The sequence below is a fragment of the Eleutherodactylus coqui genome, chromosome 7, assembly GCF_035609145.1.
Source record: "Eleutherodactylus coqui strain aEleCoq1 chromosome 7, aEleCoq1.hap1, whole genome shotgun sequence".
Taxonomy (NCBI): Eukaryota; Metazoa; Chordata; class Amphibia; order Anura; family Eleutherodactylidae; genus Eleutherodactylus; species Eleutherodactylus coqui.
The window spans coordinates 133,622,869-133,767,047 of NC_089843.1; the positions used below are offsets into that span (position 1 = coordinate 133,622,869).

The window sequence follows — 144,179 nt, forward strand, 5'->3', positions numbered from 1 at the left end:
AGCATAGTGGAGGCCAAGTCACTTAGGAAAGGTACATTGTGTAAGAAGTAACCAGCAGAGAAAGTAGAGAGACTGATAGAGAGACTGCTACTGGCCATCAAGCCAGATCCTGACTCAGATGTTTCCATACTTTATAGTCAACCTTGTTCTGAGGATCTCACATCCCACACTGCGGCGCCGGGTCCATCACTGTATTTGTATCGCAAAATCATCAGTAAAGATATAGTCTTGCATCCCTTGCCTTGGGGATATTGTTTCGGTACTCCTGTACCCTCTTACTCCACTAACATAAACAGTGCCCACATAGTGCCCCAAAATAACTGTGCCAAAGCAGATAGTGCCCCCAAATTAAGAGTCCCATGTGGTCCCCAAAGTGTTCCCAAAGGTAATAGTGACCCTTAGCGAAGTGCCTAAGGCCCCATCTGCATTGGAGGAACCTCCGGCGTAGATCAGCACAAAATCATGGACAAAACAGTGCAGCATGATCTGCTGCTTCATCCGGGACAATGCTCATCGGAATAGTAGAAGCCGCACCGCCCGCATTCTGGTCAGTGGGGACCGCTTCTCGATCTTCAGGGGATTCCGTGATTCTGATATTTTTGTTGTTTGGCTCTGAGGATGGAGCCAAACTAAGGAAACAGACCGGAACTGCAGGCACAGATGAAAAAAACAGTAGGGGCTCATCCACACGGCGTAATTTGGGTATTTTTGGGGTATTCAGATTAGTGATTTTTTAATGAGCCGACAGGTCGCGTGAAAAAAATTGCAGCATATCCAATTTTAGTCCCTTATAACGGACTGAAATCAACCAGCAAAGTCCGCGGGATTGCGCAAAAATGCAATAAGTCACTGTGTTCTTACTCATGTGGCCAGGGGGACTGTGGGAAAAAATGCTGACATGCATTGGGCCTTCTTGCATTTTTTTTGTTTTTGTGCAAGTGAAAAATGCATTATGGGACAAGCGTGTAATATAACGCTTATGCACCAAGCACCAAAGATGCACTACATACGCACATACAGACGCAGTGCAAACAGTGCGAATTGCAGAAATTGTACACGCCCGCGTATGTGAGCCCTCATCTAACCCCGTTCCCATGTCGCATACATCGGCGCAGGCTATAGGTCCCGTAGTTCTGCTGTAGTTTTCACCTGCGCCCTAAAGGACATACAAGAGATATTGGTGAAGGTGGCCTTACTGGTCCCTGCTGTAGAGGCTAAAACTGCCTGCCTGCAGCCACCACTAGGGGGAGCTCAGTGCATTGGAATGTATATAGTTATTATTGAACGCAAAGCTGGAATATCTCTATGCAGTGAGCGCCCTCTAGTGGTGGCTGCGGGTAAGTGCTGTGGCTGTACCTCGGGTTTCAGAGGTAAGTAGCCGGGCCCTCTCTCCAGGGGCCCCACAGTAGTGAGAGGGCCTCTGTGGGAGCTGCAGTGCCGGCCATCTATGCTGTGGCTAGCACGGCTCGTCCAGTCAGCAGACAGCCGCCTCCTCCTCCCATCCCCCGCCCAGACACCGAGGAGGAGGAGGGGGAGGATTATTGCAGGATCTCCGGCTGATGAGAGAAGAGCCCGGCTTCCACCTGTCACTCCATCATCCCCGCCGGCCGCAGTGAGTAGACCCGGGAGCCCGCACGTCCGGCCGGCACCGCTCCACATACAGACGGGCTGTAGGGGTGACCCTCCATTGTGTGCAGGCCTAGTAGTACATCACCTCTGTGGGGGCAGCATGCTCATCCCCATACCGACCGACCTCCGACAGGATAATGGCGGCATAGTGCCCGTTGTGGTACCCGGACGGGGCAAGATATGTAATATATCAGCACATACCTGCATGTAACATATAACCACATATCTGCAGTGCCAGGATAGGCCATGTAAAATATGAGCAGGTGTCTTCAGTATCAGGACAGGGCATGTTATATATGAACAGGTATCTTCAGTACCAGGACTGGCCATGTAACATATGACCACATATCTGCAGTACCAGGACAGGCCATGCAATATATGAGCAGGTGTCTTCAGTACCAGGACGGGGCATGTTATATATGAGCAAGTATCTGCAGTACCAGGACAGGCCATGTAATATATGAGCAGGTGTCTTCAGTACCAGGACAGGGCATGTTATATATGAGCAGGTGTCTTCAGTACCAGGACGGGGCATGTTATATATGAGCAAGTATCTGCAGTACCAGGACAGGCCATGTAATATATGAGCAGGTGTCTTCAGTACCAGGACAGGGCATGTTATATATGAGCAGGTGTCTTCAGTACCAGGACGGGGCATGTTATATATGAGCAAGTATCTGCAGTACCAGGACAGGCCATGTAATATATGAGCAGGTGTCTTCAGTACCAGGACAGGGCATGTTATATATGAGCAGGTATCTTCAGTACCAGGACTGGCCATGTAACATATAACCACGTATCTGCAGTACCAGGATAGGCCATGTAATATGTGAGCAGGTGTCTTCAGTACCAGGACGGGGCATGTTATATATGAGCAGGTATCTTCAGTACCAGGACTGGCCATGTAACATATAACCACGTATCTGCAGTAACAAGATAGGCCATGTAATATGTGAGCAGGTATCTTTAGTACCAGGACTGGGCATGTGATATATGAACAGATATCTGCAGTACCATGACATCGAATGTGATATATTAGCACATGTATGCATTACCATCATGAGGCATGTGATGTATGAGCAAGTGTCTTCAGTACCAGGATTTGGCAATTAATATATGAGCAGATATTTGCAGTTTCAGGACAGGACATGAAATGTATGACCAAGTATCTGCTTTACCAGGACTGAGCATGTAATATATAAGCAGGTATCTGCCATGCCAGGATGGGGCATGTGATAGATATATGAGCACACATTTGCAGTATTAGAACAGATCAAATATGAACAGGTATCGACAGTACCAGGACTGGGCATATAATATATGAGCAGGTATCTTCAGTTCCAGGACTAGGCATTTAATATATGAACAGGTATCTTCACTACCAGGACTGGGCATTTAATATATGAACAGGTATTTTCTCTACCAAGACTGGGCATTTAATATATGAGCACATATCTTCAGTACCAGGACTGGGCATTTAATATCTGAACATATATCTGCAGTACCAGCACAGGCCATGTAATATATGAGCCGGTATCTTCAGTACCAGGATGGGGTCATGTAATATATGACCAAGTACTTGCAGTACCAGGATGGGGCATGTAATATATGAGCACATATTTGCAGTACTGGGACTGGGCATGTAATATATGAGCAGGTGTCTTCAGTACCTGGAGGAAGCATGTAACATATGACCACATATCTTTAGTACCATGACAGGCCATGTAATATATGAGCAGGTGTCTTCAGTACTAGGACGGGCCATGTAATATATGAGTAGGTATCTTCAGTACCAGGACTGGCCATGTACCATATGACCACATATCTGCAGTACCAGGACAGGCCATGAAATATATAAGCAGGCATCTTCAGTACCAGGACGGGCCATGTAATATATAGGCAGGTATCTTCAGTACCAGGACTGGGCATTTAATATCTGACCATATATCTGCAGTACCAGCACAGGCCATGTAATATATGAGCCGGTGTCTTCAGTACCAGGATGGGGTTATGTAATATATGACCAAGTACTTGCAGTACCAGGACTGGCCATGTAACGTATGACCACATATCTACAGTACTAGGACTGGGCATGTAATATATGAGTAGGTGTCTTCAGTACCAGGACGGGCCATGTAATATATGAGTAGGTATCTTCAGTAGCAGGACTAGGCATTTAATATATGAGCACGTATCTTCAGTACCAGGACTGGGCATGTAATATATAAGCAAGCATCTTCAGTACCAGGACGGGCCATGTAATATATAAGCAGGCATCTTCAGTACCAGGACAGGCTATGTAATATATAGGCAGGTATCTTCAATACCAGGACGGGCCATGTAATATATGAGCACATATCTTCAGTAACAGGACTGGGCATGTAATATATAAGCAGTGTAATGGTTCTCAGTAAGAGAAACCAAGTAATCTTGTAGATATGATACCTTTTAATGGCTAACAAAAATACATGATGTTACAGCAAGCTTTCGGGTTCTTATTATCAACCCTTCATCAGGCTGAAATGTATTTTTTAGCCTGATGAAGGGTCGATAATAAAGCTCGCTATAACATCATGTATTTTTGTTAGCCATTAAAAGGTATCATATCTACAAGATTACTTGGTTTCTGAGGACAGTCACACTTTACTGGCTAACCCAGTATCAAACGCTTTCTTTTCATACATCTAAGCAGGCCTCTTCAGTACCAGATGGCGCAGAGTGTTAAGGCAGCAGTATGCAGTCCTAAGCTCTCGCTCACTGAAGCTTGCGAGTTCAATCCCCGCATGGTTCAGGTGGCCGGCTCAAGGTTGACTCAGCCTTCCATCCTTCTGAGGTCGCTGGGTGGGTAAAAGATGATTGGGGAAGGCAATGGCAAACAAGTTTGCCAAGAAGATGTCATGACTCGGTGCTTGGAGCAGGGGACTTTACCTGTATCTGCAGTAATATATACGCAGATCTCTGTAGTGCCAGATCATATATGTGCAGTATTAGTACCAGGACTGGGTATGTAATATATTGGCAGTACCAGGACAGGACATGTAATGTATGAGCAGATACCTGCAGTACCAGGATGGGGCGTGTAATATGTAAGAGCACATAATACACTCTTCATCAAGAAAAATCATGCACCTAGAAGTTGTCATTGTGCTGCCAAACCTGGCAGTTACCGATATGTCAATGATTAGGGCTCTCTGACACAAGTGGTTTTTTGGCGGCGCACTGAATGCATATCTCCTGCGTGGGAGCAGCTAGCAGTACGCCATGCATTGCGTACTTGTTGCATGCCAACTATCCTCATACACTATCTGGTCGTGTATGGATGTACAATACGTGCCACGATAGCGCATGCTGGGATCTCTTGTGTGCTGTGCGAGATACACAAGTGAAAGTAATGTTAAGATCGGTACCATAAATTACACGTGCAACAAGTGTGAGTAATATGTGGGAAAATACGCTCGTGTGAGTGAGCTCTTGGGTCACACAGGGCGGATTTGCCGCGGTTTTGCCGCAGCAGATCCGCCCGCGGCAAAACCGCCCGCGGCCGCTAAGCCCGGGATTAGCCAGCCATGTGGACGAGGTTTCTCAGAAATCTCGTCCACACGGGACGGCTAATCCGCTGCGGTAAATCCGGTTGAAACCGCGGCGGCCGCAGCCGCGGTTTCAAAAGAAGCAGCATGCTCATTCTTTTTTTCATTCCGCTGCGGCCGCGCTCTCCTCTATGGGAGCGCCGGCCGCAACGGAAGAGCAAGCGGCCGGACCGTTTCAAAGTCGCCGCGGCTTAAACCGCGGCGGCTCTGCCGGCGGCGATCTCGCGGTTTTTGCTGCGGCCAAACCGCGAGATTTCCGACGGCAATCCGCCCCGTGTGACCCTAGGCTTAGAGTTGTGGTGATTAGATGAACGGTCTTGCCAGCTCGGGCCCTAAAAGTGGTTCCCCCCTTGGCCTATAAGAGGCTCTCGGAGGCTCCTTGTGTGTAGTGACCTCTTCTGCTTGTGTGGAGCTTGTTGACCACTAGACGCCTCTACAATGCAGAGAAGAGATTTCACCCGGTTAATAGAGTTTGAGACGCCATCGTTACACCCCTGTATCTGTCGGAAGTATTTTCAGGTGCTTGGCTGAAGGACATTTGGTCTCACGGCACCCATTATCTGTTCTGCCTTTGACCCCCTCCCCCATCGTCGCCTCCATTTGCAGCAGTGGCTCGAAGAACGAAACTGGACGCTACGGAGTGGAATCAGGTTGTCTTCACTGACAAATCCATGTTTAGTTTGGGCACTGGTGACGGTCGTGTTCATGTCTGGAGACCTAGGGGTGAGCGCCTGAATGCTGCCTTTGCTGTGTAGCGGCACACTGCCCCCTGCTGGTGTGATGGTCTGGCGGGCCATCACACACAACAGTCGGTTCCCCCTAGTAGTGGTACGAGGGACAATAGCAGCTCAGTGCTATGTTCAGGACATCCTGCAGCCACATGTGTTCCTCTCATGGCGGCTTCCAAGTGGCATCTACCTGCAGGATAATGCTCAGCCGCACACCGCAAGGGGGACACAAGAGTGTCTCCACAACATTGTCACAGTTCTGTGGCTGCCTGGTCAGCAGATGTATCACCAATAGAACATGTAAGGGACCATTTGGGACGCCAACGTCAACAACCTACAAGTTTGCATGATCCAGAGGCTCAGTTACAGCAAATGTGAACTGATATCTGCAGGATACCATACAGAACCTGTATGCCTCCGTGCCCGCCCGTATCACATCTTGTATCCAAGCTAGAGGCAGTACAACAGGGTATTGGAGCCTCCATGCCCACCCATATCACATCTTGTATCAAAACTAGAGGCAGTACAACTGGGTGCTACAGCCTCCATGCCCGTCCGTATCACATCTTACATCCAAGCTAGAGGCGGTACAACAGGGTACTAGAGCCTCCATGCCCGCCCGTAATACATCTTGTATCCAAGCTAGAGGTGGTACAACCGGGTACTAGAGCCTCCATGCCCGCCCGTATCACATCTTGCATACATGTGATATATGACCGAAATCTACAGCAGTGTACAGTCGCACTCACACTATGGCAGATATCATTGTTGTGTATTATTTCATGCAGTGTAATAAGCAGCCACCCTGGAAGTCCTCTGTCAGTTATCATCTATGATATATATAGTATATAAATACTTCTTTGAGATGACCACCCAAATAGCACTGAAAAGTGTCTTCTAGGGGGTGGTGGTCTTAGAGAAGATGGTTGCTATGCACAAAACTATGTGGTTAGGCTGAAAATATGTCACAGGAAATATGGGCTGGATGGAGGGTGGTCTTCTCATGGAGGTGGTCTTTTGGAGGTTTCACTGTTGTCAGATGCATTCATTCTGGGGTGGATTTACATGGGCGATGCGAGTTGTGCCCGAGATTCTCATGTGCATCTGGCATGGCACAGTATATGGACGCTCTATCCGTGCGCTGTCCGATGTGCTGGACGCTGCATATTACATTCCCTATGTAATAAGAGGACCTGCAGTGATTTCTCAGACACGGACCATCTGTCCAAGTGAAGAACTGCTTGTGTATATTAACCCCTTCAGATGAATAAGTTCTGTTTTCCATCCATATCGCAATCAGATGGAATTCACGCGGGAATATCGCCTGTGGAAATACACCCTTAGCTTCATGGACATCGCAAGATTTATGAAACTATCTAAAAAAAACCCTGTTTTTCTTGCCCATAGCAGCCAATCACAGCGCAGCTTTCATTTTGTGTGCTGTAATTGGTTCCTTTGGGCAACAAAGGTGTTTTTTCTTTTAGACACTTTAATAAATCCTATTATCTGTTGGATCATTACAGCGACCCTCTGAGTTCAGCACAAAACTCCGTCCTGGGACCGGAGGGTAGAAGGGTTACAATACCTGTAGATGATCTCTTCAGTGCTCTCCGCATTCCGCTGGTTGCAGGTGACATTTTTATGGGCCAAGGTGACCGCTGCCATTTCTTAACTAGACTGTGCCCTTCTCTGTGATTGGCCGGCACTGATCATGTGACCTGCGCTGGCCAATCACAGAGGAGGTATAGTGCATGGGTAGCTCTAACACTACCAATGCTCCATGTGTAACTAGTTAGGTGGTAACTGCTGCCTTAAAACACCACCCCGAACCCGTGGAATGTAAAAACTGCTGAGATCATCAACAGGTAATATGTTCCCCCACCCTCCGGTCCCTAAATCGGAGGATCCCTTTAACATTATTATTAGGGCTATATTGCCATTATAGCCTATGGGGTCCGTTTGGTGCTGTTTGGTTTTATCCAGAGACTGGGATTCCCCTTTTCGGCTGCGGGGATTCCATTTTTGTGCTCCCAGAACGGAGCAGGAAAGTAGAACCCAAGCAAAGGCATGAAACCAACTTGTACAAAAAGTGAAACTTGATGTGACTGTGTCACCAGGTCGCACCCACGTTGCAATTAACTTTAACTTCAGTCAAGAAAACCGTGTATGAGAGTTGTAATCCCACTCATTGTTATGGGGGCATAGAATGAGAATGAGCAAATAAGAGTCAATGCTCATGATCATACCTGCCCACTAGAGGGGGCTAGAGAAGATGGCGTTTGGGCATATTCTTTGTGCATGGAGGTATTTCATCATCTTAGGCTTTGCTCACACTTTATTAGGTTTCTGTAGCTCTTTGACAGCCACAATAATATAAGAAGCTGCAACATTGTATCCAGTGAAGAAAAACAGAGCCATGACCAATCCGTTATAAGTCAGTAGCGTCATAATAGCCTGTAATAGCCGTTGGAGTCATGACACCATTATTTTATAGCCATTCTTTATGTATAGCATCAATAGGTTTGAATATTATTAGCATCTATATGCTGAGATAGAATTACCCCCACCTCACATTACAATATCAACCAGTGTTCTTGGCTGCTCAAATCCCCACGGTGGGATACGGCTGCTGGGCAACGTCAGGTGAATACCCAAGTGAAAACCCCGCAGGGTTCTGAATTTAACGTGTCTTTAGTTACGAATAGTCAGCTATGATATGTGGAAACCAAATTGAATTGTACATACTGTATTGTTTGCAGTACTTACAGATTATACTAGTAATTACTAGGAAATTATAGTACCAGTGTTTCTGGTGGCGCAATGTGCCTACTTATATAATATAGGGATTGGTGTTGTAAGCACACGACTGCTGTTTTAGGACCTGTGATGATGTTACCGTCATTGTGCCTCTATGGTGTTTGATACACACACAGCTCTGCTACATGCACGTCACACATACACGCACAGCTCTGCTACATGCACGTCACACACACACCCACAGCTCTGCTACATGCATGTCACACACAGCTGTGCTACATGCACATCACACACAGCTCTACTATATGCATGTCACACACAGCTCTGCTGCATACATTCTTCATCCCATACAACAGGGATCACAACTAGGACACAAAGTCCTGCACACACTGATCACCCCCTCGTCATGTGACCTCGGACTCCTCCCACACAGGTGACTGATCACATGACAGTGATATCATCACAGGTCCTGTAAGCACACGGCTGCTGTTCAACTTTGCAGGTTTTTAATAAAGTGAAGGACCTGTGATGACGTCACCATCATGTGATCAGGGGTGGAGCTCAGAGCCCAGGCGACTGATCATATGATGGTGACATTTTAGGCTTAAGAAAGACCATGAATGGTTAAAACGTTTCCTGTTCTTTTTAAACATGAAAGAATAAAGTCTTTTTGCTTTTAAATCCACCAATACATGCTGCCACTCTTCTTATATGATATCTGAAGGGATCCAAAGGCTCCAGTTCCCTGTAGTGGCTCTGCATCTGCTCTACTTCTCCCTTGTGGGATTATATGCTGGGAGTGCTGTTGGACTCTATACATTCAAGCTGATCACATGATGGTGACATCATCACAGGTCATGTAAGCAACATAGCTATTGTTTCAAATGGTTGGTCTCATGTAACCAGCATTGAATGACCCATTGTCCCATAGCATACTGTGGAGCAATAGACATGCAACACAGGCCTCCAGGTTCCCCCCACACGTCTACCTAGGAGGTCTGCCTGGACTGAAGACTATTGCACAGAGGTTCTTTATGAGTTTTCATAACTTTTAAGCTCTTTCAATAACAGACATTTCCATAAGATTCCTCCAAGGCTCTTTTATCGCTTTCTGGTAAAATATATAATAATTCTCCATTCTAACTTCGATATTAGTGTATCTTGATGCCACTGGAAGCTAGGGGTTTGACAGGAGGAACACCCCTGGCACACCCCAGCTCCCGATTGGCTCAAGAACCAAAGGTCCTGGAAGGAGTTAGTAGCCGGGAACTCCAGTAATAGCATGGGTGAGTCGAGGAGATGGGACCTGGGGACGTCTGTGACAGCGCTCCAGGCTGCTGTGGCCGCGGGGGGAGCCTAGTGTGCCGGACTTCAGCGGGCAGCAGGAGGAGTGGGTGCCGGGGATGTCAGTGACAGCGCTCCCGCCTACTTTGACTGCAGGGGGAGCCGAAGAGGGAGGCTACTGCGGCGGAGTTCACCGGCGAAAATACACTGACACTGCTCCCACCTGCTTCTGCAGCAGGGGGAGCAGAAGTGGGAGGAAACAGCGGCGTGCACCACGAGTGGGACCCAGGGATAACAGCAGCGACGGACACCACTCCCGGCTGTTTTGCCCTGCAGCAACAGCAGTAGCGGAAGACTGGCGATGCAGGGTGAGCCGGAGCAGGGGAGAGCAGCAGGGAAAGAACAACTCTCACTGCGCTTTCTTCTTCGGCTGCAGGGGGAGCGGCAGTGGGAGCACAGTTTAGCGGGGGACAGGGCTAAGCGGTGAGGCATGGGGAAAACAGCGTTTGCCAATTTGTGGCAGGGATAGAGGGTTAGGGTGAGGGGTAAGTGTCAGCCTTATGTTTTACAAGTAAGCGTAACTGTTACACTTTCCCCTCACCCTAACCCTCCATCCCTGTCAGAAATCATGCACGCTACTCGGGAAGGAGCGCAGCTGAAGGCAGCATCAGCTTAGTGAGCTGCCAGGACCTGCAGCCCATCGATCTCTGCAGCCCCATCAGGTACAGGGGGCGTCACCCCCCTGTCAATCTTGACTCCACCAGTTCTTCCTGGTGGCGTCAAGATACACTAATACCTCCATACACTAACTTGTCCATTTAAAGTATCCTATCCTTAAGAACCCATCGAAACCCATTGATTGTCATTGCATAGGGCTTCGAATTTGGATCATGAGATGAAAACTAGTGATGTTAATCTCTCTACTAAGGACATTTTAATTAGCATGAAATACCTTTCTTGTCTAGTTACACCTCTGGGTAGGGGTCAGTTAGATTGCATCAGTTCACATATGATTGATGAACAGATCGGGTGTCATTGCTCATCATGACCCCACACTAAGAAGAGATTTCAGGGCCTGGAAGAGATAGACAGTACAAGGTGTTCACTATAATTGAAAGGTCCCAGCATGTAGGAATAATATGTAGTAGTAAAACCAAAACCCTACTAAAAAAATAGGAGGATGAGTCCAGGCCAATGTTGGCACCTTGGGGATGATGGGCACAGAGGTGGTCATGTTGGGATCCATCGGAGAGGGAAAAAAGGACACTGCAGTTAATATGCATTGGTTCTATTTGCAACACTTCTTCATAGAACATCTATATCTGGTCATTCCCATGGAGAATCCACAGTAGTTCCAAGCAGAAGGGATCAGAACGCACAAAAACTAATATCTGCACGACTATGTATTAACAGGCAATAAAACATCTAGCGCACCAAAGTGGACAGTCACTCAATGCTGGGTATGACATTTCCCTATATGTAGCCCGATGGATGGTAGACATGAAGGATGATGTATACAAGTAATGCTTCTAACACCCTCAGACATACAATATGTACTTATTATCTTCTTTTCTAGTGTAATTATGGTAGAAAAGCCGGAGGATGTATGTTACTGGTGACTCTCCTTTCTTATTAACCATGGTGTACTCTTGGGAGTGCTGTGCGATACCTAGAGAGATGGATGATTTGTGATCAACAGCAATTAGTTAAGCATAAAGTAGAGATGATGATGGCTCTCATACTGCGCATTAATTATAGCAACAGTAATAAGCAGAAGCGCACAGAATACTACACTATAACGTCCACCGGGATTACATCTCTGATCTCTTCTCTGATTTTGAGGTCATGTTTCGTAAAGCTTTAGCTTATATGGAATATGTACGTTTCTTCTTAGAAACCTCAAACAACTTTAAGTTAACTTTACACAGGGAGATTGTTGGCTGAAATATTTCTGAAATAAAAACAAATTTTGGCAATTAGTCGTCCCGTGTACAAGAAGCCGCCAACAGGGCACTGAATGACAAATTGCTCATTTATTGGAGTTGCTTGGTTTTTAGTTCACCAAGTGATTTTCGGGCCATGCAAATGGAGGTGAGCGGTTGGAAGAGACCTCTGGCCCACCTCCATTCACAGAACAACTATCGCTACTGTGTAAAAGCCCAGGAGCGATAGTCTCTGGGGCGGCTGTCAGGCGTTAATGCGCCCGCCATTTATCCCGTGTAGAGGGACCTATAGTGGCCAGAATTCCCTCATGGTAACTACAGAGGTGTCTACAGCTTGGTATTACCTGAAAGGGGTTGTCCTCTTTAAAACACAGGAATTTTTGTTGCCATAAAATCCTTTTTCTTGGATGTTCATTGGGGGACACAGCGAAGATTTTGGCTATAGCTCCTGTGACTAGGAGGCGGACGCTAAGCAAAGGAAGAGCTGACTTCTCCTACCAGCTATGCCCCTCATGTAGCCACTCAGCAAGCAGGAGGAGAGGGAAAGTATACACACTAACTGAATATATAACTTGAAAACTACTTACAAGTGAAGGGGGAAGCTCAGAACAGAGAAACAGCTGATTCCCACGAACAATGGGTGGGTGCTGTGTCCCCCAATGAACATCTAAGAAAAGGATTTCACTGTGAGTAACAAAAAAATCCTGTTTTCTTGGCTGTGTCATTGGGGGACACAATGAAGACCTTGGGATGTCCAAAAGCAGTCCCTAGGGGTGGGGCAAAAGTACCTCCGTTGTGATCAGGGTACTGCCGTCTGCAGAATCCTGCAACCAAGAGCTGCATCAAAGGATATATACACTCTGTAAAGCTATAAAGTGAAGACCAGGTCACAGCCTTGTAGACCTGGAAAGGCAGAAGCATTATAGGACACCGACAGGAGGCACCCACCGCGCATGAGGAGTAAGCCGTCAGTAAAATAGGCAGGTTCCTGCCTTTGGCATGGTAGGCCTCTGTAATCGGCTACCTGATCCATTGCATGATGGTGGATTTGGAGGTGGCCAGACCTCGATGAGGTCCGTCTGGAATGAGAAACAGAGAATCCATATGTTGGAATGATTCTGTACATGCAAGATAGATCCGTCATCAAGGGAGCATTGAAAAAGGATTGATACCCTTTTAATGAGCTGAGACTTATCCATGGCTGATTGAAGGAAGGAAAGGATTCTGGGAACAGAAAAATGCATGGGTTGCAGATGCTGCTGCTCATACAACTGTAGAAGGACTTCCACACCCAATGGTAGATGCGTTAGGAAGGTTTCCTGGCCCTGAGCATAGTCCAGACAATGGGGTCCATGAACTGCTGTGCTTTCAAGACTGCAGATTCAACAGCCGCGCCGTCGAACATAGTGTATGCAAATGCTCATGAAAAGTGGCAGGGGCCAGGGTGTATCGACCAGTAGGGACATGAGATTGGCGTACCAAGGACGACATGGACTGTCTGGTGCTATGAGAATTGTAGGCATACCCCCCATCTTGGCTTTCTTGGGGAGCAGTGGGATCAAAGGCATTGATGGAAAGGCATACAGGAATAAGAACTGGTTCCATGTGATCACTAGGGTGTCCACCACCAATGCTTGAGGATCGTCAGGCTACCTAGGATCTCCCTGCAGCCTCAGAGGCTGACATCTATGATCACTTTCCAGCAGAGGGGGAGGAAGGACCTTCCCTTGAGAAAGGTTGGGTGACATCAGTGACTGTTTGCAATGGGAGGGGCGGAGGCGGAGCTAAGCTCCGCCCCCATCTCAACCCTCTCATTGCAAACAGTGGAGAGGGGGCGGGAGCTCAGCACACTAGCTCCTGCCCTGTCCCGCCTCCTCCCCATGCAGAGAGGGGCAGCGTATATCGGCCGGGCATGAAAACCCGGCCGACATACGTCCATGTGAATGAGCCCGAAGAGCCATAACATTTTTATTTTTCTGGCAGCAGAGCTCTGTGAGGTCTTGTTTTTTGCAGGACGAGTTGTAGTTTTTATTGGTACCAATTTGAGGTACATGTGAATTTTGGATTGCTTTTTATTGTACTTTTTGGAAGGCAAACAAAAGAAAAATTACAATTCTGGCGTTACTTTTTTGAACTATTTTTACGATGTTCACCATGTGAGAAAAACACGTATCAAAATATTTTCACGGTCTGTGTCGTAACATGCAGTAATGCCTATTATGTGTTGCTTTTTAAACTTTTTTGGTATTTTATCCATTTAAACAGGGTTTTTTTGTGTGGAAAAATGCATATTTTTTTAAGCTGGAAATTAAACTTTATTGGATATTTTTACACTATCTTTTAGTCCCTGAAGGGCACTTAGAGATATAATGGTTTGATCACTAGAACAGTACACTGCATTACTTAGATAGTGCTTTCTACTGAGCCTATGACAGCAGCATATTAGTCAACGCAGGAGGTGGAGCCTAGTAGGCTGCGTTACATAACAAACATGGAAGCCTTTGTCATGGGAAACCATTGGTATTTTACGATTGCTTTTCGGGGTGCTGATGGGTGACAGAAGGAGCCCCCTTCCCCTGTCATCTGCTTACATGCTGTAGTTACTATTGATTGTAGCATGTAAGGGTTTAAACTGCCAGGATCTGAAGTTTCGATGCTACTCACTGTTAGAGCAGGAGCCTGGCTGTCAGTAGTCAGCCAAGCCACCACCTCACAAAGACATATGTGCAGGTTTAAAGCCCATTAGTGAGGTCAGTAAAAAGACTTAGCACAGTCTCTTAACGGGTAAAGGGCAAAAACTGGGAAGCTTTCAAGTCTTACAAGTGACGGAGTATCCATTTACAGTACAACTATGTGTAATAATCCCCTAGAGTAACCTGCACACAAAATGTGATATTTCACTTTAGCAATGTTCCAGATTATTCCCAGGCCATGGAAATCATCCACCCCATTCTAAACTAATGTGGATGGAAGCACCTAACTCCTACGTGTCCCAGAATGTATATGTATAAGTCCACAGGGTTAATATGGTCTAGGTTCGATAGCTGAGCCTGCCCCATACATGGCCGGCTTCTCCGATTCTATAAGTGCCATAGACATGCTTTTCGTGTCACTTTAAAACCAAGAACCCAGGCTCTAAAATGATACCGTAGAGCATGTGAGTAAGGGCTCTTTCCCACGAGTGTATATCGGTCAGCGTTTATAAACTACCATCTGGGACGTAGAAGAGCGTGAACGGGCGCACAAATCTACCGTTTGTGCACCCATTCACACGGCATGTGCCCCAGCGCATATACGCCAAGATCACAATGCCATCACCCCTCCCTCTCCATCGCAGGCTCACCTCTGCTCTCCTTCCCGCTTGTTCTTTGCAATGGGAGGGGGCTGGGCGGGAGCGGAGCTAAGTGCAGCCCTGTCCCGCCTCCTCCCATTGCTGGCTGAGGGGAGGGGGCAGAATCTAGCCCCGCCCCCACCCTCCCCCTCTCCTTGCAAAGAACGAGCGGGGAGGAGAGCAGAGGTGAGCCTGCACAGTGGGAGGACAGCAGATGGAGGGAGTTTACCAGCCACGCTGCTAAACTCCCTCCCACCTGCGGCCGCTGCTATGGACTCCCGTAGGAGCAGCCAATGTATTCCGGCCCAAAAGATAGTTCCAGGACTATCTTTTGTGTCCGACATAAAAACGCCCGGCGCTATGTTGGCCGGCTGGGTGCTTTTTTTTTACGTCTCAGGTATACGGCCATGTGATCTGATGCATTGGAATCCAATGCATCAGATCACAGCGTATATCGGCGGGCCGTTAAAATGAACGGCTGATATACGCTCGTGGGAATAAAGCCAAACACTGATAGAACAGGAAAAAAAACATTTGCATTGGAACAAGCTCAGTTTGTCCAAAACTGTAATGTCCTTTACCTGCAGAACCAGCTCCCTTCCAGGTAAACTGTAGGAGAGGTTAAATTGCTAGGCTGGAGCCCCCCCTCTTCTGACTGCACCCGGGGCACATGCCTCGCCTGCCCTCCCTAGCTATGCCCCTGACATGTTAATTTCTATGCTATTTGCTCCCCATGATCCCTGTTCTGCTTCTCCCCTGAGCTGGGTAATTGGCAACTCAATGGGACAGTGCACTTGTAGACGTACATCCACGTCTGTCACTTACTGAATTCTATCTGTCTTGCAGTAAGTCATTCCATTCCTACCTTCTCCTCTTTGGTGCTCTGTTTGGCACTTTTAGTTATGCTAGTTTAACTAAATAAACTAGCAGAGTGTTAAGGCAGCAAAAAAGCAGTCCTAACCTCTGGCTCATGACCTGAAGGTTGCGGGTTCAATCTCCACTTGGTTCAGGTAGCCGCTCAAGGTTGACTCAGCCTTCCATCCTTCCGAGGTTAGTAAAATCAGTACCCAGCTTGGTGGGGGGTAATAAATAAATTACCTGAAAGCGCTGCGGAAAAAGTTGGCGCTATACAAATAACAAGATTTATTTATTTTTATCGTGGAAGCTGCTGGAATCTGGCTATTTTATAATTAGAAATAGTTTTATAATTCTATTTACATTATATCGTTTGCTGCAGTGACTCCATAATTAAAACCTATGACACTTGTAAATGTTGTGTATGCTTGTCTAGCATCGTCCTGTGTATGGAGGCAGTATACAGCGCTCCTTACACCCGTAGGACACTGCCTGCTGTCCTAGTCCTGCCTATGGCATCATCACAGAAAAACAAGCTTGTTCATGTGGCTTTGGAAATAACCTCTGGCCATCTCAATTCTGTATTCATGTTTGGTGCTTCCAGAGCCTTACAATGCAGCCACATTGGAGATGGATCTTTATGGTCATGTTGCTTCTTGGCTTGGCAACAGCTGAAGTCAATGATGATGAGGAAGGTGAGGAAGATGTTACAGACACCACAGGAGCCGATACCGAAGAGCAGAACAGTTACTTACATGTAGGTCCTGCATATTATATATGTCATCTGTACAATCTAATGCATTGTATTCAGTGGATGCCATGTTTTTATCATGTTAAAAAATTTGAGAAAGACTTCAAATGTATTTCCACCTACAGGCCTTATTCACACAAGCGTATATCAGCTGCCGTCTTCACCAATATACGCTACCATCTGATGCATTGGATTCCAATGCATCAGATCACACAGGCGTATTCCCGCAGCGTAAAAGTGCCTGGACGGCGCTTTTACATCAGATAGGAGAGATAGTCCTGGAAGTATCTTCCTGGCCGGACTACGACTGCTGCCATAGACTCCTATGGGAGCCTATGACAGCGGCCGGAGAAGGGAGGTGGGAGGGAGTTTAGCAGTGTGACTGCTGAACTGCCTCCCCCTTCTCTTGCCCTCTCCGCCCCTTGCCACTGTTTGCAATGGGAGGCGGCGGGACGGGGCACAGCTAAGCTCCGCCCTCTCCCATTACTGGCTTCGGACAAGGGGCAGGGAGGGGCTGGAGGTTGCTTTACCTCCGTCCCACCCACTACCATTGCAAACAGCCGGAGGGGAGGAGAGAGGCGGTGAGCCAGCGAGGGGACAGGAAGGGAGAGACATCTTTGCTGTCTACCCCCACCCCACGGCATATATGCCGAGCCCGTGCACCACATGGTAGCGTATATCAGCTGATATACGCTTGTGTGAATAAGCCCTCAGTGTGACCCATTATCTGTATAATTCCATTGGAAAACAAACTGAAATAGTTTAGGGTGGAAAACTAAAAAAAAAAACTAAAATAATGTGGTTGCATAAATAAACATACCCTAAGGGTGGTTTCATAGGGGCGAAAATATCGCGCAATTTTCTCCTGATGTGATAGTCAGTAAAAAAGCAGATTAGGAAACCAATGATTTTCAACGGTTTCCTTCCCGCCTGCGATGTTTTCACGATGTGATGTTGAGAGAACAAAAAATCGCGGCATGCGCTATGTTTCTGTGATTTTTTTTTTTAATCTCCATGGAGACTTCTTTTTATTGCATCGCAACGCAACCAACGTGTATTGCAATGCGATATTTAACATTAAAACGTCCTATTGACTTTTGCGATAAAAAAAATAGTGTGATTTTATCCCGGCAGCGGGGCGATATTATTCTCCCAAAAAATTATCATTGATGCTCAAAAATCGCTGGAACAAAGACACGATTTTGCCATGAATTTCCCACAGCAAAATCACAATCGCCCATGTGAAACTAGCCTAAAACTAATACTTTTGCTGATGTACCCTTTGACTTTATGACAACATTCAGTCTTTCTGGGTAGGCACATCTTGACTTGGCAATCTTTGCCTACGCTTCCTTGAAGAAATGCCCTAAATTTGTCAGATTGTGAGGTCATCTCATGTGTAGCGCCCTCTTTAGGTCAACTAACACATCTTAAATGGGATTCAGATCTCGGCTCTGGCTGGGCCATTGCAAAACTTTGATCTTCTGGCGGAGCCATTCTTTTGTTGATTTGGAGGTCTGCTTTGGGTCCTCGTCACGCTGAAAGGTGAAATTCCTGATCATCTTCAGCTTTGTAGCAGAGACCTGAATGTGTTATGCCAAATTGGACTGATATTTGGAACTGTCCATAATTCCCTCCACCTTGACTAAAGCCCCAGTACCAGCTACAGAACAGCACCAAAGCACAATGCTGCCACCACCATCTTCACTGAGGGTATGGTGGTCTTTTGGTGATGTGCAGTATTGGCTTTGCACCAAACATAACTTTTGGAATTATAACTAAAATGTTTAGGCATCAGACCTTAACACGTTCTCCCTCATATTCTTAGCCAACGTGATGTAGGTTTTGGCAAAACACAGCCGAGCTTGAATGTTTTTTTTTGTTAGAAAATGCTTCCATCTTGCCACCCTACCCCACAGCCCAGAGATATGAGGAATACGGGAGATGGTTGTCACATGCACTACACAACCAGTACTGGCAAGAAACTCCTGAAGCTCCTTTAATGTTGCTGTTGGCCTCTTGGCAGCCTCCCGGACCAATTTTCTTCTATTTTTTTCATTACTTTTTGAAGAATATCCAGTTTTTGATAATGTCGCTTTAATGTCAAATTTAATCCACTTCTTGATGACCGTCTTTACTGTGTTCTATGGTATGTGTAATGCCTTGGAAATGTTTTGGTTCCCTTTTCCTGACTGATACCTTTCTACATTCAGATCCCTTTGATGTGCTGTAAGCTCTTTATAGACCTACTAAGAAAATGTCAGGAAAATCCTCCTAGAAGAGCCGAACTTTATATGGGGTAAATCAGAATCCCTGTAAGTAATGGCAGCGGAGTGCTGACTACTAGTCAACAGGAGTTTAAATGTGATTGGCTAATTCTGAACACAACCCCATCCCTGAATATTTCAGTTTGTTTTTCAATGGAATTGTACAGATAACGGGTCACATGGAAGGTCTGAAATATTTCATCTTTGCCGGATTTTTTAACATGACTAAAACATGTCATTTTGACAGGGGCGTGGAGAGATGTTGGGAGCATGTTGGGTGGTATGACCCCTGAAGGCGTCGTACGATCACTTTGGCACCTTTCTTGCCCTACGTGCTGCCTGTTTCTCTCCATATGTATGGCTGAAATCTCATCCATCCGGCCATCCATCAGTAGAGTATGTTGCTTTTCTACTGGTTATTGCTGTCTGTTGGTTGAAGAATCGAACATTAAAAATATTCGACAGTAATTCATTTTACTGATTGAAATTATGTAGAAAAAATTAAATACTTTGTATTTGTACTAATTTCTATTACTATTATTTTTTCCTTCTACTAGGTTATGTATCAGACGCCTGTCCCTAGTGGCGAAGTGTTCTTCGCTGAGACATTTGATGATGGACTTTTGGATAGGTATGTTATTTACAGTAGTAGGGCTCCTATACTGTACTTTTAATTATACGTCATATAGGCGAGACCTCTATTGTGGTGAGGATTAAACATTAGTGGCTCAATAGGTAGCAACACGTGGCCATGTTTTCAGCACATACTGTATATGTAGAGTCTTCATTTTTATTCACGTTTCTTCTAGGTATACTGGTTTCTTCACAGGCCTAAAAACTTAGTGGGGGATTTGTATTTTGGGTATGTTCACATGTTGCGGAAATGGTAGTGAAGTGTTTTGATGGTATAGTGGAGTAGGTCACCACGTCTTTCTCCACCCCCCCCACCCAAGTTTTACGTGGCTTGGGACTGGCATGTAGCTGTGTTACAAACGCTGTGTTTTTGGATAACACAACTATGCGGCTAACAGATTTAGAGCCTGATATCCTGGAGGATGAATCTAATTGGGGACTGAATCACCCACCAAATTGGAAAGCCCCTGAGCTGCTCAAGCCCCTGCCAGTCCAGACGCTAACAGCACTCTGTTGCAAGATTTGGAAAACCAGATCCTGGCCAAAAGATTCGTCCATGTTCAAAAAAGGCGACCAAGAGAATGCTCAAACTACCGCACAATAGCCCTAATATCACATGGAAGTAAAATCTTACAGAAGAGTATACAAAAACGCATGATGGCGGAATAGGAGCCCCCTGATGCACAAGTCAGTTTTTGCAAATGAAGAGGAACAAAAGACCAAAGTGCAAATCTCCGTTGAATCATGGAAAAAGCCTGGGAATACCAGAAGGAGGTGTACATATGATTTATTGATTATGCCTTTGATTGCATTGAACATGACAAACTGTGGCCATGTCTAAGACAAGTAGGAGCACAGGGACATCTGGGGCAACTCATATAGTTGTTATATGTGAAGCAAGAGGTTACATTCAGGATCTCCAATGGTAACGTGGAATGGTTCAAGTTGGGAAAGGCATACAGGAAGGCTGCATCTTATCCCCTGCATTGTGGGACCGCTCTGTTCTTCATACCCAGCCTGTCATCAGGGAGCGGGGTGCAGCTGAAACAATAGTATCAGCTGTATCCCGCTGTGAATCCCTGATAAGGCTCATCGTCGTCTTTCAGTATGAGCGATGAGTGACGGCTTAACGAAAAACTGCACGATGGGCGCACATTTACACACAACGATTATCGTTCAAAAGATGGCTTTTGAGCAAATTTTGAGCGATAATCGTTGTGTCTAAATGGGCCTTAACGGTGGACTCAAGATTAGTGGAAGAAACATCAACAGTCTAAGAAAAGCAGATGATACAACCTTGCTGGCAGAAAAGTAAGAAGGAAGTGAAAAAGTCAACCTATACTTGAATATCAAGAAAACTAAGATACAGACGCTAATGGTACGGGTAAAATCAAAAACAAAAATGAAGAAATCGAAGCAGTTCAAGATTTCATCTTTCTCGGATTGAAAATTAACCACAATGGAGAATCAGGACCCAGTTCGCAACATAATGTTAAGTATGGATAAGATCTGGAAAAGCAAAGACATAAATGATGTAACGAAATGCTGGATAGTCAATGCAATTAATTTCTCAAACACAACTTATAGCTGCAAAAGAAATGGACTGGAGGAAGATTGATGCCTTCGAACTGTCGTGCTGGAGGAAACTCCTATGAATTCCCTGGACTGCTAAGATCACATATAAAACAGTCCTAGACGCATCAAACCAAAGTTTACATTGGAGAGCAAAATTACAAAACGGAGACTCCCATACTTTGGTCACATGATGCGATTTAATTCATTAGAAACATTGCTAATGCTTGGAGTGGTCAGCAGCAAGAGAAGACCTGGCCACCAAAAAATGTGCTGGCGTGATACTAGCAAAGCCAACACCAACATGCAAATTACCAAAATGTAAGAAGCCATACAAAGCAGAACTGCATGGAGAGGGATGGTCTATAAAGTGTCCAAGAGACGGCCCAGACTAAACGGATAAAGATTGAACTCAAAATACACATCATTGATAAAAAATATACTCTGTGTGAAGGCACTCTAAGCCTGGGTTCACACAGGGCGGATTTGCTGCAGTTCTGCTGCGGTTTGCCGTTGCACATCCGCACTGCAGCAAAACCGCTGCGTTTGCAGTACAATGCAGTGCAAATGTGTTTGGTAGAGATGAGCAAGTATACTCGCTAAGGCAATACTTGCTCGAGTAATGTGCCTTAGCCGAGTATCTCCCCGCTCGTCCCTAAAGATTCGGGGGCCGGCAGGGGGCAGGGAGCGGCGGGGGAGAGCGGGAAGGAACGGAGGGGAGATCTCTCTCTCCCTCTCTCCCCCCTGCTCCCCGCCACCACTCACCTGTCACCTGTCACCGGCGCCGGCCCCTGAATCTTTATGGACGAGCGGGGAGATACTCGGCTAAGGCACATTACTTGAGCGAGTATTGCCTTAGCAAGTATACTCGCTCATCTCTAGTGTTTGGGCAAAAAGCTGTTCTCACAGGACAGATTTTTTCAGCACTTCCGCAGTGCGTAAATGCAGCTGTGGTGCAGTTTTTCAAGACGCAGCATGTCAATTCTTTTGACTTTTCCGCAGCGCTTTTTTGTGCATACACCTCTATGGATACAGCAAAATCCGCTGCAAAAGTAAAAAAGCGCTGCGGAAAAAAACGCTTGCGGATTTTCCACGTGGAAAATATGCAAGAAAATACGCAAGACAAAAATAACCTTTAAGCGGTTTTGACGCAGAAGCAGTTCTTTTGCAGCAAAACCGCAACGTAAAAAACGCAACAAATCGGCCCTGTGTGAACCCAGCCTAAGGGACGTAACTGTAAGGAGTGGCAGACGGTCCAATCACATCCAGACCCAAGAGCTGGAGGGAGCCCAAAAGGTTCCTCTACCCTATATGAGGAGGGTACTATAAATGATCTGTAGTAGTTGGGGGCCTTGTAGCAGAGGGGCCCAGGAGCCTCAAATAACACCTATTGGTATTGTATAGTGTGCAAAGATGAGCAATAGCTGATTCTGAAGTAATATGAACTTTCATGTAACTACTGTAAACCGCATTTGTTTAACGTACAGCAAGCATTTCACTAGAAGGTGGGGCATGGATGTAGATGCATTTGTGGTACATGAAAATGTTAACTCTATATAGTATAGTGCATTTAAGACATTAGAATTATAAGGCTCCATACTATACCTTCGTGTATCGGGCACAAGGAGTTTTTTTTCTCTTTTTTTTTTCTTGCCCCCCCAAACGCCCCCCCCCCCCCACGTTCTATTCATCTACAGTGGCTCCCACTACATATGAAGCCTGACACTAGTCTACTAGCGAGTGGGCAATCTCCACCCCTTCCCTCAATGTCAGTGGCTAATGTCATGTATAATTTAGATGAGGCAATGAAGACCACTCTTGACAGTGGTCTACTGGTCTACTAGATCAGTCGACTAGTATATGGCTCCGTAAAAATGGGAATCATTGTGGCCGACTGGAGGGGATAGTCTAGAAAAAAATAAAAGTTATTAAGGAGCGATGAAGCCAGCAGGCACCCACTTGTAGGTATGTAGCTCGTCCTGCTTGTCAGAAGACTGGTCTGCTTTAAGGTTTACACCTTGTGGATACAAAGGGTATCTAAGAGTTGAAGGCAAAGTAAGAGTCATTTTAAGCCCTCATCCTCTCTATTTAGACGTTGACCAGCCTTGGGTGGTCTCGCCAGGTTTCTCATTGGCCTTTCGAATACCCCTTGCCTTTTTAAAAATTTTCAAACAGGATAAGCAGTAAACTAGTAGTAAATATTAGAAAACTATTTACAATAATGCATTTATTTGATCTCTTCGTAATTCCAGGTGGATCCTCTCTAAAACCATGAAAGAAGATGCTGACGAAGACATCGCTAAATATGATGGTAAGAAATGTGCTGGTGGGGTTCTCCCTGTACTCAAAATCTGCTGCTGAGAGCAAGCGGGTTCTGGAGAATTATGGGATGCATGTATTATTTTGCATTTAACCCCTTAAGGACGTGGCCCTTTTTTTTGCCATTTTCTTTTTTCCTCCCCCCTTAAAAAAAAATCGTAACTCTTTTACCTATCCATGAACATAGATGTCTCAGGGCTTGTTTTTTGCAGGATGAGTTGTATTTTTCAATGGTACTTTTTAATATACCATATAATGTACTGAAAAACTTTTACAAAATTCTAAGTGGAGTAAAGTGAAAAAAAAACAAAACTAAATTCCGCCATCTTTCAGTGCGTCTTGTTTCCACGGCGCACAAACTGCAACACAAACGACATGATAACTTTATTCTATGGGTTGGTACAATTACTACGATACCAAACTTGTTTATATATATATTGTTGTTGTTTTTTTTTTGCTGTTCTGCTTTTATTTTTTTTCGAAGATATTTATTTTTTTTTAATTATTCTCTGCGCGCAATAACTTTTTTATTTTTCTGTCAATAGATAGTTGTGCGGGGGCCCATTTTTTTTAATACATACGACTTTTTGATTGCTTTTGATTGCATTTTTTCGTGGAGGTTAAATAATGCATTACTTTGATAGATCAGACTTTTATAGACACGGCGATACCAAATATGTATTTTTGTTTTTTTATTTTGATTGTTTTATTATAAATATGGCAAAACGTTTTTTTTTTACTTTTACTATTTATTTATTTTTAATAATTAGAAACACTTTATTCATCTTATTTTTCCTTTTTTTTTTAGTTCCCAGAGAAGACAACTGTTTGCGATGCTTTGATCGCTCCTGCAGTATGATGTAATGCCATAGCATTGCATCATCCTGCGATCGGGCAGGCATTCTATCAAGCCACCCCACAGGCATGGCTTGATAGGCAGTTTGGCAAGAAGGCCCCCAACTGTCATGACACCCACATGGCTCCCTGTGATCTCATTGCTGGGGGCTGTGCGGGACCCTGGAACATTAGCCTGGGGGATTGGAATGCTGCTGTCAGAATTGACAGCAGCATTTAAAGAGTTAAGCCGCGTGGCTCATTGGAGCTGTTATCAGAGCTGTTGACACTTGGTGTCAGCAGCCACATTGTATGGAGGGAGATCGCCACGCAATCTCTCTCCATACATACCTCGACACTGTACCACCTGTATGTCGTTTAGCGTTAATGGGATCTTACATGAAATCTGTCACATTTATGTGTTTCCACATTAAAAAAGCAGCAAATCTGTATTATAGTAACATTCTGATAAGTTGCCACCTTAGATGTACATTTTGAAGCATCCAATATTGTATGTATGTATTTATAAGTACATTCAGGGATCTCATCAGGCCTGCGAAACACGGATTCAACAAGTTTATTCTCTTGCCTTCTGATGAATACATGCAGGCACTATTGCCACTGACAATGCACATTTGTACCATTGTTTTTTTGATTGCAGCCCTAGAAGATTATTTTTATTTCTATTAAAGTTCCATTATTCCAGCTCACTGTACAAAAACTGGAGTTAAATACGCTACATATACTGTATAATACCAGGAACAATAGACGTATACTAAATGCTTAACAAAGTGACAGAGAGGCAGAGAGGACCCTGCCTGTGATGGTTCACAGTCTACAAGGAAAGGGGGAAGGAGTTGAAGGCAAAAGCTACTTGCGTTGTTGTGGCAGCGGGGTTATTCTAGCTTGTAGGTCTTTTGAAGAGGTTTGTTTTCAGGTTCTTTCTTCTGAAGCTTTCCAAGGTGATAGAGAATCTGAAGTGTTGGGGTAGCTAGTTCCAGAATATAGGTGAGGCATGAGAGAAGGCTTGGAGATGATTATGTGAGAGCAGATTGTGGGACATAAGAGGAGCAAGTCTTGGGAGAACCGTAGATTACATGTGAGGAGATATCAAGAGATTAGGTCAGAGATGTATGGAGCGGACTGGTTGACCGCTTTCTATGTCATTGATAATATCTTGAACTGGATTCTCTGGATAATGGGAAGTAAATGAAGGGATAAGCAGAGGGAAGAGGCTTGGGACTAATGGTGGGATAGGTAGATTAGCCAGGCAGGGGAATTGAATTGAGGATGGATTGGAGGGGTACAAGAGTGCTGGATGGGATACTGCAGAGAAAGGCATTGCAGTAGTCTAGCTAGGAGATGATGAGGACATGCAGTAACATTTTTGTTGACTCCCTGTTGAGGATGGATTGTGTGCAAGGGATATTTTGGAGGCGGAAAGAAGTGGGGAAGGCTTGTATGTGTAGTTGGAAGGAGAGGTCGAAGTCAAATGGTGCACAGAAACAATGGACTTGTAGGACTGGGGAAAGTATGGAGCCGCTGATTGTGATAAGTCTAGTGGGATTGTTGATTGAAAGGGCGGGGAAGAAGAGAGATGATGAGTTCAGTCTTTTCCATGTTGAGTTTTAGAATAGGGTCAATAGGCACTCTGGGATTCTGCATAATGGAGCTGTAACATCTGAGCCAAAGAGGTAGATTTGAGTGTCATCAGTATAAAGGTGAAGTGATATTGAAAGTCATGTGATTCTGTGAGCTGCCCTAAGTTGTGGATGGAGAAGAGTACAGACCTAAGACATAGCTTTGGGGGACACCAGCGGAGAGAGGGTGAGGCAAGGATGTGGTATGTGAGCGGGAGAAGCTAAATGTTCGGTCAGTAAAGAATGAGAAGGTCCAGAAGAGAGCCAAGTTTGTCAAGCCATGAGTGGAGATAGTTTGTAACAGGATGGAGTGATTGACTGTGTTGGAGGCAGAGGACAGAAGTAGGAGGAGGAGCGTGGAGTAATGTTTTAAGACTTTTGCGTTTAGCAGAAAGTTACCAACTTTGGTTAAGGCTGTTACAGTGGAGTGGTGGGGTCAAAAGTCAGATTGCAGGTGGTTAAATAGCAAGTTGGATGAGTGGTGGGATGACCGGTCAAGGTAGATTTGCTACTCCAAATTGTAGCAGTGAGATGGTGGACAGAGAGGAAGGATCGAGGGATGGCTTATTGAGGATGAGTGTGATGGAAGAACTCTATGTTTAAAATATGAAGGGTAGATGCCAGTAGTCAACGAGAGGCTGTAAAGGTGGGTTAGGGCCAGGATGAGCATGTGCTAAGGTTGGGGATGAGGTGAGGTTGGATTGGGTCATGTGCACAGGTGGTGAGGTGTGATTTGGTGAGTAGGTAGAGTGGAGAGCTTGTCTGGTAATGGTGCAGAAGTGGGTGAAGGGAGCTTAAAATTACCATTTATGTCATGTCCAAATAGAAGTCATGTACTGTGCATATGGCTACATTAAATAACAGCTCTAGCATCAGAGCTTATGGATGGATTACAAGGTCATGGGTTAATAAATAAAACATCCAGAGTCAACTACACTATATTATGTTCCTTTATATATACTCTATGCTTATATTGTAGGACAATGGAAGGTAGAAGAACTGAAGGAAAACAAGTTATCAGGAGACTTGGGACTTGTCCTGAAGTCCACAGCAAGGCACCATGCCATATCAGCAGAGCTACAGAAGCCTTTTGTTTTTGATAGTAAACCTCTAATTGTACAGTAAGTGTTTCATTTCAGCATCCTATAGATAGAAATAAGCTGCGTGAATAATTATAACTTGCAATTGCAATATAACTATATCCTACATTAACGATGTCCTTGCAATTGTAATAATGCAGGCTGAGATGAGGAAGGAGATGGCGTCACTGTTGACATGTAGCTTTTTTCATCACTCTGCATTCAGCACCGTTTTATCCAGTTTCTAAAGCTATTATGGAACCACAACACCCAGCATGCTTTGGATCTATACATGGAGAGCCACAAGTTGGCGACCACTGATGTACAGCAGAACATTAAAGTAATTCCACAGGATTACAAAAACCTTTCCCCAAAATACTGCTAAGCCTGTCCATAGGTTATGCGTAGTGTTGCCACTCAGCCACATTCACTTCAATAGAGCCAAGCCAGAATACCAGATACAACCCAGGGGGCTATTTTTAAAAGATATCAGCCACAAATGTTTATCCCTAGACAACCTTTTAAACCCGATGTAAGTGTAGTGTGCTTAGGTAGAGAAATGAGCTCTTCTGCTTAAATCTTCACCCAAGCTTTGTCTGTGAGCATATATGAAAACTCTTACTTACGGGAAATGATCATGGGACCATTTCTCAAAAATAATTAAATAGATAACAAACGAGCTAATAGTCACCTCTCCTGACTCCCCACTTGTATTTAACCTCCTGTCAAAAATTTTAATTCAAGAGACACATTCAGATATGACGTAGTTGATCCACATTACATTTAGAAAAATGTCTTCCAGATAAATGACCAAAAACAAATAAAAGGTAGACTTTTAACACTTTAAAACCAGTTGTTAAAGGGGACCTACCAGCATTAGAGATGAGCGAGTATACTGGCTAAGGTACATTACTCGAGTGAGTAGTGCCTTAGCCGAGTATCTCCCCGCTTGACTCTAAAGATTCGGGGGCGGGCGGGGAGAGGTGGGGGAGAGTGGGGAGGAACGGAGGGGAGATCTCTCTCTCCTTCTCTCCCCCCCGCTCCCCGCCGCAACTCACCTGTCACCCGCGCCGGCCCCTGAATCTTTAGAGACGAGCCGGGAGATACTCGGCTAAGGCACTACTCGCTCGAGTAATGTACCTTAGCGAGTATACTCGCTCATCTCTAATCAGCATGTTTGTTTTGCCCTACTGCTGCTGATTGACAGATTTTTTCTTATCACAGTACATAGGGAGAAAGCTGTTAATCAGCAGCAGGGAAAAGCCTGCAGTTCATTAATATGCCAGACTTCAGGTATGGAGTGTTGGCATCATGCTGCAACTGATAAACTTCAAGTTTCATACAACATATTCCCACACCTGAAGGCACAACTTTTACCCATCTCATTCTGTATTATCCATGGTATCACAAGGGATGAACAGCTGGCAGTCATGTGATGGGTCCATTGCTTTATCACATTACTTTTTTCCTGCTTTTCATCTACATATTGTTTTATATTTTCATTCAGGTACGAGGTGAATTTTCAGGATGGCATCGATTGTGGGGGCGCATATATCAAGCTTCTATCTCACTCGAGTGACCTGAATCTGGTGTGTGAGTTGGATTGTACTTGTTAAACTAATTTTTATCACATATTTTAATTCAGAAATGTGTATCGGATTTTCTAGCAGTTCAAGTGCACATTTTCCAGGGCTATTTGATTGATAATTGTTGAATTACGCTTCTGCTTAGAATCTTGTTAAGGGTTCTTTCCCACGAGCGTATATTGGCCGCCGTTCTCACAGCCGGCGGATATACGCTACATTGGGAGAGCTAAAACTGGTGAACGGGTGCACAAATCAAGCGTTTGTGCGCCCATTCAGGAGGCCGAGACTACTATGCCGTCACCCCTTTTTGCTCACTCCCCATCAGAGGCTCACCTCTCTTCTCCTCCCCATTCAATCTTTGCAATGAGAGGGGGCAGGACGGGGGCAGAGCTAAGCGCCATCCTATCTCACCTCCTCCCATTGATGGCTATGGACAAGGGGCAGGGAGAGGGCTGGAGCTTAGTCCCTTGTCCACAGCCAGCAATGGGAGAAGGCGGGACGGGACGGTGCTTAGCTTCGACCCCAGTCCCACCCTCTCCCATTGCAGAGAGCCAGCGGGGAGGAGTGGACAGGTGAGCCTGTATGGGGGGAGGAGAGCAGAGGAAGGGAGCTTAGCAGCCACGCTGCTAAACTCCCTCCAACCTGCGGCAGCTGCCATGCGCTCCCATAGGAGCCCATGCAGCCGCCGCCGTATTCCGGCCCAAAAGATAGTTTCAGGACTATCTTTTGGGCCCTACGTAAAAACGCCTGGCGCTATATTGGCTGGCCGGGCGCTTTTACATCTCAGGAATACGGCCATGTGATCTGATGCATTGGAATCCAATGCATGAGATCACAGTATATATTGGCTGACCGTGAAAACGGCCGGCTGATATACGCTCGTGGGAAAGAAGCCTATGAGTGGGAAAAGTCTTGATTGGGATTGTAAGGACTAGAACAGGGTCCCCTGTAAGCATGTCCTCCTGAAATATCAAGAATCACCGGTAAATATTAGTCCCCGAAATATCATTATCAACTAGCAAATTATAATCAGTCTTTTGTTATACCTGGTCCTAGAGAATCTATGTGCCAACTAGAGTTGCCATTCCTCCAGTAAATGACCAACCCAGATGGTACTTATGTCCTGAGACAGGTATTTATTTTTTTAACAGTAATAATAATTGCTGGTAAAAAATAATTAGGATGCGGTGGGGCAGGGGCTGAATGGCTTCATCCCATTGCGAACTTGCTGGATATCGCATCCACTCGTCCAGCGGAACTGCAAAGAGTTAACAAGCAGAGATTTGTCACTCGCACAATCACAAGGTCCGGACCCTGTATGAAGAAGGTATCCTGACTTAACGTGCAGGAGATGAGGGAGGGGTCAGACGGTCCTTTGCATAGAGCCTCTAGCATCCGCACCTTGTCATTGTTTGAGTGACAGATTTGCTGCTTGTTATCGCTTTGCTGCCCAGCCAGAGGGATGTTAGCATTAGTAAGCAGCCAGGGCGACACGGTGAGTGTTACTACTAAATAGAGCCATAGAGGGGGAAATAGGTCCACAGAGGGGTAACTTTTACTAAATAAGGCACTATTACATTTTTTTTTCAGGGCAGGGATAATGACACAATTTTGAGATTTTTTTATAAGGTCCCATTACTGCTATGTATGACCCGACTATAGTAGGCCATAACCATGTCCCACCCATGTATTTTTATGAAGGCGTCAATGGCTAGTGCTGCAGTAGGGGGGGGGGGGGGGGGTATCTGTTGCTTACTGTGCCATCGCTAGCAGGTGGCACAATACCGGAGGCAATGATAATGTACCCACCATTACTCACAGTTTTCCTACAGTTCTGAATATCAAATCTACCTAGTTATGCATTGATACGGGCGCCGGTATATAACTGCATAACTAGGCTATTTGCCATTCTGTGGTCTGGCAAGGTCCCCTGAGAGAGCTCCAATACTGGCTACCTTATTACCCAGAAGTGGGTGTTTATGGGATTAACAGGAAATTGCCGTACAGTAACAATGTCTGATAATTGACTTGGTGTTTCGCAGGAGGAGTTCCATGACAGAACTGCCTACACAATTATGTTTGGTCCAGACAAGTGTGGAGAAGATTATAAACTGCATTTTATCTTCAGACATAAAAACCCTATCATTGGAGATTATGATGAAAAACATGCAAAACGGCCTGAAGTTGACCTGAAAAAGTTCTTTACTGACAAGAAGACACATCTTTACACCTTAAGTATGTTACTGCCATATTGCAATCCTGCTGATAAATAACAGAACAACTGAGGCTAATGCAAAGAAATGTGTCTTTAGATAAGAGTAAGACATTTGTACATTGGTGAGGGTATCTCCTTATCAGTACGTGGCATGGTTTTATTGCCGCTGTTCCTCATTGGCGGTTTCCCTCACCTCTCCTTCTTGTCAGTCCCTGATTTTCGCATCCTTAGATTTCTCTGTGCTGTAGACGCTGCTCCGTTCTCCTGCAGGCACATGCTCGGCCCATCATGCTCAGCTTTCTTGTCCCCAGCCAATACTGATTGTTCCCACTATATTGCCGGTACCATTCCCCAATGACATGTGCCTGAGCAATAGGTTCCATTAGGTTCTGTAAAAGTGCTATTGATTCCTGGTTTTGATTCAGCCAGCTTTCCCTGCTTCTCCCATCCTGACCTCAGCTTCTTCCTTGACTATGATTTGCCTGATTGTCGCCTGCCCTGACTGAAGCCTCTCTCTCCTTTGTGCATGAACTCCGCCTGTAAAATATTCACTGTCTCTGCCTGTCCCTCCCGCATTGTACAGTTGTGGCCAAAAGTTTTGAGACTGAGACAAATTTTGGCTTTCACAAAGTTTGCTGCTTCAGTGTTTTTAGAAGCTTTAGTCAGATGTTTCTATGGTTACTGAAGTACAATTATAAGCAGTTCATAAGTTTTTAAACTTTTATTGACAGTAATTCATCCAGATGTCTCAAACAGTCTGAAGGGGGGACTTCATCAGAGAAAATTATTTACCCCAGTCCTCTGCAGTCCAAGAATTCATTCGCTTCTCATTCGTTGTTCATTCTATGCAGGCATAAAAATAATCGTTCGCACGACATTGGGTTTAAACAGCGATCGTTTAGTCATTCACATTCACAGCTACAGTGAACGTGAATGACTAAATGAGTGAGGAAACGATACGGAAAGGATTTATTTGCCTGTATAAACTACGAACGAGCCACTTAGGCTCCCTCCATATAAAAGGAGCGGCTCTGGAAAGTTTTGGGTCCATTACCAGGAGACTCCCCAGAACCTCCAATTAAGAACCTGTGGTCAGTCCTCAGAAATCGGGTGAACAAACAAAATAGCTAATAAGTCATAAAGTCCTGGCACCTAATAATTAAAGTGCCAAGACTACAATTTTTGGCTTCTCTTTATTTTCGGTCCCAAGTAAAATAAATACTGCACAAACTTGGTCCTAATATAGAAGTTTAAAATTCCTTCTTTTTTGTCTTTCTCACCAAGGGGTTTTCTGATTTGAGCACCATCAGGGATAGTAATTGTGTAAGATATCCAAGTGCTAATATCAGAACACCCCCATCACAATTATTATTGGTGTCTTGTCTTTTTTTTTTTTTTTGAATCACTGTTTGTCTGTCTTGTTTGTCCAAAGGCCCGAATGTTTTTAGTTTAGTATATTATTAATAAAATTGTTTTTAGGGACTCTCTGTGAATAGGGCTTAATCAATGAGTTCCCTCTGCCTCAGTGAATTTGTGTTTTCAGTAACCATAGAAACAGCTGAATAAATGATACGAAAACACTAAAGTAGCAAACTTTGTGAAAACCAAAATTTGCGTCAGTCTCAAAACGTTTACCAAGACTGTATTACAGAGCCCTTGACCTATCTGTGTCAACTGCCACTGCAACAAAATTACTTTTGGGGGTAACAACCTTGAGGCTCCTTCAGCTAATTCCAGGTCCCTTAAAAATGGGGTTAAAGAGTGGAAACCAGGGGATCCAAATCAGTCAGCGGGTCTACACCTGCTGCGTGACACATGCAATGGAACATGCCATGATTCAGAGGCATGTAAAAGCACAGCGAAACCTCATGCATCTCTATGGCTGACCTATTACAGTTACGTACAACTTTGCGCTGTAACGAGACCCGCAAGATGTGTGCTAACTGTATTATTTCATCTAAAGGGCACCTCCCTTTTCATGATACTTGGATATCTCATGGTGATATGTCAGAAGTTCTGATTGGTAGGGATCCGGATGCTCAGATCCCCACTAGTTGCTTAGCGCTATGCCCCTTAGACTGTCATTGGCTTTCCGTAGCTCTCTTCGGATAGCTGGTGGTGCATGGAACCTAGAAAGCATGAGAGGAGAACCAAGCAATGTTTACAACCAAACTGAGGCAGCGCTCAGCTGAGCACTTCTGCCCCTTCATTTCAGAAATCAGTGGGGGTCTCAGCACCAAGACCCCACTGATCAAAACTTCTGACAGATCACTAAGACACATCAAAGGTTTCATGAAACAACAGGTACACTTTAAACAAATTAGCTGCCCGGCTTCCTAAAACAAGGACCCTGCTTCGTTCCAGATAGGATTCTCAGCACAATTCACAATTAATATGTAGTGATTAATAGATGTCATTGCTTCTTGACGTTTGCACCTAACCCTGCAAAACCACAGACTTTTTTTTTGTTTACTGCTTTTTTTTTGTCCTCACTTTCCAAGAGTCATATTTTTTATTTATTTTTTTTATTTTTCATTGACACAACTGTATGAGGGCTTTTATGTGGGGCGAGTTGTATTTTTAATGGTGAAAAGATGGTGACTGAGTCTCTTTAATAGGCATTCATGCATGAAAACCCCGGGAGCCTTCACTAGGCCCTGGTCTGCCATGCTAATCCATCGGCACCCTGTGTTCACTTTGTGGGGGGGCTGGCAGATTGGCCCCCACCCGGCCACTTTGATTCTCAGTCAGCTTTGATTGCAGCATCTAAATAATTAACCTCTGTAATTGGGACTAATACTGATATTAGCAGTTGTCATAAATAGAGATGATCGAACATGTTCGGCCCCGCCCCTTTTCGCCCGAACACCGAACTTTGCGAGTACTTCCGTGTTCGGGCGAAAAATGTTCGGCGGTCGCCGTGGCAGCGCGGGGGGGTGCGGCGGGGAGTGGGGGGGAGAGGGAGAGAGAGAGGGCTCCCCCCTGTTCCCCGCTGCTGCCGCCCGCGCTGCCACGGCGTCCCCCGCCCCCCCGGCGGCCCCCCGAACATTTACGCCCGAACACTGAAGTGTTCGGGAAAGCCGGTGTCCGGGTGCGTAAGTGTCCGTAACGGACACGTTCGATCATCTCTAGTCATAAACCAATATGTCAGCTCTCAAGCCTGCTGCATGCACTCTTCATGACCAAGTGACGTTCATTTACAAGGTGTGGTTGGGAAGTGATTAAAGGGACCTTTCATTTTTGTAGGAGACAAAGTGGAGACGGGTGCTCTTTAAAGTTAGGAGCCAGTGTAACTAATATTGTTTATTACAGAATGTCGTTATTTGCAATTATTGGAACTTTATTCAGCTCCTTAGAAGCAGGAGAAAGGCCAGTAATAACCGCTTAGAGCTACTTACAACCTGCAATCGTTGCTGCTGCCCTGCAGAATACATGCAGCCTGCTGTCAGCCGGTGGCGGTTGTGACGATGCAAGTTTCTTATCGGAATGACTCTCGCTTTATTAAAGATCAGTTTCAATAATAACATTATAAAAGGGAATCCCTGATAATACAATTCCCCTTTTTATAAAGCTCTAATGTATATGCAGTCCAATTCTAGTGAAAGGGAGATATTCAACTACAGACAAAGTCAGAAGGGGAAGGGTCACTGTGCTTGGAGGAGGACCGCAACCTTTTCATTCTAGTGATTAGTGAGGTTCACAAGCATGGACTGTCTACTACTGGCAATGCTTTATAACTGATTCATGTTTAATAACGGCCGAGGATGAAACATCTGATGTTTATCAATTCTTGCTCCCTACCAGTTCTAAAGCCGCAAAACACATATGAAATGCTGATCGATCAAATAGTTGTCGGCCAAGGAAGTCTTCTGGAGGATGTCATACCGCCTCTGAACCCACCGAAAGAAATAGATGATCCAAAGGAAAAGAAACCTAAAGAATGGGATGAACGGCCTAAAATTCCTGATCCTCATGCTGTCGAACCAGAAGAATGGTAAGAAAAGTCTTACTTTGTAGCGAGCAGATGTAGCTCTGTACTTTTTGAATACTGAGGGCTCTGTCACACCGTGTATTATGTGCGCGTAATACGCAGTAACAAACTTTACATTACTTTTAATGGTGCCTTTCACACACAGCGTGTGACATGCATGTACAAAAAGAATGCAACATGTACGATCTTGGCACATATTACGCCCGCATACACACCAGGATAATGTATGGGGATTGTCGGGACGTAGCAAGTATGCAATGCATTGTGCACTGCCGCATGGTTCCCACGCGGGAGAAAAATGCTTGTATGAAAGAGTCCTAAGAGTGAACAATAATGAAGAAACAAGTAATTATTTTCTCATAATTAACCTCTTAACGCTACAGGATGTATAGTTACGTCTTGCAGCTTCGGAGTATGTATATGAAGGCGGATCGCAGGTCCATCCCGCTCCATACAATGCAGGTGCTGGCTGTTTCTTACAGCCGTCATCCACCCACAACACGTGCCGATAAGCTACGCCATTCATCGGAGCTGTTAACCCTTTAAATGCTGACTGCGGCATTTAAATAAGATCGCGGGTTGCCATGTGGTTCTGAAAGACCCCAGGGCAGCCATTGCAGAATGCCTATCAAGCCATGCCTGTGGCGTGACTTGATAGAATGCCTGTTAAATCATGATATGATGTAATACTATGGCAGGACTGATCAAAGCAGCAAACGTTCTTGTCCCTTCTGGGGGCTAAAAAAAAGTAAAAATAAGTTTAAAAATGTTTTACTAATTACTAAAGAAAAAAAGGTAATACAAGTTTTAAAAAAAAAAACTTTTGCCATATTTAAATCTAAATAATTAAACAAAAATACATATTTGGTATCGCTGCGTCCGTCAAAGTCCGATCTATCAAAGTAATGCAATTTTTAACCTACACGGTGAACATCGTCAGAAAAAAAAAAGAGCACCAGAATTGCGCTTTTTTGGTCCACCAGTCTCCAAGAAAAAATGCAATAAAGAAACCAATAAAAAATTTGTATGTATTCAAAAATGGTACGAATAGAAACTACAAGACGTTGAGCGAAAAATGAGCCTGCACACAACTATGTCGACGGAAAAATAAAAACATTATGGTTCTCAGAAGATGGCGGCAGAAAATAATTTAAAAAAATGAAATATCCTTGAAAAAAAGTCAAGGTAGTACTGCAAAAAAAAAAAACTATATAAGTTTGGTATCCTAGTAATTGTACTGACCCGTAAAATAAAGTTCTCATGTCATTTTTGTGGCAGTGTGTGCGCTGTAGAAACAAGACACACCGAAAGATGGCGGAATTTGGGTTTTTTCCATGTCCCTCCACTTTGAATTTTTTAAAAGTTTTTCAGTATGTTATATGGTAAAATAAATAGTATAATTGAAAAATGCAACTCGTCCTGCAAAACAAAAGCCCTCATACAGCGACGTCAATGTATAAATAAAAGAGTTAATATTTTTTAAAAGGGGGAGAGGAAAAACGAATAATGGAAAAAAGAGCAGGGGTTTTGTCATTAAAAAAAATCTATACTTACCTATTTCTTCCCCGTTAGTCTCCTTACCATCTTCTCCTGGCTGATCTTCTCCAGTGCCTCAGGGCCACCTCCTGCACACCGACCGGCTTGTTATAAAGGCTGCATTCCTCGCATTCCTTCTGGCCGGGTCAGTGAAGGTCACGTCTCTGTGCTGTAGCGTTCACTGCCTAGGAAGGAATGCTGATCTATTGCCGAGACAGCGTGCATGAGCAGCCTCTGAAGTAGATCGGCACTCCCCCTGCTGGACTGTGAACTGTGACGGAACATACATTGGCTGGCAGGAAGAAGACTGCTCGCAATATAGTAACCTCACAGGAAGGAGAGAAATCAGCCAGCTGGAGGTGAGGTGACCTCCACGGACTGCAGGAGCCAGGAGAAGATCTGGTATGACCAGTTCTAGATGACTTTGCTTTTGCATGAAAAGCTGGACTGTCATCTTACATTTAGAATATAATTACAGCTGTGATACAGATGTGTCCTCCCTCAACTTGGCCTTAACGCTACATATCCTGAGATGTTTGGTGCAAGATGAAGACATATACAGTACACCTGAAGGATGCCCCCGGCTGGTGTCATCTGTCACTCATAGGCTCCCATATTAGAAAACATACATTTAATGTATAGGTTTTATTACTAGATGCTGCAAGAATGACTCGTTTTTGTGTCATAAGGAATTAGAGTCCTTAACAAAATTCAAGACAACGTAAGGGTGGACATATCAGTATATCTGAGGATGGTTTCACAGCTCTGTTCGGGAAGTAGGAAAGGGGAATCCCCGCGGCTGAGCGACTCGGTCTCTGGACGAAACCAAACTGCGCGGGACGGACACCATTGACTACAATGGGGTCCCCCTGCTTTCCGTCCAGCTGCCTGGCTGCATCCATCTGATATTTTCAGCTAGATCTGTGATGGGTCCTCCGGCCGCAGGTTCTGACGTGGATGTGAACCCCCTGAGACCGTCTTCAGAGCCTCCTGTAATCATGCAGTGGATAGCCTCTGATATTGGTTTTAGTGAAATGTCATTTGCAGATTTGCTAATTTCTAGCGAGGGGCTATTAATGCATTTAGTCTGATAAATAGTCATTCCATATTGCAGGACTGTAGAAAGCCAAGACCCGATTAGTAAGTGCACGTAAGATATGGCTGCCGCAATCTAAGGCTTCAAAGTAATTGTTATTGATGGGTTTTGGGGACTTCTCCGTCTCATTGGCTCTTATAGTTGAACGTTTCGTTATTTTCTCATTATCCCTCTGTCGAGGGACTACATGCCCACTTCTACCTTTGGTGGCCATATTGTCTATCCTAAATGTGCTTGACTGAAGTTTAATATTATTTGTACCCCGTAGGGATGAAGGAGGGCCTGAGAAAATAGAGGATGTGAATGCTGTGAAGCCAGAAGGCTGGCTGGATGATGAGCCTCATCTGGTATCGGATCCAGAGGCGCAGAAACCAAGTGACTGGTAAGATGCAGGTTTTACTTGCATTGGTGTTTGCTTGTGTTTTTATTCTGGCAATGGGGCATTTTTTTCAGTGGATAGGCGAAAACCTACATATCGGTGGGGGTCCGACCTATGGGACCCTCATTGATCCGGAGAATAGGGGTCTCCTTTTGCGCCACTTCTGACCGATCCTTTGCTCATCTCCGACCTAAGTGACATCACTCTGAATTTAGCGCTGACCACATGTTCACTGCCGCACCATTCATTTCAATTAGCTGATGAAAATAACCAAACGTAGCGCTTGGCTATTTCCGTTAGCCTTATTGAAATGAATGGAGCTGCACTGGGCATGTGTGGCCAGCGCTCCATTCACTCCAGTTGGTGCTGTGATGCAGCAGTGATTGGAAATGGGGCAGACAGGACCCCCCGCTCTTGGAATCTGGGAGATCCCAGCAGTCAGACCCCCACCGATCTATCAGTTTGCACCCATCCAGTTGAAAACAAAGCCCTTTAAATTTGGGTAATTTCTAGATATGTAAATGCCCTTTGTTGAAACCCTATTGATGTATCATGGGGAGGTTTAAAGCTCATGTCCATATTTGAGACGTCTAGTTGCGGTTTCTTGTCTTGTCACATCTACGCTTGGGCTACATGGTGACTTTAGATGTCGCATGGCCAAAGATTATACTATAGCTCTGCTACATTGCATCCTAATGTAAATGAATGTAATCACATTGTGACTTGCAAGCTGCTATGACAATTGCAAGAACCCATTAGGTTTACATTTCTTGCAATTGTTAATTCATGGCAACTTACAAGTCGTAACGTGACTGCATTGATTTACATTAGGTTGCAGGGCCATGGTGCAGTCTTTGGACGTGTGTTGCACCCAAAGTCACTGTGTAGTCCTAGCCTAAAACAGTCTGTCCTCCGTCATTAAGTTGAATGCTGTTTATGACCATCACTCAAGGTTGAATGTGGCTCACTAGGTACAAAAGGTTCGGGAACCTCTACTGTAGGAGATGCAGAGATGGCAGTAACACTCTGGCCCAAAGGTCCCAAACATCAATATTACAAATGATTAGGTGGTGGCCCTGTTACAGATTTTGCTTTGGAAGCCATGCACTTCAAAATATATCTCTAGTTCTAAAGGAAGAACAATTCAGACATTACAAGGGTTATTGGATGTGTGTTAAAAGTAGTTGGTTGTTTCTTCAAAATGGACACTCACAAAGTGGTCTATCCTTAAAACCTTCATAAGTGTCAAGACTGGACTATAGAGTTTGATGTAAAATGTCACTTTGGGACACAACTGAGTTGGGGATGATTATATTTTTGGTTATTATATAAGATACTAGTAATAGAAATAATATTACCAGTGCTTCTGGTGGCGCCACACAGCTGTGCTACATGCACGTCACATACACAGCATAGCACTGGAGATGAAGGTCCTGTGATGACGTCACCGTCATGCTACACCCCTGATCACATGACAGTGACACTCATCCCGAGTGAATGACTTAGATACTTTGCCCCTGATCACATGATGGTGACGTCATCAAAGGTCCTACATCCTTGTTCAAATCATGGGACTACAAACCCCTTGCGGCCTCAGATACTATGTAATACTAACGAACACCTAGCCGGACAGCAGCCGTGTGCGTACAGGACCTGTGATGATGTCACCGTCATTTGATCAGGGGCGGAGCATGTAACTCCCTCACTGGGAATGAAGAACCTTTGATGATGTCATCGACGTGATCAGGGGCAGAGCATGTAAGTCACTCACAAACCCAGTCACGCACAGATGGACAGGTCGTCGTTATTAGTTTGATTTGGTAACTTTATTCTATGTCAACAACAGTGGGACAAACACAAGGAAGTACTATAGAAGAGAGGAAGAGGTGCAATGTACCCACTATCGCGAACTCTTGTAATGGATCATCGAGGGCAGTTGTATGGAGAAGAAAGAATCCATAATTTTTTAACTTACTAGCGAACAATACATCATATACATTGTGGTGGGATGTCATGAGAGGAAAGGGGTTGAGGGGGTTGGAGGAGGGAAGAGAGTTGGTTAAATTGTTAAAAAATGTAAAACTTTAATAAAGAGCATTGAATAATAATAAAAAAGACAGGCCTATAGGGAAGGCAGAAGGGGCAACTTCCTATGGGCCTCCACCACTTCGTGATCTCCACCATTTAGTCCCCCAGCCACTATTCAGATAGTTAGAGTTGATTTAAGGATTATAACTTCAGTCAGCTGGAATGAAGTGTACCGATTAGATAAGTTTTTAAAAAAAGTTTAGTAATTTTGTAAATACATTGTTTTGCTATTACCTACTGCTCCCGAGATACAGCCTGTATAGTCCAGAGCTGTAATCATAGTTCTGCTGATTGTCATTGGAAGCGGGTAACAAACGTATCACCAGACACATCCTTAACAGCTTAGCTGGGCTCCTATAATGCAGGGGGTACTTAGTTTTATCAGATTATGCTTATAGATTTTGGCACCGAGAACTGCAGAATTATGAATGTAGCTCCGGATGCACTAGTACAAATATGATTTGTATGGTAATACAATATTATGGGCCTATTTGCTGTTGGTAGGAATGATGACATGGATGATGAATGGGAAGCTCCTCTGATTTCCAACCCGAAGTGTCAGACTGCACCCGGATGTGGAGAGTGGAAACCTCCGCTTATAGACAATCCTAATTACAAAGGACCGTGGAAGCCTCCTATGATTGAGAACCCTAATTACCAGGTGATTATTCTATACAGTCACCACTGTTCTACACCACATGTTGTACTTTATAACAGATCTGAACTTATTCACTTTCCTACAGGGAATTTGGAAACCCCGTAAAATCCCCAACCCACATTATTTCGAGGACCTTAATCCGTTTAGAATGACGCCGTTCAGTGCCATTGGTCTGGAGCTTTGGTCCATGACCTCCGATATCTATTTTGACAACTTTATCATCTGCACAGAGAAGGAAGTGGCTGACCGCTGGGCTTCCGATAGCTGGGGACTGAAGAAGCTGGTGGCCAGTGCCAATGAGGTTGGCTATTGCACTAATTAATCTTTAGTAAGACATCATAAACAGGGTGCGTTTATTTATCCTGTACAGACTGTGATCAGTTCTTCATACAGAGAAGGAGCGGTGCAGTATACATGGTTATATAGGGTGAAGAAGAGCCTTCTGCACAAATCAGGGCATAGAAAGGCGAAATAAAAACTTCTAGAATGCTAACATATCGCACACAAACTAATAAACTATACGGAGACATGAAAATGTACTGATGATGGGACTGATTCTCTCCACTCTGGGACTAAAATGCATGGATGGTCATGAGTAAGACTTACTCCTGATGCTAACCTATAGGCGAAGTTCTAATAAGCTAATGGCATGTACCCATATTCTGGCTTCCTATACAACCTTTGCAACATTGCATCAGGGAAGACCAGTAATTAGGAACAATTGTGATGTATCTGTGTGCATGTACTACTACGGTATATATCCATTACGACTTGTACCCCGGGGTAGGACAAGCACTCTTGCTGCCCAGGGCAGTGTTTCATAATGTGCCCTTCGTCTTCACTCCTTGCAGTTTAGTGTGACAGCTGTTAAATGGGCAATTATTAATAGAGATGAGCGAGCATACTCACTAAGGACAATTACTCGATCGAGCATTGCCCTTAGCGAGTACCTGCCCGCTCTGAAGAAAAGGTTTGGCTGCCGGCGGGTGAGAGCAGGGGGGAATGGAGGGGAGATCTCCCTCTCCCTCTCTCCCCTCCGCTTCCTGCTGCTCACTCCCGCAACTCACCGCTCACCCGCGCCGGCACCGGAATCTTTTCTTCCGAGCGGGCAGATACTCGCTAAGGACAATGCTCGATCGAGTAATTGTCCTTAGCGAGTATGCTCGCTCATCTCTAATTATTACTCAAAATGCTTCTCCAAAACTCTAAACGCGAAGTATTTAAATGTAACGATAAGTGAACGAGCCGACGATGATTACTGTGCCCTCAGAAACTGATCGAGAAGCGAACAATTCTCGTTCGTTGTTTGGTCGCGTTTAGACCGAACGATTATCTTCATTTTCATTTGTGCGCCATCTAAAAGCACCTTAACTGCTACATAATTGTAACAGTAGTGTGCTAAAGGGAAGTGCTTACACTGTAGCACAATGAAATCAAGGCGTTTTTATTTTTAACCCTTTGCAATCCAGTGTCTGACGTCTAAAGACATTCTGGTTGAAGGCTGTACAGCTTCGATGTCGGAAGACGTCCGGCAGGGTATTCTTACTTTATATTACTGGCTGCTCTGTTGTCGGGGCGTCTCTCCAGCATGTCCCATACCGCAGTACTGGCCCTAGCCAGCAGATGGTGCTATTATATAATGGCAGAAAGAGAAAACCCCCTAGGAAACCCTGAATCCGAAATTGGAAAAGTGCAAAGTGTTAATCTGTAAATTGCGCCCCTCCTCTCACTAGTGCTCTCGGTGGCCGCTTACTCCTCGTCCCTGCCTTATATATTTTTTATATTGCATACTGTCCCTACACTGACATATGTATCAGTGATGTTTGTACTGCCAGTATTTTGTGTGCCGGTGTGTAGTTGTGTGTTCCACCCTTGTGGAGTTCCGAATTGATTGTAACTCCCTGAAGCCAATGTTAAATGCCCTTTTTGTATTTTTGCTATATTTCCTGACAACTTTTAAGACCAAAGAAGTCAAAAGTACCATTTTGTGCGGGTAATAAAATGATTACAGTGATGTCTTCGTATACTGTATATCAGTTAGTTATTATTTTTCCTCTTTATAATTACTCCTTTTTTAGAATGGTGACCTGATTAGTGAAAAGTATTTGACATATTGAACTTTACCCAAATACTGATGCATGTTGGCATGCACAGTCATGGAGCAGCGCCTGAGAAGCTCCGGGCTGGATCCAGCTTCAGTGGTTTGATCAGGTGTAATAGGTTCAGGCCAGGTCAGCTGTTTTGACGGATTGCAACTGCTGGAAGATGCTTCTTCTATAACCTTTCTTTCAGCCAGGCATGATTAATCAACTCTTGAAAGCTGCCGAAGAGCGGCCATGGCTCTGGGGACTATACATCCTGACAGCGGCGCTCCCTGTGGGCCTTCTGGTCCTGTTCTGCTGGCCCCGAAAGGTGAGGACAATTAGCTGCTCTTGTTCCTACCCATTTGATATACTGATTTCCTCATTACTAAATCTTATTTCATTGATACGTTTCCTACGATATGTGATAGGAAGAGCCTTGTTGTACGGGGATAATACTGTTAACAACAAGGGGCTAAAAGTCCTAGAAATAAACCCATTTTATGTACTTTCTTTCAGAAAATTGAAGAAGTAGAGGATGCGGACTTCTCAATGAGCGATTTTCTACAGCCTGATGAAACCGATTTAGCGCACCAGAAAGAAGTGAAGAAGGGGGATTTAGAAGGCGCTGAGGATCACAAGGAGGCAGAGCTAGACGGAGGTGAACATTGTCTTCCCCAGGTCTATGCAGTGCTATTGAAACATGACAGACCCCGTTATAAGTCAGTGTGGTTTGTGACAGATCCCATACCGTGCCGTGGTATACTTGTAAAACGCTGCTAAACTCCCTCCCACCTGCGGCCGCTGTCATTGGCTCCCATAGGAGCCCATGCAGCGGCTGACGTACTCCGGCCCAAAAGATAGTTCCAGGACTATCTTTTGGACCCGACGTAAAAACGCCCGGTGCTATAGTGGCCAGCCGGGCGCTTTTACGTCTCAGGAATACGGCCATGTGATCTGATGCATTGGAAACCAATGCATCAGATTACAGAGTTTATCAGCTGGACGTGAAAACGGCAGGCCGATATACACTTGTGGGAAAGAAGCCTTAGGGAGAACATGTAGAAGGTGAGTGAGGAAACTTATAAGGCCATTCATGCTCCTTGGGGTAATATTTTAAACCACACACCTTATCCGCTAACTCACTGTTCCTTGTTGTCTAAAACGCATAATAAATCTGTTGCAAGGCATTTACATGAAATGAGGCCAGTTTCACATGAGCGCTAATCTTGCACAAGTTTTGTGCGTTGTGAGACTCACAATACTCTGTGCGAATTTGATCTCCATTCTTTTGAATGGAGCCATACACATGAGCGATGTTTTCCCTCGCAGTGATGCTGCCAGGGAAAAAAAATTGCTGCATATCGTATTTTTTGTGCTCCTTGGAAAGCATTGCCTGTTAATTTTAATGGGACCTTAAATACATTGAATTGCCCTCGCCTGCCGTCCAATGTGCATGTGAGTGCCATCTGAGTTTTTCCATTGAAATCAATAGAAACCACTTCCAATCTTCTATCTTGAATGAAAGTCACGCGAGAGAACCGAAATTTTACAGAAGCGATGAGAGGTGGTTTTGCCTAAAACTCGTCTCGCATCCGCAGGTAAAACGCACATTGACGAGCGTGATATCGTGCCCGCCCGTGTGCAGTTAGCCTGAGCCAGAATTCTGAAGCATTTTGCTTAATAAATCTACCCCTATGTGTGCAAGTGCAGCACTTGTGTGAATAGACCAGAGATCTTTTGAGTTGTGGGACCTTTGGAAGAATGGGGCATAGTTACTTAGGCTGCATCCGCACGGGCTACAAAACATGGCTCATGTGAAAGAACCCATTGGAAACCATGGGCTTCACATTGTAGTGATGATTTTGTAGCCCGTGCGGATGCTGGCTCCCACTAATGTTATGCCAGTCTAAGTAAACTATGAGCCGACGTGAATGAGACAAATGTATTAAGAGGCACAAACCTCTTAATACATTTATGATGTCTGGCTACATTTCCATGTGCCAAACCGAACCCTTTGCCAACTCTGTGCTGGCATAAGTTTCTACTATAGCGTATGCCAATTTATAGCATACTTTACTGCATGCCTACATGTACATGGGCAAGTGCGATATCGATCTCAAAAACTCAGACCAAATATCACACTCCTAAGGGTGCCCACCCACTAGCGTTTTTTTACTGCGAAATTCGCAGCGTTTTTTTTTTTCTGCAGGGGTCTTTGGGCTATGGGACATGCAAAGCTAAAATCGCGATATCGCGGTAAATCGCGATTTTGCGCGATCGCGATTTTTACATTACAAGTCCCATAGGCCCCCTGCAGAAAAAAAAAACTGCGAATTTCGCAGTGAAAAAAAACGCCAGTGGGTGGGCGCCCTAAACCCGGGATTTTCACTGAGCACGACATGATTTGTGAGAAGGTCGCATTGCGTCGTGTTACATGTGATTTTTTCACACTTGTGAACATGCATGTTGTTTCAAAGAACAATATTTTAAATCACAGCGCACACGGATACGACTCACATGTACATGTGGCTGTGATACGAATGTAAACTCACCCCTAGGAAATAATGGCGGAGTTTTCTGCAAAATGACTGATATAGAAAAGTCGCAGCTTGTTCTCTTTATCACAACATGGTCGTGAGAGAAATATTGCACGTGTAGATATATCCATTTAAAATAATGGCTTCCATTGTAATGCGAGTGTTAGGTCTCGCAGCGCACAGACTTGGACGGGAAAATTGGCCGTGCAAATAGGGCCTAAATGCTACACTGTGTGGTCATGTTCCTCAAAGCTAGGACTGCCTCTTTTTTTTTTTTGAAAAAGGGGCAAGGCTCAGCGTGTGTGCCAAAATTACAACTTTTATGAAAACTGATATACCAACCATCCTAGATCTATCCCGATGTGTCTTAGGTAGAGATGAGCGAGCGTACTCGGATAAGCACTACTCGCTCGAGTAATGTGCTTTATCCGAGTATTGCTGTACTCGGGGCTAAAGATTCGGGTGCCGGCACGGAGCGGGGAGCTGCAGGGGAGAGCGGGGAGGAACGGAGGTAAGATCTTTCTCTCCTTCTCTCCCGCCCGCTCTCCCCTGCTCCCCGCTGCGACTCACCTGTCAGCCGCAGCGGCACCCGAATCTTTAGCCCCGAGCACAGCGATACTCGGATAAAGCCAATTACTCGAGCGAGTACCGCTTATCCGAGTACGCTCACTCATCTCTAGTCTTAGGTTTAGTTCTCATTACTTAGGTTTACATAGCGCCAGATCCCATTTAGTAATAGAACTGCGAGATGAGCCCGTGTGTCTTTTTTGATATCAGTCTATATATCAAAACACTGATCACATGCGCGATCTGTCTCCAAGGCTGTCATTGGTCATAATAACCACACAGCAGGAGGACAGCGGGGTCTGAGCAGTTACCGAGCAGATGACTGCAGTCACGCCTCAGTCTGCTGGGGAGTTTCATCATCCAATTTTTTGCGAATATGTCGAACGGCAGGTCTAAGAGTTCAAACTGGGACTAAAACCTTTGGAACCTCCTGATTTACCAATGTGGCAAATTTGGTGCAGATTCAGGTCCAGGCATTTGGCCGTGCATAAAGAACAGCCATAAAATGAATTTCTGTTCAGTAGTAAGTATTCCATGTCTTGTGAGCCCTGTATAGTGATGTGATCCAGATAATATGCAGCTACGCATCCCTACACGCAGTACGTGCCAAACAAAGTGATTAGTTCTGGAGTGAAGAATGGCGCTGCAAAACTGTTTTTGTCAATAATCCTATCTGTCTAATGCAAAATCATTGCTGGACGCTCGGTCCACGCCTTATGCTCTTGTACTTGGGGCATAAATAGCTGCTAGTCTACCAATTTTCAACTGGCAATGATCACCTTCGGCAGGGTTGCCAACCATCCAGAAATTTGTAGACAGTCCATTAACCCTTTCCAATACACTGTCTGACGTCTGAAGACATTCTGATTGAAGGCTGTACAGCTCTGATATCGGAGGCCTCTCCGGCATGTCACATACTGCAGTACTGGCTCTAGCCAGCAGATGGCACCATTGTAAAATGGCAGAAAGAGAAAGCGCCCTAGGAAACCCTGAATCCAAAATTGGATTGCAAAGGGTTAAAATAGGTGACTTTTTCCACTGTCCGTATAAAGAAAAACATTTGCTGTGTGATTTTTTTTTTTATGTAAAAGGGTTTTCCCACCACCTAAAATTGCTTCACATTCATTCTGTCTTTCCTGGTTGCTGCTGACCTGGACATGTGACCGCTGCAGCCAATCACTGCATCTAGAAGGGCACTACTATGGCCAATGATTGGCTGCATGATCATTAAACAGTTTAGGGTAAATGCTGACAATGTTTTCTTATTAGTGTCTTAAGCTGTGGACATATATCACTTTATGGTTTTCCATTGAGCCCTTAACCAAAAATCAAGAACAAAACTTCTTTTTTTAAATGTTGTCCAGAAAAAAATGAAGAAATCTGGTCGGCAATCCTGCTTTTGGGACAGGAGAGAAATTCAGCTCTATATATAGGGAATACAAAACAGAACTGGCCAATCCTGACTCTAGTGCAGACACCAGGCAGGCAGCAGGGTTACTGCCAGACTTATCCTTTTTTTCTTTCCACTGCATCCTATTTAAGTTTTTTTTCTTTGCAACTCTAGATTTCTGCCGGAGAGTTGTGTTGGGGTCAAACCACACATGATCTGATGAAAGGGTTAATCTAACTTGAGGACTGTTCCTCTGTAGCTCTATTGCCATTTGTTGGCAATTTTTACAGTCATTTACTATATATATATATATATAATTTTACACCAAGTTACTCTAATATTCTTGTCCATGATCACATCTGCCTTCTGATAAAGCTGTTTAACAAAGCAAATCACTGATCACGATGTACAGGACTGTGCAAAAAATACCGCAAAGTAAGAATACTTTCAAAAATAGAAATGTAAATACCATATATACTTGAGTATAAGCCTAGTTTTTCAGCACATTTTTTATGCTGAAAAAGCCCCCCTCGGCTTATACTCGAGTGAGGTAAAAAAAAAACAACAAAAACCCCCCCGCAATACTCACCTTCCCGCCGGCATCTGTGTCCCCGGCGCGATGGTCTCCACGGCGGTGTGGCAAGCTGCTTCAGACTTCTCCCCACTGTCATCTCTCTGCTTGGCTTTCAATTTCTCCGCCGTCAGCACTGTGTAAGTAAGCGCTGTGATTGGATAAAGCACCAGCCAATCACAGCCAGCGCTTAATCATTCACAGCCATTCAGTGGATGACATTACTGAATGGCTGTGATTGGCTGGCGCTCGATCCAATTACAGCGCTTACTTACACAGCGCTGACAGCGGGGGAATTCAAAGCTGAGCAGGGAGATGACAGCAGGAAGAACTCTCAAACAGCTTGCTGCACCACCGGGGAGACCATCACGTTGGGGACACAGATGCAGGCTGGGAGGTGAGTATTGCATTTTTTTCTTTACCCAGTATATAGTCGAGTATAGCTAGGTTTATGCTCGAGTTTTACTAGTTTTTTGTGGTAAAACTTATTGACTCGGCTTATACTCGGGTCGGCTGATACTCGAGTATATACGGTAATTTATTTTATCTTGCAAAATAAACGAACAACAGAGAAATCTAAATAATCAGTATTCGGTGTGACCTCCAATCCCCTTTTACCTTCAAAACAGCACCAATTCTTCTAGGAACACTTGCACACAGTTTTTGAAGGCACGGAGGTTGTTCCAAACATCTTGGAGAACTAAGCACAGATCTTCTGTGGATGTCGGCTTACTCTTCATGCAATCCCACACAGACTGGATGATGATGTTAGATCAGGACTCTGTGTGGCCGTATCATCACTTCCAGGACTGCTTTACACTGCAGATAGTTGTTACTGACATTGGCTGGATGTTTGGGGATGTCGTCATAGAGCCAATCGGATGTCTTATATTTTTGAAAAAAATTCTCACCTTGCAGCTTATTTTCCCTCACCTGCCCTAAAGCTTTTGTACAGTACTGTATTTACTGTATTTTATGACTAAAATGTATTTTGTGTATATAGACGATGTGGATGAAGACACAGAAAATGAGGAGGAAAATGAGGATGAAGATGAGGAATTCAGTCAAGAAGATGAAGATACTGGAGCCACAGCTAATCAGTCTTCAGATGATGAGGTAAATGGAGCCTGCCACCACACATTTAGTCCAGAGTTTGGGGACAAGAAATGCGGCTAATTTTATTGGGACGTCTGATTATAAATATTGTTGATGATTGTCAGTTTAAGGTGTAACTGCACGTATTACACATTTGCGAAATGTCTCAGCAGCAGGACCCCCACTGATCAAAACTTTTGACAACTGCAGAAACGAGGGCACTGCAGCTTTCACGTGAGCTATATACCCCTCTGACTGTCTTCGCTGCCTGTCTCCCCCTCAGCAGCTGAAGACAGACAGACACATAGAGGTCTACAGAAGACGCCTATGGACCTCTGTCTGTCCATTTTCAGTTGCCGAGAGGAGCCGGTAAGCAACCAAGACAGCCAAAGGGGCATGGCCCTCGCATGAGCGCTGCGGTTCCCTCATTTCAGATACAGCCCCCCCCCCCCCCATTTGCTCTGTAAGAGCCCCACAAAATACTCCACAGACTATTGATCTATGGCTTCCATCTCCCAATAGACATTTTTTCTTTGCCTTACATATGGTAAAGGGAATCTGGCAGTAACTTCATGCCACCCAAACGACTGGCAACATGAAATAGAACAGGCTATTTCTGTATATTGCAGTTCGTTACTGTTATGGGGTTGGAGCCTATTGGGGGAAACATTCACTGGTTCAAACCCCCTTTAAAGATGGAGTAGATGTAGAGAAAGTAAGATGTCACAAATGACAATACAGTAAACAAGTTATTGTAGATCTAAACTCGTATGACCGATATTATAGAGTTAATTAGCCATGAATGCAATCCTTATTAAAGGAACATCCTAGGCGATATTGAATTGTTGAGTTATGCATAGCATAGAACACAGGGGGGCGCTGCATAACAAAGTGGTTATTCTCCAGGAATGTTATCTGGCATTTTCTTTTCTAACTACTTAACCTTCTTAAAGTCCGCTTCCAGCGCTCATGTAAACTTTGCAGTGGCGCTTACATCCATATGTGCCCTCTCCTGGCCTGTACAAGACACCCACACTGTGCGCAGGGAGGCCGACAATCAAATGCTTTTCAACTGTGACTATGCTAAACTTGAGCAAGCATTGACACAACTTTCCCCAACAGATGAAAGAAGCGGACGAAGGTGCAGAATGTGGCGATAAGTTAAAGAAATCCCTCCGTAAAAGACGAGTACGGAAAGATTAACAAGATGTTTATTAGGACTGTTCTAGAGTCGGCTTGGATGACTTGGTGGCAGACAAGACACACTGACATGGAACCATATCATACCTCTTAGTCCAAGACTTTGTGAAACCTGAACATTTCTCATCCATGTTCTTTTGTCAGAGATTTTACCTTTTGGGGCAGATTTGCATTGTTAGACTTGATTTCAATTCCCTGTAGAAATGATGGCTAATTGTTTCACTCCAAATCAGTTATATACATTGGCCAAGAGGGGGCACCAGGATTCCGTCTCGAGCTTATGAATCTCTCTGCGCTATTCCATACCCTTCCCATTCTATACCACCCCATTAGATCTGCGGCACAGGTAATGCTTAGCACTGAAGGCGTCTGATATAAGAGCTTGTCAGGTGCTGCTAACATGGCCACAACACCAAGGGCGGGTGAAACGGTCCTATTCACACCAGATCGCAGATTTAATGAAGAGGTCATTCCACTGATCAGCGCTCCGGGAAACATTTCTCAGGATGTTAAAGAAGTTGTTATTTGGTGTGGGTGACAACCGGCCTATAAAGCACAGTTGGATCTTTTATGAACTAATGCATATATATTTTTGGGGCCAACCTCAGTACTGTTTCTACTCTCTAAGCAAAGTGTATGGGGGTACAAGGAGTTTACCCCCCCCCCCCCCCCCTTCCTGTGAACTAGCTAAATTATTAACTCCGTATGCTTGCAATTAATAACAGGCCTGTCCTAGCTGTCAATCTGTACTGTGTTCTATTCTCAGAGTTGTCTGACATGTCGATGCTAATGATACTGTAATGTAAATCTGAACATGTACATTTACCCCAAAACTTTTATAGTTGAAGAATTGTCAATTTATTAAAATAACGAGCTGTACTTTCTTATTTCAAATGAATAAGAGCATTGGTTCGGTGTGTTCTGGTTTCATCAGCTCCAGACAAGTAAGTGCACAAAGGAAAACAAGCGATAAGCTGGAGCAAATAAATGTAACCCTCTCTAGCAATCACTAATTCTTCCTCATTGAGGGATTGTTACACTGCAATACATACTAGTGGCGATCCCATCAGTCAGGGTGCGGACAGACGAGCGTAGGCGTATTTACGTTCGCACGAGCGCAACGTATAATCGCCTGAGCGATCGTTTTTCACCGATCACAACCAGAGCTAGAAAGCGTATTTTCGTTTGTTCCTACTTTGCAAACGGTCTTTTCGGCGATCGAATATGCGTTGGCGCGTATTTCGGTCGCATATGTTCCGTTTTTTTTCGAATTGCCGTTTTTACGCGCCGTAAAATCGCCCATGTGAACGAATACATTCGAAACCATTGCCTCAGATGGTCACGTATATACGTTTGGTCGCAAAAACGCGCCGTTTATGCGCTCGTCTGCCCGCACCCACAGTATAAGGAACTAATACTGCAACTTTTAGACAGGGAATTGTTGCCTAGTTCACAGCGGTCTTAGGGCGCTCGGGGTTCCGCTTTCCTGCTCCATTCAGGGAGCCCCATGGTAGAAAGGCTGTGGCTGTAGGGAGAACGCAATAGCACCGGACAGACTCCATTGACTATAATGTTGTCCCGCCCGCTTTCTGCTCGGCTTTCGCACGGAAGAAAAAGAGCTGCATGCAATGCTTTTTCTTCCTGTAGTTTAAGCTGGATCTCTGACGGAATCTCCGGCCTTAGCACAACTTTTTTTGTTGCACACATATCGGTGTATTGCACTGTACTCATTCTGCCCGCAGGGCATGTTCACTTGTACACGGCCAACAAATGCACCAATTGAAATGGCTAATTAGTTCCAGATATGTTTTTTTCCTGCGCAATTACAGTGTTTATAAGGGAGATGGAATAATATCTCCACAGCGCCACCTATTGGAAGGCAGCATTCCTTCAAGCCAAAGTTAGACTCTTTATACAAGCCTTGTAACAATGACTGGGAATTAATATTTCACACATCTTGTGTGTTGACTGCGCATTTTTGCACTCTACATTGATGACTTCTATGGGCACCTTTGGTGTGCAGAAAGATAGAACATGCTGTTTTTTTGTTTTTTTTGGCATGGCCCAAAAATGTGCACGGAAAATACACACATGTGAACAAACCTATGGAAATCAATGGGTTCTATTCACTGCTTTTTGCATGCATAAATACACACACAAGTATGTCTGTGTGAAGCCGCCCCAAGGATGGATTGCACCAACCATGCGGTTGATCCAGGTTAAGTTAAACTGCGATCAGCTGTTCAAGTCTGTTTTGCAACACTTTTTCCCTAAACTAAGTTCACTTGATCTGCAATCACACAGATTGGGAAGTGTAGTCAGGTGATCTTAGCAGAATCCAGAGACTGTAAAAACATGGCCACTGCCAGTACCAAACATGGGTGTAATTTCAACACTCAGCAAAAGCCTAATCTGCCATCTTGGTAAACACCCAGCTCCTAAACTAAAGGTTGGTTTACACGGGCCGATGATCGCTCAAAGATCGCTCAAAACGACAGTTTGAGTGACAGCTTTGAGCGATCATTTTGCATAAACTATTAAGTTGCTACTCAGCTACTTAAATACCAATAAGGTGTGCAAATGAAGCCTTCCCTGAATGCAGTTAATAGCCGCAGGGCTATTATCTGTGCTCAGATCCTTTGTTTTCCACGGGGAAAACAATGCTATCAGCACTCCCCGTGGAGAACTTCTGATAAAAGTGAAGGATGATTTTTAGGTTAGACTGAATTTAACGATCAGCTAACAGTGCCCAAAAAGCGGACGATGGGCGCACATTAACACGCAACAATTATCGCTAAAACCATCGCCGATTACATCGGCTGGTGTAAATGGGCCTTAAGTTGCATTAGTTTGATACATAAAAATTGGATCAAATTAATCCTAGATTTATACCCAAATCACGGGCTGAACAGTATTGGTGCAAGGTTTTTTTAAAAATGATCTTCAGACCCATTTAGACAGCTATATTCGCTCAAAAGTCATCTTTTGAGCGATATTGTTGTGTCTAAACGCGCGGCCATTGTGCACTATTCATTCATCTGTGATTTCTAGCATGTTAATAGCATTCTTTCAGCTGGTATCCTGCTGGGGACTTCTCAGCGGGATACCATCTGAAAGCTTTGAGAACAAAGCAGCTGTCAGTGCTCCTGCTGTTTCACAGAACTATCAGCTCAGTGGGACACTGCTGATAACTGTGAGAACAAAGTAGCTGTTTGCATATACAAAACAGCTGCTTTGTTTTGAGTTATCAGCAGTATCTGATACTGCTCTGCCTGCATTTAACTATAAGTAGCGAATTAGCTACTTAAGAGTTATGCAAAGATAATCGCTTTAAATTGTCACTCAGACTGCCGTTTGAGCAATTTTTGAGGGATCAACTTTCAGTGTAAATGCACCTTTAGATCATCTCTTGATGATCTTGGATCAAAACTTCAGTACAACGGCCCCTAAATGTGTCAGACTGATCCCAGGCAACAACAACGTGATCTCAGCCTGCACACACAAATACTGCAGTTGAAAGGGGATTTTCCACTAAACACATTTTCACTTATCCACGGGATAGGTGATAAGTGTCTGATCGCTGGGGGTCTGCCAGCCATTGCAAGCATGGCACTTCCCTGTGTGAATTGCGCGGTCGTGTGCATGCATGACAACTGTAGCATTCAGTTCTATGAAGACAGTCAAGCACAGAGCTGTGCCATCAGTCAGTCCTTTAGAAGTTAATGAAGGGGGAGTCAGGGGCGCTCGTTCTCATCGGGGTTCCAGCAAACAGACAGTTATTGCCCAGCCAGAGCATAGGCAATAAATATTTTTAGTAGGAAATCCTTTTCACACATGAATAGTGGCATGGCTGCTCAGGCGATGAGCTCGCTATGGGTACCTTCATACTCCAATATTCTGCTGTGGATTTTCCTTGGATTTCCCCCTATGCATTGTAAAGGGTGAGAGTCACAGCTTACATGGACATGCTGCAGATTTAAAACCCGCACCGTATGTCACTTTCTGCAGCACACGGATGAGATTTGTTAAGATCTCATCCTGGCATTTACACAACAGGTATGGCATGCTGTGGATCCAAAAACTCATGTCTAAAGCCTATGGTGGATATTTTACGCTTCAGTTGATGGGGTTTGTTACAGCCCCATTCACTAATTTTGAACTCTACAATAAGCGATATGTGAACATAGCTTATGGGTGAATTCAAGGCAATAGATTGGATGCAGAAACTTCTGCAACTGAAAGTTAGCTCCAGGGGCGTAACTATAGAGGATGCAGGGGATGTGGTTGCAACCGGGCCCAGGAGCCTTAGGGGGCCCATAAGTCCTTTCCTCCCCATATAGTACTATGAATAAAGCATTATAGTGGGGGGCCCTGTTACAGGTTTGCATTTGGGCCCAGGAGCTTCTAGTTACACCTCTGGTTAGCTCCATATATTATATCCGTGCTCGGATGATTTTAGGGTTAAGTATAAGAATGGCTACAAGCCCCATGCATGCGAATATGACAGATTTATTGCAAAAATGTATTACTGTGTGTGAATTTCCCCTAAAGGTATATTCCCATGTAGTATCTCCACATAGAAAATCCACAGTACAAGCCATAATTCATGCAGAATTGACATCCGCTCCAGAAAGGAATTGAGGTAAAGTACAAATCCCAGCATGCATCCCTACAACTCTCTCCATAGTCACAAGACACCTCACCCCCCCCCGCGCCTCTTCGATCGCAGTTGTTCATCCAAAGTATAAAACTAGATTCTGCTAATGCTGTCTGTAAATAAAGTCACCCACAAAACTTCGATCAATACGCAGTTTTAGACAGGGGGCCTATTTAATAATACAGTCTAAGGGCTTATTTACACGAGCGTATATCGGCTGGCATTTTCATGGCCGGCCCATATACGCTCCTATCTAAGCAGTCCCCCCCTCCCGGCTCTCTGCTTCTCTCCTCCCCTCCGAGCGGTTTGCAATGGGAGTGGGCGGGATGGAGGTGGAGCTAAGCTCCAGCCCCCTGTCCATAGCCAGCAATGGGAGTGGGTGGGATGGGGGTGGAGCTAAGCTCACACCCCCTGTCCATAGCAAGCAATGGGAGTGAGCGGGATATGGATGAAAGCAGGAAAGATCTCCGTATAAACATTTACTTCTTGGAAGGTGAAGCTATGAACAAGATTGGCTTCTCAGTCCATTGCCGAATGGGATGATGGGAATAAAAAGAAACATTAAAAATAAAATGGCATAAAAAACAAGTACTTTATTTCAGAAACCATTTTCTTCCAGAATAAATTAGAATAACTAAGGCTGTAAACTTAAGATTCCCAAATGACAGTGTTAAATCTCACCGAGACACATTACAGATACTACGCTCTATGTGGACACAATTAGCTGTGATTGGCACTGCAGCCCTGGTGATCGAGGGGGCATTCACATGTTTCTAGAGTCAGGTACATGCACTGCAATCCATTACATGGGAAACGCCAGAACGGATCTGGCAAACATACAAATACCTGCTTTAATGGGTGTTCCCTTAGCCCACGCTCCTAGACATGAGTTCTACAACACCAAACTTGTTACCTAGTAAACATTTACAGAGCGGACAAACCCAAAATAAAATAAAAAAAACAAAAAACACATCTTTTAATAAATAAGGGGTGCTGAGCAGATCTCGGGGAGAATACTGTTCTGACCTTACAAGGCATTATTCACATATGACACAATGAGATGGACAGCTACCAAGTAGCAATAGGCTTAAATATGCTGTGAGACAGTAAGAGGCTCCACTATAAGGCTGGGTTCACATGGGGCGGAATGTCTGCAGCAGAACAGCACGGAAATTCCGCAAGATTTCCGCAGCTGAAGTCCCGAGACATTTGGCGCAGGTTTTGAAAGCGGCTCCCCGTAGAGAGAAGAGAGCCCGCAGCGAAACGGTATTACAACTGACATGCCGCGACTTTGAATTCTGCGCGGCAACGTAGTTTCAGCGTGGCTTGGCTGCAGCAGACTGTCCGCAGCGTGTGGATGAGATTTTTGTAAATGTCGTCCTCTTTGCTGCTTAGTCTGAGGTTTAAGATTGCAGGCGGAATTTCCATACAGAAAGCTCACATGGAAATTCCGCGCAATTCCACCCAGTGTGAACCCAGTCTAAATGATCTGTAGAGCTGTTGCCGAGCATGAAGCCATCCGCCAGCTTATGCCCTCTACCAACAACAGGATCGCCAACACCAAATGAGTGCAGCCCTCACAATTCTGATTAGGGTGGTTATAAAGAAAAAGCATTGAGGGGAATAATCCAAATTACCTCTTGCCTTCACCAAAGTAACAGTACTTTCCTGCATGTGGAGACCCCACTCCATAGAGGGAGCTCAGGGAGAGCCCTTTATAACACCACAATGACATAGGGAGCAAAAGAAGAAGAAACACCTAAAACATGCTGCAAAAGCAACATAAAACTAGGTAAGGTGTATATATTATAGTTTGCTGCATGTCATACAAGGCAAGGGGTATGAACATCCAGCTATCACTATGTCATCTACTATAGTATATACTGGTTATACAATCTGCATCCCTTAAAGGGACAGCTGCATCCAAACTGGGACCCTCAATCAGCAGGTGAGGAAACCACTTGAAAGTGATGTTAATGCAAATCCGTGCTGGGTTCTCCCAAAGGGGTTGCTGTGGCTAATGGGGGCTTCTCCATTATCTCCCCATTCACTAGAAGGGCAAAAGGAAAACATGAAGGCCAAGAGGACAACTTAATATGTATTTTGTAAGCACTGACCAATGCTTACGGCAGTCTCCAGGATATCAGGTAATACAGGAGATCATGCAAAGTACAGTATAGCCCTACTCCGCTAGAGATGATGCAGGTGCTATACATACAGGGGCTTTAAAATGCTTCATTGCATTAAAAACATACCACAGCATTGGTATACCATTTCCTGCGATATATATACTTAGGGTAATTACTATTTTAGAGCAAGGGATAGTAGTTCTCCTGCGTGTGCTATCATCATTTACATGGTAATGTTAATACAGAATGACCGTCGTCGTGTTATCCGTGCCGTGTGTACAGAAGGGTTACAACTAGCTGAGTGACGGCACATTTTGTGCCAAATGGACCCACATTCACTATTCAGGTACAAACAAAACCAGTGAAGACCAGGAGAACACGGCCGCCTGCTGTTACTTCCTCTTGCTCTTGGTGTCTGTGGTCTGGAACACACTGGAGGCGGACATGAGGTTCTCGATGTACTGGCCAAGAACTTGGTTTTCTGACTTGAGCTTCAGGTTTTCCTCTTTTACAGCATCAACCCGAGCGGAGAGATCTGTTCAGAAAGAGAATATTGGGATCATGAAATAATGCCGTCTGTCCCCATTATACAATACCAGAGCGTCTACTGACAGTACTTCAGACCTAAGCTATAATAAGTGTTCCTGAAGACAATTCAACAAATGCACAAAATAAGATGTATGGTGTCTCTTTGGTGAAAAGTAGTCCATGCATAAAAGTTACACCCGCTTAATAATCCTGTCACCAGGTTCATGCTGTCTGAACCGCAGGTAGCATGACCACATGACCGCTGCGCACATGGCCCCGTGCATGCTTTATTCTGCAATGCTATGGGGTTTCGGAATAGCCACACTTTGAAGTTTGACTCTGAGTCACGGAGGTGGGCCGCATCGACAGCATGCAGAGTGACAGCTCTATCCCCCTCGTGTATAGAGAGAGCTGCCCGTCTACATTCTGTGGGCAGGGAGAGGCCGTTGCGGGCCGCCTCAGTGACTCAGAGTCAAACTTCAAAGTGTGGCTATTCTGAAACACCATAGCATTGTAAAATAAGACATACATGGGGCACTGTGCATACCGGGCCCGTGGTCATGCTACCGGTGGTTCAGACAGAATGAACCTGGAGACAGAATCCCTTTAAGGGAAATCTGTCACCTCCAAAACCTACCTAGAGAAATCCGTGAAAAGCTTACAAAGTGGCAGTTCTGAATCTGTAATTTTTATATCTTTCTCCTTACTTGCATTTCCCTGTTCTAAGTCAGTTCATGCGCTGTGTGTTAACGCACCCAGTACTCCTAGGCTCATGCAATTTAACTAAGAAGCAGCCATCAGCATGTGGTACACTGAAAGTGGGCAGAATGATAAAAATTGCAGATTTGGAATCGGCCTCTTTAACAGACTACAGTAATTGGAGTGCAATTCCCTCATCTAATACAACTAGGTACAACTTTTATGCTGATTATTTTCAGTAAGTTCCTAAATTGCTCCCTCTAGTGGTGGCTGCAAGCAGCTAATCTGTCACCAGGTCAGACAACTGAAGTCAGCGGTGCGCTGTGATTGGTCTACGATGGCCGATATATTGACTGACTGCAGGATGTAAACAGACACAGCAGCAAGAAGGGGAGATGCGGCGCTGGAGGTCCGGGATGGTTAAGAGCATCTACTAAGTGCTTTATAGGAAACATTTGGCCTTGTGTAACGGACCTCCATTTAGCCACGTAAGTCAGGGGGCAGCCTCCACATTCAGACAGAGAAGAACGAGAGATGTGGCCACAGGTTTGGGGCTCTCTCTGCTCAAGCCCATGGGAGTTGGAATGAGCTTGTGCCTGTTCTACTAGTAGGTGTGGTTATGCCATAAAGTTGGCAATTCTCATTCAAAAGTGGTCTCTCCTAGTGACATAACCTTTGTGTGAAAAACAGGGATTTGGAGGTTTGAACCCCATACAGATGTCATGTGTTGATGGTATCTGCGCAGAAACCTGTACACAAATTGTGCTCCCCGACCGCGCTAAATCTGCATGTGGATCCATGGCAAAAACTGCGGTCACTTCAAACATGAACCTACCTATAAACAGCCTAGAAGGGGCACCTTTGGTTTGGAACGACAACTCATGGAAAAAAAGTTGCCAACAATGTACATTAGAGTTGTAACCGGGATGGAGGCGCTGAATGTGGATGACATGAAACAACTGACAACTACCTGACAACACAATACTATGAAAACAGAATTAGGGCCAAGTCCCATCTGTGCCGGAGGTCCCATGCGGAGGATCTGGTGCAGCGGAAATCCCAGACAAAATAGAACAGCATTCTGCATGACTTTGTCTGGTGAAATGGCGTCTGCAATGCCAAGAGCCAGAGAGACCCCATTATAGTCAATGTGGTCCATTTAGGCCGGCATGATCCAGCGGCTCCAGGATAATCACAAAAGCAAGAGACTGACAGATAAGAAATCATTAATGGGTGGTCTTATATTCTAGACACACAGGCTACATACACGTATACGAAGTAATGATGTAAAAGAGCCCAGAGTTGTGGAGTCAGAACATTTATATGGAATTCCAGCATAAAAATACAAATATTAAATATCCAAATATTAACATATAATACAGGGTGGTTCAACGGAATGGAGACACCTGAATAAATAGAAAATGAAGATTGGGAACGCCATCCTGAATGTGGCATGTTGCTAAGGAAAAGGGGGCAAATCTGAGAAGAGCGGTGTCCAACATGGTGGCCACTTTGAAAACCGCCATCTGGGAACCAAGTTGTTATTTTCAAATGGAAGGGATGTATGTGACATGAAGTATAATAATAATCTTTATTTATATAGCACCAACATATTCCGCAGCGCTTATCCGGAGTATCTGATGAACTCCCCATGGCGTTTTAATGACAAAGCAGCCTCACATCACTTCGGGGATATAGGGATCGGGCGAGACTGAGGATCGCGGAGTTTCTCCCATTGTTTTCAATAGGAGACCTCACACCACATCGTGCGCACCTAGCACGCAGTGCAATGCTGCTGCTACTGGCCCCGTTGAAAAAAATGGGTACTGCGATGCGAGAGCACACAGAAAGATAGAACATGCTGCGATGTCTTTCCCACATCGTGGTGCCATGCAGGAAAACATCGCTCATGTGTATGACCCCTTAGAAGAACGGGGTTCAGATTTGTGCGTCCGCAATGCACAAATCTGGCAGGATTTTCTCACCCGTGTGAAGTTGCTTCTTTGTTACAGATATAGCTGCGAGATTAAAACACTCGTGCCGAGGACAGATTGTGCGGATATCCAGGGAGCGCACTACCCGAGTCACTGCAGCAGATTTCAACAGTCAGCACTCTAACAGACCACCCATCCGCCATGGCACAGTTGGCAAACTGCTTGCTAAATTTTACCTAACAGGCCTTGTTTTGGACCGGTCAAAAAATGGACACAACAAAACTGCCACAGGCGAAGCAACAAGAATGGCCGCCCCGGCGTCCTTCTGCAGGAGCCCATATTGTAACATCTGGGGTCTGTCAATGGAGGGGGGGCGAGTCGAACCACCGTCAGTCGGACACTGGCTGCACACAGATGGCACCCATACAAGATGCGGATGCTGTATCATCTCAATGTCACAACAAAAGCAAGAGGACCCACATTTCACAGACTGTACTGTTCATCGATGAATGGGGAGGTGAACAAACAAAACCCATCGCGACTGGCCCGAGACAAACCCGCAGTGACAGATCCCTCAGAGATGGGTGGTGCACAGAAAGTCATGGTGTGGGGTACGAAGATAGTGGGCCTATTCTTCATCAACGGTAACCTTACTGCTAACAAGTATCTACAATTGTTATGTGACAAGATGTTCCTTTGACTGTGCAATAAGATGGCAGGGTCCCGGGGTCCTTGCAGCAGGATGGTGCCCCCCAATCAGAGGTTTTGGATTAGCAGTTTCTGGAGGAGAAGTGGATTGGGTGTCGTGGCCCGATGCAGTGGCCTCACCAGATCTCACCCCCTTGGACTTCTACCTGTGGGGTGATGCCAAGTCCAGGGTTAAGCAGTGAAAACCCAGAGTGTGGCGCACATGTACCGGCAGATGCTGGACGTCCGTGCCAGCATTTCTGCTGAGGATTTGCTCTCATGAATGGGAGAAGAGGATCACCTTGACTGGACACAAAGAGTTGCACATAGAGCATATTCTGTAGTGGATCGTCATGGTGTTCCACGTCATGGGAAAATTTGCGTATAACGTTGGCAGGAATAAAGTCACATGACATTTAAGCACAGATTTGGATTCCTCGATCGCGGACACACGTCACATGCACCCGCTCCCTCTTGAAAATATCAACTTTGTTCCAAGATGGTGGCTTTCAAAACGGCCACCGTGTTGGACACTGCTCCTAAAATATGTCCCCTTCCCCCTAACAACATGCCACAAGCAAGATGGTGCTCCCAACCACCGCTTGCCATTATTCAGGTGTCTCCAATACCTTTGGACCACCCTATAATAAGACTCATGTTACTAGTTTACTAGAGCACATTTGTTGTTACACATGAGCCATTTATGGAGGAGTCTGAGCTGGAGTCCGGCTTACTGACCCCTTAACCCTGAAAGTGCCATGAAAATACAACATTTTACCTTCTAACGTATGCTGAAGCTCCAAAACCTGGTTAATAAGCCGTGTCTTTTCTTCCAGTTCTACCTGATTTTCAATGTCAAGAGCTAAAGAAAAAAAGGCAACAGCTTTCATTAGTATTAAGTCATTCTCCGGCACACAGGTGATTTACGGCTTTCCATCCTACATAACTGGTGATTGTTGTTGGACATATTACCAATGTTATAGAAAGCGGGAGAACTGCAAGTCAACGGGCGAGTATCTGCATTAGAAATAAATGCCATCAACAGTTTCTATAAATGAGCGATCTGCGCTGTGACCGCTCCACGCCAACGCCGTCATGTGTCCTGCACCCTCACGCTCCTCTTCAGCATAGTGTGTAATACATCACACACACTATGGGAAAGAAAAACCATTTAAGCAATACATTTTTCTCTAGTGTCCCTCTAATGGACAAAAGGGAGGAAAATTGCATTATTTTTGATCCATGTCTGCAAAAAATAAGCCCAGAGACAGCGACGTTGATTGATAAAAGTTATGTTTTTTTTTAAAGTAGGGACTTAAAAACGAAAATGAAAAAAAAAAAAAGGGAGGGGGGTGTGTGTGTCCTTAAGGTCTCATGTCCACGGGGAAAATCAGGCCCGCTACGGATTCTCCATGGAGAATCCGTAGCTGGTCCCTCCTGCCCCGCAAACATGAGGGCTGAAAATGACAATTACTCACCTCTCCGCACGCTCCAGATCTTCCCTTCTTCGCAGCTTGATCTTCTCTCCGTTGCGGATCTTTCTTCGGCCCGGCGGATGTGTCCCCGGCACGCCGGCTGCGTGCATGCGCTGGGCACATCCGCCCGGCCAAAGAAAGAACATCCGGCCGCGAAGAAGGAATATCAGGCCGCGAAGGAAGGAAAATCTGCATCGCCCGGAGCAGGTGAGTGTAATTCAGGCGCGGGTCCCCCGCGGACACGGACGGCTTCCATAGGCTTCAATAGAAGCCTGCGGGAGCCGTCCCGCGGGAGACCCGCACCTAAATGGAGCATGTCCATTTTTTTTCATGCTCCATGACTTTTTTCATTCACTTTTATTGACCATCCACGGGTATTTATCTACCCGCGGGTGGTCAATGCATCCCTATGGGGTGCGGATCCGCGGGCAGGAGAAGAGTTAAAATCCGCTGCGGATTTTAATTCTTCTTTTCCCCGTGGACATGAGGCCTAAGGGGTTAAAAAAATGAGATGTGTGGCTATAGTGTGTGTATATATATATATATATATATATATATATATATATATACATACATACACATACATAAGTCAATATTCCTCCCTACGCCTTAGATTTACTTTGTCACCCAAGTCACTATTTTTTTTAATACTACTCACACTTTCTTGTTTTTTATGCTCTGCTGACACCTATAATAAAAAACTTGATTTAAAAAAACAAAAAAAAAAAACTAAAATCCCACAACATACATACCATCCATGTCGGAATTCATCATTGTTGAAGGTAAGTCTTGTGGAGGATGTAACCGCAATGAACTAAAATCTGTAAAAAAAAAGAAAATATATATATTAGCAAGCATAGCCAGAAATGGGGCCCATCCCAGCACAGACGGACGTGCGGTGGTCCGCTGCTGATGTGAGCAGTACTGTGGCCAAAACACAGCGACATATACAGTCTGACTTGTGAGCTGTTACCGGAGCTCGCCTGGTGGCAACGGGATGACCGTTCTTGATGTAAGTGACCCGGTCCCATACCTATCACACACCTGTGGCTATGCCATAAAGTTCTGATGGGAACACACTTTAAATATCCTCCACCCATCCGCTTTCACACCTAACAAAGCCCAGGAGATAAGCAGCTATGGGACACCTCTAGTGGCTTATCTCCCATAAGAACAAGGAAGCACGGACACTGTAATCCAATGGCCTCGCCTGCAGGAATCAACGAGGTCGACTGACATTCACCTAATGCGTATGGCCATGTTTAGAGGCAACCATATAGCGGCTGAATGAGCCACTGTGCATCCACTTGAGAAGAAGCCACCAATTTCCTCTCCATCCTTACTGCTGGCTGAAAAACGGCAGAACTAAAGCGGTTCTTCGCTACTGATGGAACGCTTCTTCTGAAATAGACGGTACGTCCCGTTAGTTAGGTAGGGCCTGTGTGTAGAACACATCCTGCCATCTAAAGCGTTGTTTACATGGGAAGAGAACCAAACAATACTCGTTTGCCAGAGCGAATGAGGTCAGAAGAATTGCGTAGTCCTCGTTCACTAATTGTTCAGAGTTTCACATCCCTATGAGACACGTTTACCGATCAGCGTTAAACTGCACGAACCCATGCTGGCTTTTACGCCGGCGGAAACTGAACGACAAACTAGAAGCGCAGAATTCTCGTTCCGTCATTAGCTGCGATTTCGCCGAACGCTCGTTCAGTTTCGCTTTTTACACAATTTCCTAAATGACAATTATTCTGTCTACACGCAGCATAATGATGGAAGGAGAGCTATGGTTTTAGGCCGGTCCCCGAGTAATCGGCATGTGGATACAGAACGGTGGGGACATTACTCTGTCTCCTTAGGACGGCTTTCATCATCCCCGGACGTTGCTGGGACACCCGCTGACAGTCCAGAAGGCCGAGCAGTAATGAGTCCATTAGAGATCTCCTCCGGTCCGGCTGATGTCACCATCAAGGAGAAGAGCATCTCTGTGAATTATTTATTCCCATTTCTCCAGTAGCTGCACATTGCCGTCCGCTGTACACAGCTCCTGCGCACGCCGATGCATATATAGTGCCAACGATAGGAGGCCTCTCCCGGATCAAGCTGTACTAGAGGGTCCTGAATACCACCTCAACGGGCTTCACCATAGATACATGTGAAATCCTGCATTGGTATCATCAGAACAGTGGGAGACTAGATGCCCGCATGCCATGTAGTTACATGGGCAGCCCATGACCCTGTTACAGCACATACACACGCATGGCTTCACACAGATCCATGGGTTGCATTAAAAAATATATATATAAAAATCTCCCGGTATGTCTCATCCCGTCCGTTCCACAGACAAGAAATAGGACGCGTTACGCCCTGAATGTGCGCTATGGATATCGGACGGCTCTGACATGAGTGGTGCCCGAGTCCCTCAGGCACAAGCTGCAGATCTGGCCCTGTGCCAATAGTTTAGGGGTGAGGATATGGATATGGAGGGTATGATGACTTGGATCAGCAGAGTATCCTCCTAACAATGCTGGAAAAATCAGAGCAGAAACAGGAAGTGTTGTCATGGGGGCAGATGAGCCAGCAGGCATTGGATCTGTGATGTCAAGCACTGCTAGCTGAGAAGGCTGAATTCATACTGACGTTGATTCCATTGCTCATCCAATCTATCACCGAGATCTAGAAAACATAACTGAATGTCACAACACACTGCAACAAACCCTCAGCGAGATTGGTGCTGCTCATTCGCAGGGATTGCTTACACTGGATACAATTGTAGCAGACAGTATTACAAGGGCGTCTCATGAAGCCCCCGGCTCATACAGCCTCTCGGGGCGCTGTGGGTCAGTATGAGGATTACCTCCATGGCTGCGGTACGGTGTTGGGGACAAGGTTCACACGTAGCACATTTTGTTGTGGACCTGCATCCAAAGCCACATCACTGGTGCAGATTCTGACACGGATCCTCACCCCGTTTCACCCTCCTAGGCCTCATGCCCACGGCTGTGACGGATTCCGCCCACGGAATACTGGAGCGGAGTCTGTTATGGCGCCCCCCTGAAGACCCCATACTCACCTCCCTGATCCGCTGTCCATATCCCGCACCGGCGCAGTACAGCACATGATGCGCCGGCAGTGTCACATGACACGGCCATTGGTGGGATGGACCCGTATTCACGCGATACTTCCACTATTCTACAGCAGAAGTATAGCGTGACGGCCGGCTTCCATTGACTCTAATGGAAGGCGGCCGCTTGTATTCCCGCCGCAAATAGAGCATGCCGCGGTTTCTTTTCCGTGATAGAATTCCGCAGCGTGAGCATTGAGCCATTAGGTTCAATATAACATAATAGCTGCGGGGCAACGCCACAGATTACCACTGGGTAAAACGTGGCAGAAATCTGGCTGTGGGCATTAGCCCTTAATGGAAGGGGTGACGTCTGCTGCAGATCCGCACCAGAATCCTCACCAAGGAATTTTGGGGGGATTTTCCGTATCGATTCCGCTGTGAGCGTCGCCGGAGGAAGGAAAAGTAGATTAAAAATAAATGCCCTGATTGGAGCTTGGGGGTTCTGAGAAGGTCGCCATGGCCTTCTGAGAGCCCCCAGAGCTGTCAGGTGATATTACACTGCAGGAGTGATCCAACCATCGTAGGTTCATGTCCCCTAAGGGGACTAAAAAATATTTACTGTAAAAATCAATTAAAAAAAAAAAAAAAAAAGTTTTATTAAAGAAAAAAGAATAAAAAAAAAAAAACCAAAAAACCAAAAACAAAACAAAACAAAAACAATTGAAATGAAAAAGCCCAAGACACATTTGGTGTCGCTGCGTCCATAAAAGTCCGATCTATTAAAGTAACGCGTTATTTACTGCACAAGGTGAACGTCGTCTGAAAATAAAAAACAAAACCGCCTGAACTGCGCCTTTTTGGTCACCCCGTCTCCAAGAAAAAAAAAATGCAATAAAAAGCCGTATGCAGTCCAGAATGGTATCAACGGAAACTACAGGACGTCCCGCAAAAAACACGCCCCGCACAACAGAGAAATAAAACGTTATGGCGGTCAGAGGACGGCGCAGAATAGAATTGTCATTTTTTTCATAGAATGTATTTTTTTTTAAGTAGTAGAACAAAAAAAAAAATAAAAAAGATGTAACGTTTGGTAGTGATCGTACATAAAATAAGGCCATCAGGTCATTGTTGTTGCAGCGTGTACGCCGTAGAGACAAGACGCACCCAAGGATGGACGAATTATGAGTTTTTCCCCTTTTTTTAACCATTTTTTCAGTACATTATACAGTACCATTGAAAAATACAAGTTGTCCTGTGAAAACAATAAGCCCTCCGACAGCAACGGAGAAATAACGAGGGGGGCGGATGTCCTGAAGGGGTTAATGCCCACAATGTGAGTGTCAGAAGCGGCAGTGCTGATGGTCAGCTGTGCCGCCCTGACAGCCAATTACCGACCACTATGGGGCACAATGAACTGTAACAGCCAGCCCTCCCTGACCTAACACTGAGGTACCAGCACACACCACCGGGGAGAATTGCCTCACCTACCCGGCTACGGAGCCTCGTCAGGGTCAGTCCTGTACACACCGCACTCCACCGCCCAGGACCCTCCTCTGCGACACCAGGCTGGACCGGCCGTACGCACTGACGTCACTGGACACTGACGCCGACCCTAAGAAGAAGCGGGTTGTGTTTATGTCCCGATGACAGGAGCCATATATGTGAAGCCGACGCCGTCAACCTGAGAGAAGCTGACTACACAAATATGGCCTCCTCCCTGGAAGTAGGGTTACAGCGCGGGAGACCAGCGCTTCCTCACTGCTGTCAGACACAGCACACCCTAGGCAGCGGCTCAACAAGAATGTGATTGGCTGCTGTCATCTACCTCACAGAACGTAGTGCCAGCTGATAGGGTAACAGCGCGGCCACTGGGCGGAGCTAGATCATCAACAACCCGCCCACTCACTAATACCTGATAGCAGTAGTGCGGGGCTCTATGAGGGCAGACAGGCAGATACTTCTTTGTTCTGCCCCCACGTTGTCAGCTAGAAGTTGTTCTATTTTTCTGCCCCATTTCTGTATGGGAATTATTTTTTGTAGGGTTGTATCTTTTAATGTTACAATTAAGTGTAGTTTAACTTTTTATGTAGTTTTATAAGGGGGGGGCAAAGACTTCCATGACAGTTTAGCTGTGTGAGGGCGCCTTCACACTGGCGATCGCGATATCGCTGCATTCTTTTAATGTGAATGTCAGCAGGACTTTCTAATGTCCAAAACACTGCACAAAGATTGCGATTTGGTGCTTTGCAATTTTGAAGCGATTTTTAACATTAGAAAGTCCTGCTGACATTTGCGTTAAAAAAACGCAGTGATATCGCGATCGCAAGTGTGAAGGCGCCCTCAGGCCACTTTTACACAGCCGAGAAAATTGCGAGATTTGTGTGTTTTGCGAGGCGCACAAATCTCGCACGACTATGAACCCCATTCATTGCTACTTTACCTGAAGTCATGGGAGGTGTTTTTAAAGGGAAACGCCCCGCATCCACGGGTAAATCACACATTGGCGAGCGTGATATCAGGCCAGGTATCATGGCACAATATCCCACTCATCCATATGTAGGAAGCCTAAAACACAGGAAGATAGTGCAATGGAACTGTACAGATAACGGGCCACATTAAGGCCGGCTGCACACGAACAGATCGGATTCCACATGCAGGATCCCACAGCGGTATCCAACCCTGTGCCCAGCCGATGATCCCTACGTACCTGTCCGGAATCTTCTTCATCTGTACTGCGGATGGTCCGGACGGCGCACATGCGCACTACAGATTTTGCTGCACTGTTGCTAGCTGATGACGCAGATCCCGCGGGCTTTCTGCAATGATGATTGTGGAAGGGCCGCGGGTCGGGCGACTTCCATTGACTGCAAAGGAAGCCGTCCGCAGAGAATCCACCTTAAAATAGAGCATGCGCAATTTTTCCTCAGTGAGCGGAAAATTACAATTGGTTTCCATTCGTGTGCAGGAAAAATTCGCTTGTCCATTGCATGCTATGGGCGGTATTTGCTGGTATTTGCTGTGGAATCTGGAGGCGGACGTCCGCTATGGATTCCGCAATGCAAATCCGCCCGTGTGCAGCCGGCCTGAAGCTGGGAATAAATCTGAAAGCAGACAACCTGCTGATTCTGGTTGTTCTGACAGCTGCTGACAGCTAGGTCCACTTTCATGGTACTTGGTGACAAATATGAACTAGCTTTTACATGCCTATAGCTCATACACAAATAGAGGTTTACACGCAAAAACAATGAACGGATAATAAAACAAGGTGCCCAAAGTGTGTGTTTATATATATATATATATATATATATATATATATATATACATATACATATATATTAGAGATGAGCGAGCATACTCGGCAAGGCGATATACTCAAGAGAGCATCACCTTTTTTGAGTATCTGCTGGCTCTTCCCTGAAGATCCCGGGGGGGGGGGGGGGGGGTGCAGGGTTTGGGGTGGCCTGGGGCAGCAAGGGGGAGCGGGGAGGAGAGTGAGAGAGATCCCTCGCTCTCTCTCCCTCCCGATCCCCTCTGCAACCCCCCGCTCACCCCCGCAGCCCCCCCGAATCTTCAGGGATGAGCCAGCAGGTACTCGAAAAAGGTGATGCTCTCTTGAGTATATCGCCTTACCAAGTATGCTCGCTCATCTCTAATATATATATATATATATATATATATATATATATATACACACACACGAAGAGTCCAGCACCTCCTCAATAAAAGCAAATCTTTATTGATCAATTACAAAAATACAGGATAAAAGTACATAGGGAAGTACAAAAGCAGTCACGTTTCGAGCTTGAAAAGTGCAAGATTCTGATGTGGAAAGTCGTATTTCTGCATCAAGAGGTGGATTTTGACAATTGACAGTGTTGAACTCGCATGCAAATCCATGCCAAAAACGGCAGCAGAAAGACTCAGGTTTTGATGCGCGTTTAGAGGCAGAATTCACGCAGAAAATTCTGTCATGTGAACATACCCTTAAAAATGCTGAAAGAGAGGCCTGCAATATTTGTCTGTCATTCACAAATGTATTAAAAATATATATTGCGCACCGCAAACTTTTACTTGGCTACCAAAGTCTAAATCTTTTTGCGAGCATACAGCAGACTATGTATAAAACTAATAACTAATACACTCAAGCACTCTCAGGTAACATTGCAACAAACAGTGATAAGCAGAACAAAAATTCTAATTTGGGACTCAAGTGGATCCCCTAGGGTAATTTCACACGGGAGAGAACGATATCGGGGCGTGAAACTTTTAATATAGTGTTCGTCCAATACACTTTTGTTGGAAGTAAGCAGACAGCAGCCTACATTCTATATGAACAGGAAAAGAATAAACACGTGCGTGTTACATCACAATTAGAGATGAGCGAGCGTACTCGGATAAGCACTACTCGCTCGAGTAATGTGCTTTATCCGAGTATCGCTGTGCTCGTCCCTGAAGATTCGGGTGCCGCTGCGGCTGACAGGTGAGTCGCAGTGGGGAGCAGGGGAGAGCGGGCGGGAGAGAAGGAGAGAAAGATCTTACCTCCGTTCCTCCCCGCTCTCCCCTGCAGCTCCCCGCTCCGTGCCGGCACCCGAATCTTTAGCCCCGAGCACAGCGGTACTCGGATAAAGCCAATTACTCGAGCGAGTACCGCTTATCCGAGTACGCTCGCTCATCTCTAATCACAATCCAAAGAGTACAAACGTCTATACTAGACAGCAACACTCCATATGTTATGTAGAAATCGGATCAAAGTTGTGGATACAAGTCAAGGAAAAGGGAGGGTACAATATGCTGTAAGATACACTGTCTGCAGTGTAAGCCTGGATTCTCACATGCCGGATTCCTGGCAAAAATCTCGCAGATGGCCGCAGCGAAAAACCGCAAGATTTCTGCTGGGAGAAGCACTGCTTCTCTTCTGCTGCAGCCGGCGCTCCCATAGAGGAGAGCGCGTCCGCAGCGGAAGAAGTAAAAAAATTAACATGCTGTGTCCCATGTGGACAAGATTTCTGAGAAATCTCATCCACATGGCCGGCTAAACCCGGGATTAGCGGCCGCAGGCAGATTTGCAGCAGCAAAATTTCGGACGGAATTTCCGCTGCAAATCTGCCCCGTGTGAACCCAGCCTAAGGGAGCGCCGGCCGCAGCGGAAGAGCAAGCAGCCAGGCCGCTTCAAAACCCGCGGCTAAGTGCCGCATGATTTGAAGCAGCGCTTCTCCCGGTGGAAATCTCTCGGTTTTTCCCTGCGGCCAAACCGTGAGATTTCCCCAGGGAATCCGGCATGTGAGAACCAGGCTAAAGAGTAAACCACATGCAATCAAATTGGGACTATTTCTGCCATGTAGATAGGAACTTGTCTCTTGTGTTCTTCTCCCAGGCTGAAAATTCTTCAAATCTAAAAATTTGGAGCACTCTTACCGACCCATTGTTTGATAGTGGGAGGTGATTAAGAGTTCCAATGCAGGGCAATCAAAACCTGGAAGCAACCAGGTTACCAGATGGTGGTTTTAATGGGTCTAAAAATCGCGGAAAGGAAGCCAGAGCTAGATCAGATGTGAGTTTAACCTCTGCCAGGCAGATTTTCTTAATAGTTTGTTTAACCCAATTCCAGAAGTCTTTAAGTTTAGGACATGAAAGCCAAACGTATGATAGGGTACCAGGCACTGATTGGTTTCTCCAGCACTGATTAGAAGGTGACTCCTGCCCTTTTTTAAAAAAAGGTGTTCGACACCACTTAGACATAAGAGTTTTCCTTGCTTTTATGCAGCTAGAAAAGCTATGAGAGTTCTTAAGTACTTGTCCCATCTTACCACTTCCTGGCTGAGATGACAAAACCACGGCTGGTTTCCTGACCACTTCATTGGGGTGTTACAGAAGGAGCTTTATGCAGCTTCCATAACTCCCATTGAAGTGGATCGGTGTTATGGAAACAATGTAGCACCGCACACTACACTGTATCTGTAACGTGGGAGCTACACAAACAGTGTGGTGTGCTGTACTATGCTGTGACAGTAACACCCATTCACTTAACCCTTTCCAATCCAATTTGTATCCTGGTTTTCCTAGGGGGCTTACTCTTTTTGTGCCATTATACAATAGCGCTATATGCTGCCTAAAGCCAATACTGCATGAGGTGAAGCGTTGGATAGGCTCCGCCAGCAGAGAAGCTGGCAATATACAGTAAGAGAACCCAGACGGACGTCTTCCAACATCGCAACTGTACAGCCTTAAATCATAATGTCTTCAGAGGTCAGACAGTGGACTGGAAAGGGTAAAATAGGAGTTATGGAAACTGCGTAAGGCTGCCGCGCTCATCTGTTTCCGTAACACCCGGCAAGGTGGTCGGGAAAACAGCCACAGGTTTCTCATCTCAGCCAGGAAGTGCTGAGAGGGGACAATGTCTTTATCTCATCTTCATTGAATACACTAGCAAGTTCTGATTCCCAAACTCCCATAGAAATGGCTTCTTTGGTGGTTCAAGTAAAAACTTATATAAAACTAAACTTATATAATAACTCAAAACCTATTTTTTAGAGGAGCTTAGGTGGAAGTTTAAGAGGAAGAAGAAAATCCTCCAGCCAGTTGGTGTCTCACAGAAGAAGATCAAGCTAACATATTAGCTTGTGGAGAAAAGAAAGATAATAAGACAGTTCTGAGGAGATCTATTCCTCTTAAGTCTAGTTTACGGATGATACCAAACGCCATTGATTTGTATTGGGGTATTCAGACATACATTCTTCGTGCATGTGGAATATTATGGAACAAAACTGCCCATTAAAGTCAATGGGATCGCCTAAATGCGTAGGGAATACGGCCACAGTACGACCCAAAATTTTGTGAACGAGAGGCAGCCATGACCAAGTCATGGCTGCATCTCCCGTTTGTGCGCCTGTTCAGACAGCCCGTGTGCAGCGAGTAAACACCAAGCCAGGATACCATCGAGCGGGGGGAGACATGTTGGTAAACTCCCTCCCACCTCCCTTCTCCGGCAGCTCCCATAGGAGTCTATGGGAGCCGCCGCCAGATTTTAGCCAAAAGATAGTTTCTGAACTATCTTTTCTGGACGGCGTAAAAACGCCTGACCAGAATGTGCATCATATGCGCTATTTTTGCTGGCCGGCCATTTTAAAGCAGAGGAAATATGCCCATCTGTACTGATGCATTGTAAACCAATGCATCAGATGGGCAGCGTATATCGACCAGCCGTGAAATATATATGGTCAATATACGCTCGTGAGAATGAAGCCTGAAACTGTATACGCCTTTGTGAGTCCTTTATACTGTAGTTTGACTCCTGAGGAATTTTGTTCCAATTCTAACTATAATATAGTTCCGTATAAATGCAGCCAACGATCAAATGATCGTTCACTTATCATTCATTTAGACGCAACGATTATCGCTCAAACTTTGCTCAAAAGCCATCTTTTGAGCAATAATCGTTGTGTGTAAATGTGCCCATTGTTCAGTTTTCTGCCGAACAATGGTCTTCTGTCCATGGTGCTGTACTCTCCATGAGGAGCTAGAGATTACATTGTTTTCTCTTATCAGCCTATGGCTGAACAATGGAGCTAATTACAGAGCTCAGACCTCCTACTGAGTTCTGCAACAGCTCCCAGAAGCTAATTTGCATGCAAATGAAGCTGATAAAGTACTAATAGCAATTGGTGCCTATTAGTAATTTATCCAAAATGATCTTTGATCTTTCAATCTTTTGAAAGATTATCTGTGTGTGTAAATGGGCCTTTAGTGTTATCGCAGACAGTATCATTAACAATTGAAAGGTTTGCAGGAGCCCAAAGATACATGGAGTAGTTGCATGCAAATGTAATTACCTAGCTATATCATGTTCAATTCCCCTATACAATTTGCAAGGGCTTAAACAGATAAGTGCATGCTCTAATTTTGCTCACCGCTACGCAGTGTATTAGCACATGAGCCGCTTTTTTATTGATTAATTTTTTTACTTTTCAAACTCCGCATTATTGCGCACGAGTTTGAAAAAAGAAGCGGGAAGACAGGTCCTGCACTAACTTTCTCGCATGTCGAAAAACCCTATTTTTTCTCGTGCGTAGTAGTAGCACGAGAATCCTGATAGTCCAAATGAAACCCTTGCAATTAATGAAGCAACTTTCAGATGGATATAAAGTGAGTGTTTTCTGCTCCCATATTACAGACTATAGGCTAAGTCTTTGTTCACACCTGTGTCAGAGTCTCTGGCACAGATCTGAAATGAAATCTGAGAAAAAAAAATAGCGCAGCATGAATCCCATTATAGTTTATGGAGTTTGTTGGGCACCATGCTTGTTCTTCATGTGCTGGATGCAGCACTTGTCTGCCATTAGGAAGCCCACTTGCCATAGGGGGAGGGCCACAGAGAGACACTGACAGGCGCCAGAGGCACAGTCCATGAGCACAGGACAGATTAGACAGCGGCGCGGGGCAGGCAGCTTAGTGGATTCATACTGAAGGGAGGCAACAGCGGCGGGGTACTGACACAGGGAGCGCTGCTCCCTTAACCTGGTAGTCAACAGCGCTGGGACAGTCACCTAGAGTCGGGTCACAGAGCTGCACCACAATGCCAGCTAAGAGACTGAGGCTCACTTACATGGCATGCTACTTCAGCCCCTTATCCACTCCTGCACCTTCTAGGACCTTAAAATCTTCTGCCAATCGGGAGCTAGGGGTGTGCAAGGGGCATTCCTCCTGTCAAACCCCTAGCTTCAGGTGGCGTCAAGATACACTAATACCGAAGATGTATAGGTGGTGCTGCAGAAGTATTTTTCCATCTTTCAATTTGCATATTTCCCAGAGAAGCATGAATGACCTTATAGGTTTCCTCACTCATCTTCTAGGTGCTCTCCTTAAGGAGAAACAATATCCTTCCTGACCCACATCTACATGCCTCTCATTAGCCAAGCCAGCCATCCTACTGCACACTGATGAGGGGCAATCCCCTTGAAACATCTGTCTGTGTATGGTTTCTGGCTTTGGCTTACAATTCCCAGTCATTGTTACAAGTTTGCTTTGCAGTTTTAGACTTAGACGACCTGCACATGGCCAGGTCGGATCCCACTGCTAGAATTCTCGCAGCGGGATGCGACCCATGCCCCGGTATTGACCTTATACTCACCCATCCGGTGTCTTCTCTCTCTGCACAGCATGTGCAGCTGTGCGCCAGTCGGCACATCGCAGTGCAGAGCTGGCGCGTCAGCGGTGACGTTGCTGTGTGGGCCTCTGCACAGAAATAGGGCATGCTGCGATTTGTTTACCGTGCGCGTTTTTACGCGGTCAAATCACGGCTGTCTGCATAGGACTGCATTATCTAATGCAACCCTATGGCATCGTGCAACGGCGGAAATTCTGTGGGAAATCCCCGCTGGGGAATTTCCGCCTGTGTGTAGGAAGCCTTACAGGGAATAATTATTTGCTTTCCTTCTAAACCAAAGCATTATAAAACTGATCAAGGATCAAATTGTGGTTTCACTGGTGGGTATAAATAAATAATGGAATAAATGTTAATAAAGTTCATTTAAAAAAATATATATTTTTTTATTTAATAGAAGTGAAAAAAGAACCAAACAGATGTCACTGCAATCACTATGTTCCATATAATTACACCAAAAACTGTACAAAACCAAATAATACCACTGCACTGTGACCACATAGTGACTACATAATACAACCACACTGTTACTGAACATAGACCACTACAGAGATCAGTATTACCAATACAACATAGTATGCTAGGATGATCTCCATGCAGTTTGTTTGCACCCCCTTTGTTGATCCAGAGGAATGCAAAAAAACCCCCCCAAAAAAAACAATGAGGCAGAAGCCAATTTAGCCCATTTGGGGGGGGGGGGGGGATTCCTTCCTGACTCCATAATGGCAGTCAGAATAATCCCTCGATTAACGTTTCAAAAGTTCCTACCTGACTCCAAGACCCAGATCAACAACCCCACTGTTGATTTAATGTTTATATCTTGTAATATCATAGCACTCTACAAAGACATCTAGTCCCCTCTTAAACTCTTCTATGGATTTTGCCATCACCACGTCCTCAGGCAGAGAGTTCCACAGTCTCACTGCTCTTACAGTAAAGAACCCTCTTCTATGTTGGTGCTGAAACCTTCTTTCCTCTAGGCTCAGAGGATGCCCTCTTCTTACCATCGCAGTCCTGGGTATAAACAGATTATTGGGGAGATCCTTGTATTGTCCCCTCATGTATTTATACATAGTTATTTGGTCGCCCCAAAAATGAGCGAGAGTACTCGCTAAGGCAAATTACTCGAGCAAGTATTGCCATTTTCGAGTACATGCCCGCTCTTCCCAAAAGATTCGGGGGCCGTCGGGGGAGAGTGGGGAGGAACGGGGGGCGGGGGGTGGGAGAGTGGAGATCTCTCTCTCACTCTCTCCCCCCCGCTCCCGCCTGCTCACCCCCACAACTCACCGCTCACCCCCACCGGCCCCCGAATCTTTTGGCACAAGCGGGCATGTACTCGAAAATGGCAATACTCACTCGAGTAATTTGCCTTAGCGAGTACGCTCTCTCACCTCTAACCCCTTAACCATCTTTTTTCTAGGGTGAATAATCCCAATTTAGATAGCCTCTCTGGGTATTCTAGTGCTCCTATTCCGTTTATTAATTTAGTTGCCCTTCATAATAACACTACATGAAGGCCAAATAATAACCCCTTATTAAAAAATGAAAAATTACTTCAGTGCTCGTTAAGAAAAAAAGTTCCTGGATCCTAATACGTTTCAAACCTTTAATGCAACGCTTTTCGTTGCTATCTGCGACTTTATCAAGCATAATACAAAAGAACATTCTTCACAAACATGAATGTGTAAATGTTTGTGAAGAATGTTTGTTTGTATCAGACTATCATGACAACTTCTTTAGTTCGCAATTTAGCTCTAGAATTTGACACAGACATCTTTGACTCCTAAGGCCTCATGTCCACAGGGACAGATCTGCAGCAGGTGTCCCGCACGCGTGATCCGCGCCCCATAGGGATGCATTGGACACCTGCAGGTGCTTAAATAGCTGCGGATGTCATTTTCCCCTGAGGCGCGGATTGTGTGTGCGGGAAAACACCCGCAGCATGCTGCATTTTAAGTGCAGCTGCGTGGGAGAGCAGGAGTTCCAAAAAAAAAAATGGAGTGCCCAGCGCATGCCCTTTACATTTTCTCCTTATCTATATTGCTCTACATAGTCAAAATGCCACCCATGGTTCCCCTGACATAAATAGTATCTCACTTTTTGTGCTCCCTGTAGTCTCCACCCAGTAAGTGCCTTTTTTAGTGTCCTACTGCAGTAAAAGTACCCCTACTCAATAATAATAACTTCTTTATTCCCTCCACTCAGTAATAATGTTTCACATAGGACCCTACTGCGTAATAATGGCCCAATAGGTCATCTCTCAGTAATAGTGCCCCTCATAGGCTCCATTCAATATTAATGCCCCTCATAGGCCCTTGCTCTGTAATAGTGCCCCATAGGTCCACACTTTGTAGCAATGCCCCTCATAGCCCCCACAATGTAATAATGCCCCTAACATGCCCTACTCTGTGATAATGTCCATTATAAGTCCCTACTATGTAATAATGCGCTTTATAGGCCACCACTATGTAAAAAAGCTCTTCATGTATAGTAAAATAAAACAAAGTTATACTCATCTGTGTTACTCTTCCTGCCCCCGGCCTCTGCAGTCTGCGCAGTACTAATGGTCACCCTCTGACATCCGGGTAGAAAACGATCACATGATTGCTAAAGCCATTTCCTGGCTTCAGCAATGACCAGTGCTGCTTGTCACATGCTCACTGTCTTCCTGGAAGTCAGTGGGTGACAACCAGTATTGTGTGGACTGCATGGGCCGGGAGCAGGAGGCGCGAAAGATGAGTATTTTATTATACTAATAAAAAAAAGCCGCCCTTACTCTAGCACCAGCAGCCCACTAGAAATTTTCCCGGCGGGTTAAATAGCCAATCCGCCCCTGTACCAAATATAGAAGGCATGGCACTGGTGTTTTATTTATTTTTTCGAAGATTCTGTCTCAGTAATGATGATTGACAAGCAAGATCTGGAGGCAACATGGCAACTGGATTGATCCTTTTATCATTTTAGAGCACTACACAGCTCATCACCGTGGAGTCATGGTTTGGGTTGCCATCAACAGCCTATCATGTCTAGTACAGATCAAGGGCATAGAAATAGCATGCTGTTATGTTGAGGAGCACCCATGGCACTACTATATCTTCCCGGTGTACCCCATGTCATTTTCCAACAAGGTCCAACATAGTAGACATCAGCAGTCATATTTTCCAGGGTGTCCAGGTGATTCCTTGGCGAGCATGATCCCCAGATCTCTCCAATCGAGAATCTGTGGGACACAACTGGACATTGAGTGACTGCTCTCCCGTATCTCTGTAATGAAGATGAACTCACTGATAGTGATTGACTATGGTCAGTACCCCATGGTCAGCGCTACACCAGGACAGTATTCATTGAATCAGCGCCAGGTTGTGTTAATGGCTGTATTGCCCAACATAGTGGTCCCACTACTAACTGATAATCCTGCTTATTGGGTCCCAGGAAACATGTAAGTAAAAATAAGGTCAATTTCTCAGAACTTAATTCTCTATCACATAGAATGGTAGACTTAGAAGGGACCTCCAGGGTCATCGGGTCCGACCCCTCTGCTCAGAGCAGAATCACTAATTCATCTCTATCTGTGCTGGCAGCATTGGTCTTAGCAGGATATTCAATAATGAAGGTCTAACATGTCATTGCCAGAATGTGCAGCGATGAGTTTTTATGTCAGTAGGAGGCAGCATATAACAGTGTTCTGATATGTAAGTTTTCAGATGCCAAACTTGCAGTTTGCACAACAAGATGCTGTCACAGTGCCATAAATTATGGCGTGGTTTGTCATTTATTGTGCTATCCCATAAGGTTTATTTTTTTAAAGCCCTGACTGTACTGTTCAGGGTTGTGTATGTATTTTACCATTGATTTTAACAGAATCGTCTCTCCCATAGAATCTTGAATAAAACGTACATTAAGATGTTTGTCTTTTCCATATTTCTAGAATATAACAGAGACAAATAACATATTTGATGATATCATTAATAGGGATTGGTTGTAGAAAATTAAAGAAGCACTCTAGGCAGCCTTCCCTATTTGTGAATTACAGTTTGTAAAAGTGTGATTGTTCTCAGTAAGAGAAACCAAGTAATCTTGTAGATATGATAGCTTTTAATGGTAAACAAAAATACATGATGGTATAGTAAGCTTTTGGACCTCACAGTGTCCTTCATCAACACATAATGAAATGGATCTGAAGAGGCATGTATATATACACACACACATAAAAAACAAAAATACATGATGTTAATACAAGCTTTCGGACCCACAAAAATAGATGATGTTAATGCAAGCTTGTAAAAGGTAGTGCTGGTAATTCTCACACACTACTAGACACAGCCTATGGACAAAGGTGATGCTGGTTCTGAGGAAAAAAGAGGCACTTAATCTCTAAAATGTTATAACCCATTTATATTGTAGTAGAAACCACAAGTTATTTCTTAATACTGTCCTATGACTTGTTTTCTGTGTGGAATATGGTGAAATTGTGATAGCTTAGCTGCCGGAGGGAAAACAAATTCCCTCCAGCACTCTTCACAGCACCATATAAAGAATAAGGCTCAGTTTATCACTTGCAATGCCATATGCATGGATCCATATTACAGCTATGTGTTTAAAGGGAGTCTGTAGGCTTGACACCAAACTGCAGGCATCATGTTATAGAGCAGGAGGAGCTGAGCAGATTGATATACAGATTTATGGGGAAAGTGTCAGTTTTACTTGTATTTTATTCATTTATATCTCTGCACATTCTGAGCTGAACAGTCCAATGGGCGGAGCCATCAGTGATTGGCAGCTACCTCTGTATGTACAGTCATTCACAGATTGCTGTCCATCACTGATAGCTCCGCGCACTGGACTGTTCATCTCAGAATGAACAGAGGTTTAAATGAATATGATGCAAGTTATACTGATACTTTCCCCATAAAACTATATATCACTTAGCTCCTCCTGCTCCATAACATGAGAAATGTAGTTTGGATACCATATTCAATCTAACAGACTCCATTTAAGGCTTATGGCAACTAATATAATCTGGAACCTGAGAAGTGAAAGAAAAGTAGGTACCATCACAGCCTCTCAGTATGTACACCACCGGCACTATGAACAGTACCTATATTCTATTAAAGGGGCTTTTGGAAAAACCCTGTCACTGTGTCCCCCAAGCCTTAAAATAAAAAAATGTGCCACGATCACTTGTTTGTAGATGCGCATAGCATCTAAAGTGATATCACAGTAGAGACTGGAGCCGGTGGCGGACAACGAACAGGGGAGTGGGGATAAGCTAGTAACCGCTGATTTTTTATTTTAGGGTATAGGGAACCCAGTGACAGGGGTGTCCTTAAGGCCTTGTTCACATGGGCAACATAGCATCGCCGTGAGAAAATCACAGCAATATCGCATTGCTGGTCCGTGCAATATTGCTATGGTTTCTCACGGTGATATTGTGACTTTGTAGCGCTACAAAGTTGCATGTGGTGCTACAAAGTTGCGCGACTTTGTGGCACCACATGCAAGGATTTTCGGGGAGGGGTCCTTGAACCATAAGCCCTACCCCAAAAAAAAAGCCGAAGCTGAAGAAAAAAAATGTTAAACAAGTATACATCACCTAGAAGCGCTGTCCGGGGCTCTGCTGTAGCTTCTCCCTAGAACTCTGGCACTTGTCTTCTTCTTCTCTTCTGGACGGGGATTGAAAAATCCCCGCCTGCTGGAGGCGCTGGCTGTGATTGGCTGACGCTTAGCCAATCAAAACCAGCACTCGATGAATGGTTCATCAAGCGCTGGCTGTGATTGGCTAAACGTCAGCCAATCACAGCCAACTCTTCCAGGAGGTGGGGCCAGAAGAGCTGAAGAGAAACAATGCTGGGACCTGGGGAGAAGACGCTGCGGCGTTGGACAGCGCTGTCAAGGTGATGTATACTGTTTTGTTTTATTTTTCCCTGCAGATAAGGCTTAGGTTAGGGCTTTGCCAGTAGGATTTCCTACTGTCAAAGTTGCATCACACTGCACAAAAATCGCGTTCTCGTGTGATGCAACACAGAGGAAGGCTCCCAAGGGGAACCATGGGCTACAAAACCTCATGAGTTGCTAGCATATCAAGGTTGTCGCATGCTACGAAACATCGCTTGCGTGAATTAACCCATAGGAAAGCATGAGGTTCACATACATGTGATTTGTAGCATTGTAGCAACGCAACAAAATCCTGCAACTTTGTCGCCCGTGTGAAGGAGGCCTAACTGAGACAACCCCTTTAATGGTTCCAATGTCTGTTAAACTCAATTGCTCCAGCTTGTAAAGGTGGATTATGAAATCACTCATACAATGTTCTCAATGTATTTAAGTAGGTCAAAATGTGGATCTTACGAGGATAACGATTTCACCCATTGAACTGGTTCTCTCTGACATGTTTGAATAATAATTGTATTAACACAACCCAGCTTATCTCATTATGATACTTTTTGCAATGCAAATATGAGCACAGGAAAGCCTACGGCCAATTTCACAAGTAGGGTGATAAGCATCATCAAGAAAAGTGCAGCAAAAGCTGTGTGATTGAGGTGATTTCAGTTGTCACTTTAAGGGTATTTTATTTTAAATGCTTCTGGAAACATACTATTTTAATAGAAACCACATTGGTAAGGCTGCATTCCCCTGGCGTTTAGAATCCCGTCAACTACGCTATTCTGTCCCTCCAAAATGGCGGAATCAAAACAGCAACCTTCTAAAACATAGAGGTCTCTATTTTATTTTTTCTTGAAATTACACATTACTACAACGGCTCACTATCTAGTGATCCCTTTCAAATATCGTAGCACTAGCAGTAAATTAGGTGGGAAAGGACAGGCTGATTTTCGTTGCTGTAGCGCAGGTACATAACGTTTGAGAAAAAGAAGACAAATACAATCTCCTTTTGACACTTTGCATTTAAATATATCAAAGATTGCCATCTATACCCATTTCTAATTTCATTTGTTTAGTAATTACCCTGCAGAACTATGCATCTCCATGGTAACAGATGTGGGATAGGGGTTAAAGGGAGCACTACCAGGGCCACTATTACAGAGTATGAAGGCACTAAAAAGTAACTGGGCGCACCAATATTGAGGGGGGGGGGTACTAGGTGGAACCATTGCTGAGTTTAGGCACTAAGGGGAGCACACAGGAGGCATTACTACTTTTTTAGGGGGATTATTACTTTGTAAAAGGCACTACTGTGGGTATGAATACTATGTGGGTGCAAGAGGTTGAGAAGAATACTATTACTGTTTGGGGTATAACAGATGGTACTTTCACTGTGTGGTGCACAATATGGGACATTATCTATCTCACACTATTATTTTCAGGGTTAACAATAGTTATGACATCATAATATATGAACTATGACATTTAGGGGCACTGCTCCACACACCAGGTAAAGTAATGTGGGCGGATAGAGCAGCAAAAGTAGAAAGGGTGCTGGAGAAGTGAGGAGACAAAATATCTTTGCTGCAAACTTAAGTCATGACTGGAAGAAATCATCATGGTGGTCTGAGGCTGGTGTTTTTTGTGACATGTTTTTGACAAAACGCTGTGCCCAGATTTTAGCTTTAAGGCAATAGGAAAATATGAAGAGTCCCACAAGCATTGCATTTTTAGAAGCTTTGTTATCACTCTTCCTGTGTTTTTTTTTATCCATGACATTATTTTTCAAAATCCCAGCATACTCTGGCAATTTTTCTGGAGTTTTCCCATTGGCTTCTCTATAGGAGAAATTCCTCAAAAAATATGCATGTGTGATCACAAAATTGCACCCCAAAAAGCGACTAAAAAAGGCGTGAAATTTTTCTGGTATTTTTTTAATCAGAAAAAGCCAGAAAAAGAACTATGACCTCGTTCACACAGTCTGAAAACTGTCAGAGATTTTTTTAAATGTGGATTTCACCCCCTGATTGAAGAGGTGAAAAGAGAAGAGGTGTTGAAAATCTGCAGCATAAATTGATATATTGCGGATTTAAAACCTGCACCGCATGTCAATTCTGTGAGATTTTTTTCTACACCAGTGAATACTGACGATTTTTCCTATGGAAATTCCATGCAGAATATCAGCAGCATTTATGCTACATGTGAACGGACTCTACGGAAACGTTCACATATAGCGGTATGGTCTTCTTCAGACGAGCATATGCACAAACACACTCACCTCATCACAACGTATTTGCGCAGTGAACTAGGTTGATTTGCACACATGTCTGTACATACTGCTATAATTTTTTGCGCACGCTGGCTATGTTCATATACGCACGCGACCCCCCCTCCCCCACGCCTTGATATAAAAGGCTATTTAACCTATTGAGGTCTAGATGTGTTCTCTTTTTCACAGAATTGCATAGCATATTGCACATCTGTGCACCTCCCATAGACGTCTATGGGGCCCTTTGCTGCGCAAATTTTCAGAAAATAGAGCAGGTCCTATTTCTCTGTGCGCACGAAAAATGCATGCGCAAAAAAAGGAAATGAGAATGAATCCATTGAAATCAATGGGTTCTACTCTTATTTTTTTGTGCACACAATTTTTTGCGTGCGCAAAACCGCATGCAAATATATCTGTCTGAAGAAGCTCTAATGCCATGGATTTTCTGCATCAGAAGAAAAGTTAAAATCTCCATCATTAATGCAGATTTTGACTCAAAATCAGCTGTGGCCTGATTTTGGCTCCTTCCATTCCACTTCCACATCACTTAGTAGCCAGGTGAGGGATGTGAGGGCTGCCCCATGCGCTGCAGTGAGGGGCTACTGATTGCGAGGTAAGAGCTGTGGCAGGTTGAAATCAAGCTGATTTCAAATCAATATCCACACCAATGGGATTTTGATGCGGAACTAAAAATGGCTTCAAACCTGCCTGCAAATTTTGGCATGGGATTCCACTATTGCGGATTTGGGTGTGAAAGGTCCCAAAGACTCCAAAAACTGCATGAAAAACTGCCACAAAACTCCCTTAAAAATGCAATGATAAACATGAAATTTGTAACTTTTTTTTTAGAAAAAAGCACTGAAAAAAGTGAGCATGAGGGAAGTTTCCAGTCTGTTAGACACAGCCGAATCAACAGAGTTGGATCAATCGGATAATTTGATAATTCCCAGATCTTTCTGTTATTGTACGCAGTGTTTCTAGTAATGTGGGACGATACTTTACTGTTAGTAGACAGAAAGGTAATCTGAGCTACATAGACACCGGCATCATATAAGGCCCTTTAAGATACACACAGATCATCATTAAATATCATCAAAGTCAATAGAAGCTCTTGGCTCTTAGTATCCTGATGTATCACAACAGACGAAAGCCATCCAGATGTATTACATGGCATTGTGCAGGTAAGCATCATGCCGTCAGCCGAGCAGCTCGCAGAAGAGTCACACAACGGAGTCATCTTGTAATCAGACTGAGCCAGGAGCTGGCGGATGTCTTGCAGTAGAGCAACACATTTGAGGAGCATTATTTCCACCCACCTGTAATTATAGGACATGGAAGCACAGTTTGAGGTCATCATTTGCCTCTTGCTGTGACTATTAACTCAGACGACCTTTGAGATTGCCTTCCTTCTTAGGAGCAACCCAACAAGTTAACGTAGCAGACATTTACTGACAAGAATATTGAGCATTGTATTTATTGAAATGTTTAGGGGGAGGTTAGTGCCAGTGGTTCTCTGCACACATAGGGAGTTGTTCCAGGCTGGTGCACATGTCAGAGAGGAGGGGAAAGAGGAGAAGTGATGAGTCTTATGACAACTCTCTCCCAAGAATATTCGAGGATATTTTTTCCCACCGACCACATACCGTGCTATTTTGCTTTTGCTGCTGATGCCATGTCTCCTAAGACACAAGCATGTAATGTTATTCAGCAGAGGAGCTTGATTAAAAATGCTTTGTGAACAATGGCATGTAAACCCACTATTGTTGGCCTGCTGTTCAGTGCGATTTACCACAAATACAGCTTTGGGCAGTATTTTCTTGAGCTCTGTCCTTTTCTAAATCTATTTATGATGTTACAACAGTTATTTAATATTTTGGCTAATTCTATCTATCTATCTATCTATCTATCTATCTATCTATCTATCTATCTATCTATCTATCTATCTATCTATCTATCTATCTATCTATCTATCCAGGGGCGTAGCTAGAGGCTCATGGGCCCGGGTGCAAAAGTTTAGCTTAGGGCCCCCCTACAGACCCCTCCAACCTCCACTCCTTTTCACGGCTACTACTTCTACATCACTTTTAGCTACATTACTGTTTTTTTAAATGACCCATCAATAGATCATTAGTAATCAGGGGTTTTAGCAGAGTTTTAAAACATCCAGAACACAAGCCTCAAGGCATGCTTCGCTTCCTCAGGAAAGAAAATTTATATATATATATATATATATATATATATATATACACACACACATATACATTGGAGACTGCATAATAGCAATACATACAATAGAGACAACATAAGCTAACTTTATATAACATGTTAGGGCTCATGTCCACGGCCAGGTTTTCACCACCTATTATGCGTGCGTTGCGCACACACACGTGGTGCGCAGTGAACGGAGTCAATGAAAGTCCATGGACTGCGTGTAGATATGCAAGAGAAATAAATCCCAACATGCTCTCTTTCTTTGTGTACCATGCAGCGTGAGCCCTGTATACTTGTATGGGCTGCATGTGATACACGCCCATACGCAATACATTGTTTCCATACACATTGACACTCTAAACACTCCCCATCACATGGAACACCCCTTGTCGTCGTCGCCTCCCCCCCACTCCCCATCACACGGAATGCCCCTTATACCCCCCCACTCCCCATTACACGGAACGCCCCTTGTTTTCCCCCCACACACTCCCCATCACACAGAACGCCTCTCGTTCCCCACCCCCCATCACACAGGATCCCCCTCATTCTCCCCCCCCCCCCCGATCATACAGGATCCCTCTCATTCTCCCCCCATCACACAGTATCCCCCTCGTTTTCCCCCCATTACACAGGATCCCCCTCGTTCTCCCCCCCATCACACAGGATCACCCTCATTCTCCCCCCCATCACACAGGGCCCCCCTCGTTCTCCCCCCATCACACAGGGTGCCCCTTGTTCTCTCCCCCCCATCACTCAGGGTCCCCCTCGTTCTCCCCCGCCCCATCACACAGGGTCCCCTTCGTTCACCCCCCATCACACAGGGTCCCCCTCGTGCTCCCCCCCATCACACAGAGTGCCCCTCGTGCTCCCCACCCCCATCACACAGGGTCCCCCTCGTTCTCCCCCACCCCCCACCCCATCACACAGGGTCCCCCTCGTGCTCCCCCCCCCACCATCACACAGGGTCCCCCTCGTGCTCCCCCCCACCCCCATCACACAGGGTCCCCCTCGTGCTCCCCACCCCCATCACACAGGGTCCCCCTCGTTCTCCTCCACCCCCACCCCATCACACAGGGTCCCGCACACTGACCGCAGTTTCAGCCCCACTTCTGTAGCCTTGAGTACTTCCAGCAACCTCATTGGTTGTTGGGGACACACCTTCCTTTAAGATGTGCCCGAGGATACAGTTACACAGAGCTGTGCACGAGAAGCAGGTGCTGACGGGAGTACAGTACACAGATCAGTGGTGTATTCACTGCTTCTCGTGCTTCCACAGCTCTGTGAATACACCACTGATCTGTGTACTGTACTCCTGTCAGCACCTGCTTCTCGTGCACAGCTCTGTGTAACTGTATCCTCGGGCATATCTGAAAGGAAGGTGTGTCCCCAACAACCAATGAGGTTGCTGGAAGTACTCAAGGCTACAGAAGTGGGGCTGAAAAGAAACATATGCGCGCGGGCCGGCAGCTTCTCCGGCAGAGGGGAGGAGTCTGAGCGGAGGTCCGGGAGGAAGCTCCGGCGTGCAGGAGAAGCTGCCGGCCGGCGCAGAGACCTTAATGAAAGTAACTGCGGTCAGTCCGTGTGAAAGAGGGCCCCCGGGGGCTCAGGGGCTGGGTCGCAACCGCGACCCCAGCACCCCCTATATGTACGCCTATGTATCTATCTTTCTCTCTACATCATATCTCTCTATCTACCTCATATCTATCTCTCTCTCTATCTATCTACCTCATATCTATCTTCTATCTATCTATCTATCTATCTATCTCATATCTATCTATCTCATATCTATTTATCTTGCTATCTCTCATATCTATCTATCTATCTATCTATCTATCTATCTCTTATATCTATCTATCTCTGTATCTATTGTTTATCTAACTCTCATATCTATCTCATATCTATGTATCTAATGACTATCTATCTATCATTTATCTATCTATCGTCTACCTATCTCTCATATCTATCTATCTATCTATCTATCTATCTATCTATCTATCTATCTATCTATCTATCTCATATCTATCTATCTTTCTCTCTACCTCATATCTCTCTATCTACCTCATATCGATCTATCTATCTATCTATCTATCTATCTATCTATCTATCTATCTATCTACCTACCTATCTATCTCATATCTATCTATTTATCTTGCTATCTCTTATATCTATCTATCTATCTATCTCTGTATCTATTGTTTATCTAACTCTCATATCTATCTATCGTCTACCTATCTCTCATATCTATCTCACATCTATGTTCTATCTATCTATCTATCTCATATCTATCTATCTATCTATCTATCTATCTATCTATCTATCTATCTATCTATCTATCTATCTATCTATCTATCTCATATCTATCATCTATGTATCTAATGACTATCTATCTATCTATTGTAGAATAGTGTACAAGCAGCAACAAAGTAGTCAGTCAAGGGTGCACAAATAGGTTGGCCCATAGAGATATGGCAAAAAATTAAGTTGCAGCTATACTGCCAGACACCTTCCCAATGTGTTACATGCACTAAAAGTAATGTTAGGGTAAAGTTTTAGCTTTAAAGTCCAACTGTAAGATGGTGCTCAAAACTGATGTATATTATGAAAAATGGTGCTTGCACGCAAGATTTCCGGTTACACAAGCTACAGCATTAATATTAGCAATTTGCTTTTGCAAAACAACCGCTATACTTTATAACATTAAGTACTGACAATGGCATTTGTCCTGACAATCTACACATTTGTGCTGTTCCTGCAAAAATACCTCCAAACACATGAAAATAGTCAAACTTACGGCACAAATACTTGTCAGTCAAGGGCTGGACAGCAGACTTCTGGGTAATCTGTGTTGGTGCAAAATTATTTCCTCAGCTTGAAGCAACAGTTGTTTTTCTTCTTCTTCATTAGTAAAAAGTCTGTAAATTCATGGTCTCTGAGCAGAACCTTGTCGTAGACATAAGAACCCAAACCTCTGCCCCAAATAAAGGGTGTCTTGCACTGTAGTTGAAAGTTGAATTTTTTGGGCCACCCTAGTGCACATCCAAGGAAATAACTAGATATTCATCTTGAACATGTAAAAAAAAATCGATAGCACTGCAAACTTAAAGGGGTTGTCCCGCGAAAGCAAGTGGGGGTATACACTTCTGTATGGCCATATTAATGCACTTTGTAATGTACATTGTGCATTAATTATGAGCCATACAGAAGTTATTCACTTACCTGTTCCGTTGCTAGCGTCCTCGTCTCCATGGTGCCGTCTAATTTTCAGCGTCTAATCGCCCGATTAGACGCGCTTGCGCAGTCCTGTCTTCTGTCTTCTGAATGGGGCCGCTCGTGCCAGAGAGCGGCTCCTCGTAGCTCCGCCCCGTCACGTGTGCCGATTCCAGCCAATCAGGAGGCTGGAATCGGCAATGGACCGCACAGAAGACCTGCGGTCCACCGAGGGTGAAGATCCCGGCGGCCATCTTCACAAGGTAAGTAAGAAGTCACCGGAGTGCGGGGATTCGGCTAAGTACTACCCGGTTTTTTTTTTTTATCACTGTATCGGGTTTGTCTCGCGCCGAACGGGGGGGCTATTGAAAAAAAAAAAACCCGTTTCGGCGCGGGACAACCCCTTTAATGAAAATAGATGCTCCTTTTATACACCTCGTAGGTTACAAGCGATGATACACCTCATTTTCCTGAGCCTTTTTTATACATATCTGTCTCTCTAATTAACTATTTTTTGAAACTATTGTCTAATGCCAATTTCTATTCATATCTGCTGCTAGGAAAGGGTGGTGATACCACACCATCTGATTAACTGCAGCAGTCACATGACTTCTGCTGTCAACAGAGCTCGGCATCGCCACGGGACCCACTGCAGCATTTCTGGGGTGGAGAAAAGCAATGCGTAAGGTTTATTTGGTGGCCACTTGTTTAAAAAATATTTTTTAATCAGACAACCCCATTAAAATTGAAATCTACACCAGCTATTAGCTGACATAGATTTGCAGCAATTACAAGCATAAATTATGTTATTTGGGCTGTGGGACACCTGTCTTTTCCACCAAACCATGCCTTCTTTTTAAAAAGTGGAGAGAGTTCATAAAATTGAACAAAATTGCAAATTTTTGTGCAAAAGACATGAGCCAAAATTTGCAACTTTTTGATTGAAGAGGCTCAAAGTGGGAGGAGCGTTACAGGTGAATATAGCTGTTTTTAATTTTTATTATACTGCACTCCCTAACAGAAAAAAAAAGACGGGTCTACCGGGATTTTTCTTTTAGGGTTAGAAGGTCGGTCCTCCCCTGGCCATGACCCTGCAAAAGTAGTTACATCAAAATAAAGCTTCATTGTGCAGATCATAAAATATCTAAGCTAAAGCCCAAAGTGTTACAGGACTCAGAAAATCACTATTGGCTTCTTAAAAGGATATTCAGGTTTCAGAAAAAAAGTGTTTTCATTTAATAATGAATATTTTTACAGTTTATAGTAGATATCCTGTATGAATATATAATAGATTTCAAGATCCCGGCTTGCAGTCATTACATGGTAATCTGTATTGTTTAGACATGGGACAGGCTCTTGGTTCTTAGGGTGCCTTCACACATACTGGAATATTTACACAACACACAGTCGAATATCCCACTGCGGAAATCCACAACAAAATATACTTGTCTACATGCAGATTTGTAGCCTGATTTGCTGTGGAATTAAGCCATCTTCCAACTTGCGTCAAAATCCATGTTGAACATATGGAGTATGGTGCAGAGTTTGCCACATGGTAGAAAATTCTTGGGTGTTAGAACAGCAGCCCTCTATGATGTCTTCTTTGGACAACTGCGGCTCCATGGTTCAGGGTGAGTGTCATTACCCACCATTTTTCGACTATTACTAGCATTCCTTAACAATGGAGCATCATGCTCCACTTTGTTAATGGGCTTAGTAGGATATATACTTAAATTACAGCCTTCTAGCCCTTGGTGGGATACCATAATGGTACAATACATTCCTAATTTAAGGATGCCATACACATTCAATAGCTGTCATCTCCCCATACACATATACAGTCAGTTCGACAGAGTTCTCAGCAAGAATAGGTGAATAAGCTGCTGCCAGACGCTTCTAATCGACTAATCTACCTTGCAAACAAAAGGATCGGGATGTTAAATACAACATGCTAGAAGCTTCTTTCCCCAACATTTGCTGAACAATGACACATTCAGGAATAGGCACATACACATTGATATCAGTCATACAGTAGGGCAAGTTACTGCAAATGCATCTAGTCCAGGATGGGCAGCGCTAGCTGGAGTTGCAAAACATGGCATCAAAAGCTCAAAGGAGCTGGTGACATTATTCATTCCGCAAAGGGTGGGGTTTGGCAGCAATGAGGAAAAAGTGCGCGGACCAATCACAGCAAGAGATCTACCCATCGAATGGTTCGGATCTGATTTGCATTTGTAGGCATGACAAAGTGTGATTGTTCTCAGCAAGAGAAACCAAGTAATCTGGTAGATATGATACCTTTTAATGGCTAACAAAAATACATGATGTAATAGCGAGTTTCGGATCCTTTTAGGACCCTTCCTCAGGCATAACAACCCACTGAAGACAAAAGAGTTATGTTTATGCTAATCTTCATATCGCCCACCTATGGTTGGGATTGGTCTATGCTGTTAAATATTAATGACAGACTTCCTTCAAGTAGCTGTAAGTGTAAGGGGAGCCGGTATTTTAGGCTTTGTTCACACTGCCACCAGAAGTTCTGTTCTGAGCCTCCATCGCCAGTACACCACATTATGTTTGCCATCGAAATGTTGGACTCCATAATAGATTCCATCAATCCTGGGAGCACTTTGAAGTTGGCCAAAAATAAAAAGTATTAATTAGAGATGAGCGAACGTACTCGTCCGAGCTTGATACTCGTTCGAGTATTAGCGTGTTCGGGATGCTCGTTACTCGTAACGAGTACCACGCGATGTTCGGGGTTACTTTCACTTTCATCTCTGAGACGTTAGCGCGCTTTTCTGGCCAATTGAAAGACAGGGAAGGCATTACAACTTCCCCCTGCGATGTTCAAGCCCTATACCACCCCCCTGCAGTGAGTGGCTGGCGAGATCAGGTGTCACCCGAGTATAAAAATCGGCCCCTCCCGCGGCTCGCCTCAGATGTGTTGTGACATAGCTGAGGGACAGTGCTGTTGGTGCCGGAGCTGCTATAGGGAGAGTGTTAGGAGTTAGTGTAGGCTTCAAGAACCCCAACGGTCCTTCTTAGGGCCACATCTAACCGTGTGCGGTAGTGTGGAGGCTGCTTTTAGCAGTGTTGCACATTTTTTTTTTTTGGTATATCGGCCGTGCAGAGCATTGCGCCCTGCAGTAATAGTCCAGGGACAGAAGTGTGGAGGCAGAGAGAGCGTTAGGAGTTATTGTAGGCTTCAAGAACCCCAACGGTCCTTCTTAGGGCCACATCTAACCGTGTGCAGTACTGTGGAGGCTGCTTTTAGCAGTGTTGCAAATTTTTTTTTTTGGTATATCGGCCGTGCAGAGCATTGCGCCCTGTAGTAATACTCCAGGGATAGAAGTGTGTAGGCAGGGCCAGAAGACATATATTATTGATTGAATATACGCAGTGCGGTCCTTTTCAAAAAAATATTGGAAAAAAATCTATTTGGCCTGCCTGTCACTGTGCTCAGTGTTCTGGGTCCGTCTCTGCTGGGGGTAGTAGTTCTCCAAATAAATACGCAGCCAGCTAAGTGTTACAGCAGGCGTGCGCCAAATTATTTCCTGGCTCTGAAATTACCGCTCTGTTGCAGTTAATAACAGTGCAACACTGCAGTTCCGTGACACACTCCAGGGACAGAATTGTGTAGGCAGGGCCAGAAGACATATATTATTCATTGAATATACGCAGTGTGGTCCTTTTCCAAAAAATATTGGAAAAAAATGTATTTGGCCTGCCTGTCACTGTGCTCAGTGTTCTGGGTCCGTGTCTGCTGGGGGTAGTAGTTCTCCAAATAAATACGCAGCCAGCTAAGTGTTACAGCAGGCGTGCGCCAAATTATTTCCTGGGGTTCCGTAAACGAAGTCAGCCTCCAACCACAGGCCAATAAGCGGCACATTTAATTACAGCGTTCTGTTTCTGCACTACTGCTAATACACCATGCTGAGGGGTAGGGGTAGGCCTATAGGACGTGGACGCGGGCGAGGACGCGGAGGCCCAAGTCAGGGTGTGGGCACAGGCCGAGCCAGTGCGGTGGCCAGGGGGAGAGGCAGGGCCAGACCGAATAATCCACCAACTGGTTCCCAAAGCGCCCCCTCGCGCCATGCCACCCTGCAGAGGTCAAGGTGCTCTACGGTGTGGCAGTTTTTCACAGAGACGCCTGACGACCGACGAATAGTGGTGTGCAACCTTTGTCGCGCCAAGATCAACTGGGGAGGCACCACCACCAGCATGCGCAGGCATATGATGGCCAAGCACCCCACAAGGTGGGACGATGCCCGTTCACCGCCTCCGGTTTGCACCACTGCCTCTCCCCCTGTGCCCCAACCTGCCACTGAGATCCAACCCCCCTCTGAGGACACAGGCACGAGTGCAGTACCGTCTCCTGGCCTGCACCCACACCCTCACCTCCGCTGTCCTCGGTCCCATCCAGCAATGTCTCTCAGTGTAGCGTCCAGACGTCGCTAGCTCCACAGTTTGAGCGCAAGCGCAAGTACGACGCCACGCACCCGCACGCTCAAGCGTTAAACGTGCACATTGCAAAATTCATCAGCGTAGAGATGCTGCCGTATAGGCTTGTGGAAACGGAGGCTTTCAAAAGCATGATGGCGGCGGCGGCCCCGCGCTACTCGGTTCCCAGTCGCCACTACTTTTCCCGATGTGCCGTCCCAGGCCTGCATGACCAGGTCTCCCGCAACATTGTACGCGCCCTCACCAACGCGGTTAATGCCAAGGTCCACTTAACAACAGACACGTGGACAAGCACAGGCGGGCAGGGCCACTATATCTCCCTGACGGCACATTGGGTGAATTTAGTGGAGGCTGGGACAGAGTCAGAGCCTGGGACCGCTCACGTCCTACCCACCCCCCGAATTGCGTGCCCCAGCTCTGTGGTGGTATCTGCGGGGGTGTATGCTTCCTCCACTAAACCACCCTCCTCCTCCTCCTACGCAACCTCTGTCTCGCAATCAAGATGTGTCAGCAGCACGTCGCCAGCAGTCGGTGTCACGCGGCGTGGCAGCACAGCGGTGGGCAAGCGTCAGCAGGCCGTGCTGAAACTACTCAGCTTAGGAGAGAAGAGCCACACGGCCCACGAACTGCTGCAGGGTCTGACAGAGCAGACCGACCGCTGGCTTGCGCCGCTGAGCCTCCAACCGGGCATGGTCGTGTGTGACAACGGCCGTAACTTGGTGGCGGCTCTGCAGCTCGGCAGCCTCACGCACGTGCCATACCTGGCCCATGTCTTTAATTTGGTGGTTCAGTGCTTTCTGAAAAGCTACCCCCACTTGTCATACCTGCTCGGAAAGGTGCGCCAGCTCTGCGCACATTTCCGCAAATCCCACACGGACGCTGCCACCCTGCGGACACTGCAACATCGGTTTAATCTGCCAGTGCACCGACTGCTGTGCGACGTGCCCACACGGTGGAACTCTACGCTCCACATGTTGGCCAGACTCTATGAGCAGCGTAGAGCTATAGTGGAATACCAACTCCAACTTGCGCGGCGCAGTGGGAGTCAGCCTCCTCAATTATTTACAGAAGAGTGGGCCTGGTTGGCAGCCATCTGCCAGGTCCTTGGAAACTTTGAGGAGTCTACCCAGATGGTGAGCGGGGATGCTGCAATCATTAGCATCACCATTCCTCTGCTATGCCTCTTGAGAAGTTCCCTGCAAAGCATAAAGGCAGACACTTTGGAATCAGAAACGGAGGCGGGGGAAGACAGTATGTCGCTGGATAGTCAGAGCAACCTCATGTCTATATCTCAGCGCGTTGAGGAGGAGGGGGAGGAGCATGAGGAGGAGGGGGAAGAGACAGCTTGGCCCACTGCTGAGGGGACAGATGCTGCTTGCCTGTCATCCTTTCAGCGTGTATGGCCAGAGGAGGAGGAGGAGGAGGGGGAGGAGCATGAGGAGGAGGGGGAAGAGACAGCTTGGCCCACTGCTGAGGGTACAGATGCAGCTTGCCTGTCATCCTTTCAGCGTGTATGGCCAGAGGAGGAGGAGGAGGAGCCTGAAAGTGATCTTCCTAGTGAAAACAGCCATGTGTTGCGTACAGGTACCCTGGCACACATGGCTGACTTCATGTTAGGATGCCTTTCTCGTGACCCTCGCGTTACACGCATTCTGGCCACTACGGATTACTGGGTGTACACACTGCTCGATCCACGGTATAAGGAGAGCCTTTCCACTCTCATTCCCGAAGAGGAAAGGGGTTCGAGAATGATGCTATACCACAGGGCGCTGGTGGACAAACTGATGGTAAACTTCCCATCCGACAGCGCTAGTGGCCGAAGGCGCATTTCCGCAGCCCAGGTAGTAGGGGAGGCGCAGAGATCAGGCAGCATGTACAGCACAGGCAGGGGAACACTCTCTAAGGCCTTTGACAGCTTTATGGCTCCCCAGCAAGACTGTCACCGGTCCCCAGTCAAGGCTGAGTTGGCGGGAGCACTGTAAAAGGATGGTGAGGGAGTACGTAGCCGATTGCACGACCGTCCTCGGTGACGCCTCTGCCCCCTACAACTACTGGGTGTTGAAGCTGGACACGTGGCCTGAACTCGCGCTGTATGCCCTGGAGGTGCTTGCTTGTCCTGCGGCTAGCGTCTTGTCAGAGAGTGTGTTTAGTGTGGCTGGGGGAATCATCACGGATAAGCGTACCCACCTGTCAACCGACAGTGCCGACAGGCTTACAACTCATCAAGATGAACAAAGCCTGGATTTCCCCAGACTTCTCTTCTCCACCAGCGGACAGCAGCGATACCTAAGCAATACGTAGGCTGCACCCGCGGATGGAAGCATCGTTCTCTATCACCATCCAAAACGGGGACCTTTTTGCTTCATCAATCTGTGTATAATATTCATCCTCCTCCTCCTGCTCCTCCTCCTGAAACCTGACGTAATCACGCCGAACGTGCAATTTTTCTTAGGCCCACAAGGCTCAGTCATATAATTTTTCTAAACAATTTTTATACGTTTCAATGCTCATTAAAGCGTTGAAACTTTCACCTCAACCAATTTTTATTTTAACTGGGCTGCCTCCAGGCCTAGTTACCAATTAAGCCACATTAACCAAAGCCATTAATGGGTTTCACCTGCCCAATCGGTTGGGCATGGGCAATTTTTCTCAGGTACATTAGTACTGTTGGTACACCAATTTTTGGGGGCCCTCGCCTACAGTGTAATCCAATTAATTTTTTGCCCACCTGCATTACAGCTGACGTAACATCAGCTGTGATGGGCAATGCAATGGGATATTTTTATGTACCGCCGGTGGCTTCCTGGCACCCACCCATGCTGTCGATCCACACGGAGTTGTAACTACATGTGTCCACTTCTAAAGAACCCCAGTCTGACTGGGGCATGCAGTGTGGGCCGAAGCCCACCTGCATTAAACATGACATTATTGCCTCAGCTGTGATGGGCAATGCAATGGGATATATTTATGTACCGCCGGTGGCTTCCTGGCACCCACCCATGCTGTGGGTCCACAGGGAGTTGAAACTACATGTGTCCACTTCTAAAGAACCCCAGTCTGACTGGGGCATGCAGTGTGGACCGAAGCCCACCTGCATTAAACATGACATTATTACCTCAGCTGTGATGGGCAATGCAATGGGATATATTTATGTACCGCCGGTGGCTTCCTGGCACCCACCCATGCTGTGGGTCCACAGGGAGTTGTAACTACATGTGTCCACTTCTAAAGAACCCCAGTCTGACTGGGGCATGCAGTGTGGGCCGAAGCCCACCTGCATTAAAGATGACATTACTACCTCAGCTGTGATGGGCAATGCAATGGGATATATTTATGTACCGCCGGTGGGTTCCAGGGAGCCACCCATGCTGTGGGTCCACAGGGAGTTGTAACTACATGTGTCCACTTGTAAAGAACCCCAGTCTGACTGGGGCATGCAGTGTGGGCCGAAGCCCACCTGCATTTCATCTGACGTTAGCTCTGCTGTCCAGGGCACTGCAATGGGATACATTTATGTACAGCGGGTGGGTTCCAGGGAGCCACCAATGCTGTGGGTGCACACGGAATTCCCATTGCAGAGTTGTACCTGCCTGTGACTATTTATAAAAAACCGCGGTCCGACTGGGGCATGCAGACACCTTGACAGAATGAATAGTGTGTTGCACATGGGTTCCCCATTGCTATGCCCACGTGTGCAGCTCCTGATGGCGGTGGCACAGGATTATATTTCTCATTGCTTCTGTACAGCATTGTGGGCTATCGCCCCGCCCCTTTTAAAGAGGGTCGCTGCCTAGCCGTGCCAGCCCTCTGCAGTGTGTGCCTGCTTTTCCTGTGGCAGACGCACTTATAAATAGACATGAGGGTGGCGTGGCATGAGGGCAGCTGAAGGCTGCGCAGGGACAATTTGGTGTGCGCTGTGGACACTGGGTCGTGCAGGGGGGGTTGGGCAGCATGTAACCCAGGAGAAGTGGCAGCGGAGTGTCATGCAGGCAGTGATTGTGCTTTGTTGGAGGTAGTGTGGTGCTTAGCTAAGGTATGCATTGCTAATGAGGGCTTTTCAGAAGTAAAAGTTGTTGGGGGGGGGCCCACTCTTGCCGCTATTGTGGCTTAATAGTGGGACCTGGGAACTTGAGATGCAGCCCAACATGTAGCCCCTCGCCTGCCCTATCCGTTTCTGTGTCGTTCCCATCACTTTCTTGAATTGCCCCGATTTTCACAAATGAAAACCTTAGCGAGCATCGGCGATATACAAAAATGCTCGGGTCGCCCATTGACTTCAATGGGGTTCGTTATTCGAAACGAACCCTCGAGCATCGCGAAAAGTTCGTCTCGAGTAACGAGCACCCGAGCATTTTGGTGCTCGCTCATCTCTAGTATTAATGAATCAGTTTTGAAATAACTCCTAAAATATTTATGGCACAAATAGTGTAATTCAGTACATTCTCATAACTTAGAATTTTCCATTTAAACTCCGTTGCTTGCGTTAAGGCCATTTCTCTGAGAATCAGTGATGTGGACTTTGATAAATAGCCCCGCCACAGCTTCAGTTCTAAGTATTGTCAGTATCTCCCATGTGTAATCATGATTTAAAAGAATTTCTAATTATTCCTCAAAGTGACCAATTCTATCCATGCATAATACGGGCCCTTTGCTCACAGAAACAATCTTTATATTACATATAAGATCATTTATTTATGCTAAATGAGTTTTCTCCAGAGCTTTTCAGAGAAAAGGAAGCTTATAATTTTGGTCAGGCCATTACTGACCCTGCAGTCATTTCTAACGATGAACCAATGTTAATCTATTTCTTTCTTGTTACATTTTTTATACATATCCTCTAAGGTCTTTGTCAGATCAGAGTAGGTGTCTGTGACAGTGCATTTTATATTATCTTCCACTTACAAAATCAGCAAGTTTTACCATGGAGAAGTAATTATGCAACCTTAGATTTATCCATTTCCAATTAAGAAGCTCCACTTCTGGCAGAAACTACTGAAAATAATGTCCATTTATTTTATCTGTGTAGTTAAAATGCACATAAATGAAAGGGAAAATGAATCACAAGTTAGTCACATAATATATTTTTAAGGCCTCCTTCCCACGAACGGATTTCCGCCGCGTAATTCGCGGCGAAAATCCGCTGCGTAGCACGCAGCTATTAGGTTCTATTGAACCTAATAGCTCCATGCTCACGATGCGTAATTCCACCGCGGAATTACGCACCGCGATTTCTCCCGTCCTCACCCGCAGCATGCTCTATTTTCTGCGGGTGAGGACGGGCTGTACGCACTGACGGCTTCCATTGCAGTCAATGGAAGCCGTCCATTCACGCTATCTCCCGCTGTAACCAGCGGGAGATAGCGTGAAAAAACGCTTTCCCGCCCACCGCCGAGCGTCATATGACGCCAAATGACGCGGTCCGGCCGCGTCACGTGACACGGCTGGTGACGCGAGAGCGGTGGGCGGTGACGAGCGGTGACGAGCGGTGACGGGCGGGGAAGCGATTTCACGCTATCTCCCGCAGGTAAGTATAGGGGCTCTGGGGGGCGCCGTGACGGGCTTCACAGCGGAATATTACGCTGCGGAGCCCGTCACGCTCGTGGGAAGGAGGCCTAACTGTAAGATTGTATTCAGATTGTGCAGTAGATTATTTCTCTTCGGAAAAAAAAGTAATGTAGGATAAAACAAGTTGCATCCTAGATATAGAGGGCAGTGAAATGTTTATCCATTGCCTTAAAGTTACCTCTTGTTACTTACTGTACTTCACGCTGCCCTGTGATGAGACAAAGTAGTTTACATGGGGGTAATTATATGGTGCAATTCACATTAGTATTCTTGCTTCTGTCCACAAGAAAAAACAGGATCTATTGTAGAATAGATATTAAGGACGTCTGACAGACCCACTATAATGAGCTCTGCTCTGGTTCCATCATGGCTTCTTTAACTCTTTCCAGTCCAATTTTGGATTCAGAGTTTCCTAAAAGGCTTTCTCTTTTTGCTGTTATACAACAGTGCCATCTGCTGGCTAAAGCCAGTGTGTGCACACCAGAGAGGCTCCGACAGCAGAGTGGCTGGAAATTGACAGTAAGAATACCCTGTCGGACGTCTTCTGACATTAGAGCTGTACAAGCTTCAATCAGAATGTAGGAAGACATCAGATAGTGGATTGGAAAGGGTTAAAGGGAACCTGTCATCACTTTTGTGTCCTTAAATCTGCCTACACTGGTAAAATAATGAAGTAGTGCACTTTTCAAAATGTATTATGTTATATTTTTTGACCAATGCTTACCTTTAAAAAGAACGCATAAACTTTTCCCGCACTGCATGGCCATGTCTAGCAAGCAGTGGGCAGGCTAGACCGTTTCTGGTAGGTGGGCTGGAGCATCTCTCCTGGCCGGAATGTATCTTCCTAACACCACACCTCTCTGGCATGGCGATGCTCAAAGTCTTGTGCATGCTCTATGAGATACCAGACCGATGCATGAGCAGTTCATCTGGCCCTTATGTAGGCAGATTTGCTAGACTGAACTGTGTATGTGCTACTAAACCCCCACTTCAAATCTTTGGTAAGCAGCACCACAGCAGATCCAGATTTGGAGCAGCATGTGGATGATGTCTCATATATCACTAAATTGCAGTGCCAGAGAGGGGCGGTGTTAGGGGGACATAATCCAACCAGGATAAACGGTCCGGCTTGCCCACCGGACTGCTCTGCAGGAGTTACAATGCAGCAAGAAAAAGTTTATACGCTCTTTTTAAAGGTAAGCATTGATCAAAAAATATACCAAAATACATTATGAAAAGTACACTACTTCATTGCTTTACTGCTGTAGGCAGCTTGAAGGACGCAAAAGTGATCACAGGTTCCCTTTAAGTTTTGAAAGCAAGAATATTCTCTGATGGCAGTATGAACATTTCCCTAGGTTGTTCTACAAGCAAAGAAGCACTAACAATAAGGCCTCATGTACGCAGCTAGAATTTGGCACCCATAGAAGTGAATGGATCCTTTTCTGTATCTCTGTATGCCTTTCTTCTACTAACACAACATAAAAACTGTTTTCGGAATCCAACAGGGATTATTCTAATTGCCAGATTGGAGTTGGGAAGGAATTTTTTCCCCTAAATGAGGCTTTTACCTCATTGGGGTTTTTTGCCTTCCTCTGGATCAACATTAAGGGTAAAAGGTTGAACTAGATGGGCATAAAACTTTTTTCAGCCTAATGTGATTGTTCTCAGTAAGAGAAATCAGGTAATCTTGTAGATATGATACCTTTTAATGGATAACAAAAATACATGATGTTACAGCAAGGTTTCGGATCTTCCATGGACCCTCCATCCTGCCTAATGAGAACAATCACATTTTGCTCTACTGGCTACCAAACCCTTTTTTTCCCCGCTTTTTCAGCCTAACATACTATGTTACTATGCTCCATCAGATGACGTATGTACAGAGCTATTCTCCATACACGAGGCATCTGACAGAACCTGTGCAACAGGACACGAATGTCATATTGTCATACTAATCAGTATCAATGAAAAATAATGATAGGGATGATCTATAGCTTGTACTTAATTATTAATATCCCAAATAAAAGGTAATGTAATAGGCAATAGCAAAGAAATTGTTCTGATACTAGTTTAATGACTAGTAAAAAGCACTAATAGTAGTCCCACTGTATAGTTAGAGTATTAGTAGTGGATCCTGAAGAACATACTATATATCAGAATGGATATTTTCTATTGTAGAGTATAGATAATACCCAAGTCCACTGTCATGCCAGTGTTGAGCAGGACATTATTTCATGCTTCTTCACTTTTGTCAAATATCAAATACAATTTGGTTCTGCCTATACAGTTCTCTTGGGAGTCAGAGATTTTTCGTATCTTTAGGTGTTATATTCATATAAATTCCCTTTTATGAGATAAGTGTGCCATTTAATCACTCACTGTGATTACATTCTCTGTCACTCTGATTGCATTCTGTTTCGATTGCATTAGTAATATAGGTTATATTGCATATGCAGATTTAAAGAAGTTGAAGAGGTGAAAACCTGTGAAAAATGTGGCGATGATGTAACACTTAGTTTAGACACCCCGTTGTGTTACTACATGGTAAACAGCCTGCATGTTCTCAAATGACAGAACACTGGTGGAGATTTAGCAATACTGTTGAGGCATTAATTATGAATCAGCAACAATCAAGGATATTGCACCAAACTAAACTCACAAGGCATTATAAAGTTAGATACTCTTTTTTTATGCCACATCATGACTGCTGTACATATGCACTGTAGTAACATAACATTGTAACATAGTATGTTAGGCTGAATGAAGACAATGTCCATCTAGTTCAGCCTGTTTTAACGCCCTTGTTGATCCAGAGGAAGGAAAAAACCCGATGAGGCAAAAGCTAATCAGCCTTTTCGGGGGAAAAATTCCCTCCCGACTCCATAATGGCAGTCAGAATGATCCCAGGATCAACATTTAATAGTTCCTTCTTGACTTTAAGACCCGGATCAACAACCCGCTGGTCACCTTATGTCTATATCCTGTAATATCATAGTGCTCTAGAAAGGTATCTAGTCCCTTCTTAAACTCCTCTATGGATTTTGCCATCACCACATCCTCAGGCAGCGAGTTCCACAGTCTTACTGATCTTACGGTGAAGAACTCCCTTCTGTGTTGGTGATTTCCCTCCTACTTGGGTTTTAATAAAAATGTATTATTTTTTAATGTAACGATCTACGGCTCCTGGCCTCTCAACTTATAAATTGGCCGTGAGCCGTCTTACTGACATATGGGCAGTCTGGACACTGATACAAGGATTCATTGACATTTGGAGAAAAGAAGGGGATTAGAACATATGGAACCTAATGGTCTGCTCAGGCCCCCCACAGTTTGGCAATCCATAGTAAAGATGCATCATCTTACCATGGTAGCCAATTACTACCCTCCGCAGTGACACCACTATAGACATTTCATCACATAAGTTTGTGAACAGAAAGACAGAGCAGGAGAGCAAGGCAGATACCATGCAGAAGTGCAGAAAAAAGGATATTAGAAAGTTTAGTATTTTAATATTGATAAAGGGATGTTCCCAGTCCCATGGGCTTCCACTGACTCTGTTGGGTACCGATGCCGAAAAGGCATTTGACAGAGTCAGCTGGTCTTACATGGAGGCTACACTTACCAGATTCGGTTTCCCATCCCTCTTTATCCAAGCCATACTCAAACTATACAAATTCCCCTCTGCGCAAATTAGAATTAATGGCACCCTCTCTCCCATTTTCCGTATTTTTAATGGAACAAGACAGGGATGCCCGCTCTCCCCCTCCCTATTTATCCTTGTTATGGAAACATTAATACAAAAAATAAGACAGACCAAGGAGATAAGAGGTATAGAAGCAGGTGGCTATATGCATAAGACCGCAGCATTCGCCGATGACCTTTTACTAATAATCTCTAATGCAAAATTGGCCCTGCCCCAGATACTGGGAATATTCAACCAATTTGGTATTGCCTCAAATTTTAAAATAAACTATGCTAAATCTGAGATTCTGAACATTTCTGCCCCAAGTTCAGAGTTGGTGGACCTTCCAAAACTAGCCCCCTTTAAGTGGCCAGATAAATATTTAAAATATCTGGGCATTATGCTCCCAAGATCTTTGCAGGATCTGTACACTGCCAACTTCAAACCACTACTCATTAAGATCCGTGGCCAACTGGAGACAACCAAAATCCCCTTTGTATCGTGAATGGGCAGAAAGAATTACCTGAAGGCTTATGTAATGCCTAAAATACTGTATGTATTACAGACAATCCCCATGAACATCCCACAAGCCTTCTTTACTAAAATCAAACAATGTTTTACACGTTTTCTATGGGAGAGAAGTAAACCACGACTGCCCCACAGATTACTGATTCAAAAACCCAGACACGGTGGTATAGGCCTTACGGACCTCTCACTTTATTATAGGGCGATACATCTGAACAGATGGCTACAGCTGGCTAGATTAAAAGATAACCCCTTACATATAGCACTAGAAAGAGACCTACTGGGACCTCGACTCCTGGGGAGCCTCTGGTGCCCGACCAGCAAATCTCTCCAACAACAGAATATAAAGGGATGTTCTCATCATGGCGTTTCACTGATCAATAATGTATAGTTGACCATCCCTTTTAAAGGGTTTTTTTTCAAGTTCTTGAAGTAGATTTCTATGGCTTACAAGAGTTTTCCTATCTTGGTATTGCAGGCACTGCTCCCATAAATTTCAGTGGGAACAGTTCTTGGCAATGGACCCCTGTTGATGAACTATGGAAGACCTGTCAAGAGGATAGGTCCTGATTAGTTCAAAGTTGAACAACTCCGTTAAGACTTTCTTCAGAAAAAGTCTTTTTTCTCCCTTTTTTGTTTAAAGAATGCCAAGAAATTGCTTGTGCTTTTTTGGATGATGCCTGCATTTCTATTGGCTTTTTTGTGGTATTTTGTTTTGTCACACATGCACTTTTCTTTGGCAAATTTTTCCAATAGAGAAGCCTATGGAAAAATGTCATTAAAACCTCAAGACCTAGAGCATGCTGCGACTTTGAAAAAAAAAATGCCCCCCCTTCCAAAAAAAAAAACGCAGAACAAAATGAGATAAAAATAAATGTTTGTAAGGCTTTTCATATTTTATTATTGACATACAAGAAAGATCTGGAAAACAGCATTTGTTGCTGGAAAAAAAATCGACAACAGTGTCAAAACCGAAAACGTAGCGCTTTTGCAAAAAAAGACTGTATTTGACACCAGCTTAAGGCCTCCCTCATCAGAGATATAAATACAACACACTGGTAGATTAAGTTTCGATAACATTGGAATTTTAACAGTTGATACCCATTCAATTGGGCAGACCCAACATGCCGTGAAGCAAATCCTGTGTAAAATCCTGTGTAATGTTTGCGTCTGATGAGCCGCACCATCTCCCCCACACCCACTATTAAATTTCTATGGACATTTTCTATTTTTGTAGACTATCTTTTCGTATGGCAAGGTGGAATTAACAATGTTCTGCCACCTTGAGAAAGTTGGGGGCTGCCTATCCATCCATCTCAAAGTTATTGCCTTGCGAGTCATAAACAATACTTTAATGAGAATTATCCGGTCATGAAATTGCCAGTGCTCCTCATCCAGGATTCTCAATAAGCATATGCTCGGATTGAGTTGGACTGGCACTTCCATTAGCTGGCTTAGAAATTCTGTGACCTCCCTTCAATATGCATAGATCTCTGGGCAGTTCCATATTAAATGATTAAAAATTGCGCCTGATGTCTGGCACCGATGACATTGATTGGTAGGCACCCTGTGCATTTTGTAAAGTCTAGTCAATGTTAGGTAGCACTAATGCAGTATATACAATTGTGTTAACTTGTTATTTGCAGCTGGTGATACCATGGTATATGAGGACATTGCCACATCCCACACCTCTTCGGTGAGGGAGGGTATGAGTTCCTTCCATCTATCTATTGTCACCATTGGCATACAGGAAATTTTAGAATGCAGTAGATGGGTATATAAAACTGATATCAGACCCCTAGGGCCCTGAGTGCACAATATGCCTATCAAGGGATACTGATAAGGTATTATTGTATCTTGTCACCAACAGGAAGCTAGGAGCTTGACAGGGCTTCCATGGAGGAACACACCTGTCACACCCCTAGCTCCCGATAGGTAGCCATTTTTCAGGTCCTGAAAGCTTGTACCAGCGCAGGTATTGATTTTACCATGCCCTGGAGGGTTAGGGATTAGTATTCTAGTTAGGCTCAGATTATTTGCTGTAAATGCTTCCATATTACAGTGGTAACATGGAAGCATTTATAGTTTATAATCTAAGCCTAACTCGAATACTAATCCCTAACCCTAACCCTTCAGGGCACGGTAAAATCAATACCTGCGCTGGTATCCCCCATGGTGTAGCGCAGAGAATGTTGTGCAGTAACAGAGTTTTTCGGCCGGGTAACAAACAACCCGACGCCGCTGTTGTACCCCATGCTGTAGCACTGAGATGTGGGCGTTGAGGGCTACTCCGCTCCCCAGCTGCCTCTCAGCAGTGTTGCCGTTGACACATGCTGAAGGGAGAGGAGGCAGGAGAGCAGAGTAGCCGGCAGCACCCGCATCCCCTCTAACTGTGGAGCAAGGGAGAGTGCCGGCATCAGGATTCATTCACCGCTAGGCAGTAGTACAATGCCGATGGCCGGGGTGACGGAGGAGTAGTAAGCAACCGCTACAGCAGTGGGGGGCCGTCCAGCAGAGCACATCACCGATGGGCAGCCAAACGGATCAAGACAGCACATCGCCGATTGCAGGAAAGGGTGAATTTGAGCTGCGGAGCAGGAGGGGTTTACATGTCTGCCACACTCTAACCCTGTCTTTTGGCCACTGTAGTGTTTCCATGCGAAACTTGGCTCTACCTTTCCCCCAGACAAAAGACACTACCGCTGAATTGGTCTTATTGAAAAATGTCTGTGGTATGATTGTGTCTGCATGCTCTAAGCAGTATAAATACTTGGGGAGTACAATCATTTTAATAAGATCTATTCTACCTGCCACAGATAACAGCAAAGCATTCCAGGTTTTGAGCTTATGTTATAGTGATGTCAATAGAGGAGCAATATTCAGACTAAAGCTCAGAGCATGATCCCTAGTTATACAAATTCCAAGGTATTTACATTGGGAAGTAACCTGTAAATTGTGGAATACCTCCCCATCTGCCAACCCTCGAGCCTCAGAGGCATAAAGACTGACTTCTGTCAATTAATGCCCAAGCCTGAAAACCTCCCAAACCCATCGATCAGGGAAATAGCCAATGGCAAGGTGTTCCGAGGGTCTGACACATATAATATTAAGTCATCTGCATATAAGCCTATTCTATCCTCTCTAGAACCAATCTTTACACCCTAGTATGAGACATGTTGCCAAATCATTAGAGCCAGAGGCTCTATGCCAATGTCAAACAAGAGAGGGTGCCCCTGTGTAGGGAAATGGAGGTGGAAGTCAGACCGTTTAGTACAACCATGGCTACTGGAGATCTTTGCAGAATAGAGATCCACTTAATAAATGAGTCTCCAAATTCAAATCTCCTCAGTACCTATAGCAGGCATGACAGAATCAAAAGCCTTAGCCACATCTAAAGAAGCCAAGGCCCAGTCCGACTCCCACCTCCAGTCCACCTGCGTGACTACCTGTGTCCTTCTGATACTGTATGAGGTAGACATTCCCGGGATAAGCCCAGCCTGATCATAATGTATGATCTCTTTTATAGCTTGATTCAGATGACAAGCTAGTATTTTAGTAAGGATTTTATAATATGTATTTAATAGAGAAATGGGCCTATTTGACCCACATTCTTCCAGATCTTTATCCGGCTTTAAAATAAGCACTATGCTGGCCTCTGACTCTGGGAGACGGCCCTCCTCAAACACTCGCTGGTATAAAGAAAACAACTGTGACACAATTCCCTCTTGGTACTGTAAGTAGACCTCTAACGGCAGACCATCCGGTCCGGGAGTCTAACCCTTGGTTATGGCCATCATTGCCTCCACGACTTCTTCCATCATAATAGGGGAGTCTAATAGAGATTTATGAATATCTTTTAGTTGAGGGAACGATATGTCTATTCAGTAGAAGAGTAGTCAACCTGAGATTGATACAGGGCGCTATAGAATTGTTAAAATCTATCCAGAATATCTGCTGGGTCCGAAAGTGCGACTCCCTTAGCTTATTTAACCCTCAGTATCGAGAGGGGGCAGTCTCCTGATGGGCCATTAAGGCCAGTAACTTGCTTGATTGATTACCCAGCTCAAAAAAAGACTGCTGGGGTAAAAAAGAGATTCCTTTGGGCTTTCTCCCTTAAATATAACAAATAATCCCTGCAGATCTGCAACCATCTATTTCTATTATCGCCAGGAGGGTTAGCTATAAATTCTCTTTCCAATGACTGACACTGCTCTGCCAATAGTTCTCCTTCTCAGGCGGTAGCTTTTATAATAAAAGAAATTGAGGATCTAAAGCAACCTCTGAGGTAGGGCTTGAACGCCTCCCATGCCAGAATAGCGTCAGGGCAAGCCTCATGCGTATCATAATACACCTGGATCTGGTCTGGTAGACGATCATTAGGTCCAAACAGTGAGAGCCAGAATGGATGTATTTTCCACCTCATAGGGGCATCCAGACCAGGGTTTTTAAGAACCATTCAAATTGGCAAGTGAGCCGATGCTCCTCTAGGCAGAAATTCTATGAAGCTAATTTTTGGAAATAAGGAAGGGGACCCAAATAGATAATCAATATAGCTAGGAGTGTGATTGTGGACAGCACGGCAGGAAAATTCTTGTTATTTAGGATGAAAAACACGCCACAGATCTAACCACCCTGTCACCAAGATTATCGAGGCCAACCGCTCATGCCCGCATCTACTTCCACTTGAGCAACCCCCCAAATCTGTCCAGGGATAGGTCCATTATCATATTCATATCTCCCATGCAAAGAACTAAGGCTTCCGGTGAGAAGGAGGCAAATGCAATACCATCTGCCAATAGGGCCATTGATGCGGGCGGTTGGTTATAAAAACATAGCAGAACGTAAGGATCATTATTGATTTTAGCCTGTACAAAAATAAATCTGTCCTAAGGGTCCCTTTTGAGCTGTTCAACCTCCCATCTAAGCGACCTTCCTATTAACAGGGACACGCCCCTGGAATATGACATGTGACAGGAATGAGCGGACCACTGAACCCATGGCTTCGGCAGGGCTCTTATAGTGTCGGGTGTAAGGTGAGTCTCTTGCAAGCATACCACGTGCGGCCTCTATGACTGCAGGAGTGAAAAAATCATAGACTGTTTCTTGGTTGATCCCATGCCCCTGACATTTCAGGACACAAAGACTACCTCTGCCATAAGGGGATACAGATAAGTAAAGTCAGGAAAGGGCCACATGCAGTATGCTGATGATCCTGTGCCTCATCGTGGTTCCCAATAACGTAATTACAGTGTACCATATAGTAACATCTCTGCGCATCCTTAAAATAATAATAAGACATTTGACGTATGCAATTTAGTAACATTAAAGCAATATTTTGCCAACTGAAAGCTAATTAACTGTTATAGAACAAACAGCGAATAATACGTGTACTATTAAATCATTGTACATGGCAATCTAATATTAGGAGGAACCTACAAAGTATAGCTTAACTTCAGCTATACCTGAGGTAGTATATATTTAGTGTTACAAGGGTAAAGGCGAATGTTAACCTGCAAAGTTATTAACTAGGAGCCCCCCTAGCTTGTACAATCAACAATTTCCAATGCCAGTGGGGTAGAGAAGAAGGGAAAGGCAAGAGGAGAAGGAGTGAGAAGAGACTTTAGGACAGCAGCTCCAACAGACGAGAGCACAGCAATCAACATTTGACTATGGGTCATTCCATGTCAGTTCAACCAACGCTCCCAGTCGACCATCTCAGATTTCAATGAAACTTTGCACAAAGATAGACCCTGACCCTACACTAAGATAGCCAGAATATTAGGCTTCAAAGTGCTTTGGTTCACGAGCTACAGGTCTTAATCTAGGGGGTTGTCATGTGATTACAGCGCGCAACCTGAAAAAGTGGCGATTTCAATCCATTGCCAAGCCAGTTCCAATGACTCTAGAGCAATGAAACTTCACACACTAGGAGAACTTTTGGTGCTGAATCCAGCTAAGCTACTCAGACTGCCACTCTTATCATCATTCTGCCACCATTGCATGTCAAAGTAGCTGAAAAATTCTATCGCGCAAAATAAAACTCATATTTTAAGCAGTAATAACTCATAATCAATGCAATCCAACTCAGCTCTGAATTTATCAATGTGTACTCCATAGAAATGTTTCTCATTATTCACATTATGGACCCAAAAGGATACATAGCTCTTAAAGGGGTTGTCCCGCGGCAGCAAGTGGGTCTATACACTTCTGTATGGCCATAATAATGCACTTTGTAATATACATTGTGCATTAATTATGAGCCATACAGAAGTTATAAAAAGTTTTTTACTTACCTGCTCCGTGGCTGGCGTCCTCGTCTCCATGGTGCCGACTAATTTTCGCCCTCCGATGGCCAAATTAGCCGCGCTTGCGCAGTCCGGGTCTTCTGCAATGGACCGCACAGAAGAGCTGCTGTCCACGAAGACAGAGGATCCCGGCGGCCATCTTCAGCGGTAAGTATTGAAGTCACCGGAGCGCGGGGATTAAGGTAAGCGCTCTGGTAAGCTTCCTTTACCTCCCTGCATCGGGGTTGTCTCGCGCCGACCGGGGGGGGGGGGGTTGAAAAAAAAAAAAAAACCGTTTCGGCGCGGGACAACCCCTTTAAGATACAATGAGTCGAAAATGGCAAAAAACACTTTTATGCAAATTTTTCCCTTTTTCAAAGGCGAAAATCAAAATGTACTCCATTTTTATTTTTTTTCATTTTTGTTCTATTTGGAAGAGAATTTTTTGCTCTACAAGATTCGATGTTTTTCATTTTGTTCCCAGACCTTCTAGATGGGAAAATATCAATGCCTGTGAAGGTCCTATGCACTCGCGGAGGTCAAATAATAAAATAAGTGTAAGTTTTGCATGGATGTATAATTAGTTTAGAAATCATGAGAAGGTAAATTATTTTTGGAATGAGACAACTTTTTGTGCTCAAGAAACTTATGTGATCAAAAATTGCATGGCGAGTTCAGGTGAGCCACAAGCTTTGGCCTAAGATGGTCAGAATATCATTGAGTGTTGCATAATGATTGTGGTATATTACAGTGATCACTGGGCTTATTTAGCACTCTATCCATATTGGATACTAAGATTATTGAAGGCTAGCATTTGTGTAATAAATAACTAGTTATTTGTGTAATAAATGTTATTTATTACACAAATGCTAGCCTTAGATAATCTTAGTATCCAATATGGATAGACCCTTCACAGTGACAGACAGACTAAAATATAACTTTTATTCAAGACTAACATAAAATAATGACTTGGGCTAAGAACAAGACAAACATAAAGACAGAGAATATTACAGATAGGTGGGTAAATGGAGTTATTAGAATCACCCCACCTAGGCTATGGTAAAGACGAGACTGAAGAGTCGCTAGTGATGCATCAGATAGTCCGTAATTTAATGAGTAGAATTACGGGTATCAGATATAAATCTAAGAACACTTTGGTACTGGAGCAAAATTGCTCAAAAAACCTATGGAGATCGCACTGGTTTAGTCGTCACTTGCGATTAATTAATCCAATGGTCACTAAAGTGGGGCCCCAGTACCTATAAACTATAAGAAGAGTGTCACGCATCAGTGTAGCGACCGTCTGTAACAAAGTGGTCACATTCGGATAGGTTGATGATCACAGGATTTGATAGTTACTTAGCCAATAATATGATTTGAGGAAACCATAAAAGTGCCTCAAGTATTTGGCTCAGAGTAGTATCAGTCCATATCATTTGGAAAGAACGGTAAGCTCTCTTTAGTATAAGTATAGCTCAATATACAACTCATATAACTCGAGAGAAGAATGGATGACCTCTCTTTATGTGAAAGGGTGATTACTGCTCAAGAATAATTACTGCTCGTAGAAATATGATTACTTGCTCAGGAATAATTACTGCTCAACGCGTTTCCCTACTAGGATTGTTGGTAGTTCATCAGGAGCAATTGTATGAGTTATGCCATACGATATGACAGGTTCATTGAGTGGAAAACTCAAGAGAAAGAGAGAGAAAGTACCACAATCGTGTTTTGAGACACGAAGGGTTAAATACTTTCTGTCAAATTTTGAGAAAGTGCCACAATCTTGTTTTGGGACACAAAGAGTTAAGAGAAAGTGCCACAATCGTGTTCTGGGACACGAAGGGTTAAATACTTTGTCAGATTTTGAGAAAGTACCACAATCGTGTTTTGGGACACGAAGGGTTAATTACTTTCTGCCAGATTTTGAGAAAGTACCACAATCGTGTATTGGGACATAGAGGGTTATATAATCTCTGTCAGATTTTTGTTGGTGTGGTCATGCAGGCTAGTTAGGAGATGTGCAGGAGATATATATATCTATAGAGCTTATTATATGAACAAGTTGCAGACCGCTATTATTTCGCTATTTAGCGACCTTGTTCAAAGATTATTGGATGATGAACTAAGTATGGGTCTTGAATAATCCCCTACTTTCTAGTTCTGATCCCATTTCAATTCTTTGAGGTTAGTTGATGTGCAGTATTTCTCTATAAATCAGTATATCTCCTGCACATCTCCTGAACAAGGTCGCTATTGTACCTTGACGCCACCGGAAGTGGTGGGTGTAGCTAAGTGTGAGGCTGCTTGACAGGCAGGTGACGCATCCAGTACCTGATTGGTTACATTCACCACTCCGGGCTGATTGGCTGGACTCACCCCTCCACCGGTGTTTTTGTCTGCTGGGTTCCTAAGAATGCTGTCTTGGCTGGACCTACCACTCCACCGGTGGTTTTATCTGCTGGGCTCCTGAGAATGCTATCGGCGGGCTGGGGTGAGTGATCCCAGCGCAGTGGCTTCTCGTTGCCTTCTCCTCTGTCTTCTCTGTGGAGTGCTGCCATTAGTAACACAGTGGTGTGTGGGCTCTAGGGTTGGCATCTGCTGTGCCAGGGGCAGCAGCGTTGTGGCTTGTCAAACTAAGGCTACCGCTTGTGGCCTCCTGGGTCGCCATTAGTAGCGCTGGCAGCGGCCGCGGCGTAAGGGGATTACCACTGCAAGGGACATTAGACACGAGCAGCAAGGACCCAGTGACGGCGGCAGATGGAGGGTAGGGCTGGGGGGAGGGGTGGGTTCAGACACCGATGGCTAAGTTGCTGGGAGCATGAAAGCACTTTGGACTGGGATGGAGAGTTGGGGGAAGTTTAACAGTTAGGCGTACACAATTTGCTGTAAATGCTTACCGCAATAATATTGAAGGATTTACAGATAATAATGTAAGCCTCACTCTTAAACTACCCCTAACCCTAACCCTCCATCCCAGTACAAACTCCTTGAACGCTCAGGCTATCAGGACATTTGCAGCCAATCAGGCAGGGGGGTGTCACCTGACTGTCAAACAGCCTCCCACTTGACTACACCCACCACTTCCGGTGGCGTCAATATACAACAGTACCTGCAAAACCTGTAACAGGGTCCCAGACTATAATGCTATATTCATAGTACTGGGCTCCCTGTATGAAGAAGAGAGGCCTTATGGGCTCCCTAAGGCTCCTGGACCTGGATCCAACTGCATCCCCTATAGTTACGCCGGTGTGTTTAAGCACAAGTTCATGCACAGATGCAAAACATATCTTACAAGCAGATTCTATTTTTGATTTTACATCTCTACTTTAATAAATATAGCTTTGAATGATAGTTTGCGCTCAAAATTGAAAATATAAGTAAACTGTAATATAAAGGGCCAAAACAATACAATCGCACAAATATGTGCTTATACATCTCTCAAGTTGGAGGATATGAAGAAGCACTTCCTACCTGTACTGTCATCTAAGGGAACATTGATAAACGTTTCATCCTCTTGTGAATCCATATGTGCCATACCTCATCTAGCTTTGTCTTACACACAACCTGGTGCTAGGCATTTCACAGTTAGCATGTGACACGATGAGTTAAATCATTAATAACTTTCTGGTAAACAAAGACGGACCACTTCTTCCCATAGGACGAGCACCGATTGCTAAGCAATACGATCTCTCTGCGCACTTCTAAGGTCCAAAGTTTAAGACTAATTATTTCTCTGTTACAGTACTAGCTGTTTATAGAATGTTACACTTGTTGCGTCTTCATATGCAGAGAGTTTAGGCCGCATCTTCATTTCTTCCAATCCAAATTAATTTATGTATAATAGAAATAATAACCAATTGTTCATTCTACCTAAAATAACACTTGAAATTAATTGTTTTTATTATTGCACATTATAAGAATCTATGTGAGGGGGCTAACACTTAAAAACTAATGTGGCCTCAAACACGGTTTCCTATGTGTACAGTATATGTTCAATGATGTGTAAGAAATGTTTCATAATGGGTATTTCTAAATATATATATATTTTTTTTTTTATTTTTTTTTTCAGTGATGGGGATGCTAGTTTACCCTTATATTAATCAATTTTAGACAAGTATTGTAAAGTTATTAGAGATGAGCGAACGTACTCGTCCGAGCTTGATACTTGTTCGAGTATTAGCGTGTTCGGGATGCTCGTTACTAGAGACGAGTACCACGCGATATTCGAGTTACTTTCACTTTCATCTCTGAGACGTTAGCGCGCTTTTCTGGCCAATAGAAAGACAGGGAAGGCATTACAACTTCCCCCTGCGACGTTCAAGCCCTATACCACCCCCCTGCAGTGAGTGGCTGGCGAGATCAGGTGTCACCCGAGTATAAAAATCGGCCCCTCCCGCGGCTCGCCACAGATGCGTTCTGACATAGAGGAGGGAAAGTGCTGTTGGTGCCGGAGCTGCTATAGGGAGAGTGTTAGGATTGATTTTAGGCTTCAAGAACCCCAACGGTCCTTCTTAGGGCCACATCTGACCGTGTGCAGTACTGTTGAGGCTGCTTTTTGCAGTGTTGCACATTTTTTTTTTTTTGTATATCGGCCATGCAGAGCATTGCGTCCTGCAGTAATTTCACATAGTCCACGGCCAGTAGTGGTGGTGAGGCAGGGACAGTGAAAGACATATCCAGTCTATATAGGCAGTGGGCTTTTCCCCAAAAATTTGGGAAAAAAAATCTATTTGGGCTGCCTGTGACCGTCCTGACTGTACTACGTCTCTGCTGGGGGTAGTTGTCCTAATTCATACGCAGCCAGCTAAGTGTTACAGCAGGCTTGCGCAAAATTCTTTCTGGCCTCTGCTGTGCGTTCCGTAAGCGAAGTCAACCTCCGACCACAGGCCAATAAGCGGCACATTTAATTACAGCGTTCTGTTTCTGCACTACTGGTAATACAGCATGCTGAGGGGTAGGGGTAGGCCTAGAGGACGTGGACGCGGGTGAGGACGCGGAGGCCAAAGTCAGGGTGTGGGCACAGGCCGAGCTCCTGATCCAGGTGTATCGCAGCCGACTGCTGCGGGATTAGGAGAGAGGCACGTTTCTGGCGTCCCCACATTCATCTCACAATTAATGGGTCCACGCGGTAGACCTTTATTAGAAAATGAGCAGTGTGAGCAGGTCCTGTCGTGGATGGCAGAAAGTGCATCCAGCAATCTATCGACCACCCAGAATTCTGCGCCGTCCACTGCTGCAACTCTGAATCCTCTGGCTGCTGCTCTTCCTTCCTCCTAGCTTCCTCACTCCATTACAATGACACATTCTGAAGAGCAGACAGACTCCCAGGAACTGTTCTCGGGCCCCTGCCCAGAATGGGCAGCAATGGTTCCGAATCCTCTTGTGAGGGTATATATATATATTGCCATATGTGTTTTTTATGCTTTTATACCTATATGCAAGTTTTATTCAATTCCAAATGAAAAAAAACTTATATGTCGCCTTACATCAGATATCCCAAGGCTTTGCAAGAGATGTTCTAGAAACACAGCAAAAAAGAACCAGACATGAAGGACGCATGTACTTGGCCGTTTTCCCAGAAACAAGATATCAAGATGTTCAAATGTACATAACTTTCACTGTCTTAGGCCGAAATCCGGACTTCTTAGAATTGAGTGGGTGATTCTTTGCACTGGAGTTAATTGAATACGTGATTTTCTGTACGTAAGCCAGAGGCGCCAGTATCAAGATAATGACTGTTATATGATTTTCACTGTCTCAGTCTGCAAATCCGGACTTCCCATATATGGTTATGAGCCCATCACCCCCTGGTGGGGATGGGACAAAGGGTATAAGATCTCATGTAATCTGTAATAAAGGACGTCGACGTCGGCAGCCGCAGTGATGTCCCGTGTGAGAAACTATACCAGACCTCTGTGTGGTGTCTCTTCTTACGGCCGGCAACGGGGCAAGTGGGGTGGGCCCGATTGGTGCTGTATTTAAAATTTTTAACCCTGATAAATGGCGCCCAAACGTGCGGCGACAAAACCGGAGCTTACAACGCATTCCACCCGGATCCACGCCGCAGAGAAACCGTCCTGTTGCAAACCGAGCCTGATCAACTCACAAGAACTCCAGGTAAGACAAACATATATTTATGTTGTGTTTTACGCTGAGAGTTTTGCAGCAGGACTGACTATCTGTGGTTTGTGACCGGACGGGTTGGGTTAAGAGTTCTACACGGTAACTCGTGTGGGCTTCGGGTTTGCCGTCATGGACCACTGACCGTGATATGCGCACCAATCGGTCACCCAGAAACTAGTCTGTAGTCTATTTGTTGTTGAAGTCCGTAGCGTTTTAGCGATAGTGGAGATTGTTTGATTGTTTGTTGTATCTGCAGAGTTTTTTTTCTCTTTCTTTTCATTTAATCTCACAAGAGAAGGGACCCTCAGTTTAGTTTAGTTAGTTGTTAATGGTTTAGCAGAGAGGGATGCATTTTGTGAGATAAGGCTTCATAAGAGAAGGGACTCTCGGTCGGTTTGCCTTATATATGGGGCTAGCGATTTGATTTCAGAGAGATGCATTTTATGGGGCTGGTTCCATAAGGAGAAGGGACCCTCGGTTGTCTGCCGGTATATAAGGGGCTGACAATTTGAAAATTAAGAGGGATGCATTCTATGGAGCGTGTTATTATTATTATTATTGTTGATGTTCTAATATGCGTAAGAAGATAGAGCCCCTCAAGGGCTGCCGCCGTGTGGATGAATTTGTAAAATGTAAGAAAACTCTAATGAAAATGTGTGACACCGACCCGCATGGCAGATTACAAAATGGTGTCTGGGGGGAGGTCTTTAGGACCAAGAGGTGCCTTGGAAGACCAAGGTTTGCTAGAAGCAGAGAGAGAGACAGTCAGAGAAAGTATGTACACATTATTTGTTTAAGAAAGTATCCGTAAGTGAAATGTTGAAAAGTACAGTAAGTGATCAAGAGGGCGTCAGGAGAGTGTCTATTAAAGGTTATATTGGCAGTTAGGTAGGGAGAAAGTGCTGAAGGAGCAAGCAAGTCGATAAGGAAGTTACAATGCATGTGATTTGTTGGCAAAGAAAGAGATGAAAATGTGTATAATACAAGATAGATAATAGATAATATGTATAATCCATACTAGGTGGATATATATGTGTATATATATATATACTGTACGTGCAAATAGTTAACTGAGCTTGCTTTTAGGGGAGAAAGATTGTTGACATGTAGCTGCGAGTCTCTGTGTAGCCTTCCAAGGTCAGGAAGATAACAGCGAGAGAGAAAATGCAATAACAACCTTGGTTAATATCTTGGCTTGCTTGCAATGAATTGAAATGAATTTAATTAGTTATACTGTCTTAGTAGGCAGGGAAATATAGTAATTTCTAATGTATATTCTTACTTATACAGGGGTTGAAAATGAATGTTGCAAGGTCCCAGGATATGTGTTAATTATGATTTCAAAATGCAGGCAATAGTTTAAGCTAAAACTTATTCAGTCTGTGTTTCATATTCGCGGAGAGATAACAGTCAGGGTCACAAGGGGGGCTGAAAAATACCCAGAGATTCTAAAATACTTCAGCGTTTAATACAGCATATAATAGCTTCAGTGGATAAGAAATATAGAATGTATCAGCAAACTTTTTTTCACATAATTTGTCAAAGATAGCGTTCATTCATAATCTCATCTCAATAGAATTATGTACTTTATAAAATTATAACACTCACCTCAATGTTTTTCAACTGATGTATGTTTGTTTGTCAAACTTTTTTTGTCTGTGCATCTGCATGGACTGGTACACCTTCAATGGGGGGTGACGGAGCAAACTTGAGAGCATGGATGGATGAGAGTTAGTGACCCATGTTCGGGCTGTGGTGAGTGTGTGATGCAGGTAATGACTGGGGATAAAAGTCCTCCCCATGCATGGGACTTTGCTTGGTTGTGATGTGGATGCTTGGACTGTTACGCTGAAATTAAGCTGAGAAGACGGACGCAATGTGCCAATATCGAAGGGGTGGAGCTAGATGATGTAATAGTACGTAGTAATGTTTCATCCCTCTTGTACAAGGGAGGGGGTGAGGATCTTGAACAGCTAGTAAAAGTTTTTTTTTTTTTTTTTTTCCTCTCCTGTCTCAGATTTTATAAGAAATTGCAGGCAGGATCAGACTAATAATGAATTCACTTAAAGGGATATCACATTTCAAATATTAGTAGATGTTTTGTAGGTTATTCTGTCCCGATGTAACTCATGTTTCTGTTATAGGTGCTAACATCTTACAGGCCTTATCTGCATCCATCAAATCTTTTTACAATGTTATACTAACTTAAACCCGGCTACTATTGTTCCAATTGAGTACCCTGGTTTAAAGGGGGGGAGGAGAAGGCATAGGTGATCTAGGTATTGCAAGTCAGCCATTTTTAAATTTTTTGCAAGCCATTTTTTAATTTTTGAATTTTTTGCAACAAGATTCTGATCTTTTTGAAATAGAATACCAGTCTGATTGGCTAGCATTGATGCAACAAGAAAATTTAAGTTTAAAAAAAAAAGTTACTGAAAGCCCTTGTTAATAATGCATATTTTGAGTTGTTTTTTATAGATGGTACCCAGGGTGATTGACGACTCCACACTGGATATACGGTGGTTACACAACAAGATGTCCTAAAAAGCAGAATGTCTCCGCATGTCGCAGTACAAGAAGCGGAACTAAAAGCACTCACGGAGGCGTGTGGAGTGGCCACAGGTAAGACGGCAAACATTTACACTGACTCCCGGTATGCATTTGGCATAGCTCATGATTACGGCCCAACATGGAAGGCCAGACAGTTTTTTACCACAGCAGGACAGCCAATTAAGAATGATGCGGCGGTACAGTCTCATGGAGACCCTATTTCTACCTGACAAAGTGGAAAGCTCACACCAATTCCTACACCAGAGAAGCAAGAGGCAACGCCATCACAGACCACACAGCAAAAGCAGCGGCCCTCAAGCCGTGAAAGAAAGAAGAAAAGAAGAATTTAACAATAATTTTGGACTTTGACTACACTTGGACTTTGATAAAAACTTGGACTTTGATAAAAACTTGGACTTTGATTTGAACTTGGACTTTGATAAAAACATTGGACTTTGATTATAACTTTGGACTTTGACTAAAAAGACAAATGGACTAAAAAGGGACGGTGTATGGTGAACAGTCAACAGAACTTGCTTACCATAGTCCCTGTGCCTCATAATGGCCCAGCTGATGCACGGAAAGACGCACCTCTCAAAGCAGCAATGATGTCGATGCTTGAACAAGGACGAGTGGCTCCTTGGTTTTCTGTAGCTGCTGCATCATTTGTCCAATTTTGCATGATCTTTGCCGTAAAGCAACAGGGCAGAAGTAAAATTTGCCACATCACACTTGCCTAGGCCACTCTACCCATTTCAGGGATTGCAAATTGGCTACACTCAGCTCCTACTTGTTGGGAAGCATGAATATGTGCTTGTTGTTGTTAATGTTTTTCAGGTTGGAGGCCTACTCTGTTACCAAAGTAAATAAGCAGGTAACCGCACAGAAGCTCATGAATGAGGTAATCCGCAGATATGGGGTACCGGAAGTGATTGAGTCAAACAAAGGTACACACTTCACAGGTGAAATAATGCAACACATCATGTCTGTTTTGGGTATATTCCAGGTTTTTCACACACCCTACCGTCCGCGGAGTAGGGGGAAAGTAGATACAAAAGGCGATGGAGGAAACGGGTAAATTTTGAATTGAGTGTCTCCTATTAGTTTTTCTTTTTCTTAGGAGGGTACATGCCACAGTAGCAGAGTTTGGGGAATGTTTTTCTTGTTAATTTTGTCATAGGCCTCTCCAAGGAATTGTTAGTAATGTATTCTGTAGTCTCTGCTTTCCTCCCAGGTCCTACAGATGAGTGTCACAATCTAAAACCAGGTGACAGGGTCTATGTAAAAAAGTTTGAGCGAGAAACCCGATTTGAATGTCCCTTACCAGATGTTGCTCACCACCCCAACTACAGTCAAGCTCGAAGGAAAGCCCACTTGGATCCACACTTCGCACTGCAAGAACTAATGATCCTGCATATCCTTTAAATGCTATAATGTGGTACAATTCCTCTAACACACACCTTTGACTACTGTACACTAGCCCCGTGTTTCAGGTTTCAGAACAAATTAATACAATTAAATGTGCAATATGTAGACTACACTGAGGGTGAGAATCTAACACCGCATCGTGCTAAGAGAGACATTGACACTCAAGGTGGTAACTTTGATCCACATGTATACATAGATGCAATAGGAGTGCCAAGGGGGGTGCCAGATGAATTTAATTCTAGAGATCAGGTTAAAGCAGGTTTTGAGTCCTTATTTGCTTTTGTCACTGTTAATAATAATGTAGATTGGATGAGTTATATCTATTACAATCAGCAGAGGTTTGTAAACTACACCAGGCATACTTTACAAGGGTTAGCTGACCAGTTAGGGCCCACTGCATCCATGGCGTTCCAAAATAGAGTGGCCCTGGATATGGTTTTAGCAGAAAGAGGTGGGGTATGTAATTTCCTGTTTGTGTATTATCCCTTTGATCAAAGAGTATGAGTAAGGGACTGGATAATATGACACCAATGTTTCCCTTGTTTGAAAAAAAATGAAGAGCCAGTTCCGATAATGCCAACCACGTATGTTACCAGAAGAATGGAGAGATGGACTAGTACTGTGTCTGCCTCAGTCTCATAAGATGGACTGTCAGTGGACTTCCCATTTGCCTAGGGAAAGTGCAGAAGACCTTAGGTTCCGGCGAGGGCACACCCTGTGGGGTGTTAACTTGTACAGATAGAGGGTATGGATGCCCGGAAATAAGCCCAGGGAGTCCATGGCCTCCTTCTGAGGTGAGGTAGGGATCCCTCCCTTTTAGGAGTAGGGACTTACGGGCAGTGGAGAAACCCTGACGCAAGGGAGAGACGACCGATGAAGAGTGCAAAGTCTGATGCTTGATCTCCATATTAGGTTTTTTAGGGGGGTTTGTGAGGGTATATATATATATTGCCATATGTGTTTTTTATGCTTTTATACCTATATGCAAGTTTTATTCAATTCCAAATGAAAAAAAACGTATATGTCGCCTTACATCAGATATCCCAAGGCTTTGCAAGAGATGTTCTAGAAACACAGCAAAAAAGAACCAGACATGAAGGACGCATGTACTTGGCCGTTTTCCCAGAAACAAGATATCAAGATGTTCAAATGTACATAACTTTCACTGTCTTAGGCCGAAATCCGGACTTCTTAGAATTGAGTGGGTGATTCTTTGCACTGGAGTTAATTGAATACGTGATTTTCTGTACGTAAGCCAGAGGCGCCAGTATCAAGATAATGACTGTTATATGATTTTCACTGTCTCAGTCCGCAAATCCGGACTTCCCATATATGGTTATGAGCCCATCACCCCCTGGTGGGGATGGGACAAAGGGTATAAGATCTCATGTAATCTGTAATAAAGGACGTCGACGTCGGCAGCCGCAGCGATGTCCCGTGTGAGAAACTATAGCAGACCTCTGTGTGGTGTCTCTTCTTACGGCCGGCAACGGGGCAAGTGGGGTGGGCCCGATTGGTGCTGTATTTAGAATTTTTAACCCTGATACTCTCCCACTGGAGGAGTTTGTCGTGACCGATGCCCAACCTTTGGAAAGTTCCTGGGGTCCGGGGGATGAGGCTGGGGACTTCCGGCAACTGTCTCAAGAGCTTTCAGTGGGTGAGGAGGACGATGACGATGAGACACAGTTGTCTATCACTCAGGTAGTAGTAATTGGAGTAAGTCCGAGGGAGGAGCGCACAGAGGATTCGGAGGAAGAGCAGCAGGACGATGAGGTGACTGACCCCACCTGGTTTGCAAAGCCTACTGAGGACAGGTCTTCAGAGGGGGAGGCAAGTGCAGCAGCAGGGCAGGTTGGAAGAGGCAGTGCGGTGGCCAGGGGTAGAGGCAGGGCCAGACCGAATAATCCACCAACTGTTTCCCAAAGCGCCCCCTCGCGCCACGCCACCCTGCAGAGGCCGAGGTGCTCAAAGGTCTGGCAGTTTTTCACTGAGAGTGCAGACGACCGACGAACAGTGGTGTGCAACCTTTATCGCGCCAAGATCAGCCGGGGAGCCACCACTACCAGCATGCGCAGACATATGATGGCCAAGCACCCCACAAGGTGGGACGAAGGCCGTTCACCGCCTCCGGTTTGCACCGCTGCCTCTCCCCCTGTGCCCCAACCTGCCACTGAGATCCAACCCCCCTCTCAGGACACAGGCACTACTGTCTCCTGGCCTGCACCCACACCCTCACCTCCGGTGTCCTCGGCCCCATCCACCAATGTCTCTCAGCGCACCGTCCAGCCGTCGCTGGATCGTCAGAGCACCCTCCTGTCTATATCTCGTTGAGGAGGAGGAGGAGGAGCATGAGGAGGATGAGGAGGAGGGGGAAGAGACAGCTTGGCCCACTGCTGAGGGTACCCATGCTGCTTGCCTGTCATCCTTTCAGCGTGTATGGCCTGAGGAGGAGGAGGATCCTGAAAGTGATCTTCCTAGTGAGGACAGCCATGTGTTGCATACAGGTACCCTGGCACACATGGCTGACTTCATGTTAGGATGCCTTTCTCGTGACCCTCGCGTTACACGCATTCTGGCCACTACGGATTACTGGGTGTACACACTGCTCGACCCACGGTATAAGGAGAACCTTTCCACTCTTATACCCGAAGAGGAAAGGGGTTCGAGAGTGATGCTATACCACAGGACCCTGGCGGACAAACTGATGGTAAAATTTCCATCCGCCAGCGCTAGTGGCCGAAGGCGCAGTTCCGAGGGCCAGGTAGCAGGGGAGGCGCGGAGATCAGGCAGCATGTACAGCACAGGCAGGGGAACACTCTCTAAGGCCTTTGACAGCTTTCTGGCTCCCCAGCAAGACTGTGTCACCGCTCCCCAGTCAAGGCTGAGTCGGCGGGAGCACTGTAAAAGGATGGTGAGGGAGTACGTAGCCGATCGCACGACCGTCCTCCGTGACGCCTCTGCCCCCCACAACTACTGGGTGTCGAAGCTGGACACGTGGCCTGAACTCGCGCTGTATGCCCTGGAGGTGCTTGCTTGTCCTGCGGCTAGCGTCTTGCCAGAGAGGGTGTTTAGTGCGGCTGGGGGAATCATCACAGATAAGCGTACCCACCTGTCAACTGACAGTGCCGACAGGCTTACACTCATCAAGATGAACAAAGCCTGGATTTCCCCAGACTTCTCTTCTCCACCAGCGGACAGCAGAGATACCTAAACAATACGTAGGCTGCACCCGCGGATGGAAGCATTGTTCTCTATCATCATCAAAAACGTGGACCTTTTAGCTTCATCAATCTGTGTATAATATTCATCCTCCTCCTCCTGCTCCTCCTCCTGAAACCTGACGTAATCACGCCGAACGGGCAATTTTTCTTAGGGCCACAAGGCTCAGTCATATAATTTTTGTAAACAATTTTTATATGTTTCAATGCTCATTAAAGCGTTGAAACTTGCACCTGAACCAATTTTTATTTTAACTGGGCTGCCTCCAGGCCTAGTTACCAATTAAGCCACATTAACCAAAGCGATTAATGGGTTTCACCTGCCCTCTTGGTTGGGCATGGGCAATTTTTCTGATGTACATTAGTACTGTTGGTACACCAATTTTTTGGGGCCCTCGTCTACAGTGTAATCCAATTAATTTTTTGCCCACCTGCATTAAAGCTGACGTTACATCAGCTGTGATGGGCACTGCAATGGGATATATTTATGTACCGCCGGTGGCTTCCTGGCACCCACCCATGCTGTCGGTCCACACGGAGTTGTAACTGCATGTGTCCACTTCTAAAGAACCCCAGTCTGACTGGGGCATGCAGTGTGGGCCGAAGCCCACCTGCATTTAATCTGACGTTAGCTCTGCTGTCCAGGGCACTGCAATGGGATACATTTATGTACAGCTGGTGGGTTCCAGGGAGCCACCCATGCTGTCGGTCCACACGGAGTTGTAACTGCCTGTGTCCACTTCTAAAGAACCCCAGTCTGACTGGGGCATGCAGTGTGGGCCGAAGCCCACCTGCATTAAACATGACATTACCTCAGCTGTGATAGGCAATGCAATGGGATATATTTATGTACCACCGGTGGCTTCCTGGCACCCACCCATGCTGCCGGTCCACACGGAGTTGTAACTGCATGTGTCCACTTCTAAAGAACCCCAGTCTGACTGGGGCATGCAGTGTGGGCCGAAGCCCACCTGCATTTAATCTGACGTTAGCTCTGCTGTCCAGGGCACTGCAATGGGATACATTTATGTACAGCCGGTGGGTTCCAGGGAGCCACCCATGCTGTGGGTGCACACGGAATTCCCATTGCGGAGTTGTACCTGCCTGTGACTATTTATAAAAAACCGCGGTCTGACTGGGGCATGCAGACACCTTGACAGAATGAATAGTGTGTGGCACATAGGTTCCCCATTGCTATGCCCACGTGTGCAGCTCCTGATGGCGGTGGCACAGGATTATATTTCTCATTGCTTCTGTACAGCATTGTCGGCTATCGCCCCGCCCCTTTTAAAGAGGGTCGCTGCCTAGCCGTGCCAACCCTCTGCAGTGTGTGCCTGCAGTTCCTCATGGCAGACGCACTTCTAAATAGACATGAGGGTGGTGTGGCATGAGGGCAGCTGAAGGCTGCGCAGGGACACTTTGGTGTGCGCTGTGGACACTGCGTCGTGCGCGCGCGCGGGGGGGGGGGGGGGTTTGGGCAGCATGTAACCCAGGAGAAGTGGCAGCGGAGTGTCATGCAGGCAGTGATTGTGCTTTGTTGGAGGTAGTGTGGTGCTTAGCTAAGGTATGCATTGCTAATGAGGGCTTTTCAGAAGTAAAAATTGTTGGGAGGGGGGGCCCACTCTTGCCGCTATTGTGGCTTAATAGTGGGACCTGGGAACTTGAGATGCAATCCAACATGTAGCCCCTCACCTGCCCTATCCGTTGCTGTGTCGTTCCCATCACTTTCTTGAATTTCCCAGATTTTCACAAATGGAAACCTTAGCGAGCATCGGCGATATACAAAAATGCTCGGGTCGCCCATTGACTTCAATGGGGTTCGTTACTCGAAACGAACCCTCGAGCATCGCGAACATTTCGTCCCGAGTAACGAGCACCCGAGCATTTTGGTGCTCGCTCATCTCCAAAAGTTATACTTCAAAAGAAACCTAATTAAAAACTTTTAGGCTGCCGATATATTTTAGATAGCCGTTAACTGAATGCTAATTTGGCCAACAGCTATCTTACCTAACACCTTCATGGCCATGCCCGCTCAGCTCAGGTAAAGCCACTCTTATGGTCTTTTTACACTCAACGATAATCATTCAGATTCTCGCTAGATCTCGGGAATCTAAACAATTATCATTCAGTTGCTGCTAGAATTTACATTAAACGATTATAGTTTAGATTCCCGAGATCCAGCGAGATTCTGAATGATTATCCTTGAGTGTAATATCCCATTAATTCACTGAAAGGGACCCACTAGAAAATCTAATTTTTATTATTAAAAAATAACTTTTATTTATCCTATTAAAAATTGATAAACATATATGACAAGAAAAATTAAAAAAAAAAAAATAATGCCTCCGTTATCCATGCTGTGTTAGCAAAGAATAACAGTAATTTTGATATTTGTTATTTCTTTTGTGGAGGTATAAAAGTGTAATAGGGAACACCCTGAACTTGGTCTGTTACCCAGAGATACAAGGGTCACAGAGTAACCAGTTGGCCCAGATTCGGCCTTGACTGTATTAAGGAATAAACCGAAGGTCTCGTATAATTATTCCACTACTTTGGTGCAGTTTATTATAATTTGTTGAAACTGGTACACACGTAGTTATTCTCAAAAAAACGTGAATATTTAGGAAGATATTGCACTCCTAAGGCGCCATGATTGATATTTTTTTGCAATCGATGCGCCTTCTTTTGTTAAAACGATCGACGCGTTTCCTCGGCTCCTAATTATTTAGCCGATTCATCAGGATCAGAGTATCATGTTGTATTATTGTCCACTCAGGGATATATAACTGGGTGTTTACAAGATCGCACGAGGGGCGTGATGCTCAAATTACGATAAAGAGCAGTTAATTTTCGTAGCAATAATAGCCCACTTTGGTTACCAAGTTAGAGGCTACTTTACTGGAAAAAGAGATGTTTGCTCAGATACAGATATGCGATTGGGTCTATGATGACGTCTGATGAGTTTAGGGCGCAATCATAGAAACATGTAATGCACTGAATTACGTCTCAGTGAATTAATATCCCATTAAGACACAAAGATCATCGCTCAAAAGCTGCATTTTGAGTGATTATCATTGTGTCTAAATGTGCGGCCATCATGCAGTTTTCGTTAATGATTCGCTCAATGTTAACCTTCAGCTAGGTGAAAGACAACGATGAGTTTTATCAGGACCGCGTGCTGAGTTTTCAGCGGGATACTATTGTTTCAGCTGGTATCTCGCTCGGAGAACACAGCAGGAGTATGAAGAAGACAGCGCTTCAGCTGCCTTCTGTATACCCCGCTTGGAGCGCTCAGCTGGATACCAGCTGAGTGCTCCGAGAACGCAGCAGTTCTTGGAGCGCATAAATGCACACAATGATTATCGCTCAAAAGATTGCCCGAGTGATAATCGTTGTGTCTAAATGGACCTTCAAACAATAATTAGTTTGCAATTCAGTTTCTGCAGGCATAAAAATTAAATGACGAGCGACCTAGCGACAGGCTATGAAAGACTGTCTGTTTACTATGAATGGAGGTAGACGTCCGGAGCGATTCACTCTGCAATCCTTGCTCCTGTGTGAAAGCACAGGAGTGATCACTGGGACGACTGTTGGTCGCTTGTACAGGAATTCTTACTAGCTGTTGCTAACATCATTAAGATAGTGTATGGTTATTCAAACTCTCTTGGAAATAGTCTTAAAGGGGTTGTCTGAGGTGTACCATCTCGAGATAACCCCTTCTCTGTGCAATAACATAATAAACTGTCATATCCTAACTAGAGATGAGCGAGCACCAATATGCTCGGGTGCTCGTTACTCGAATCGAACTTCCCGCGATGCTCGAGGGTTCGTTTCGAGTAACAAACCCCATTGAAGTCAATGGGCGACCCGAGCATTTTTGTATGGGACCTATGCTCTGCTAAGGTTTTCATGTGTGAAAATCTGGGAAATTCAAGAACGTGATGAGAACGACACAGAAACGGATAGGGCAGGCGAGGGGCTATATGTTGGGCTGCATCTCAAGTTCCCAGGTCCCACTATTAAGCCACAATAGCGGCAAGAGTGCCCCCCCCCCAACAATTTTTACTTCTGAAAAACCCTCATTAGCAAGGCATACCTTAGCTAAGCACCACACTACCTCTAACAAATCGCAATCACTGCCTGCATGACACTCCGCTGCCACTTCTCCTGGGTAACATGCTGCCCAATTGCCCATTTCAGTAATAGTAGCAGTCAATACAGGCCCCAGTAACAATTCCAAAGCAGCAGTATAGGGGGAGCACAGTATTAGTTCCATTTCAGTAGTAGTAGCAGTCTAGACAGGCCCCAGTAACAATTCCAAAGCAGCAGTATAGGGGGAGCACAGTATTAGTTCCATTTCAGTAGTAGTAGCAGTCTAGACAGGCCCCAGTAACATATCACTAGCAGCAGTATAGGGGGAGCACAGTATTCGTTCCATTTCAGTAATAGTAGCAGTCAAGACAGGCCCCAGTAACAATTCCAAGGCAGCAGTATAGGGGGAGCACAGTATTAGTTCCATTGCAGTAGTAGTAGCAGTCTAGGGTATTAATGAGCGACTACTACCCCCAGCAGACACGCAGTAAACTGAACATGGTCACAGGCAGCCCAAAGATTTTTTTTTCCAATTCTTTTGAAAAAGCCCACTGCCTATATAGCCTGTATATCTCTTTCCCTGTACCACTGTCCCTGCCTCACCAGTACTGCCCCTATACTCAGTAAAATGACTGCAGACTGAGGACGCTATGATCTGCACGCCCGATATACAAAAAAAAAAATTGTGCAAAACTGCTAAAAGCAGCCTCAACAGTACTGCACACGGTCAGATGTGGCCCTAAGAAGGACCGTTGGGGTTCTTGAAGACGTAGATAACAGCCTAACACTCTCCCTATAGCAGCTACAGCAGGACGGCACTTTCCCTAATGTCTCTCAGCGTGCATCTGTGGCGAGCCGCGGCCGGCCCCAGTTTATATACTCGGGTGACACCTGATCCCCCCAGCCACTCACTTCAGGGGGGTGGTATAGGGCTGGAACGTCACAGGAGGAAGTTGTAATGCCTTCCCTGTGTTTCTATTGGCCAGAAAACAGCGCAAACTTTTCTGGGAAGAAAATGGAAGTGACTCGAACACCTCGTGGTGCTCGTCTCGAGTAACGAGCATCTCGAACACCCTAATACTCGAACGAGTATCAAGCTCGGACGAGTACGCTCGCTCATCTCTAATCCTAACCTTTCCCCACTCCTGCTAGACAGATTTGAGTTTTTACCACAAGGAATAGATATTGAGCCTCACTAGACACTTTCTAAAAGTGGGGTTTGAGTGGAGTGCAGTGTGTATGCAGCTTTATTGACTGACACTTTAAAAAGTCAGAAAATTTTGTGCAATATCACTCCTGTAGGTTAGTGGAACAAAAATTGTAGGAACAACTTTAGACATATTTAAAGATGCAACAAATCTATCAACATCATGTGACAATAAGATACATTTGGTGCGTTTTGCACTGGAAAGGTAAAAAGCTTACTGTAGAATGACATCCAAAATTCCTTTGATGATCAATCCCCCATTATGTTAAAGCACTTCTTCCTTATTACAGATGTGACAGCTATTCATCATACCTTCTTTATGCTTAAAATGACCACCTTTTATATTCTGGTAATGGTGAAACTGGCTAAAGGATTCGTAAAAGGCTTCACAGCACAAATTGAACTAAACTAGAGGTGGCTTATTTGACAGTATTTAATAGAAACATCTAATCAGACAAAATACTTTAACCCCTTGAGTGGCGGGTTTCCTACCACCCTGTCGTGCCCACCAGGGCAGGTTTTTTAAAATGGTCTAATCATTGAATTTCAACTAGTTTTGCAGTTGCGTCTCAAGAGCCATAACTTTTTCATTTTTCCATTGACATGGCCATATAAGGGCTTGTTTTTTGCGGGACAAGTTGTGATTTTTTAAACAGGGGGGAGGAAAAAAAGAAATGGGGAAAAAAGAAAAAAGGGGCCATGTCATTAAGGGGTTAAATAATGTATTAACTTCCTTCTCTGGGTCATTACGACGCACATGGATACCACATGTGTGATTGTATTTTTGATTTTTTACAAAGTAAAGAGAGACAAGTGTTTTTTTTATTTTTTTAATAATTTTTTTTACTTTTTTTTTTTTTAATTTTTTTAAAATTTTTTATTTTTTTTTTGTCCCTTTAGGGGACTTCCACAGGGACCCATCAGGACCCCTGATCACATTCCAGGGGTCCGATGGTGACAGCCCTTTACATGCTGCAGTGACAGCCCTTTACATGCTGCAGTCACATAGACTGCAGCATGTAAAGGGTTAACACAGCAGAGATCGGAGGTTTTCTCTGATCTCTGTTGTAAGAGCTGGTACCTAGCTATCCTCTGACAGCTAACAACCAGCTCTCCCTGCCACAGAGACCATCGGCTTGCTTCTGACAAGCCGATGGTCTCTATGGCAACCTGTAAACAAAGCAGGACATTGCCGACATGTCGGCAATATCTTCTGCTGGTTTTTCAAAGCCCTTGCTTTGTTCTCTGTGGGACTGTGCAGGCAGAGCACAATGTCACAGCTTGTGGCATTGTGCTCTGCAGCTCCCATAGTGATACATAGCCCGGAAATCTTCCGGGGTATATCACTATGGGCAGTGGAGCTCGTCACGGAACTTTTCCGGGCGTGCCACTCAAGGGGTTAAAGGGGTCTTCTGGGCACTAAATGGAAATTTTGAAAATGCTGAAATCTAAGAGGTACAGCTAAGAGCGGCAACCTGTACCTTTTATCTGTCGCTCTGGGCCCTGTTCTTCGTCCCGTGTGGTCGCCAATCTGCCGCTGTTTTTACATGCATCACAACCCCAGTAAACACAACAACAGACTGTTAGCTACAATTCCCAGCATGCATAGAGCTTGTTTATCGGTCATCACTGTAGCTCCGCCCACAGCTTACAGGTCCTGCAACTTACCAGCGCCAGCCTCCCTCTCACCGAGAGTGCCAGAGAAATCCTGCTAAAGCAGACAAGCAGTAGCTTCCAGCACTCTAAAGTATACATGAGCAATACAGCGAAGTGCTTCCTCTCCTGTCCTCCCATCATGCACTGCTCACAGGATGTTGGTGTTACATCTGTCAGCACATGGTTAAATATTGCCAGAACACCTAGTGTCTGTAGGTTCTATCCAGACTTGCCAGGGTTAACAGCTCCTGTGCTTCCTAGTCCAGGTTAATTATCCTTCTAGTGTCTGAGAGGCGTGGCTGGTGATTGACTTGTCTGGCAGCCAACCAGCTTCTCCCAACGCCCTATAAGATCCAGCTCTTGCTGCCTGGGAGGGGCCGATTATTTTCCAGTCATCCCTGAGCAGTCCTCCTGCTCATACCTGCTGTGTCTTTGGCTCTGGCACTATGTTTCCGTTCCCTGTGTGTCTGACTTCGGTCCTGCTCCGGTGAAAGCTACCTTGGCTCTATCCAGCTGTGCCTGTGTTCTGGGGTTTGCCGGTCGTGTTGGTTTTTGCTATCGGCCTAGCCTGTCGGTACTAGTAAGTTGTCATCTGCATAGGTGCGGCGGTTCCTTCCTGTCCTGCCACTAGGCAGCGTAGGGTCAGTGTTGGCGGCCTGGACCTGTCCACCTTTGGGGCTACCTCCAGGAAGGGAAATTGGCATGGGTGAGGATCAGGGAGCCCCGCGCCGTGTGTACCTGTGCACACTACTAGTCCTGTAACAGTTGAAGGCTATGGACAAGGGGACGCAGGAGCAAATGCAGACAAGATGTCAGAGGAAGTGGAGATATTCCATAGGGTCACATGACATACAGAGAAAATAAAGAAAGTTAGATCAGGTAGAGTGAACCTATTACAAAATGACTTATTACGATGATGTACATTAGATGCTACAATGTTAGTCTGTTCCAGAATACTCCTTTAGGGCTCAGTCACACAAGCATTTTGTGTTGCACATGTTTTTTGCATTTGCGATTTGCATCTATTAGAACCAATGCTTTTCAATGGCAACGGTCAAATGTCCAATTTTTACCTGCGCAGAAAATTTGCATCGGTAAAAAATAGAACAGTGAATTGCAAAACGCAAATAACTGCGGCATTAGTGAATTCAATGAAAGGCTAATGGCTGCCTTTGATTGGCTAAGCGCAGGGACCAATCACAGGCAGTGCTCAGTTGTCATTCAATGAATGGCTGAGCGCTGCCTGTGATTGGCTAAGCGCTCAGGCAATCAGACACAGCCCTTTCAGCAGGCGGGGTAAACTAAAGTCCTTTTCCATGTCAGTGTTCCCCAGTGGTTTCCCATTTGGTGTGTAAAGGTGACATGTATTCTCCCTGCCCATGTGTGTAACCTTATATTTATCAGAGTTAAACCTCATTTGCCACTTTTCAGTCCAAGACCCTACTTTATTCAGATCCATTTGCAATTGTATACTGTCCTCTTTCTTGATCATTACTTTACTTAGTTTTTTATTTGTAAATGTTGATATTTTAATGTGCAATCCTTCTACCAGGTCATTAATAAATACATTAAAAAGAATAGGGCCAAATGCTGACCCTTATGGTACCCACTAGTAACGGTGAAGAGTCAGAGTATGTACTATTAATAACCGCCCTCTGCTTTCTATCATTGAGCCAGTTACTTACATGCATTTTCACCCAGACCAAGCAATCTCTTTTTACATACCAACCTTTGATGTATCAAACACTTTGGAAAAGTCCAGATATAAAAGATCCAATGACTCTCCCTGGTCCACTATAGAACTTACCGCCTCATGGAAGCTAATCAGATTGGTTTGAGAGGAGCGACCCCCTCATAAACCCATACTGATATGGAGTTATACAGCTATTTTTCTTGAGATACTCCAGGATAGCATCTCTTAGAAACCCTTCAAACATCTTACCCACAATAGAAGTAAGACTTACCATCCTGTAGTTTCCAGGTTTACTTTTTGACCCTTTTTTGAATATCGGCATCACATTTGGCAATGCATCAATCCAGTGGAACAGATGTCACTAGAGTCCTTAAATATAATAAAAAATTGTCTGTCTAGCACATTACATAGTTCTCTGAGAACTCAGGGGTGTATGTCATCGGGATCTGCCATTTGTCTATTTTGATATTTTTAAGGCGAGTCTGCACTTTTGGTGACATTTAGTGGAGAATTTACATCATCACTTTGCATCACATCTGACATTTCATTTTTTTCTATCAATACACTGTAGAAAAAACTGTTTAATAGTTTTGCTTTCTCGTCATTACCTTCTACAATTTTTCTTACAATTATTTATTAAAGGAACAATGCTTTCAGTATTATTGTTTTTCCTATTTATATAATGGACGAATAATTTAGGGTTAGTTTTATTCTTTTTGCCAATGAGTTTCTCTGTCTCCAAATGTGAAGCTTTTATCTGTTTTTTAAATATTTTTCCTGATAGATTGTTAGTGCTTCTTCACTGCCTTCTTGTTTTAGTAGTTTAAACACTTTATTTTTGTTAGGTATTACCCCCTTACATCTTTATTGAGCCTCTTTGGTTTTCTCCAATTCCTGACCCAGCCTAGGAGAAGGATAACTCTGATGTAAAAACCTACAATCCATGGACCTCTCTGTCACTGTCCTTTCCAATACACAATGGTGTAAAGCAAGGCTGTGTCTTTGCACAAACCCTATTCATGATGCTTCAGAGAGCCACAGCAGATCTGGATGATCAGGATGGTGTTTACATTTGATACTGCACTGATGGTAACCTGTTTAACCTAGGGGACTAAGGGTCCATACTAAGACAATGGAACAACTTGTCCAAGAGCTACTTTTTGCTGATGATGCTGCCCTTGTGTTCCATGCGGAGGTAGCACTGTAATGTACAACAGTCTGCTTTGCAGAAGCTGACAGTTTATTTGGGCTGGAGATTAGTTTGAAGAATAGAAGTTCTCTATCAGCCCACACCCCAGGAAGACTACTGTCCTCCTTGTATCACTATTGGCAAGTCAGAATTAAAGGCTCTTCAGCAGTTCAGTTACCTGGAATGTATTTCCTCAGATGCCAGGATTGATAAAGAGATGGACAACAGACTGGCAAAGGCAAGCAGTGCATTTGTAAGACTATACAAAAGAGCTGGGTAGGACATCACTCTTAGGCTGCATTCAGACGAACGTATATCGGCTCGGTTTTCACGCCGAGTCGATATACGTCATCCTCATCTGCAGGGGGGAGGATGGAAGAGCCAGGAGCAGGAACTGAGCTCCCGCCCCCTCTCTGCCTCCTCTCCACCCCTCTGCACTATTTGCAATGGGGAGAGGCGAAATGGGGGTGGGGCTAATTCATGGAACTTAGCCCCACCCCTGTCCCGCCTCCTTTCATTGCAAATAGTGCAGAGGGGCGGAGAGGAGGGAGCTCAGTTCCTGCTCCTGGCTCTTCCATCCTCCCCCCTGCAGATGAGGACGACGTATATCGGCTCGGCGTGAAAACTGAGCTGATATACGTTCGTGGGAATGCAGCCTTAGGACTGAAGAGATATGGACCCAAAAGTGCTGGTGCCATTTCCCACTTCTCCTGGGATTTCTCTGCTACTGGTACCACCAGCACTTTTGGGTCCATGTCTGTCCACTCCCAACAGTGATGTCCTACCCGGCTTGACTGATGAAGGGGTTCACCCTAAAATGCCTATCTTATGCTGGTTTTAATTCATTTAATAAAAAGAGAAGTTGGATATTACATCCTACCATCTTACAACTGTTATTGGAGAGTGCCACTGAGATACCAGTGTTTTGGTTCTAACACATGTAGCTTGCCCACCATGGGTGAGTCCATCTGGTTGGCAGCACCTTCATTATCTATATTTTGCAATTGTCTCTAAGGCTTTTGGGTTCTGGGTATTTATCTAAGACTCAAGCCTCTGATATCATTGGGTTCGCTCCACCTCTTTCCTTTATCCACATCATTCTTAACATTCATTGGTACAACTTCACTACAAACATCAAAGTCCTCAAGCAGGCAGAAGTCATGATTTATGAAGCCATGCTGTTGAAGACGCAATTATGCTGGGCAAGATATATTTCCAAGATGGAGAATCACTGCGTAACCAAGATAGTGCTGCATGGTGAGCTCAGAACTGGTCACCAAAACAGAGCCAGTGAAGAAGAGTATAAGGATTCTCTGATGAAGTCCCTTGAAGTCTGTCATATTGATCACCATGAGTAGTCTTACTCAAGTCTCCGATTGCAGAGCTTGGAGGCATATCATGTAACAAGCTGCCTCCTTTTTTGGAGGGCAAAAGCAGACGGAGAAAAAAACAGAACAGTGCAGCACCAAATTCAGGACAAACTTTCCCCTGCAACTACTGTGGCCAGATCTGCCTATCCAGAATTGGACTCATCAGCCACTAGTGAGCCTGTAGTAGACGTGGACAGACCCTTATTTAAATCTTCCCTCACAAAGCCAAGCCATAGTGATCTACTAGAGCAGTGTAGACCTCTTGAGCTATAGTAAGTATAATGTGTCTGGAATCAGATTCGCCATGCAGCCTGTAGCTCACACTATATATTTATCAACCATTACAGGTTGAAAATTCGTGTCTTGGAGGAGATGGCTCTGGCAGTCAGTTTCAAGCTGCACCATGCATGAGGGCCCTCCCTATAGTGTGACTTCTTGCTAAATCCCCGTGGTTCCTGTTTACATGGGCCAATTGTCATTAGATTTTTATGTATGCAGAAAATGAACAACGAATGATAAGCAAATGAATTATCATTAGTCGTTCAGTTGCTGCAGGTATTTATACTGAACGAATAATTATCGGCCCATGTAAAAGGGCCCTTAGTCCTAACAGCAGTATAAGCTTCCCGTCCTAATGATGTACTATTACTTTACAATAAACACAGGGTGGGAAGAGCTAGACATCATTCTTATATGGTCAGGGGCTCTAGTTAATTGTTTAGTTTGATTCATTAAAAGTTCCATCTGTCCTAATAGTTCACGGGGGGGGGGGGGGGGGGTGCGAAGGCAAATTAACACCATGGTTGTGCTGCTGTTAGGACTAAGGGAAAACAGTAACAACTAATCAACACTTCTCTGTAGTTAATGCTTAAAGATACTTTGATACATTTGTGCTACTATTCACATCTTAACTGAATAAATTATACTTACATTTTTCATACATTTTTGTTTCTCTTTCTATGAAAGGTCTTTGAGTGCCATACATTGTTAAATAAACAATGCATAGAGCATCCATATGCTACTATACTGTGCTCAGAAAAGCAGGGTCCAAATAAGTAAAAAGCACATCGCCGAGGGAGTGTTATGCTTTGCCAAAATATATTTTGTCATTTTTGCTAAACACTATCTTATGAAATGTTGCATCCAGTGCCTACATACCGTGTTTCCCCGAAAATTAGACAGTGTCTTATATTAATTTTTGTTCAAAAAGGTTTAACTTTTTTACATGTATAGCTGCCTGGACACTATTTAAATTGACTTTTTAAATTAACTGTTAGCAGGGCTTAATTTTGGAGTAGGGCTTATATTTCAAGCATCCTTAAAAAGCCTGAAAAATAATTTTGCATCCTCAAAAATTCTGGAAAATCATGCTATGTCTTATTTTCACGGTATGTCTTATTTTCAGGGGAAAAGAGTAGTACATACAATGCTGACTTCATGCCACTCAGATCTCAGTGCCCCATTTATCAATGTCTTTGAACTTTTTCTGGTGTATTTTACACCACAATAATGTTTATTCTGCTGTGCGACACATTTATTGACCATTTGTGCATTAAAGTAGAGTCATTTGTGTCATGGAATATGACTTTTAAAAATTCTCAAAATTTGTTGCATTCTTACCCCAGTAGGGTGATGGTATACAAAGTGACTCCACATGTCTAGACATATTTAAAAATTCAATAAATTCATGAACATAGTGGGATGTTCTGATAAATTTGTCACAAATAATTGCAGTGTTGCCTCCAGAAAAACTGGCTTTAGGCTGAATGTACAGGGCCATGTCGGATTCCGCATTCGTGATCCCGCAGCGGAATTAGACCCTGTGCCGGCCAGGTACCCCCTGCGTACCTCCCCGTATTTTTCCTCTCTGTGCTGCGGATGTGCTGGCTGGAGCGCCGGCGCACATGCGCAATGCAGAGAATGCCCCGCCAGCAATGACGCGGATCAGCGGCGATTTCGAAATTGACATTTCGGAATCACCGCAGTTGGGACTACTTCCATTGTGAGTAGCACACAAAAATAGAGCATGCTGTGATTCTTCTTCCGTTAGCTGAAATTGCAAGTGATTTCCGCTCGTGTTCATGGAAGAATCATTTTACATTGCATGCTATGAAGGGACATTGCTATAGAATCCACGGCCAGACCCTTGCCATAGATTGGGCCTAAAAAAAACTCCTCATGATAAATTGCCTCCAATGCCCTCCATTATAAACCCATTTTTTTTACCACACACTACCTGCATGCAATTTGCAACATTTCTTCATTTTTCAGTAAGAGTATTGCTGACTTCTAATGGCAGTATTACTGGTAGTTACAACTGGTATAGTCTATGATTAAACATTACTAGTTTTAGCATGCTGTAGGCTAGTTAAACCTTATAGTACCGCTCATCCGGGTACAATTAGGAACTTGGCACCCCCCCCCCCCCCAAGCATGCACCTGCAAATAAAAAAAACTATAATACCTGTACCATAAAAACGGAGTGATAAAACCAGATAAGAAAGGGGAAGACTTATTGCCTTAAATGCTGCTGACTTTATCGTTGAGTTTCCGTCTTATTTTCCATCTTATAAGAAGTGGAAATTAATTTGTAAAATTCGAGCATACACTTGATTTTAGTTTGCAGTCTGACATAAGAAAGTTTGACTTCGAAGATTTTGCCAATAACTCCTTGTTCTCTAAAGGGAGCGTTCACTCCAATCTTACTCAGAGATGAATAATCTTGAATCACAGTGCAGCAGCTGGCCTGAAGCGCTCTGCTTCAAGCCCAACTGTTCCCTCTGGAGGGGAAATCCTGGGATGAGGGCCAGATTTGTATATCAAACCCCCAGACAAGCAGTTCACTTCTCAAAGATATGGCTCCAACAATGTGGATAATTTCAAGTATTAAACTGATCTCTCTGTAAGTGGTATTACTTAGAGAGTTTATTATTTCTCTAATGTATGATGGGGTTTAGGATGCTTCTTTGGCATTTTACCATTACAGTTGCTAGATAATCTACTTACAGTCATTCAGTTTTCACAGAAAGAGAAAAAAAATACTAAAACCTTCAATGAATGTAGATGAAATGAATTAAATCAACTTACATATCAACGTAATAGATAATACAGCGCGGCTTCATTTATAAGCACTATGTGTATTCCCACTCCTATTGAGGGATTCCTGAAAGAAGGTGCTAAAAGAATAACATTCCCATTCGATATTATGTTACATGTGCTTTACATATGGCGTGCTCACAGGATCATACAGTAAATATTTTATAAAGAGATATAATTGACACAGTGATCATTAAGCCCTATGGAAACAGTAGCACAACATAAGATATCCAATTGGTGTTCATGCTGATAAATAAAATAGCATCATGTTGGGCAAAACTGTGGCGAACAGATTTCTACTGTTCAATGAAAGCAATTTGATACATTTTTGATTATTTTTCTTCTCCCTTGGTTTTTGGACACAAGTATTTGTATACAACTGTATCAGCGATCCCATGTTACAGTTACTATAATATGTGATTTCATTTTTCTGAGCTTCTGTACATATTCATTGTGGGTTATCAAAGTATATACCTCTTGTTTTTCTATTGTTATATCAAATAAAGGACAAAGGACAATTTTGGACTCAACACAAAATCATTGCACATGCACATTATATTTAAGTTGGCCATATCGGCAGCTATCTGGTGTTTGGAAGCGCCCCTATTGTCTTCAAATGAGAGATGTCAGGGGGAAAAAAAAGATCAAACATGCCCGCTCCTTTATTTCTCTAGGAGATAAGCTGCTATCAGAGCCCTTTGACAGTTACTGATTCCCCTCTGCCTATTGAAAACACAAGCATACTCACTCAAATCAAGTATACACAAGTATAAGGTAGCCGGAAGGAATAACTGTTGGCTAAACTAAGCCAAGTAATCGGTGGTATAAATTTAGACAAAATTGTCTAAAATTGAACCAGATTCACCATCCTGTATGACGTAGTGTGATAAATCTGGCACATTTTAAGACTGTCTGGTCTAAAGTTGCTTTTACACTATGCGAGTTATCGGTCACATCATGAAGGATGACAGAGTTCGCTCATTTGCTTATGTAGCCTTTTTATATAGGCAGATAAAGCATTCGCTCACAAATCATTCAGTCATTCATATTCACTGTAGCAGTGAATGAGAATGACTGAGCAATGGGTATTTAAACCGAATGATTAGTGAATGAGCCAACAGTGATTTTCACGCTTGCATGAAATGAATAGAGATGAGCGAACGTACTCGGTAAGGGCGATTTCGCAATCGAGCACCGCGATTTTCGAGTACTTCACTACTCGGGTAAAAAGTACTCGGGTGCGTTGTGGGGCGGGGGTTGCAGAGGGGAGTGGGGGGTAGCAGCGGGGAACAGGGGGGAGCCCTCTCTCTCTCCCTCTTCCCCCCACTCCCCGCTGCAACCCCCCGCTCACCCACAGCGCACCCGAGTACTTTTCACCCGAGTAGTGAAGTACTCGAAAATCGCGGTGCTCGATTGCGAAATCGCCCTTACCGAGTATGTTCACTCATCTCTAGAAATGAACAATGAACTTATCGTTCATTTTAAGCAGGATTTATCGTTCAGTCATTGGCTGTGTTTACACTGAATGATTATCGTTCAAATTTGAATGATCTAGAGAATTTCTTGAACAATATCATTCCGTGTAAAAGTACCTTAATTTGTACTGTCAAATTATATTATCCTACCAAAAGTAATTGGAAACCTGAGCAAGATTCAAAAGTGGTATTTATTTACATATGTTCATACTCAGTATGACCTCCTTTGGCCCTAATGACATCAGATACTCACAGTGGCATACTTTCTACTTACGTCTGATACAGTTCAGCTCGTATTGCCCTCTATTCATCCTTCAAACATCTGGCAAGTACTCTCAAAGAAGATAGACACTGTTCACATTTCCTGATCTGACGTTCCAACTTGTCCCAAAGATGTTCAGTAGGGTTCAGGTCGGGACTCTGTGCAAGACAGTCCAATCATGGAACATCCATGTCCTCTAACCAATGTAAAGACCATGTTGGAAGCCTTGCTGATCATTCCCAGAATATTACCACATTGTCGGCAGCACATTATTGTCTAGAATGTCAACGTAAACTTCAGTATTCATGGCTCTTGCCACTACAACCAACAGACCGAGCCCATGCCACATAAAATATCCCCAGACCATAATGAAACCACAGTCTTATCTAACTGTTGGCACAACACACTCAGGCAAAAGGTGTTCCGCAGGTATCTTCCACACCCAGGTATGTCCATCTGATTTAAAGATGGAGGAGCTCGATTCATCACTCTAGAGAATATTTTTAGATTGCTCAACTGTGCAATGACGACGCTGCTTGCATTACTGTAGATGGGCAGATGAATCTTCCTTGAGGAAACTCGCCAGATGTTTGTGGGATGAATGAAGAGAAATACCAGCTGAAGTGTATCAGATGTTAATAGAGCCCTTTGGAGGTGAGCGCTGTGTCTTCTGAAATCAGCTGCGGGTATGCAGGGAGGGTTCTTGCTGCTGATCTGCTGCAGACATTCCGCAGCAGAATGATAACATGATGAGGCAACGTATTCTCGCGCTCACGTGACCTAGACTCACCGGATGAAACACAGTGATGCGCTCCAAGGATAATGATGTCATACGTGGTAGTGCTGATGCGTTCCGTGCTCACATGTCTTAAAGCTTCTGTTGGGAACGTCTCCTAATAGTACTATAATCAACATGGGTATATTCTATTCTGCTTCCATATAATGTTTGTAACAAAGGTAATAGTAGTAGGTCGTAATAATGTATCCCCTACCAGCTATCTACAGATTCGTGAGTTTAGTTGAGGTAATTTATATTCCTAGAATGTATCTAAAGGCCCATTTACACCAGCCGATGATCGCTAAAAAAAATCGCTAATCAGCGATCGTTTTAGCGATAATCGGTGCATGTAAATTTGCGCTCATCATGCACTTTTCGGGCACTGCTAGCTGATCGTTAAATTCAGTTCGACCTAAAAATCATCCTTCAGCATTATCAGCAGTTCTCCACGGGGAGGGCTGATAGCATTGTTTTCCCCTGGAGAACAGGATCTGAATGCAGATAAGAGCCTCGGGCTATTAACTGCATTCAGCGAAGGCTTCATTTGCATACATAATTGCTATTAAGTAGCTGAGTAGCAACTTAATAGTTTATGCAAAATGATCGCTCAAAGCTGTCACTCAACGAGCGATCTTTGAGCGATCATGGGCCCGTGTAAACCAGCCATAACAATTAATTCTATTGTATCCTAATTATTTATATTCACTTATAGGTGGCATTAGTGATGTTGTTACCATCCAGCCATAATTAATTAGTGTACAGCTGTAAATTTTGGATTTTGTCTTATCTACGAAATAACTAATTAAAGTACTTTCAATAATTGCTAAAATTCATATCCAAAATAAGGAAAAATATGTAAATATAAATATATTAAAAGTAGGTCAAAATATAAAGGTAGAATAAATTAAAATCCATATAAGTGTGAACAATAAATATATGTGTCATAATCTAAATCCCCTCTGAAGTCTTTGCGCTCTCAGCGCCTCCTTCACCAGGTCCCTGGTGGCCTCTAGTGAGCGCAGCACTGCTGGTCAGTTGATGCGTAAGCTCACTAAAGGCCTCTGGGTACCCGGACTATCGGAGGTAATCATAAGTCGCGATAAGCCATGCTCCTAGTCACGCCCCTAACAACACTCCAGTTTTGGTAGGGGTGCCCCATGGTCAAAAAAAAAAATTCCCAGGGGTGCCCCAAGGTTGGGAAACACAACTTTAGACTAAGGCCATTTTTTTATTTGTATTAAAATGTCCACTCTACTCTCGAAATTTATAAAAGTTGACATTTAGACATGGATGCAAAATAATAAAATCCTGAAAAAGCGTCTAATAGCCACTCAAAAGCAAAAATGAAGACGCTTTATTCTACAAAGACACAGCTTGATAATTTTTCCAGTTACGCTTGAAGTATTTCGACATACATCTTTACTTCCTGATCTGTTCGCTACCTTGCCATAATATATGAATGTGCTGACCTGCATGTAAGAAGCTCGGATGAAGAGGAAGACTTTGATAACGAGACTTATTATTCAAGAGATTACTTGCACAATCAGTGGCGGCTACTTTCTTCTCTTAAAGGGAATGTTGATATGCAAACTGGAATGTAAAAATGTTGGCTTCAAATGTGGACAGTTGTCCTTGTATCAATTATACTACAATCAGAGTATGTTAAAGAACACTGAGCCTAAGTCATAAACATGGATTTTATCTTTTTAGCTTCAAAATATACTGAAGGCACGAGAAGCATAAATAAACCGAGCCAGATTTACCCGCTGGCACAATGGGGTATTTATCATCAGGGGAATTTTTGACACCAGTTTCCTGGCAGCTTTTCTTCCCTTCTCCAGTTTAAAGATGCAACATATTAAGAGTTGAGCTAACGTACTCTGCCGAACGTGATACTCGTTTGAGTATTAGCGTACTCGATGGTGCTCATTACTCGAACGAGCATCACGCCTTGTTCGACCCAGTTTTTGGCTCCTCCCTGCTGTGACGTGCCTGTTTTGTCCCCTCCCTGCCGCGACGCAGCGTGCGTGTCAATGGCAAATTTTTTGTCTGGCAGGCGGGGGGGGGGGGGGGGGGGCGGGAGAGAGAGAGAGAGAACACAAACCAAAAAACAAAAAAAGCTCGGGACCCGACGTCCCACATACGAAAATGCTTGAGTCTCCCATTGTAGTCAATGGGGTTCGTTACTCGAGTAGAGCTCTCGAATTTTCTGAAAAGCTCGACTCGGATAACGCGGACCTGAGCATTTGGGTGCTCGCTCATCTCTACAACATATTTATCAAATGTCACATGATGTTGATACATGTGTTGCATGTTTACATGTGTCTCGTGATGTGGAGTTACTTTGTACACCATCTAGTTACTGGAGTGAGATTGTAACAATTTTGGTAATTTTTTTTTAAAGTCACATGTCATAAATATCTCTTAAAAGCACACACCACTCAAATCCTGCCCCATTTTCAAGACACTTTTGAAAAGAGTAGTAAGAGGCACAACATTTGTTCTTTTTGGTACAAATGAATAGTAAATCTGTCTAAAATGATTTGTGCCACAAAAGGTACAATTTATGCCAGAACTCTGGCAGAACACCAGTAATAAAGCCCCTGTAGGCTTGGGTCTTAAGTTGATTCAGTGTAAGGGCATATTTACATGTGACCACACTGGACTATGGCCATTCATATGTAAAGTATGAATTAACTTGACACTTCAATTGTTGTAAGAGTAGGAGGAATACACAGGAAGGGACAAGGTGAGAGCTGCAGAGGATGCTTGATTTTGTGAGGCATGCACCATAATGTTCTATGTTCATACATGACTATAGGTGTGCCCCACTAGATGGACAAAGTCTAAAGCACCAGTCTGTGACTAGAGATGTGAATCCAGTGCTGTAAACAATACAGTACAGTAAACTTTAATCTAGCATCTGATTTATCATCGAGACTGGACAGATATGTATTTTTCAAATTTTACAAATATTTAGAGAAAAAAGCTGCTCCTTTAAGGCACTGCTAATGGGTTTTACTAAAAAAAAAGGCATTACACATACCATGGAACACAGTGAAGACAGTCATCAAGAAGTGGATTAAATGAGGCACAGCAGTGATATTACCAAGAACTGGACGTCCCTCAAAAATTGATGAAAAGACCAGAAGAAAATTGGTCTGGGAGGCTGCAAAGAGGCCAACAGCAACATTAAAGGAGCTTCAGGAGTTTCTGACAAGTACTGGTTGTGTAGTGCATGTGTCAACCATCTCCCATATTCTTCATATCTCTGGGCTGTGGGGTAGGGTGGCAAGATGCAAGCATTTTCTAACAAAGAAAAACATCCAAGCTCGGCTGTGTTTTGCCAAATCCTACATCAAGTTTGCCAAAAGTATGTGGGAGAACATATTATGGTCTGATGAGAACAAAGTTGAACCTTTTAGCCATAATTTCAAAAGGTAAGTTTGGTGCAAAGCCAACACTGCACATCACCAAAAGACCACCATACCCTCAGTGAAGATGGTAGAGGCAGCATTATGCTTTGGGAATGTTTTTCTGCTGCTGGAACTGGGGCTTTAGTCAAGGTGGGGGAATTATGAACAGATCAAAATATCAGTCCATTTTCGCAAAAAACCTTCAGGCCTCGGCTAAAAAGCTGAAGATGAAGAGGAATTTCACCTTTCAGCACAACAACGACCCAAAGCATACCTCCAAATCAACAAAGGAATGGCTTTGCCGAAAGAAGATCAAAGTTTTGCAATGTCCCAGTCAATCTGTGGGTTGACCATGATGAGGGCTCTACACTCGAGATGCATTTGCAATCTGACAGATTTGGAGTCCTTTTGCAAGGAAGAGTGGGCAAAGATTGCCAAGTTAGGATGTACCATGCTGATCGACACCTACACAAAAATGCTTTCATAAAGTCAAAGGGTACATCAACAAAGTATTAGTTTTATGGTATGTATATTTATGCAACCACATTATTTAAGGTGTTTTTTCACCCAAAATGATTTCAGTTTGTTCTTCAATGGAATTGTACAGATAACGAGATAATGGGTCTCATGTATCTTCTGTCAAACAAATGAATACAGATAGTCCTCGACTTGCGAACGTTCGACTTACGAACTTCACAAGATGCGAACAATCTGTCCTGCATAGTATGATGTAATGCTATGGCATTACATCATACTGTGCAGGCACCGGACAAGTTTCTATCAAGCCTGATAGAAGCCCGTCCGGTCAGATCGCGGGACACTGTGCGGTTGCTCGGCCGCCGGGGGCCTTCTGAAAGGCCCTAGGGCTGTCTACGCAGAGCGCCTATCAAGCCGTGCGCTTGATAGGCATTCTGAATAGGCAGCCCTGGAACCTTTCAGAAGGCCCCCGGCTGCCTAGCAACCGCACAGCACCCCGCCACAGACACTGTATGGGCCCCCTGAACGTCGGGTGCCGGCTGTTTCTTACAGCTGGCACCTGGTGGCAGCAGATCTGACGAGCCACGCTGCTCGTCCGAACTGCTGCTGCCAGGTGTCCACTGTAAGAACAGCCAGCACCAGACATTGTATGGAGTGGGATCCACCTGCGATCCCGCTCCATACAAACATTTGTTCGGATATACGAACAAATGTACTTGCGAACAGGTTTATTTATTAGGAAGTAAGGGAGTCCAAACTGTGGTCCTTCTCAGGATTAGTAGCTGTTCTGGCGATCGGAATCTCACAGATCATAAAGGGCTAGCATACTCTAGCAATGTGCTATTAATTTACAAAATATTACCATTTTGTAAACTGATAGCATAATGCTAAAATATGCTATTGCTTTATGATCTGTGGGATTCCAATCTCTGGAACACCTACTGATCCTGAGAAGGACCACAGTTTGGATTTAGTGCTGTGTCCCCTTTTATGTTTTCCCTACACAGTGTCACTCCCAGCCACCTGGGTGTTCAAAGAATTGTGATCAGCTCCATTCACTTAAATAGGGCTGCACGGCACATTGGGTGTCTGGGGTGCAACTATGCAGGGAAAAAACAGTGAAGTGGACATAGTGCTACATCAGATTTTGTGGTCTCTTCATTCTCAGAATCATTAGAGGGCCCAGAGGTGGGACCCCCAAAGATCATAGCATGGTGGCATATCCTGGCAATATGCTATTACTTTACAAGATGTTAACATAGCAATGCTCACTTTCAATAGAAACCACTGTTCATTTCAAGCTATTGATAATAAACTGACCGCTTCAAACGTCTCGGACCCAATCTCCTGATACCTGCTCATGCATAATCTCCAGTCCTGACAAAACCTTCTTTGTTCTCTGCTTCTCATAAAAGATTTCTCCCACAAACCCTGGAACTTGCTACCTCAACATATCAGACTCTCCCACCGTCAAAACTTTGAAAGTACCTTAAAAACAAGCATTACTAGAAA

At 44.6% G+C, this 144,179-nt stretch overlaps 2 protein-coding genes across 3 annotated transcripts; one reads left to right on the forward strand and one right to left on the reverse strand.

Annotated features, from left to right (window-relative positions):
- The first annotated feature begins 1,534 nt into the window (after positions 1-1,534).
- On the forward strand, positions 1,535-51,196 carry CLGN (calmegin). The gene is made up of 15 exons (XM_066573725.1): positions 1,535-1,612; positions 16,719-16,871; positions 19,690-19,763; positions 23,590-23,648; positions 27,110-27,251; positions 28,717-28,798; positions 30,838-31,030; positions 34,815-35,004; positions 37,902-38,015; positions 40,605-40,761; positions 40,844-41,059; positions 43,051-43,170; positions 43,359-43,500; positions 48,911-49,023; positions 50,125-51,196. The coding sequence occupies exons 2-15, from the start codon at positions 16,728-16,730 to the stop codon at positions 50,203-50,205; spliced, it is 1,827 nt and encodes a 608-aa protein (XP_066429822.1). The 5' UTR covers positions 1,535-1,612; positions 16,719-16,727; the 3' UTR covers positions 50,206-51,196.
- A 4,236-nt stretch (positions 51,197-55,432) lies between these two features.
- Positions 55,433-67,023, reverse strand: SCOC (short coiled-coil protein). 2 transcript variants are annotated; one of them, XM_066573726.1, is made up of 4 exons: positions 66,867-67,023; positions 63,064-63,132; positions 61,615-61,698; positions 55,433-57,523 (listed from the first exon to the last, which is right to left on the reverse strand). In XM_066573726.1, the coding sequence occupies exons 2-4, from the start codon at positions 63,083-63,085 to the stop codon at positions 57,381-57,383; spliced, it is 249 nt and encodes an 82-aa protein (XP_066429823.1). In that variant the 5' UTR covers positions 63,086-63,132; positions 66,867-67,023; the 3' UTR covers positions 55,433-57,380. The 2 variants fall into 2 exon arrangements, with proteins under 2 accessions (XP_066429823.1, XP_066429824.1); XM_066573727.1 differs by having other exon boundaries at positions 66,863-66,964.
- Between the last annotated feature and the right edge of the window lie 77,156 nt (positions 67,024-144,179).

Excerpts from the sequence above, each read along its gene's own strand:
- CLGN (XM_066573725.1), top strand. The coding sequence starts at position 16,728 with ATGCAGCCACATTGGAGATGGATCTTTATGGTCATGTTGCTTCTTGGC. Across the intron at positions 35,005-37,901 it reads GCTGTCGAACCAGAAGAATG|GGATGAAGGAGGGCCTGAGA; the intron begins GTAAGAAAAGTC and ends TGTACCCCGTAG. Across the intron at positions 43,501-48,910 it reads GGAGGCAGAGCTAGACGGAG|ACGATGTGGATGAAGACACA; the intron begins GTGAACATTGTC and ends TTGTGTATATAG.
- SCOC (XM_066573726.1), bottom strand. The coding sequence starts at position 63,085 with ATGATGAATTCCGACATGGATG. Across the intron at positions 61,699-63,063 it reads GATGAATTCCGACATGGATG|CTCTTGACATTGAAAATCAG; the intron begins GTATGTATGTTG and ends TTTTTTCTTTAG. Across the intron at positions 57,524-61,614 it reads GCTTCAGCATACGTTAGAAG|ATCTCTCCGCTCGGGTTGAT; the intron begins GTAAAATGTTGT and ends CTTTCTGAACAG.